The sequence below is a fragment of the Nuphar pumila genome, chromosome 17 (assembly GCF_984573655.1).
Source record: "Nuphar pumila chromosome 17, dmNupPumi1.hap1.1, whole genome shotgun sequence".
In the NCBI taxonomy this organism is placed as follows: Eukaryota; Viridiplantae; Streptophyta; class Magnoliopsida; order Nymphaeales; family Nymphaeaceae; genus Nuphar; species Nuphar pumila.
This window is the reverse complement of record NC_143265.1, coordinates 40,182,016-40,326,194: the sequence shown is the minus strand read 5'-3', so window position 1 is coordinate 40,326,194 and position 144,179 is coordinate 40,182,016. Positions and strand designations below refer to the sequence as shown.

At 37.4% G+C, this 144,179-nt stretch overlaps 3 protein-coding genes and 1 pseudogene across 11 annotated transcripts; 2 read left to right on the top strand and 2 right to left on the bottom strand.

Moving 5' to 3' along the window:
- Positions 1 to 11,654: 11,654 nt before the first annotated feature.
- LOC149811910 (putative calcium-binding protein CML46) lies at positions 11,655 to 12,236 on the bottom strand. Its single transcript, XM_089992946.1, has one exon. It carries the CDS (start codon positions 12,234 to 12,236, stop codon positions 11,655 to 11,657), a length of 582 nt encoding a protein of 193 aa, XP_089849072.1.
- A 19,295-nt stretch (positions 12,237 to 31,531) lies between these two features.
- On the bottom strand, positions 31,532 to 39,282 carry LOC149811909 (RNA-binding KH domain-containing protein RCF3-like). 3 transcript variants are annotated; one of them, XM_089993531.1, is made up of 8 exons: positions 39,144 to 39,282; positions 37,497 to 38,141; positions 36,589 to 37,035; positions 36,244 to 36,501; positions 35,783 to 36,058; positions 35,485 to 35,549; positions 35,159 to 35,233; positions 34,668 to 34,980 (listed from the first exon to the last, which is right to left on the bottom strand). In XM_089993531.1, the coding sequence occupies exons 2-7, from the start codon at positions 38,094 to 38,096 to the stop codon at positions 35,185 to 35,187; spliced, it is 1,695 nt and encodes a 564-aa protein (XP_089849657.1). In that variant the 5' UTR covers positions 38,097 to 38,141; positions 39,144 to 39,282; the 3' UTR covers positions 34,668 to 34,980; positions 35,159 to 35,184. The 3 variants fall into 3 exon arrangements, with proteins under 3 accessions (XP_089849658.1, XP_089849657.1, XP_089849659.1); XM_089993532.1 differs by lacking the exons at positions 34,668 to 34,980; positions 35,159 to 35,233 and adding an exon at positions 31,532 to 31,765; XM_089993533.1 differs by lacking the exon at positions 35,159 to 35,233.
- Positions 39,283 to 52,550: 13,268 nt separating this feature from the next.
- On the top strand, positions 52,551 to 97,994 carry LOC149811908 (RING/U-box superfamily protein). Of its 7 annotated transcripts, none has more exons than XM_089993125.1 (5): positions 52,551 to 52,740; positions 53,286 to 54,315; positions 81,866 to 81,906; positions 82,001 to 83,032; positions 97,831 to 97,994. In XM_089993125.1, the coding sequence occupies exons 2-4, from the start codon at positions 53,994 to 53,996 to the stop codon at positions 83,018 to 83,020; spliced, it is 1,383 nt and encodes a 460-aa protein (XP_089849251.1). In that variant the 5' UTR covers positions 52,551 to 52,740; positions 53,286 to 53,993; the 3' UTR covers positions 83,021 to 83,032; positions 97,831 to 97,994. The 7 variants fall into 7 exon arrangements, 6 of the variants coding, with proteins under 6 accessions (XP_089849251.1, XP_089849249.1, XP_089849250.1 ...); XM_089993123.1 differs by lacking the exon at positions 97,831 to 97,994 and adding an exon at positions 83,114 to 83,317; XM_089993124.1 differs by lacking the exon at positions 97,831 to 97,994 and adding an exon at positions 96,630 to 96,804 and having other exon boundaries at positions 52,552 to 52,740.
- On the top strand, positions 92,179 to 119,301 carry LOC149811907 (chlorophyll a-b binding protein 4, chloroplastic-like; annotated as a pseudogene).
- The last annotated feature ends 24,878 nt before the right edge of the window (positions 119,302 to 144,179 follow it).

The window sequence follows — 144,179 nt, the reverse complement described above, 5'->3', positions numbered from 1 at the left end:
GTTTTAGTGAGTCTCGATTGGAGAGAGATATAAAATGTATGAGAGAGTCATGGTCACGGATGAGAAGGAGCTATGTATAATGTAGAGAGAGAGATAAAAAGGTGATACAAAACGTACTAATGGGTGGAGTACAAGTGTTTTTACAATACTTTTTGTAAAAGATGTAAAACATGAAGAAATGATAATAGATAGTTCTTTAGGGTATGATATAAAAGATGATATAGTAAAAATGTATGTGAGATATAATAGAGTGTACGTAAAATATGAGATATCACATGATATAGTAAAAATTTACGTGAAATACAAACACTTAAAGAAATAATAATCACTTTGATTCCCCTTTTTTTTTTATAAAAGGTTTTTAAGATTTTAGAGAAGTATATTGATAAGAGGTTTTGAATGAATATAATTAATGAAGGATAATAATTAAAGTTATGAGGAAGATAATATCATGTTTGGAGGTCGGCTAGCTTATCGTATGAGAGGTTGTCACAAGAAGACAAAAGAGATGAAAGGTGTAATGAAATGAGTGGTCAAAGTCATGATAGCTTTTTACTTAAAGTAAATGGTTCTTATGGATGTTTGTGAAAGGAGATAGGACAAGACGTCATTATGAGAGTATACTTGAAAGATGACAAGTTGAAAGACATAAAGAATGTGTCATGATGAATGTGTTTCTATGAGTATTAAGAGTATACGAAAATGTGGAAACATAGTTTGACTTTGAATAACAAAAAATCGATAAGAGAAAAAAATAAGATTTTAACAAAGCTTATAAGAAGTATTATAATAAGTATGATTAATTTATAAGTCACTTAGTTTGCATATTCCTAGTTCTCTTCTAATTCGTGTAAAGTCTTCATGTTTCAATGGTTTAGTGAATATGTCTGCTAACTGTTGATTAGTGGGTATGAATTCGAGTTTGATAATGTTGTTTAAGACTTGTTCTCTTAAGAAGTGATGTCTTATTTGAATGTGCTTAGTTTCTGAGTGTAAAATGGGATTCTTAGATAAGTTTATAGCACTAGTATTGTCACAGAAAATAGTTGTATTTTCAAAATTTAAACCAAAATCTTTTAAGGTTTGTTTCATCCAGATGACTTGTGTACAGGCTAGGCTAGCAGCTATGTATTCAGCTTCAGTAGTTGACAAAGATACACAGTTTTGTTTCTTACTGAACCATGAAACTAGTGAGTGCCCTAGCATGTGACATGTTTCACTTGTGCTTTTTTTGTCAGATTTACTTCCAGCAAAGTCAGCATCACTGTATGAGATTAGATCAAATGTAGATGATTTTGAGTAAAACAATCCAAAATCAACTGTGTCTTTTAGATATCTCATTATTCTTTTTACAGCCTTTAGATGTGATTCTTTTGGATTTGACTGAAATCTAGCACACAAGCAAACACTGAACATAATATCTGGACGGCTAGCAGTTAAATATAGAAGTGATCCTATCATACCTCGGTATACCTTTGTATCAACAGACTTACCATCTTCATCTTTGTCCAAAACAATAGTAGTGCTCATAAGAGTAGATTTTGAAGCAGTTGAGTTCATGTTGAACCTCTTCAGAAGTTCACGAGCATACTTAGATTGATTGATGAAAACTCCATCCTTGGTTTGCTTAATATGATGGAACCAATATTATTTTGAAAATTGATGGAACACCATAACCCACTTGGTCAATAAGTGAAATCATAAGACGAACATGTTTCAGTTTGGGGGTTTTGAGATCACCATGACCCTAGAAGATATGGCACGGATTACGGGTCTTAAGTGTCATGAAAGTGTTGTCCTAACACGGGATTCAAACTATAACCCAAGGGACAATTTCATGTCCCTTATAGGAATGGCGTGAGTGTATTTCTGGTAAAAGCAATTCCTCATCAATAAAAGTTTATTTTTTTCGTAATAAATGGGAAGGCTAATCCGCTGCATGTGCATCTGAAGCAGCTTACCAAGAGTTGCACTTTTTTCTTTATTTTTTTGGACTTACATTATTTTTCGATTGTTCTGGTTCGAGAATAAGTTACTTGTGGTTGCAGTTCCTGAAAGACTTAGATGAAGTCGACAACTGGGCATGGGGTGTTGCTATGCTCGCACACTTGTACAGTCAACTTTACTGTGAGAGTAAGGGTACAAAAATCATCGAGGGATTTTGGTCATTTGTTCAGGTATTTGTTTATTATATATTTAGTGCTTGTGGACTAAGCTCATTGAAGGTTGTAGTCTTACTAATATATTATTTTTGTAGGCCTGGACGTGGGAGCATATTGTTGCCTTGCATCCTCAATGTGGCCATGCGGTTTGTGGTTTTCCCAAGATCGGCCAGTGGGCTTCAATAAATGTTAACGAGAAAAATGCTCTGTTCATTTTAGATGGCCTGCATATAAATGAGGTAAAAGGTTTAAAATCGTTATAATGTTTAGCATTTTTAAGTAATCATCTATTTAAGATTTTGTCTTCCTTAGTATAAATCGTTATTTTCTTAGCAACCAACTTTCATTAGCGTAAATCGTTGTAATGTTTAGCATTCTTAAGTAATCATCGCTTTAGGATTTTGTCTTTCGTAGTATAAATCATTATCTCCTTAGCATCTAGTTTTCATTAGCATAAATCGTTATAATGTTTAGCATTTTTAAGTAATCATCGCTTTAGGATTTTGTCTTCCTTAGTACAAATCGTTATCTCCTTAGCATCTAATTTTCATTTGCGTAAATCATTATAATGTTTAGCATTCTTAAGTAATCATCGGTTTAGGATTTTTTCTTCCTTAGTATAAATCATTATCTCTTTAGCATCTAACTTTCATTAGCGTAAATCATTGTAATGTTTAGCATTCTTAAGTAATCATCACTTTAGAATTTTGTCTTCCTTAGTACAAATCGTTATCTCTTTAGCGTCTAACTTTCATTAGCATAAATCATTATAATGTTTAGCATTCTTAAGTAATCATCGCTTTAGGATTTTATCTTCCTTAGTACAAATCGTTATCTCCTTAGCATCTAATTTTCATTAGCGTAAATCATTATAATGTTTATCACTCTTAAGTAATCATCACTTTAGGATTTTGTCTTCCTTAGTATAAATCGTTATCTCCTTAGCATCTAACTTTCATTAGTGTAAATCGTTGTAATGTTTAGCATTCTTAAGTAATCATCGCTTTAGAGTCTTCCTTAGTACAAATCGTTATCTTCTTAGCATCTAACTTTCATTAGCGTAAATCGTTATAATGTTTAGCATTCTTAAGTAATCGTCGCTTTAGGATTTTCTCATCCTTAGTACAAATCGTTATCTCCTTAGCATCTAACTTTCATTAGCGTAAATTGTTGTAATGTTTAGCATTCTTAAGTAATCATTGTTTTAGGATTTTGTCTTCATTAGTACAAATCGTTATCTCCTTAGCATCTAACTTTCATTAGCGTAAATCGTTATAATGTTTAGCATTTTTAAGTAATCATTGCTTTAGGATTTTTTCTTCCTTAGTACAAATTGTTATCGCATTCAGCTTTTGCATGAATAATTATGTCTATATCTAAACAACAATCTCGATTGTTTAGGTTGTGTGGAGACCATATGGGGATGGGGAAGATGAGGACGATGAGGTTGTTGTTGAGGCTGCAAGACGGTCTGTCTGCGATATTTGGCTCTTTAGCAAATATGAAGCCGAGTTGCAGCATAGTAGTCGAGTACTCCTACAAGCTGGCTTGGGACAGTCGATATCAAAATTATCTCTTGTGGTATTAAAAAGGAAGATGAATAGTGGTGGGGCCAGGAACATGAATTGGCACGAATGCTTCAGGAAACAATTGGATAGTTGGAACAAAGGAGGTGTTTGTGCCATACCATATGATTATAAAGAAAGATAATATGACCCCAACTATTTCAAACAATATTGGCAACCCATGCATCGAAATCGACAGATTGAGGAGAAGCAACCTGAAAGTAAGGGTACTCTTGTCCTCGAGCATGTCATCTTCCAGCATAGACGTAATGTCCAACGTGACCCTTTGGTAGATACTACGATTCGCTCTGTTGCAGTACACGATAAGGAGCAAACACAGCTCCCAAAGGAGAAGGTATCGTCCGACCAAAGGTTAGCGATGCTGGAGAGTGAGAATAAAGAGTTACGAAAGGACATGCAAAATTTGGGGACACAAATTGAGTCACTGGTTGAGATGACTACCAGTGGGTTTGATAAGATCAAGGGAACGAAGAAGTCATCGAATAAAGAGACTCCATCAAGGCAAAAAAAGAGATGAATATGATGTCCATCTGAGCCATCAAGTGCCAATGAATAAAGATATTATGTTATTTGTGTATCCTGATAATTCTATGTTGTAATTCTATAATTCTTTATTGTAATTATATAATTCTTTCCTTAATAAGTGTAACACAAAAGTGCCATTATATAATTCTTTCATGATTTGTACTTACTCTGTATAGTGATTACTGGTGTAGGGTTTATTATGTATCGTGATTCTTGTGATAGTGATTATTCTGTATAGCGATTACTATGTATAACGATTATGAAGTTACCATGATTTGTACTTATGTTTGCTAAATCGTATAGCGATTACTGGTTTAAGGTTTATTACTTATAGTGTTTCCTGTGATAGCGATTACTCAGCATAGCGATTATGAAGTTACCATGATTTGTACTTACTTTTGCTAAATCCTATAGTGATTACTGGTTTTGAGTTTATTTTGTATAGTGATTCCTGTAATAGCGATTACTTAGTATAACGACTAATAGGTATAGTGATTATAAAGTTACCATGATTTGTACTTATGTTTGCTAAATTCTATAGCGATTACTGGTTTTGTGTTTATTTTGTATAGTGATTCCTGTAATAGCGATTACTTAGTATAGCGATTAATAGGTATAGTGATTATGAAGTTACCACGATTTGTACTTATGTTTGCTAAATCTTATAGCGATTACTAGTTTTGAGTTTATTTTGTATAGTGATTCTTGTAATAGCGATTACTAGGTATAGTGATTATGAAGTTATCACAATTTGTATTTAGGCTTGTTCAATCATTAAGTGATTACTGGTTTAGGGTTTATTATTTATAGCATTTTCTTTATACGCAATGAACGTTGCATAACATTAGTTTAGGGTTTAGGGTCTAGAGTTTAGGGAAACATCATCTGACACGCTACTGATGTTATGCGACGTGTCATTCACTTACACGTACTAACGTCATTTCGATGATACTAGCAAATGAAACGATGTCTTTTAATTAATGCGCAATGTAATTTATTTATTTGTTAATATTCTTTGGCCATGATTTTTGAAAATTGGCATGACGTGAAACGACGTGAAGAATAAATGAATGAACCATCGCATCTTCAGTAGTGTGTTCCGCAAGGAACACAAGATGTTTCCATTAAGAGCATGGAATAGGCAATGCTTCATTTAAAGAACCAGTAACCTACTTCGTGAGCAACGAACAGAAAAACTGACATTTCCTTTACCTCCTTCATCGCAAAAGTTATATCAATGTCGAAAAAGGATGTTGCAATTCAGTCGAACGTTCACAAAAAAGGGTACCTTCGATTCCTTTAACCTGCTTCATTTTTTTATGTCGTTTACAGTTTGTTTACTGAATATTCAGCTAATATCTGTGCAACATCCACAAAACAAAGTGCCAGAAAACTCAGCAAAGTGCTCGAAGAGAACATCGACCGGATGCGAGATGAATTTGCAGAAGGAAACACTATCAGTAATTTTGTACGTATGAAACCACTATCAGTTATATATTTATGTATGCCATGGGTATGTATATTAACAAGTGCATATTTGTTGTAAACAGACTATACACGATTTCGTCATGTATATTCAAAGCAAGCGAACAACCATGTCGGTCTGCGTCATCACCCCATATTTTATGGTATATCGGTTATCTTATATGTTTTTTTTTGTTTTTTTTTACTAATGTACCTTCATGTTTTAAACTTACTATTATTATTGTTTGGTTCAAGAGAGTATTGTCTGTCGAATGCCATACACGACTGGATTTTTAGACAGACTACAATAATGGGGTAACGATGACCAAATGGCAGACTTTTGTTCAAGTGAAAAGGTTTGTGACCATATCAATTTGTAAGATGTTAAATCTATTTAAGATCTTGTTTTGATTCTTAATATCAATTTTTAAGATATCAATACGAATTTTCATATCGATTTAAGATATTGTTTTGATTCTTAATATCGATTTCTATGTTGATTCTAAATATCGTTTTTTAAGATATTTAGGAATTTTCATATCGATTTAAGATATTGTTTTGATTCTTAATATTGATTTCTATGTTGATTCTTAATACCTATTTTTAAACTATCAATAGGAATTTCTATATCGATTTAAGATATTGTTTTGATTCTTAATATTGATTTCTATGTTGATTCTTAATATTGATTTAAGATATTGTTTTGATTTTTAATATCGACTTAAGATATTGTTTTGATTCTAAATATCATTTTTTAAGATATCAGTAAGAATTTCCATATTGATTTAAGATGTTTTGATTCTTAATATCGATTTAAGATATTATTTTTATTCTTCATATCGACTTAAGATATTATTTTATTCTAAATATCAATTTTTAAGATATCAGTAGGAATTTTTGTATCGATTTAAGATGTTTTTTTTATTCTTAATATTGATTTAGGATATTGTTTTGATTCTTAATATCGATTTTTAAGATATTAATATGAATTTTCAAATCGATTTAAGATATTGTTTTGGATCTTAATATCAATTTTTATGTTGATTCTTAATATCGATTTAAGATATTGTTTTGATTCTTAATATTGATTTCTATGATGATTCTTAATATCTATTTTTAAGCTAACAATAGGAATTTCTATATTGATTTAAGATGTTGTTTTGATTCTTAATAGTGATTTCTATGTTGATTCCTAATATCGATTTAAGATATTGTTTTGATTCTTAATAGCAATTTATATGTTGATTCTTAACATCGATTTTTAGGCTATCAATATGCATTTCTATATCAATTTTGTAAGATATTTTATAATCTATTTGCAGATATTGATTCTTACATTATGGCAATCAAAAAAACATTGGGTCTTATACGTGTTGGATGTACGAGAACAAAAAATATGGTTATATAATTCCTTGGACTATAACATTGGTGTAGACCGTGACATTGTGCATTTGGTAAGTTTCTATCTATAAATTATCGTATCTTGTATCGTGGCTCGGAATTTACTTGTTTTTACATAAACCACGAGTTGGATTTTTCAAAGACATGTTGGGTGTCGATATTGGCCTATAGAGGCTTCATGTCGCAGAGGATGCTCCTTTACAAAATAATGGCATCTTTGTAATGAAGTATATTGAAACAATATACTATGGACGAGCACCAGACTTTACCGATGTATGTTGTACACTTAAACATGATTTATTATCCTATATTATTGGTGACTATATTTCTATATTGGTCTGACTTTCGGGGTTTTTTTCAGGCTAATATACCTAGACTATGCACATAACTATGTAAAAAATTGAAGGATTTTGTAAATGCGAAAGATACAAAACCCATCCTGCAAGATTACCTAGAAAGCAACGAAGGACGCGAGGCCCTCAAGAATAAGAGTAAGTCGTTTTAAACATCTACTTGTTCTCAAGGATGTCTTGAAGAGGGTTATGTTCTACAGTTGAGAGAGAGAGAGAGGAATTTTTTGTTCAACATTCAATTTTCCGAACATGACATATTTTTTGTGTACAGACATTTGTAACAGATTTTGTAGACTGTGTATACAAATTTTGTAAGACTGTACAAAATTCACATTGATTCATGAACCAAAATTATGCATCTGGCACACTTGCTTTGAATACGCAAATCGCCACCTCAAGCGCGCAAATCGCAACAATGTAAATTCTGCAGGCACACTTGTTTTGGTTGTTAGTATCGATTTGTAAGATATTATTCTCAAGTGTTGTATATCGATTTGTAAGATATGTGTTTTCTAGTGTCGATTTGTAAGATATTGTATTGGTTATTAATATCAATTTATAATATATTTTGTTGAATTGCCATATATCGATTTATAAGATATTATGTTGAATTGCCGTATACTAATTTCTAGTATATTATGTTGAATTGCCGTATACCGATTTGTAATATATTATGATGAATTGTCGTATATCGATTTGTAAGATATTACGTATTTTCTAGTGTCGATTTATGAGATATGGTTTGTTCGTTAATATTGATTTGTAAGCTATTATGTTGAATTGTTGTATCGATTTGTAATATATTATGCTAAATTATTGTATATCGATTTGTAAGATATTATATGTTTTCTAGTGTTGATTTGTGAGATATTGTTTTGGTTGTTAATATCGATTTATAATATATTATGCTGAATTGTCATATATCAATTTAGAAGATATTATGTTGAATTGCTGTATATCAATTTGTAAGATATCAAGCCTAAGAGAAGTGAGAATTTTTACCAACTTTCTTAGAAATGGGAACTTCAGGTTTATTAATTAATGAACTAGGGAAAGGTTCATCAGTGGGTTTTGGCTTCTTATTGTCAATCTGATTATTGTTTTTGTCAGCACACTCTCTCTTTTCTTGAACAAATGAATGAGGCGAAACCGCCTCCGCAACCCGCCTTTTTTAGAATGAAGCTTCCCAATATGACAAGCATAGAAGAGATGATGATTATGAACGTGGGGGCTCCTGCAATCTGCAATCTCACAAACCGCCTTCTTGGAGGCTCCTCCAACACAGGTCTCCTCGACAATGAGGCTTCATGGTACAACAACCTTGGAGAAGAAGACTGAAGTGGGGAAGATGGTGGCTCCAATTTCAGCTGCAACCTCCTTCTTGGTAGGGTTGGCTCCTCCAGCATCGGTTTCTTCGATGATGTTGGTGTGTCGCGATAAGTCAATAGTGAAACAGAGGGTGGAGAAGATGGAGGTTCCTCGATTCTTAGCCGTGATCGCGTCAATGGCACTTCGTATTCAAAACCATCATCTTCCTTCTGTCTTATATTTGCTTGTGCAACCTTAACCAAGCTTTGGCAGACTATGTTTTTTTTGGAGCCATTCCCTGATTTATCAGGCTATATTATGCTGTGATTGCTTCAAACCATGGCGCTCTCATTCTCACTTGGGATTGTGGTCTTTTCACTATGAAGCGTTTCCTTTTTTAGTGATGGTGGCTACGGGACGATCTTCCATGATCTGATCGGCCGCTCGTGGTCCACTCAAATGGCAAGTGAGTGGACAGGATTTCGTCTCTACCAGAAGCACTGTCACTTGCGCCAGAACATGACCCATTGGTTGGCCAAGTCTCGAGTGGCCAGGTTTACACAACATTCTCAGTGGGAGCATGAGCTGCAGGCGCTTTCCGCTGTTGAGTCGAGGGCTCTTGCGGGCGTGGGTAGGGCTGAGGTCCTGGTTGGTCTAATCACTGAATGGAGTCTTAGGGATGAGATCAAATGGTAGCAGCGTTCCAGAGTTACCTGGTTGCCGGAGGGTGATGGTAATATGGGCTTTTTCCATGCCTACGCTTCACAGAGGAGGAACAACCACATTGATGTTTTTTGTGAATTTTTTTTCAAAAATGTTTCCTGCTCAAGGCTTTGAACAAAACATTTTTATCAGCCCTTAAGTAACTTTCGTATTTACAGCTCTTTGAGGATTTGCTTTGTGCCTCTTGTATAAGGTGCACGGAAGCTTCTTGATTTCATTACATGGTATCAGAGCTATTGGTATTGACGATTGTGTAAAGCTTGTTCACATAGATGTGAGATCGTAGATTTATCCTAAAAAACCTTGCTTCTACTATATATTTTTCTTTTCCTTTCTCTATCTCCCTCTCTCTCTCTCTTCTATTGTATCAATAAAAGATAAATAAAAAGTTATCGTCTCTCTTCTCATAAGACTTAATGATACTAACTATGTTATGTGGGCATTCATAGTAAAACATAAAATTTAAGAAAATGGTCTATGTAATTTGGTAGATGGTTTCGAGAAAGTGTTAAAACTTATTCTTTTAAATAATGAAAATGACAAAGATGTGGCACTTCAACGAGAAAAAATGCATAAAGTCATTGCCAACTACCAAATGAGATGAAAAGAATAGAAAATGAGTCATTCCGAAATCATGGTACGACTAATTAATAGTGTTGACATAAAAAATGCTCTACTTTAACAAAATTTGATTTTAGTAGTGATGCTTTAAAATATCTCCAAGATTTGTATTGTCTTAAAGATATAGCTCGTGTATGTAACCTCTAAAATAAAATAAGGACTATGAGTCAATGCGACATGAGCATAAGAGAATAATATAATGCTCTCTCTCTTCTTTGGGATGAATTTACTCTTTTAGAGCTCAAGAAACATTGTCCCCATGACATAGAGCTCGGTGAAAAGCAAATCAAAATGAAGCATTTTTAACAAATTGTTAATGGGCTTAGAACTGAGTTTGAGTGGACCAAATCGGCTATTCTCCATAGAGGGGGTGTTTCTGCCATAGTTGAAACCTTTGAAGAATTGACTAAAGAGAATAGAGGACTAGAGGTGTCAATGGGTCCGGTTTAGTTCGGATCCATGTAGAACCAAACCTGCACCAGATTTTCAAGTATGGTATCGGGTCTGCACCCGAGTCCAATTGTGTCCACTATAAGAAAAACCATACCCAGACCCGATAAGAACTACATGAACCAAACCCGGTAAAACCATATTTTTTATCAATTTTACATTGACAATTTGCGGGTCTTAACCGAAACTCGGGTCGAGTCCGAGTCTGATATAATAAAATTTCACAAACTATACCCAGGTCTGTGTATTAATTGGACCTTCGGGTCTAGACCCGAGTCTTAATCGGGTCTTCTTATTTACCACCATACCCGGACCCTATAGTGTTTGATTCAAGTCGGGTCCGGATAAACCAGGCCCATTTACATCCCTAATGTGTACCCAACAACCATCTTATAAAACACAGCCTTCCCTGGAGTCTAGCGCCTGGCTCTCAGTGTTTCATACACATTAGCATGCAAATTTCTCAAATATTAGTTTCATAATTCAAATTCCAAGCCAAAAGGATTAGGACACGAGTGAAACATAGGATAGCCAAACAAGTTTAAATGTGTTTGGGCTCGCAAGGGCTCCACCACCTGGCTAGGTGGGTTGACTTAAGGCTTTCAAGTTGGAGGAAGTCGAGAGTTTGATACCCGCGGCCTAAGCTAAAAAGGGGAACTATCGCCCGTGAGCAAGAGAAAAGTACTTGTGGAGTTTTATACTATGGACAACATTGGCTTCGGTTGATGATCAATGTGACACCTCTCAGCTCGATTGGAACATTCGAAACATGACAGTGGTTTATCGATGTTGCATTAAAAAAAAAACTATAAACGTGTTTGGGCAGTAAGCAAACTCGCTTGTCAAACACAAAAAGGTGTGGACTTTTTGTGCCTTGTCATACATTGATTCTATCACGTACCAAAACTATATGGAATGTCTCACAAAAAAAAATTGATCTAAGAAAAAAAAAAGAGAAAATCAGAAAATCATGAGTCCTTTACAACAGAAAGGAGTAAAAGAATTGGCAGCGTCGTGAAAGTATGATGTATATATTTATATCTTTTTTTTCTTTCATGTCATTAGCAAAGGCAACTCTGCATGAATTCGATAAACTCTCTAAAATCAATCCTCCCATCACCATTCTCGTCATGGGCCTTAATCATCCTCTCGCAGTCCTCCACCTTTGATCCTTGTTTGAACCCCATCTTGCAGAGCACCGTTTGCAGTTCCACCGGATCAACGAACCCATCTCTGTTCTCATCAAACACACGGAAGGCATCCCTCAATTCCTCAAAACTGGGTTCTTTGTCATCAAACAACTTGGTCACCTCATCGAGACAGTTGTCGCTAAAGTTGCGGCCTTCTCCCTCGACCAAGATGCCTAACCTCTTCATCACAACCTCCACATCTTCTCTGCTCAATCTGATGACGTCTTCATCTGATTCTGAAGCCTTTGGAGGAGGACACCTCTTCTCATCGAAAGGAAGAGGAGAACCATGATATTGGTTATGCAGAAACAGATGAAACCTTTCATAGAACTTGTGAAACCGGAGCAACCAAGCGATGATTGCGTGAAAGAAGAGGAACCCAATGAAATCGGAGAGGGAAACACTTGTACAGGAGAGAAAAATGTTTGGTGAGACGTGCTGCACTGCAGCCATGAATAATGATGATGCCTCCTCGCCAGATCCACGTGATTGCTGCTGGGGATGTTGGTTTCCCTTGAGAAGGGGCGAGGACGTGATTTGGGTTTTATAAGCACAATATGGAGAAGTTACTTGGCGAATTCCTCTTTCTTTGAAGGTGTTCTTTCCAAAAGGAAAAAAAAAATAGTTCTTAATTAGAAGGCGGGCAGAAGAATGGAACAGTTCCAAAGTTTTCTATTACATGTGGAAGGAAATATTGGTTGTGGAAACTTATTGGTCCACTCTGTCATATTTTGTTGAATACAACCATGATATTTTTAGAGAGAGAGAAATTGCGGTGGTTACTTTAACTATACTTTCGAGGAAACTCCCAAAGACTTGCGTGGGGGACTCGATGGAGTTATTACGAAACTTCCTCGTTTTGTTTAGTGGTTAAGATTTTAGTGAATGCTGTAATGGGAATGGTAGCATTTGGGCCAAAGAGAAGTCGCTAGGATTCATGCGGGGGGGGGGGCAAATAGGGGTGTAGAAAAAAAAATTGTGTGATAGTGGGGGGTTCGGGTGCAGCGCCCCCGAAAAAAAAAATTTAGATAAAATAAAAAATGGCTACAATTATTAATAAAAATATATTTCATATGGACAAATCAAACTATTTGCTGCAGTCAGGGCTGGGCTAGGACTGGGCTTTTAAAAAAAAATAACTGTTTCGGAAGGCAGGACTGGGTTTGCATCCGGGATTAGGTGCAGGTTTTTTTTTTCGATAAAGAATGTTGGGAGGTGCAGGGTTTTATCTACGACAAATAGTACGTTGATGTACAATCAGAGGAAACTCTAAAATCTACAACCATATTGGATTTTTATCATTTATTTAGCAAGCAACGTATCTTTTATTACCAATTTTTGACATTTATGTACATTTTTTAAGCACTAAAAATCAACTCACGGTACTTTGTATTGTAAAATTTTGAATGCATTGTAAGACATTGATTTTTAACATTTTGAAAAACATGTCTAGATGTAAAATCTTCATCTTATACATATTTCTTACTAAATAAATTATAAAGAACAAATATATAAGATTTGATTGAAGAAATGATCAAATTTCAAAAAAGGAAAGTCATTCAATCATCATTGGCTGCAAATTTTGGATCTTCCTTTAGTTACATGGTCTCCCTTCCATACCCATTTGAAAATCACAAAAAACATTTGAATTGGATGGTCGTCGAGTGCATTGCACTCAAGTGTACACTATCATATATATATATATATATATATATATATATATATATATATATATATATATATATATATATATATATATATATATATATAGAGAGAGAGAGAGAGAGAGAGAGAGAGAGAGTAATGTGCTCCTTCTTCCCACATTCTTATTATGTCCCTTCAAAAATCATCGTTTTGAGCATTCTTTTTACATCTAAACCCATAGATATGATCTATAGGTTTTGTTTAGTGGAAACTTACTTTTGGATCGTCGAAATCTGACATGTATGCAGGTTTTTTCGGTGATCCAAAATCAATGGCTATGAAGGTACTGGTTTCTCTGGGCTCATATATATATATATATATATATATATATATATATATATATATATATATATATATATATATATATATATGAGAACTGAACATATTAGGTCTCATTTCTCATTCTAACTCATAGATGAGTTATGAGAATTGCTTGACTTAGTGATTATATATAGAGGAATATTGGCTACTAACGAAGGTAAAGAACTATTGAGTAGAAATCACTTTCTTTCTTCAAAAAATTCTAATTTTTTGTAGAACAATGGTTTGTTTAGTAGAAAACTTATTTTGCAACATGTGATTATGAAAAGTAATTAGGTTTTTAAAGAGGTCAAAAAATCAATGGACTTGCCAAAATTTCATAACTCAAAAAAACACATTTTTACATCAAAAAGCATGATCCAAGGCTTGATCATTAGCAAACAAACCATGTTGAACACATTTATATGTTTATATTGATTTGATACAACTTGCACCTATGATTTCTAACTCATTAGTTCCTTACCTTCATTAGTAGTAAATATTTTTTCACGTATATAAAGTAAGGAGAGGGATTTTAGTCTAATCACTATGGTAGTATACTGGTATCTGCTCTATATTATTCCTCTTTGTCTTTGCTAAGGATAGGAGTGATAGCATCTAGACTATTCAAATCCTCTCCCAATGTTCTTGTGTAACGCCCTTGATTTATAACTAAATTTTAAAGTATTTTTTTTAAACCAATAGTAGAAACTTGAAATCGGGAATGCTAAAGACACTACCAAATCATCAGTTATTTCCATACATTCTATAAATTTAAAAATCATTTTTCATCTTAAATTAAATTAAATTATTAATAACAGACATGTTTGGAACCAATAAGCCAAATCCTAGAGTCCAACGCCAAACCCCATAGCATCCCAAGGCAAGGTCCAACCACTGTCCAGTCGTTCAAGTCCAAAAAAGAAATTACTTTATCAAGCCTCATCACCTAAAATATCAAAATTATTTGGGATGAGAACAACGTCCCCAAAGTATGAAAAAAAAACACACAAATAGTGTACAAACAGAAATATCATCAAGTAATTTCAAATACTTAATAACTTGACTACAATATCCATTAATCAGAACTATATATAATATTGACAATTAACATATGTACATCTAAAGAATATCATTTACATAACATTAAACAATTCACACATTTATATCATATTTATGTTGAACAGTTAATCAACACATAAACTTATAAGAACAATTAAAACATCTTTTTAATGCATGGGTAATTTCTTATCTTTCTTACTTAGATGATGCATGCAATGCTTTAACTACATGCATAACACAAGATTGTTTGTCTATCATAAACTTATGTGGGTGCTACACAGATCCTCACTAGATCAGAGGCAATGATCCAGGGGTATTTTTAAACAAATTCTGACTTATTAATCTTGTCCTTGCATATCTTTATCTCTCTTGGGTCCTTCAAACCTGATATATTAGAATTCGTTCAGCTGAAGTACTTATCTACCACAGCGCAGCTACAGTGGTAGTCTTGTCCCCTTTCTCCATGGTTGGTGAAAGCAACCTTTAGTGCTATAAAACAATCTCACAGAGCTTAGAGTATCACTTACCCTCTCTGTGTAAACCTCAAGAAAATTAGTGCACATTTCATTTTATTTAGTTAATTATCTTGTCATTCATGCCTAATCACAATAAACTATTCACAGGGTTAATAGCCACTAATTCGAGCATAGGCATAGCCACCATTCAGGCACAACTACAGTCACTTTTCGGGCACAAGCATGCATATGTTCAATTAGGCCTCATTCAACTGTCAGTTTCCATCAAAATCTCATAAATGTAATTCACACATGCATTTCATGTTCTGATAGGCCAAATAGTAATTTCTTGCACATGTAACAATTCAAACTTAGCATCAACATGTAAGTCACCTACTATGTGTGCATTCCAACATACATTTAATCACGCATTCATGTCATATATACACATGTATCCTTTCAAATTCACATAAGCATACTATCATGCTTCACATATTTCATGTTGTATTGCATGTAAATATATCATAACATCATGTTGCATACCATAACATGATGCAAACATATTATAACATCATTTAGCTCATTTTAGCATTGAAACAGAAAATTATAGCATAACAATCAAAATATATTCACAAGTGATGGCAAAACTATATAGCCTTATTAGACCCACATATAATACACTAACAGGTCGTGTAGTCATCTGTTTCATCTCTGGAACCAAGTCATGTCCATTTGGATTACTTTTGAAACCATGATGTATATTCAAACACAAGTTTTCAATTCAAAAGTATTATGACAGAATCTCTCAGTCTTTAAAAATTCTACCATGAATCATATAAAATGATTTTAGCTTTGAGAATTTTACTATAGATTCACACACATGTTAAATGTCTACATAAAAACTACTAGACCTAAACTCATTCTGGAGCAGAGAATAAAAATTCTATAAGTATAACATGTTTTCTGTTCACAGAACAGTCATGTTTGGTTTGGTTTTTCTAATGAAACATCAACCATGCATCACACAAAATGAAATAAATTCTGAAATTTTTACTGAGGGTGACTTGATAAGTCTGACTCAAGTTCCAAAAAACCCTGATAAAAATTTATTTCTAATATAAAATTAAAATTCACGTAATACAAGTTATTTTTTATATTTAACAGACTCTTTTTCAGAAATTTTAGGTTTTCGACCAAACTTTTGAGATTTTTAATTTTTAAACCGTAAAGAATCAGCCTACAAGATTTTTATAGTGTGTTCTTTTATATACAAACTATCACACATAAAAATCTCAGTCATAAGTTCAGAATAATTTGAGAGGTATGATTTTTACAAAAATGTACAACCTACACTGATTTTCTGTCATGATAGAAATTTGGTTTTAACTTGCAGAGGTCGTATCTCCCAAACCGCAACTCATTTGAGCCCAATTGTTTTGGGTTTACTTACATATGTCTTAAACATCTCCCTAAATTTTTAGGACTTATGGGTTCACCGTTTTAGAAAACCAAATTTTTCTTTAAGGTTGATCAAAATAAATAAAATGGACAACATGCATTTTTCAAGAAATCACATCAAGAACTTCATATTTTTTTCATCAAAAACACCAAGAACATGCATCCAACAATTTTGATTCATTAAACACACATCATATTCATACATATACACATCTAAGCATGCTGAAAATATAGATATTTAATTTGTACCTTGAATCAAACATCAAATTCAATGTTTTAACATAAGAGAATACATTTTTCTCAAAACCGATTTCTGAAACAAAGATTTTGGGTTTATAAAAACCTTCATAATCAAACTCATATCAGTACCTAGGTGAATCTATGTGGATATACATCTGAGTATCATAAATTCAATATATAACATGCTACACATACAAAAGAATAGAAGATTTGAAGTTGGATAAATATGAAATTTCAAACTGCATACCTTTATGGCATAGTTTTGCATAGTCTCATAGAAAACCAATGCAAAACTCACTCATAGACTCAATTCATGATTCTAAACCATAAACTTAAATTAAGATCTAGATTCACATGACTCAATCATAGATCTAAACCCGTTTAGTAGAGATCTCTATACCTTTTTCACAAAAATCTTGTGTTCTTCGATTTGTACATCTGAAACAACTCTTAAAAATAACTCATGATTGAACGAAGGCTACAAATTCAAAAAACACTCAACCTAAGTCCAAACTCAAATCTAGAACTAAGGTTGAAACCCAAAATAAAAGAGATTTCAACTAGGCTACTTACCTATATAAGTTCAACCTCGTATTCTCCTTCGTATGCACCACTAATGTGCATCTACCACCAACACTTACTTTCTCTTCCAAAGAGAGGGGTGTGCGGGAGGAAGAAAGAAGAGATAGGGATTAGATAGAGAAAGAAAATATAGAGAAAACTATAGGAGGCATGTGGAAGGAGTAGAGAAGCCTCCTTTTTATAACTCCATATGGGGTTTCCTAATCTCATATGGAAATTCCTTCTCTAATTTCTATTTAAATTAAATTTTAATTTTATTTTATGTAGGTTTATAAAGTCCTAGGCTAATTTGGACTCCTACATATTATGAAAACTAATGAATCCATTAGCTAATTAGGACTCTTAATAAAATTAAGCAACTAATGGGCTAGTTTGACTTTTGGTAAAATCAATTGAATTGAGAAGGTAGGAGGGGACGTCCCACTTCCTTGGATGATCTTGACTAGATGGAGTCCACCTCATAATGAACTCCAAGATCAAGGAGGGTGTCCCACCCTATGGGCGAAGTTTCTTTAATGCATCTTAATTAAATTTAAACTCTATCCTACCTAAATCCAAATTAAATTTCAAATTTAAATTCACATTCAATTTAAATTCAAATTAAATTTATATTGTAATTTGAATTCAATTTGAAATTAAATCTCAAATGAAATTAAACTCCAAATTGAAATTAAATTCCAAAATAAAATTCAAATCAAATTGATATTCACACTCAAATTGAAATTCAATTATAATTCAAACCAAATTTGAGACCCAAAATTCATTTTTATTTATTAAACAATTATAAATAATTTGCAGGTATTACATCCTTGTTTTTTAGGAGATTTCTATCTACACGGAACAATGTCTTGAGTGTTGTCAGAGCTCTGGTGGGTAATGGTAGGAACTTGAGCTTCTGGTTTAATCCATGGCTCCTTGGGAGCCCTCACTGCTGTAGGATTCCTCCACATGGGCTATTTGTTTTGCAATATAGGAAAACTCTACAGTTTCACCTTCATTTCTAAGTGGTTTTGGGTTTTTCCTGCTTCAATTCAGAATTGCAACAGGTTTTTAGGGAGGCAGGTCAATAAGAGCAACCTCTTGCTTCTACGTAGAACTAAAGAGAAATGGCACCTAGTCCTTGAAGTATGCTTGGAACATTATAAGGAAAAGTGCTCCCCTCCACAAACTTGTGTGGTTTAAAGATCTGCTTCCCAGATATGCTATCATCAGCTTCTTAGCTTTGATGGATGCTCCACACATGGCTACAAAGTTGGCCACTTTCATCCCTTCCATTGATGTTAATTACAAATTGTATCACTTTGGTTTGAATGATATCAATCTCATTTTCTTTTAATGTCCTTAGGTTAAGGCTATCTGGTCTTCTCTTCTCAGTTTGTTGAAAATCACTCATGTGCCTACGCCTATGTATGCTCAGGAGGTGGAGTGGCTGCAAGCTCACTTCTAAAGTCATGATAGTTACCAATCCATTGGTCGATGTGCCAGAGGAAAGCGATCCATCCTCATGTACAAAGTGAGGCATCTATCCTACCCCACATAGAAGTCACTGTGTACCTTCTTTTTATATCTTTTCGTACCTACTACCTACAATATATTTTCATCATATGAATTTTTTATTCACTTTTTATGATTGTGCATAATCTTATCTTGATTTAAGAAAAGTGTATAAAAAAATTTCAAATGTGCTTTGAACCCTGATATGTTGATCGCTCCATAATAATGAAATATTCACGGTCATGTAATGACCTCCTCACTCTCTCTTGTCGACTTAGCCAGGAAGTCTGTAGTAGAAAAAGCAAAAAGATCAACTATAGTAGAAAAGAAACCTTTCATTTCTTTCTCAATTCCACATGGATGGACTTTTGTTACATTTTTGGTAGGCCTACAAAAGTCTATGTTTGAACCTAGGTTTGGGTTAGGTTGAGTAGGTCAAACATGGTCAGGTTTAGGACTTTTTTTGTTTGGTTCTAACAAGTTTTACGAAAAAGATGATTTCTCCTAAATTCTAAACAGAAATGGCTGATTTTTAGGACAATCTTCTAAACATATGGAGGAAGGTTCTGCTAAAATATCATGCCCTAACTCCACAGAGTTAGGGAGTTATGAGCTCAGGAATAGACTGTAGGGCATTAGGTTTAGAATGGATTTGGACTAAGTTTCAGGTTCGACAAGGTTCAGTAAAAAGGTCATTTATCTCTATTGGGTTATGGTCTGAGACTGATTTTTGGAGGGTTAGTTGGGGAGTTGTGGGATCGCCTATGGTTAAAATTTAACGCTTAAATCAGGTCGGGTTAAGGAGATATGGTTCAAGAAAGTTAGGTCAAAATCTGCAATTCACAGCAAGCAGAATAGGTTCGGTTTTTTTAACTGATTTGAGTTTAAGGAGTGAAAATGTGGGTTTGGGCTTAGGCTAAGGTTGGTTTCACTTACTGGGACATAGAGGGGACTCTTGAGATGTTCTGCTATATGTCTAGAAGTCTAGAGGGTCATATGGGAGCAGAAAGGTGCAGCAAGGGTTAGACCATCGCCAAGCTCGAGTCCACCTTTCACACTTGGTTTGGGCCAAGTATCAAGGGGGAAACCAAGGAGGGTCTGAGCTTGATGCAGAAGACTTGCAGAGAGAGTGCAATGTGAGAAAGGGCTTAGGGGACAAGTAGAGAGAGAGAGCTCTTAGAGGGAGTGAGCTAAAAAGAGGAGTGACGCTTTTAAGAGAGAGAGCTTTAGCTTTAATTTCAATTACTAATCTCATAACACAAAACAATGTGATATATATATATATATATATATATATATATAGGTTGTAGAGAAGGTATTTACACCTCTCTACAAGTTTCCAACACAATTTAAAAGATACTAGAAAATAGAAAAAGACTTTTTTACCACACCCTAAAACTAGGTAAAACCTTCCAAGCCCTTACCCAAGAATAGGTAAGACCTTGTTAACTTAGCCAAAATTAGATACACCAATTCCAAGCTCCTCTTTACTTCATTCTCACATCCACCAAGGCTCCTCCCAAGGGTGGAGGTCAACCTCCCTGGTGGAACCCACATAGCTGGCTTGTCCTTGATTGCCTCTTGGATTTGGGTCCATCCAAACAGATATGGTTCCTTCTTGCTTTGTCCTATCCAACACTGAAATGTATCCGAGCCTCAAATATAGAATGAAGTAATGTCGTATACCAAACGTCGCACATGGCTGAGGATGTTGCAAATGCTGATGTGAAACCTTAAGAGTAGGTCCCACTGCAGAATAGAGCTTGGATCTAGATTTGCAAGAAATGAGTCTCCATCAATTTCTTGGACCTTGGAACTTGGATTCGGGTCTTCAACATTTGGCTCCGTAGTAATTCTTGGATCCACCCAAATCCCTTGGTATATTGCATGTGGATTTGAGTACATCATAATTAGATCCATTTGGGCCAATCAACATCAATCAGAGTCTTCAACACTGGGATTTTTTTTGCTTGATAGGTGTATGGATCTCGAACAAGGTCCTCTAGAATTTAGACTTTATCATCCCCTCCCCGTTGAGAATTGCCTAGTCCACCAGGCAAGGGTATGATACGAAGGTTGTCATCCATCTCTAATGTTGGAGGGATCCTTCGCAATGCTTGGTAGACTATCTTTTAGCCTTGAATATCATGCAACACCCGTGTGTCCTTCCAACACATGATTCATCTGCACTTGTGAGCCTCGAGAAGATAAAGCTCACTTCATCGATGGTAGATCCGATGTTGGCCTCCACTTGGATAAAAAATAGTGATTGGGTTTGATCCAAGCACTATGAACTTCACTCTCAAGGTGACCTTTTCGTTGAGGATGCTTTTATTAGGATTCAAACTCAAGCCTCAATGTTGTCGCTTTGCCACTTTGATCCAAGCAACCACCTTGCCATAGTACCATGTTGTGGCAGGGGCAACCTTGAGCAATCTAATGACCTTTTGAGCATCAGATCGAGACAAGTCTTCAACCTTGTCCCTCTCAAGATAATTCTGAGTGGGATCTTTGACCCATAGCACCTTCATCGTGGGCCATCTCAACTCACATGTTGCTTCTTGTAAGGTCCTAGGACCCACTTTAAGATCACTCCAAGGGAATGATTGGTGGAAGAGATCATCGTCAATCTCAACCTCGTCGAGAAGTAGGAATCTTCTTCTAGAGATGACCTCTTCATCCAACACTTGGCAGTGAGTTTTCAAAGGTCCTCTCATGTGATTTTTTTTTATTTTTCATCTTACATGCCTTGCTTCCCAATCTACAATTTACAAACAATATCTCCAAATTGGGGTTTCTAGTTTGTGATGTAAGGCATGATTGTCACGAATTCTTGGGTCATCTTTGCTTTCGTTGCACCACTCTAATAAATTGATGATCCAATTTAATTGGAGCAGGATTAAGTCATACTGATCCATGAAGCCTTGGAATCTCACATGAACTTTTAGTATTGGTCCATTGTGGTAATTGGATTTTGATTATTATTAATTGAATACCTATATGACTACAAAAAATATCTTTGTATAAAACACTTTTTTCAACAAAAGCTATAGAAATCACATTTGTAGAGTCATACCCATGAACCACTTAATAGATTGTAAAAAAATCAATTACTAAATAGCATGGTACTATCATTACTACTAAATAAACTTTTGCAGTATATATCACTTAATTTTTTTGGTCATAAAAAAGAAAGGTTCTAATATTAAAATCTAGTTAATATTGAACAATCCAGAAAGTATAGATAATATAGAATAGTGAAACATGGGCAAAATACCATCGACAAATCACATAGAAAAACTAAGAAAAATGTAGTATCTGAAATGCACACATATAAGCAGCAATGTTGCCTACACGAAAAAATTAAGAAAGCACTTGTCCATAAAAATTGGACGTTGTGGCCCGTTGCGACCTCTGTCTAAGAGCATGAACTTTCTCCCTCTCCTCTCCTATCTCTCTCCTCCACCTTAGCCTCCTCCATTTGATGAGGTTCTTCTTATGCACTCTCACCAACCAAATCCTCACTCTCCACCTCAGCCTTCGCTTCCTCCCTTTGCTGAGGTTTTTTCTCTATGCTCTCACCAACCAAACCTTCACTCTCCACCTCGGCCTTCACTTCCTCCCTTTGCTAAGGTTCTTCTTCTACGCTCTCACCAACCAAACCCTCACTCTCCACCTCAGCCTTCATCTCCTCCCTTTGCTAAGGTTTCTCCTCTACCCTCTCACCACCAACCTCACTCTCCACCTTAGCATTGTCTTGAAGATTTGCTTGAGGCGGATCTTCTCTCTTCTCTACACTCTCTTCCACCACAGCCTTGCCATCCTCACCTTGTTGAGGTTTCTCCACTACCCTCTCCGCTCTCACGATCTTCACAGTCTCCCTCTCTATCTCATCATTGCCACTGCAACTAGCTACATCTCCTACTTCCTCCAACCGGTCCATCTGATTAGTGGTTATCGAAGAATTCAAAGTCAATGTGTCCTTACAATTCTTAACCATGGTTTGAAAACCTAGTGACTTAAGAATCTGCTCATTCACTAGTGACTCATGACTCGAGCAGGACAACTCGATTACTCATCTAAGTTTTGTTAACTTTGATTTTGTATAAAAATAATATACTATTAGACAACTAAATACAAAAGGCTAGAAAATAATATGATTTCTTCTAAAATCACTAGTTAAATAAGATAACACCATGCTAAGTTACAATTAAGCTACATCTAGTCATTTGCTAACAAGAAATTGAAGTATTGAACAACTAAACTAGTGTCTCCAACTATAGATTATATAACATAGTTCATGTAAATAGTCTAACAATATTAATGAATTAAAGCAAAAACAAGCATTGAACTTCAAGATCTTCAATAAATTGAAATTGACTAGTAAATTTTAGTATTGAACATTTACCAAACTTAAAAAATGTTAGACAGTTAGGGTGCATACATATAGGTCAATGACTGCAACATGCCAAAAACTAAAGTCTAAAGATCCATAATATATTATATAAGTCATATCCTTTGTATACATGCATGCAAAATATATATCCATAAGCACAAAAATGCATTCAAAGTTTCAAATACATAGTAATCCATACACATACAAAATGTGTATCCATAAAACTCATTCTAACTTGGGGTCTTGCTTTTAAGTTTCAACATTCATAAATTCATTCAAACACATTTTAACCTGACCATCAAACATTTAAATATGTAACTTCATAACTTGCTCATAAATTCATTCAAAAATATAAATGTATTTCCTACTCAAAAAAACCTTTAAACATACAAACACATAAATTCAATCTCTACTCATAAATTTATTCAAATGCATAAAATGAGAACATAATATATTTTTAGATCAAAAGTACTATGTAACTTCATAACCTACCCAATAATTCATTCAAAAATATAATACACTGAATGCATTTGGTAAGTGATTTACAAGTGTTTCTTTCTTGCATAATAAACTTTCACACACACAAACATATACAAGGTGTGTGTGTTTTAGTCAGCAATCATAATCAATGTTTCAGTAGATGTTTGGATTTAATCACCAAAAAAATTTACTGGATTGCGGAGCTTTAACTTGTACTATTTTTCTTGCAATGAGAAATTATAGATAAATTTTCAATGGTATATGTTTTTTTCTTAGTTTTCATTCTTTAAAACCACATCAAATGCATGATTTCCTATACTCAATCAATGTCCAGAATATATTGTGCAGTTTTGTTGGTTGATATTGATTCCAGTGGAAAAAAGATATTTTATTTGAACTAACAATTTCCATGTTCAAGCATGCGGTATGTTGATTTTATTTATCATAGTGTAGATGTGTAATAGCTTGTTTGCTTTGGTTGATGTGCTTACACTTTTGTTAACATATAACATGGTCAAGATTTAGTTATTTGATAACTTCTCTTAATCAAACCCGGGTGTTCTTGGAATCAAAGTGAAGATCATGTTGGATTAGGATCCAAAAGGAAAGCAAGCGCAAGAGGTTCCCATTCCCCTCCTTCATGAGCGAGAGGTTTCCCTTCCCTCTTTTGTTTCACATTTCAGAGAGAGGTTCCCCATTCCCCTTTTGTTTCATGTTTTAGAGAGAGAGAGAGAGAGGTTCCCCTTCCCCTCCTCCATGAGCAAGAGGTTTCCCTTTCCTCTTTCTTTACATGTTTCAGAGAGAGAGGTTTCCCTTCCCCTTGTGTTTCATGTTTCAGAGAGAGGGGGAGAGAGAGAGAGAGGTTACCAGTCACCATTATATCATAGCAGCTCCTTGTTGATTGTTCCACCATTGTCTCTTGGAGGAAGAGGATGGAGGCATAAACCATGAAAAGTGAAAATTGAAGGGAAACACAAAACCTAATGTCAGATTTCATGTTTCCAACGTTTAAAGGCTAACAACTTAAAAGTTAAAAACCTATACAACTCGCATGAGTTTTCAGTGACTCGTGACTCACCTAAGTCAACTGAGTCTCAGACGAGTCTGGTTGAGTCCCTGCTTAGAACAAGTCTGACATAGTTTTTGACCCAGTAACTGGGCGATCCGAGTCGAGTCGATGAGTTGACCCAATGAGTTTTCAAACCTTGTTCTTAACTAGTGACTACTCACTAACATCCCCCTCTTTAGATGCTTTCTGGATGGGAAACATGAATATGAACACCAATGCTTCACCATTTTCTGTAACAAGATTTTTTCTTACTGAAAGTTCATTTTTCATTGAATATGTTTGAGGCTTCCTATTAGATCACAACAATCTCAGCCTCATTTACTAATATGATATTTTTTATGAATTATATTTGAAACCCATGCTCTTGGCCATAGAGGAAGTTCTTTGACTATCCAAGTATCAAGCCTCTTTGTATAAAGGATCAGACAATGCGTATTGTATATGAAAAAAACAATATTCAAGAGAGAGCAACTCCAGTATATTACATAAGGTTTATGGTATATAAAGCAAATTTAAACGACTTTTTTATAGTATTACATATTATACCTTTTACTCTTATCTATCAGTACGTATTGGTGCCTCCATGACATTTTCTTTACTCGTCATCGTTATAATAAAAGATGAACAATCTCTACACAACCAAATACAATGATACATGAAAATAGGTGGGCAATGAAGACTCACATGAAATCAAATTACAAAAAAGAAACAAAATAGGTTATTGAAAATGCAAAAATATCTTTAAAAGCATGCCATTGTTTCCTAGATAAACAACCAAATTATTTCAAGATAAACAACTAAATTCAGAAGTTGACCCCTTTAATTTAGAAGAAGGTTGAAAACTTTGCACACCATCTACACTCACGTTATTGTATTGGTGGTTTGGTAAAGATTTCTGCAACATTCTTTTCAAAAAAAAAAAAAACAGCAACATTACAAGTTTACCAAAGAGAATAATGAAAAAAAAAATGCAACTACTATATTGGTGGTTTGGTTTTTTTTGTTCTTTTCTCTTGAATCTAACCATAATAATGTGATCTACATGTTTGGTTTGATAAGAACCCACTATTAAATCATCCCATTTTGATGCATAAACAAGATTTTTTTAAGGCTTTAAAATCAATGGCTCATAATCTTCATAAATATTCAAGCATTCAAAAACCTCATTTTTCATGGAAAATACACAATCCAATGGTTGATTTCTAGCAAATTCACCATGCCAAGCACATCCACATGGTTGGATTTGCAAAAAAATATTGGAAATGCCCATATTTCTAGTTCTCATATTTTAGTGACTCTCTCTCTCTCTCTCTCTCTCTCTCTCTCTCTCTCTCTCTCTCTATATATATATATATATATATATATATATATAGGGTAATGCATCAATGCTAAATGGGTTTTTTTGAGTTTTTTTTATTATTATTATTATTATTATACATATGTGATCTATGTACTTGATTTTATAGGAATCAACTCTTGAAGCATTCGATTTCGAAACATGGGTGGGTTTTTATAAGGTTCAAAAAATCAACGGTCCAAAATATTTGTAAATTTTCAAGGCTTCAAATATCATTTTTTTCATCTAAAACACATGCTTCAGGTGTGGATTCCTAGTGAATAGACCATGCCCAACACATTGGAGTCAAAACCACCAAAAACATTGGAAATGCCCAAAAAAACCCATTTAGCATGTTTCATTTAGCATAAATATATTACCTTATATATATATATATATATATGTGTGTGTGTGTGTGTGTGTGTGTGCGTGTGTGTGTGTGTGTGTGATGGTAGTGGACCGGGGAACACAGGGCTCCACCCGCCTTGCCCCGTTTGGACCAGGGATGGAGGACATGAAACGAGGATGGAGGCGGGGATGAAAGTTAAAATTAAAACTTGTGTGGGGATGGAGGCGAGGATGAACTTATGCTTTCCCCTGCCTCGCCCCGCCCCCATCCCCGATCTTCGTTAGTAAAATAACTAAAATACCTTTAGGGATGGCAGTAGACCGAGGAGAAACGAGGCCCCTCTCCGCCTCGCCCTGTTTGGACCTGGGATGGAGGACATGAAACAGAGATGGAGGTTAAAATTGAAACCCATGCAGAGATAAAGGTGGGGATGGAGGGTAGAATTTTGAGACAGGGCAAGGTGAAAACCTTCTCTCCCACCTTCGCCTCGGTCCACTGCCATCCCTAGCGTTCATCAGTTTTAACTAGGTTTGCAATTGGATCAAGTCTTATCAAACATGATTTTGAATCAGGTCTAAAACTTTGACCCAAACTCGAGCCAATCTAATTCTGGTCCTGGTTACGGTTTAGGTATAGCTAAAAATTGTAGACTCATATAGGTTAATGAGTTTGAGCTTAACAATTAGACATAGACCCGACCCATTTTGATTTGGGTTTAGGGTATGGCTGAAAAATGTGAACCTGTATGGGTTAACGGGTTCGTGTATGATTGGTTCAGGTTTTAGCGGATTTAGGTTTCAACTCAGGTCTTGATATGATTGGTATTTTAGACCTAATTATGTACTAACTAAAAAATATGTAAATTAATATAATCATCAAGATTATATGCAATCAAATAAGTTTATTAACTATTCTATATAATGCCAGAATCTAAATATAAAAACAATATTGTGATACCAACCAATCATTTCAAGGATAAATAAAAGAGACATTGATTATATATCCGATTAAAAAATGGATTCAAGTTCTAATAGTGGAATGAGTTTCAACTGGTTTGGTCTGAGTTAGTTCACATATAAAATGAGTTTGGGTACATAATCAGTTTGGATTCGGGTATGAAACACATTTAGGTTCAAGTCGATTAAAGTAAAACAAGTTGGGGTACATAATTGGGTTGGATTCGAGTCAGTTCGGTTTTACATTATGTGGAACCATTCGGGTCGGGTATAAATGGTGCATTGGGTCCAAACAAGTTTGGATCTTTATTTACAATACTCAGAACCCAACCCATTTTCGATACTAAAAATGATTGTATTGTCATTATAAACTTGCACAATTTTCGAAATGCCTCATAATTTGCCAAAATCCCTCCCATGTCCAAAATTTTGAATTCTGACTTTTTTAAGATATTTTTACTGTTCGTACAAACGAACCTACTGATGTCCGCACTATAGATACATGCATCATGCGAAGGTCACAACATCTCAGTAACAAGGAGATTTGCATAAACATTTCACGGACTTGATGAAATCCGCATAAAATAATTTATGAACCTAATTTGTTGAAGAGAGTCACGTATCAAATGTGAAAATCTTATGAGTTTCGTAAGCCCTATGCAATTTTTTTAGAATTTAAAAGTTCTAACTCGGCAGGCTCACTATATACATTTACAGCAGTCATGACATTTGTGCAGACGTCATACGAATCTATTGTAACTAAAAAACTCGCTTAGAGTCAGACGTACATCCACAAATGTCTATATGAAATTCACAAATATTAGTTGTGAATGTCCTCAACTTCAAATGTTTACTAACTGTGTTACAAGTTCGCAACGTACATTTGTGAACACAACAACCTTCACAAAGATACCTTGCGAATCTTCTTTAACTAAGAAGTGTGTTATCATTTGCAAATGTGTGTTGTATTCACATAAAGTTTAAACGTGTGCCCGTAAATGTATGTTGACATTCACAATGTCTCGCATTCGCAAATGTCCTTACCTTCGCGCCATACATTTGTGGATGTCCTCCTGACATTCGCAGAAACGACTCGCAAACATCCCTTGTACATGTGAAACTTTTGACCTCAGTTGCAGATATGTCAAACATTCACATATTGAACTTGTGATTTACAAATACTCTCATGAGGTTTCTGGGAATCTCCTTACCTCGTGGTAACATTTGTGAACCTCCGTACGGGCATTAAATACAACTTTTCATATTTTGTTTCACATTTGACCTATTTTTCTTGGCTTATCTTCATCACACAATGGCACATCATCGACAATGATTTTTAGAACATCAGGCACATCATCGACGATGAGATTTTCAGTAAGCACAAGTTTCGCTAAAAAATAGTTGAATTAATTATTTTTTTAACCAATGACATCAATCAATTATTTTATAAAACAATGACATCAATCAATTATTTTGTAAAAGAATGGCATGATTCTCAAGTTGTGTTTTCATTTTTTTTGTTTGATTCAATTTCATGTGTCTCCTTTAAGCGCATGTCTCATTTTTCACGCAAATCTCCTTTATACATGATATTTTGGTGATGTGTGTCATTTGTTTCAATAACGACATCATAATTGAAAATTTTCTTTTAACAATGGTTAAGGGCTCTGATCTTATGACCATAGTTATATGCAGGATGCAGTTTATTACTATATCTTTTTTGCCATTTTCTTTTTATTCTAAGATCCGGTTCATATAACAGATTCTCCAAAAGGATAATGGGGTTTTTTTACCTTTAGCAGCACTTTGCAAATATCAAGCAAGAAGCCCTTTGCCTGACATTCACAAATACAGTACAACATTCACAATCATGAGATGTGAAGGTCCCCAAAATGTGCAAACCTCATTTTATTAAAATAGAATAAAGAGCACAGGCAAGAAGACATTCACAAATGTGCAAGGACATCGAAAAATGTGAAAGTATTTACTAAAGGCAGGTTCACACATTTTGAGGACATTCACAACCATGAGTTGCAAAGGTCATTCTGTATCTGCGAATGTCGACACAAGCAAGAGGATATTCGCAAATATAGTAAGACCACAACCATGAGTTGTGAATGTCGTACTATATTTGCAAATGTGCTCCTGCCCATGTTTTTTATGAAGGTTAATATATTTTGGGGACATTCACAAGTAGAGAGTTGCAATGGTCATGCTATATTTGCAGAGGGGTAAAAATGTCTTAAAAATCAAGAATCAAAATTTAGGATATGCGAAAAAAATTGTCAAATTGCTAGATTTTTTTAGAAGCATGCCATTTTGCAAATAAAATAATTGAGTCCATGAATTAGGTCATATTTTGCATGCAGGTTATAATAGAAGTTAAATGGTGCTAAACTACGCATGATTTCCCATTAGGATAAATCCATTTGGTTCTTGAGTAACCAGAACTATGTGTCAACACTCAAATGGCCCATATCAAGAACGTGGATCCTGATATCATGCGATCAGATTCCCCCAACTCGTTCATGTCATGGTTTGTCCAGCTTTGTTTTGGTTTTAGGAAGACGAATCTGTCTGTAAATGATCTAATGCTTGGTTGATTTATTCTTCTGGGTTCAACACTTGACTGTTCTCTAATCAGGCCAGAGATCCAGCCCATCTATTAAGGGTGATAAGCAAGGTTTTGTATGTTTAGATCCATTCCACTGGCACATTCCTAGATTTATGCCAACCAATGAGCAATGAGGAAACTTGTTTCTCTTTAATTGCTGATATGAAAAGAAAATTCAAGAATAGTTAAGTAGATCAAACCTCTATTAGTTGCCTGAATAATACTGTGATTGAACGTGGATTAATTGTTCCTCTCGTTAATTGCTTTGCAGGACTTTTCAGCACAATAAGTTTCCCGATCTGACACTAGTTTCCCCATGTAAAAAAAAAAAGTAATATGCAAGGATGCTTTAATAATCAAGGCTTTGAATTTTAGGGGCATGTCATTATCTGTAAAAATTAGTGCTAATTTTTTACTTTTCACTCTTTAATTTTCAACTTCAGTTTTCTTTTATATAAATTCATAGACTGTATCATGAAACTTGGGTAATAAACATGATCAAAGTATTCTCCTCTCTTGTTGCTGTGTTTGAAAGCATCAGTTGGTGAATGTTGAGGACTTCTGCCAAACCTGTTATTCCTTTTTCCCACTTGTATAGGAAACATAGTAAAAATGATTGTTGCACTCCCATGTTTTAGAATTGTATGGAAAGAACTGCAAGGCAAAGTTTTTCTCCCTTCCACTCAAATACTAACGGCTGAAGTGTCACCAGCAGGGAGATACAAGATCTACAAGTTTTGTTTAGTAGAAACCGGCCCTTGGATCATGTTTTTCCGACATGTATGTTGGATTATATTGTCAATCTGACCCCCTAGATGCAATCAACATGGTTTGTTTGTAACCAATTGCAGCTTGGATTGTCAGTTCAATGTAAAACCTTTTTTTTACAGTTGTAAATTTTTTGAACCATTTAAATACTTGGAAAACCTGCTTATATGGCACAATTGTGTGATCAAAAACATGCTTTCCACTAAACAAACCATGTAGATCACATCTATAAGGTTAGATTCACAAAAAAAAAAAACGAAAGGCATGGTGTTTTTTAGTAGATTGTATCCTCAAGTGTATGCATTTCATCTGCTTTGGCTTCACGATTATTATGTCCATCAATGTTGGACATAATGCTTAAAAAATACTAAAGCCAAAGAGAAGGTCAACACAATTCACCAAGTGACCAATTAAAAGAAAATGAACATGCTAATGATAGATGTTGAACCATCCAAGCAAGGCAACATGAGATAGCTGATATTCTAGAAACAATATAAGACCACGTACACACATAAACCATAACCCACTGAGCGTAACTACTTCCTCGACATCAACTAGTCCAAATCCATTGATACCTAGCGCAATAAATATTTATGATACAATGCTTTAAAACACTTTGCAGATAAAGAGAATCAAAATTGAACCCAAAACACCCAAGTTTGAACTACAGTTAATCGAGTACAAATCCATCCGGATTCACGATTTAATTAATCAAATACCTGATAAGAGAAGAATGAATGTCAAGTGAAAGAAAGGATATTTCAAGCTAAAAACTTGAGCAAAAATCATGCTTGTATGGTATGTCATCAAGCTAGTAACATGGGCCTTTTTTTCTTTTTTTCCAAAACAAAAACAAAATTTCCTATACATCACAGTATGAATGCTTAACATCATTCCCCTTAGCAGAGAGCATCACTGTTTTATTTTTTTTCCTGAAGGAGATCACCACTGTTATAACCATAATAAATAAGCATGATTTCCAAGCAATATGTGCAATCGAAAAAAGAGTTGAACAAGAAGCAGCAAACCATAATAGAGTTGGCCGGAAGCAGTTAGACTCTTGATTCAGCCAGGCAACTGCTGGCTACATAATCCACTGAACATTTTATTTTCCAAAACAGTCAGTGAACTATCATGAATGCTGGACAAATATATGAGGAACAGAAAAGCCTAAAAGCAAACATAACTGCAAGTCTGGAAGCAACAACAAGAAACATCAAGTAACCACTTTCTAACTTTTTCAGAGACTTGGGTTACTTGCACCAAATGAATGGAATAAGTGGGTAACTGATGTAGCTGGAAAGATCAAACTATTACTGACGATTACAGAGTGGCATGAAATGCTTTGTAGACATAATGTATCAACAAATCAAACAGGACCAATTCAAGACATATAGCATTCTGCACAGGTGAATAATGAGGGTTCACCTAAACAAGTCCCAGACATCAAACTAAAACCAAACTGCTCTACAAAAAATTAAAACAAGCAAGGAACCAAAGTAACAGGGAAAGAGAAATAACAAAAACAGAAATTTATGAGTGTCTCAGGTTCTTCATATCACAAAGGACATCAATGGATAGCTGAAGAGCGAAAGGAAATAAAGAGCAACTCGTGAAGAGACATTGTCGTGGAAGCAATGGCAGTTAAAAGATGGTAAGAAATTTCAAAGTATCCAATTCTTTAAATTTAGCTAAGACAATGAGACCTATCGAAAAGGGAAAAAAATACAGACTGAGGCAAAAGAGGCAAAAGCAAACAGAAGAAACGCCCAATGAACACAATGAACACTACTAACGAGGTCTTCAAATAGAAGAAACGCCCAAGGCAGAAACCCATAATTCCAAAAAGGAGAGACAAGGAAACGAAGAAACCGATTAGCTGGGTCAGGGTTTCTATCGAAGCTGACTGAATTTTGTGGGGCCAACTTAGTCAAGATCGAATTTAACACATTGCCAAACCAGAATCCAGCAGAGGTCGGCGAGATGGACTACCCGCATTACTATGTCCTGGTGTCTTTTCAGTCTGGTCTTGTCCATCTTGTGTTTCAACAAAGCAGACTTATCAAGTCGTAAACCAAACCCAGTCCAGTTAGAGGGCGTGTTGCCAGACAACCCGATGGCGGAGACACCACAGTCCCCGCACAGTGTTTGTCCCGCATTTGATACGCATCCCGCATGGGACAGGGTCCAACTCTTGCATCCAGAAAGTCAAACACGCCCTTAGTGCCCTAGTTGAACACAAAGCCCTAAGAGAAAACAGATGAAGAAATGGGTTTGTCAATGATCTTGAAGACATGAGAAAAACAGGACCAAATCACCAGCCGCCGCAGCTATCCATGGACCAAAGCCAGGTCACAACCCAACTTGGATAAACCAGACCGCTCAATACACCGAACCAAGTAAAAGACCCAGTGACGGCCAACCGAAAAAAAGGCCTCTTACAGCTACAGGCACATGACCGATTCAAACTCCAAAGCGTAAAACCTAACTTAGAATGTGATCCAAACACATCAAATCCGGTAAGACAGACCTCAACGATGACAAAGCTATAATCCCTTGCACGATTTGTGACAACTTGGCTGAATTTTCCAATACGTCGGGGTTCCAGACTAACCCAACAAATATTTTTGACCTATGAGATTCATGCTACTCGCTTTCATTAGGTTGCGCTTTTTGATGGATGGACATCAGCAGAAGTGAGTGAGAGGGCAGGTATTAAGCCGGGGAAGGAAACTTTCTTGGTGAGACATAACAATAGGGACGAAGCCTCGTGCTAAAGAGATATTGCCATGATCTACTCCTTTTCCTTTCCATCAGGTCCTCAATCATTTCAAAGCGAACTCTCTACTGATGGAAGGCTGCAAGGGACCATCCAGCGGACAGAGTCATACACATCAGCGAATAGACAATAGACGAATGTGGAGCTAGCAGCAGCTTATCAAGCAGAGTTAGCAGTTCCAAGGAGACTTGTTGACAACTTGATCCAGAGATCCACAATCTTAATGATTCATGAAGGCCCATCTGTAGGCTCTCAGCTTCACCAGGTACGCTATGCCGTGGAAACTTGAGTCACAACCAAGGCCTGCATTTGCTAGTTAGCTGCAAAACAATGCTCATATATAATGACCACCGAGGTGGTAAAACATGTGGTGAGCGGGATCCTGTGCTAAGCTGAAGGCCCAGGTTCGAATCCCTCTGCCACATGGTGCTTAAGAGTTAACTAGTAAGGGTCTGCCTAACCCAAGCTTGCCTTTCAAAAAACAATGCTCATATATATTGGTCAACTGTTGAATCTGGAGGCTAACCTAATCCCAAAAGCATCATTGTGGAAGATACAAATCTCATTATCCTCCACAAGGCAGAAATAATATGATTAAATTTAACACAGAAACACGAACTCTCAGTCTCAGCCCCATTTTCGATATCGACTGAAATCTCATTCACGCAATGATAAAAACATGGTAAACAAACTAACCACATTTTGGAAAAGGTGACCACGAATGCACCAACCAATAATCTCAGTTAAAAAAAACGATTAGGGGCTTCTTTGTTTAGTGAAAGGGTTGCCACCTTAAAATCTAAAACCTAAACCCACCAACTGAGCACCTCGCAGCTAACAGATTAGAAGAAAATCACCATGAAAATCTTGAGTTTTAACATCAACCGCAAACACTACAAGGCTAAAGTTGTGACAGGAGTGCAAATATTAAAGGTCTCAGTACTAGGGTTCGCTGACAGAGAACTGCCTTCAAACATTAAAGTTTACACAGTTACAGACAGGCCTGTGCTTTTGAATAGAAAACTGTAAAGCTTGGTGAGATGTAAAGGGTGGGCCATAAGTTTCGCCAACACTGCTCATCTGGTCTTCAGTTTTAGGCTGGAGGCTTCATCAACAGAAGACAGTAGGTCTGGCTCCAGGCTTCATGTATCTCAGCTGTGTGTATAGGAAGGGAAGGCAACAAAGGTAAAAAAAAGGAGCATTAGAAAATCCACATATTGGCAGGTCTGGCTAGGTTAAGATAAGCAAGATTGTCAAATGTGACAACCTCGCTACATAAGTCAAAACAACTTGAGTTTCGCATGAAAGATGGATGGAAAACATGATTGTCTACCTGCAGGCCCTACTCAGCGAGGACCCCTAATAACCGTGGTGTTTTCCATGGGAAACAGGGGTTTGACCAGACATCCTGATAAAAAAACTAGAAATCAGATTCAGGAAATTTAAAAAAATATAATGTAATATTTCCTAATCATTCAGAAAAAGTGGGTCCTAAACAAAATTGCAGAAATAATGGTACCAATGATAACAAGAAACCCTGTTAGCTGCAGAGGGGTATAAATCATAAATCAGTATAAAGAAAAAGGCTTCCGCAACTAAATTTGAAGAACAAATACATCGGTACAGAAGAACAACAACAACAACAAACCAGTTTCTTACCCTGAACCACCTGACCGGCCTGATACATAACCACCATATGATCCATAACCACCTCCACTGCCACTCTGTATATGAAGACATCAAATGGTTTAATATTTATCGCACCTCCCACTGTCAGGAATAGTCAACAGTGTACAAAACAACAACAAACGATAAGCAAACCAACTCCACCCCCCCATCCCATAGAGAGAGAGAGAGAGAGAGTCCAATACTCCAATCACTATCAATTTCAAAAAAAAAAAAAAAGCAAATCATATAGCTTTCAAGTTAAGGTAAAAACAAAACGTGCAAACATCACCTGGCCGCCAGCATAGTTTTCATAACTGTCAGAAGAGGGCACATCAGAATGACCCCCATAAGAATTTCCGCCAGTATAGGAGTATCCCCTTCCATGGGATTTAGCATCCGGTCTTCCCCCATATTTTGGAGGTTCATGAGGACCTCCTGGCATGGGAAGGTAAGGAACAGCTGAGGAGAATGACGGTAGAGCACCTTCCCTTTCAAAACAGTTAGCCTTTAGACGCATTGCCACTTGAACAAGGGCATTTTTAGCAATATCCAGATCTCCACTGATCTGCAGAGTTGCCATTTAAACATATGGTTATCAAATTTCAGAGAGAAAGCTACGATGATGGAGAAAAGACAAAAAAAAAAAAACAGTCCGGTGATGGCAGCAGTTCAGAAGAACATTATTCTAGCATGCATCTCCTAATATATCCTATCTACCAGTTCTCACAAAGTCATAAAAACTCTACCAACCTGGACCATCTCATCATCTTCCGATGCAACCTTTGGGAGATTTTCCTTTGAAAAAATACGAATATTAGCTCTAGTTAGTCTCCTCATCTCAGATATGATTGTCCCGCCTTTACCAATCAAGCACCCTATGCGTGCTGTTGGCACAAGGAGGCGAGTAGTGTACGAAAGTTCACCAGATTCACGCTCAATCTTTTCACTGCATCTTGGCTGAAGCCTAACGGAAGCATCAATGGTCGCTGAAACAGGGTCCTCAAAGAACTGGCAATAAAACCCAAAAACCAAGAATTAAAGAACAAAACAAGGCAACATCAAAGGCCGGAACATGATAAAATTTTAGAAATTTACCTCCCGAGCTGAGACAGATATTATACAGTCATCTTCAGCAGTAGAACTCTCAACTTTAATAATTGCTCCAGACTCCTGTCTTATTTGCTTGATGATGCCACCACCCTTGCCTATAACACCACCAATATATCCAGTAGGGCACACCAGACGGAGACCAAATTCCCTAGCAGAATTCTCATCCCTAACAACTGGCGCAGGGAAAAAAGGATTTGAAGACCCCACAGGCCAATTCCCACCAGCATCACCCTTGTACCCACCAAAAGAAGTCAAAAGTGGAGTGAGACCCATCATTGGATTAGCTGTGTTTGGACCCATGAACTGACCACCAGCTGGGTACATGTTTGGTGCACTTGAAAATAGCAGTGTCTGTGACCTTGAAGGATTATCATGGAGACGAGATGATATCTGATGAAGTGCCTTTCTAACAACAGATTGATCCCCAGATATCTGATGCCAAAAAAATTCAAACAGTTCAGACGCCAGCAATGCAGACTGCTTACATGCTTCATTCGATAAGGATCCACCATAATACAATTAATAACACGTGAATAGTTTAAAATAAGAGAAAATAAACAACAGAAAGCCAGAGGATGATAGCACATAGTCCGTAGACCAGCTATGGTAAGCATTACACACTCTAGTCAACAAGGATCCACTATGGAGAATGACAAGATAAGAGGAAGAGTTTCATGCAAAATCTAACAATTGTTCTCCCACTTATCAGGGCCAATCTCAATCATGGTCATTGTTGAGGCAACAGTACATTATCTATTATTGCTAGTTTTCCACATCCAGCTTACTTCATCCCCTAACGGATGAGGAATAGTGATTGTTCTAAAACAATTTACGCTACCATCAGACAAGGGTGAAGAAGTTCAAAAAGTAAAAGAGCTACAGAAAATTACTACCTGAAGAAGCTCATCAGAATTCATAGCGCAGGGAGGAAGTTGATCGTTCTTCAATATGCGGATCTGAGCACCTGTTTCACTCCGCATGTTCTGAATGATTTGACCACCCTTGCCGATGATGCATCCAATCTGATCAGAAGGTACAAGCAAACGTGCAGTGACCACCTGGTTCTCTGGATCAGTCTCTTCTTCACCAGGTGTCTCATCAGCAATAATCCTGTCATGTACCCTGAAAAGTGCATCTTGCGCTGGGCAGAGGAAGTCCATCCCTTCTTCTTCAATATCAGTCCCTTTACCTCGTCGACGAGGACTGAATATGGTCACCACACGCTCATCACATCCAGGCACCGTTTCACCAATACGGATTTTTGCTTGACTTTCGGCCCTCAGTTGCTTCACAATCTCACCTCCCCTACCAATTATGCTCCCAATCCTCCTCCCTAGACACAAGTAGCGGTACACAGTATCGTCTGGCCCAGGGGCATACTGATCTCTCTCATCCCCTGAATGTCGCCTCTTGCCACTGCCATTTTCGTTCATGGCCATTGAGTCTGCTTGATGATGGGGTCGCTTACCAGAGTTGTATCTCTGACCGGCCATTCAAGCAAACAGTGGCCTCAAAGTGAAACTGGCTTGTACCAAGACCTGCCAGGAAGGCTATAACATTCAAAAAGCAAGAAACGTGCATGGATGAAACAAAAATTGAAGGATGCACAATCTTGAAGCAGTTTCTGCTCAAGACCATATAGTACAAGATAAAAGGAAGCCATGTTATTCACTTCAAAAAGAAACTGCATCGACAATGTCAGCCAACAGATTAATACGAGAAAGAATTGAATGAACCAGCTAGTCTTTCAAACTCCAATTGTCCAATTCAAACTAACAATCAAGACACAAACTCGACATCGGTCCACTGATTACTACCGACACTAATGGAGTACAAGTACTCTAAAAATCCATATGCCGAAATCAACAGCAACCACATTCTAAACCCCCTCTCCCTTCTCATGTTCAACTACAAAGGACACATTCCCCTCTGCCCCCCACTAAAAACAAATCGTTCTTCAGATGTCAAATGGTAGTCAGTAAAACTGAATCAAACATCATCAAGAACAGCTCACTTAGGCAACGTACTATTTTAGCACTTCAACGTTTAGATCATTGTTTCAAGCATTCCACGAAAACCAAAAATAAAGAAACCCTGAAACCTAGCACCATTTTGACCTCATTTCAAATTGTTGGTACGCATGAAACTCCCAGAAATCATACTCATCCCAAGCCCCAAACCTCCAAACCCCTCGAAACAGGCAAAGGAAACCCTGAACCCAAGAACGCGCTAATTTCAGATCCTGAGATTCATCAGATCACCACATCGGGAGTCAAAACCCCATAAAAGAACACTAGAAACCCAAACCCTAACATCAAGATCGTCCGCCTACAGCTTCACCATTTACCATTAATGACGAAAAAACATACAATAATGTACAAAAAAAAAAAAGAAGCAATAGGACCAGGAAAGGAGCCGATACCGAAACCCTAAACCCCCAAACCACTAACTGTAACGGGGACGAGAGGATTCGGTACCGGTTTGTGCAGCGAAAAGAGGGGTAAAAGCATTTCGAAACAGACGGGAAATAGATGCCGTACCTGATCGATTTTCCCCAGAAACAATAACCCGAGAGTGTGGAGTGGAGGAGAGGAAATGGAGAGAAGAAAACAGAGAGAGAGAGAGAGAGAGAGAGAGAGAAGACGGCCGAAGGTACGACAAAATAAGCAGGGGTCCTTGTGGGGATTGACAATTAGGGTTTCGGTTATCCGGGTCGGGTCCGAGTTGAAACATGCCAGATCCTCGAAATATGTGGCTTGCGAGAATCACCCAGTTGACGGGATGTTAACCAGTTCAAAACCCACGGGTACGGCAGGAAAGGGAAACGAAATGAGCAGCTCGCTAATTAGCTCGCTTCAGGTAAGCTCCAAAATTGTGCTCCGTGAACCAAGCTATGAGCCAGCTCAATTAGCCAGCCAAGCCGATTATGAACAAAGAACGGCTTGACTTGGCTCTTGTAGGCTCATTTTATATATTATATAATATCTATAAATATATATTATACATGCATATTACATATATTCGAACGCCTCAACCATCAAACAGCGGTCGGACGCATGCGCTTACGATCTGTGTCCGCTCGTTGTAAGAAAAAACATACCTCTAGTAGCACACGAAAGCGCCAGTAAAGGTTGAGGCCTTTATTGACGCAGCAATTTTGCACGCCGCTAAAAGCTTTTTTTTATTTTTTCAATTTGCATGCATCGTCGCGCACATGATACAACCCCACCTACAAGGCTAAACCCACCTTGAGCTTGGGCGAGTCGCCTTTGAGCTCGGTATGGTTTTCAACTTAGATATATTTCCCATATTCAGTTTGTGTTCTGTATTTCAGATTTAATTTTACAATTTCAGGGTGTAAATGGGATTATGGGTTAGATCTTAGGAGTTGGATATGAGATCCATCTATAGAGGTCCAAGTGTGGCTTTAAATGCCACTACTTGGCGTCAACTTTGATAGCTTTTGAAAATCTGAAAATTAAATTTGATCTTTCTCTTCACTCTTTCTTCTTTCTCTCTGCAATCTCTGTAATTTTCAGCAGAGAACTACTCAGCTGTGAACGTCCTTTGTGTAGATCTGAATCTACCTTCTAAAGTAGAGCCAAATCTCCCATTGTCCAGCTGACTCCTCTCCTTCCTATATTCACAACGAAGCTCTTTCACTCTTCGAAGAGCTCGAGTCACAACACATTCTTCGCCCATTTCTGACGATCTCCAGCAAGATTCTGACGATCAAACCTTATTTTCGGTTAGGCAGAAGCTTGATCTTCAATTTGAACTCCGGCAAGCAGATCGGAGCTCCAGTGAAGAGAATTAGGTGACTGCTTGCCCGATCGGTGAGTCTTCTAGCCGTTTCCTTGTGATTTTTGGCATAGTTAGCACGAATATGAGATAGATCTTGAGCTCTAATGATTTCTTCTTGATTTTCAGGTGATCTGGGAGTCATGTCGTGATCGAATCGAGGAGTTGTAGATATGAAATTTCGACCATTAGCGATGTTTTTGGACTAAGGCAAGAATTTCGACCAACTCTGACGGAATCCAGTTGAGCCGAATAGTTTTATGTGATCTACGCACCGAGGTCGTTCCATCGATGGTCTCAGATCATCAATAAGAGCAACTTCGCGATGCGGCGGTTTGGAGCTCGGGCCCCGCATAGTCATATACTTCTCTGGACGGGAACCTTGTTTTTTTAAACCAAAATATAGGTCTTTCAAGTAAAAAATATTTAGAAAATAGATCAAGATTAGGATTTGAATTTGAGAAGATAATGAAAATTGTTCTTCGGGGCCTCAGAGTCTTTTCTCTTCAGTTGAGCAGGAATCAAACTAATCAAGGATGTCGGATCATTGTTGTTGGAGCTGCATTGCGAAGAGGAAGGCATACCTCAAACATGAATAGCTCTAGCTTCGAAAAAATACAAAATAGAGAACAATATGTAAACATTAAACAAATTTGAATATATAAAAATGATTAAAATATTTAAAATGCATCAAAATAAAATCAATTTACCACAGGCTTAGGTAGCTCTCTCTATGCACAAACCGCACTTTGGCTTGGTTTGAGCTTTGAAAATAGGTAAGTTGGGTGATCTAGACCCTAAGCTAAGCTACATAGGCTAAGTAAGCTAGGTTAGGCCGTAGAATAATTTATGCTGAGTAAGGTTGCTTGGGTTTGATTCCAAATTCTCGTAAAATAAGGAGAAAAGCCCCCTATTTATAGGATTTAGAGTGGATCTGGATATGTTCCTACATATTTGAGATCCGAGACAAGATCTAGGTTTGTGGTTGAAAGTATTTGAATAAAGGGTAAAGATTTGATCTAAGAGAGGGGATTAGGAGATAGGATTTGGTCTTAATGAGTGTCATTAAGTGAGGGAATCAATTTGGGTTGTCAAAATTGGTCCAAGGTGAGATGGGATGTGTCATTTTGAAGTTGACATCCAAAAATGAGGGACGTTTTGAAAACCAATAACAACAAATGGCAATAATCGTTTAAAATTCTTCTCTCTTTTTGTTGTATTTGTGATTAAAAATATAGGTCTTTAGCATTTAGGATAGTGATATAGAGATCATACCCTGTTTATGCTTATAGACCTACTTTTATGTATATGACAAACACATTTTGACAAAAGCACAATATTTTTGAAGCGACTAATAGTGTTTTTTGAAAATCTTTTTGCAAAAAAAAAAGAAACATGTGGAGTATCGCGAGAAATTGTGAATCCTCTTGCAAGAGCTAACACTGACAGAGAAGTTACATGCCCAGACAAAAATGTTGATGGCATTCTACCAGGCGAGGCTAGATACTCATGGGATCCATATTCTCACGCATAGAGCGAACACCTCTCGAGGGAGACCACCAATACCACCAGATAGCATAGCGGAGCGACCAAAGGTTTCATCTTTGACTTGGGACACTGCAACGCATGGATCGATCCAGAGAGTTTCTAGCAGAGAGCCTCGAACTATTAGCATATCCAAGGAGGGAACCTAGGACAACTAGGGATCGCAAAGATGATAGTTTCATAGCTTTATTGTTTAGCTTTCTCTCGTGTATAGAACATGATATGTATGATGAATGTACATAATTTTTACCATGATATGCTATGCTATGATTTATGATTATTCTATCATGAATGCTCGAATGCTTGTGGGTGTGTGTATGAATGTGAATGCACATGACTGGTGGATAAATGATTGATGAGGTGATGCATGTGAGGCGATATATGTGAACTTGAGTACAGGAACCTACAAGTATGATGACTGACAGTTTTTCTCACACAGATTGAACAACCTTTTATACAAACTCGTCCTTATATTGGGAACACTTACCGACACATTTTTGAAAACCAATTTTGCAAAAGCTTTTGTTCTTGTGTGTGCATTTTTGTGCTTGTGATTGCCTTAAATTCAAATGATCTTCTTCTGTCAAAATTTCAAATCCAACTGCTTCAGTTTTTTCCCATTTTTCAAAGTTATCTTAGGTCAAAAGAAATGGCTTGGCATTTACCATCTTACTCAGGATCAAGAGATTCCTAGTCATAGGGACTTATAATTGGATGTTTGTGATACTACCCATATTTGGTCATTTTAGAGATTAGAACTCTATTTGTTGTCAAAACAGAAAAAGTACCTCGGAGATCTTTTATGTCCCTGAGAAAGAGAATATTGGAGATAAGTCCAGGTTCATCCTAAGTCAGTTCACCTCTCTATGGTTTTCCTCAACTATTGACCTCCCCATTCTCTAGGATATGACAAGAAGTTACTTTTTCTTTTGTTTTTATTTTTCACATGTGGCCTCTTTGGCTCTTTCTAAATTTTGCATGTGTGGACTTTTTGGCTCTTTTGTTTCTCTAGATTGTTACCACCTGAACCTATAACTGGATGGTAACTTTACCTGAAATCACCAAGCCTAGGGGTATGACAAAGCCTTTTTTCACTTTGGAACATACAATTTTCTCTCATTGGCACCTTTTGGTCTTATTCACATCACCGCTAGTTTGGCTACTGGATGAAGTTTACCATAGGTTAGTGACTAGGGATTCTCTAGGACCGACCAAATGAGGTTAAAAATCCAGGTCGAGCAAGAGGTGACTTTGTTCTATTTTTTTTTCTGAGCTCAAAAAGTAGGTCAACTATGGAAGTCTCATATAACCAACATTTTAGGATATCAAGTTGTAAATCTCCATGATTCACTTCTAAAGATTCCTAGTCAATATGCAATTATTTGGGTAATTTTGCTTCATCGTTGATTATTTCCTCCTTAGGATAACCTTTTCATCTGGATTTTAGACTTTTGCAGATTTCTTTCTTATTTTATCTTCCAAAAGACATAATTTCATAAGGCAAGGAGAACAATTAAAAAAATCAAAACATATCAAATCTAACAATAAAACTTTTTCAAGCACATCACATTGATTGGATCGAGCAATTTCACTCTGTAAAAAATGATCAACTGATATGAGTTCATAGGCAGGAGTTGTTTCACAGTGTAGAGTCTTTCTCAATTTGGATGCCACTTCCCCAAGTGTTGTGGGCCAATTTCGTTGACTTGAAAAGATCGTTCAATCACATGTTTAGCATGTGATTGAGATCTAGTTCTTTGATATTCTTTATTATACTTGATGGCTAGAAGTTGCTTCTCATCTAGGAGATCTAGTTCTATCAGTCTAAGCTCTTGATGAGCTTCTAAAAACATTTTTAAAGCAACAACTATTCTGAGACAGGGTAAATGAATTTGCAGAGGCAACACAACCTGAGTCCCATATACCAACTCAAATAGAGTGACATTGGTAGGGGTACAAATGGTGGTACAATATGCAAGCAATGCATCATGTAATTTTTCATGCCAATCATGACTAGTTTATATGGTTCTCTTAATGACACAGACGATGGTTTTATTGGTAGTTTTGACCTGACCATTACCTTGGAGATAATAGGGGCAAAGAATGTTGAGTTATGCCAAACTTTTTACACATCTTTTTAACTTTATCATTCTTGAAATGAGAACCATTGTTGCTCACTAGGTCTTTAGGTATACTGAGCCAACATACAATGTTCGTGCGAATGAATGATGCTACATGTTAACCTTTTACTCAAGACAATGATACCACTTCGACCCACTTGGTAAAGTATTCAATAGCAGTTAAGGTATAGCAATGACCATTGAATGCATGCAGATGGATGATACTTACGACATCGAATGCCCACATGAAAAATGACCATGGAGATGCAACATAATGCAATGCAAATGAAGATGCATGAATGACATCAGCATGCTCTTGATATAGTATGCATTTTTTGGCATGAGAGTAGCAATCACAATCCATGGTTAACCAATAGTATCCTACTTGTAAGATCCTTTTAACCATCATTTGGACACCAATGTACCCTCCACAAAGACCACCATGAAATTCCTCCAGGACTTTCTTGGCTTCCTCTTTATCTAAACACCTCAACAGTTCACTACTGTAACTTTCCTTGTATAGGACACCATCAAGAAGATAATATCACTAGAATAGTTTTCTAATGACTTTCTTATCTCTAGGATGTGTATTCTGACTTTCCAAAAAAATTGATATCATGAAACCAGGGTTTTTCATCTTTGGGAGCTTGGTAATTGACCTCTTCTGAACTAGCTTTCTTTTTCTCATCATAGGCTAGCTCTCCTAATCGTTTGATAGTGAATGATGTTTGGTCTTGCCCCTGGTTCATTTTGGCAATTGAGACAAGGTTTGTCAGTCTATCAACAAATTGATTGCCTTCTCTTTCAATGTGAGAAAATCCGCATATTTCAAATCTTTTTACCAACTCTGAGACAATATCCACATAGGGAGTCAACTTCTCATGCTTTGTTTTCCATACTCCTGTGACTTATCAAATCACCAATATTGAATCACCTCAAATATGAACTTTTGCTTGTAATTCAATCAGGGATTTCAATATCTGGATCAGGGCCTCATATTTAGCTATATTATTGATGCATACAAAATCCAATTTGAAAATTTGAGGAATCTTTTCACCATCAGGGGTGATGATAACAAATCCAATGTTTGATCTATTGATATTACAAGATCCATCAAAATATAACTACCAAATGTGTTGTTTTTCTTTATCCGATGTCAGGATATCTTCATCAGGGAAATTGTCATTCACTCCAACTCTTTTATTTATGGATAAACCTTCTAGGTGATCAGCTATGTCTTGCCCTTTGATCAATTTCTAGAAGATATATTTCAGATTAAATTCCATTAACAAAACTTGTCATCTTATAATTCTTCTGGTCAAGACTTGTTTCTCAAAGACATACTTGATTGGATCGAGCCTAAATAGAATTCTGACCTCACATGCTGGGCAAGTAGACATCATTGGGTCACATCATTAACTAACAGATATAGGAGCAAAAACTTTCCTATGACTGGAGGTCTTAAGACTAGGGAGTCTAGGAGATATTACTTGAATCTATAAAAAGATCTCTGACATTCTTCATCTCAAACAAATTCAATACCTTTTCTAGTGGCTACGTTGGATATGAAATTTCCAATTTCCTAAATTCTTTCTTGGAAGCCCCTCAATTGCTTAAGATTGGTAGGCGGAGGTATTCCACAATGATTTTGATCTTTGCAAGATCTATCTCAATGTCATGTTTGCTCACAATGAAACCGAAGAGTTTACCTGACTCGACACACTTATAAGTTTAGATTTTCTTAGGCGCTCTAAGACTCCAAAAGATCCTGAATAAGGTATCTTATAACAATACATCTCTATATTATGTCCTATCTCTCGATGAAACTTGGAGAACTTGGAGGGATCTCTCCTTTGACAATTGGGGATTGATAATTGCTAACAATCTTATCATTTAAGTTTTCAGCAATGATTCCATAACCTTAGTGAGGGACTGACAAAATCGAGTGAACTTGTGTTCCTTGGTCCAATTTGGGCTACAGTTGAAACTTTGATACTTTGGTTGTTGATCCACTTCTGGCTTGTGTTGTCCTTAAGGTTTTTGTTGACTCTGGTTTTGGAACACTTTAGACTACCTTTTGCCTTTTTCAGGATTGATAATACTGGCCTAACTCTTGGGTGCAAATTTCTTTATCTTAGAGTCCTTGTTATTCTCATATTTGACTATAAGGCCTTCATACATTCCCCTCCTATAATTGGATTCCATCCAACTAGATACTTTGATGAGATCCATGAATGAATTGTATTTCTGGGTAGCCAACAAGCCCTTTAATGGCTGGTTGAAATCATTTATTATCAGTGTGACAGTATGGGACTCTATGATAGGGTCTTTTATGTGGTGATACACTAGTCTCCATCGATTGATGAAATTTTGAGCATCATCATCTTTCTTCTGTCAAAGATCATACAATTGATTGATCGTCGGTAGAGCATCTATCTTGAACCAGAAACACTTAATGAACAAATTCATAAGAGTGGGGAACTAGCAAATTTGATGGACATCCAAAGTAGAGAACCAGGACAAGGCTTCCCCTTTAAGACACTTGGGTAACCACCGGGTCAAAGCGTGGTCATTCTAAAGACAATCTTTGCAGGTGTCGAGGAATAGAGTGACATGAGTTTCAGGATTTTCAGTCCTGTTGAACTTCACAAACGTTTGAGAAGCAATCCTCAAAGGCTCGTTATCTTGTCCTAGTATGAAGTCCTCAATCTCATAGTGTCTTCTCTCTCCTTTTGCATTTCTCATTTGTCGGGTCACATTCCTTAGTTCCCCTTCTAAATTTCTCACTCTTACTTCATATTTGGTGGGAGGATGCTAGACAACTCCATACCCATAAAGTTGAAGGACTTCATAGTCACTTGGACATGGCCGGACAACTCTGACTATTGCTTCAAGGATTCTGATAGATAGAACCTGCTTGGGAGGGACGTTCACAACCTTCCATTTGTGACTCTTCTTATATTGCCTCAACTGAGCTTCATTCTCAAGAAATCTCTGTTATACCTCTTGGATCAAGGTTCTCAAAGCAGTGTTTGAGTTCTCTAATTATTTGAGAGCAGGCCTTCTCAGGGGCTCATGAAATATTCCTTTTCCGTTATCCCTTTGCATAATCCGTACCATATCTTATTCTAACTCTTATTTTGTTTATGGATCTGTTTCCTCAGGATTCGTTTCTCTTCTTGATGATTCATTTATGTGTCAGTGGGTTGACTTGAGGATCCAAATTGAAAGACCCCTCCCATTCCTTGGAGAGAACATCCACCTAAAAGGGATCATAATTCCTAAGTAACTCAAGGCAGTTTTTGGATATTCCTAGGCAAAATCATGGATACAGACTTAAGTGGGTTTGGATTCTAGTAGGGGTGGCAAAATCTGACACGACCCGCCAACTCGCTTCTTAGCCGGGTTCGGGTTTGGCTTAAACGGGTTTGTGTCGTAAATGGGTCGACCCGCCTAACCCGTTTATTAAACGGGTCAGGTTCGTGTTAGGGGTATGCCAACCCGGCTGACCCGTTTGATAAACAGGTTAGGTGGGCGCGTCAACCCGTTTACCCGAACCCGACCCGTTAACCTGACCCCGACCCGCCTGCCAACCCATTTACTCGTACCTGACCTGCCAACCCGCCTGCCAACCTGTTACCCATTTACCTGAACCCGACATGCCAACCCGTTTACCCGACCCGACCCGTTTATTAAACGGGTTAACCGTGTCATGCCGAGTTACCCGTTTAATAAATGGATTGGGTTTGTGTTTGCCACAACCGACCCGTTTAAGAAATGGGTCAGGTTTGTGTTGAGGTATGCTGACCCGCCGCCCCGACCCGCCAACCCGACCTGATTGCCACCCCTAGGTTCTAGGTTCTGGGAACCCATGCCCATTTCAATATTCAAACTCCTTAGTGGATTGTTGGGATCCACTAGTGGAACCATGTCTTAGAATTTATATACAAGCACACAAAAAATGGAACATTTTTTTTAAATAGGTTTTCTGAATCTCCTCGAAATCTTAACGAATATGAGTCACTTCAAATGGATCTAATAGGATGGGATTTCTTTGTACCAAACCTTTTGCGATATACCTGAACTGAGGTTTTTTGTATTGTGAGCGGGTTCACGGTCTCCTTGGTCCACCACCGATATACCCAAGTTGATGGCTCTTGGTACTAGTGGGGAGATCCATAGATCCAAAATATAGGACATTGATAGAGTTTTGAAATCAGATACAAAATAGTGACCCTACAATCATAATCCTGAGAAAAAGAATATAAACATAAGAACGAAACAATCACAAAACATACAATGTCCTAATTAGGCTGAGTTTTCTAACTTGTCGAGGGTTAGATATTTCTAAAAAAGGAAACTAGATGACATGTGATTCCATGACAAGGGTTTCTAAATTAAACATGTTGATAATCTAAGATAGAAAACAAAACACTAAATCTACCTAAGATTTCTTCCTAAAATAGAAAATAAAAGACAATCGTATGCCAAAATGCTATGATTTTGTTTTCAAAATGGTTTTTTAAATGAAAAGGGAAAGTAAATCAGATCTTAGATCCAAATATGGATCTTACCCAAAAGACATATCCAAAATTCGAATGTACAAAAGCACACAATGACAAGATGCAAGTATGGATTTATGGGATGGGGGTCCAAAATCCAAGAAAATAAGATTTGACCCCCAAAAAGTTTTTTTTTTCTAAATATTTCCTTAGTCAAAAAATAGCAACAAACAAAGCTAGCTATTTTTGACCTAGAAGATAATGGATTTTGAAAAAAGTCCTAACAAAGAAAAAATAGTAAATCAAATTACCTTTAAAATGGTGTGTGGCACATGAGAAAGAGACGAGAGGGTGTCGAGTTATGACCCAAAAAGAGTCCTAAAATATGTGTTGATTAGGCGCATGATGCCCTTGTTCTAAATGAAACTAGCTATTTTTTAAGCACTTGCGCCAAAAAAATAGAAAAATAGTAAAAAGAACATAAAAATAAAATTTTGTTAACTTTCTAATGCCAATAGAATCACATTGATCTGGTGAACCGTTAGAGAAATACACTTTCAAGAAGGGCAATTGACAAACTATTTATTTGTACAAAAAAAGAATCTATACCCAGTTTTAAGTCAGAAAAATGAAGGCTCTAGAGGAAGATTTAGTTCTAGCCCAAAACTAAGAAAGGTTAGATCTATTTCTCAAATTTTCAACGAGCCAAAAAACAAAAATTTTCATCACTCGATTGTTGAGAAACATGAAAAACATGTCACTCTGACAAAAAAGTTACATAAATAATTGTTCATTGTTCATGCCTGTTTTTGGAGAATGTAACGACAAGATCTGAAAACGGGCCAAACATGAGAAAGAAGCCATGCTCGTTAGCTTTCAAACGATCCTAAGAATGCAAAAAATAAGCTTGAAACAAGAGAGATACACCCCTGTCACCTATCACTGTGACAAGGTTTGACATGACAGAATTTGAAAATGTCAATATTTGGATTCGAGGTGGATTCAAATTTGAAAACACACAAAAATGAAAATAAGAGTACCGACCTTGTAACCCCATTTTTTCAGAAACTCAAATCTTCAAGTTGAGTGAACGTCCCATCTTGATCTCCATTCTGTGGGTCCCCTTTATTTTTTAAAAACAAAAATAATAGTTTTTCCCACTTTAGAAAATCGTTTTACGTGAGTCCGAAAACCTGGATCTAAATTTGGGAAAATGTGGGGTATATTCTTCAAGGTAAAGAATTTTTCCTCCTCTGATTATAAGGGATCAGTCTAACCAGGAACTCTCAATCGTTACATTTAGAGTGGTGGCATTGCAATGATTCATACCTTTTCACGAATCCTATAAAAAGAGGCACGTTTAGTGGTGGGAACCACCAAAACTTGAAAAGAACATGAGGCAAATAAAATATGATACATTAGACAATCCAAAACATAATTAAACATATTATATAACTGAAATAAATATCAAAATATGAATCAAATCACATATTAGGCTTAGGTAGCCCTTTCTACATTTGACGAACATGGCGAAGCGTAAACAATACTTATGCTAGGTGCAGTCTTTAAAAGACTAGTGAAATAGGAAACTGGGTCCTAGACTAGGTTGGGCTAGGCTAAGGTGGGCTAAGTTAGGTTCTGTCGGGATTTCGACAGAGTAACGATGATAGGGGACTTGAGGACCAAATGTTGAAATAGGGAGGGGTGTATCCCTATTTATAGTTTTTTAGGTGGATCTCAATACATTTTCTAGTATCTAAGATTCATCTAGATGGACGGTTGAGGTTATGATAGGTTTAAATGGATGACTGGGATTTGTCCAATATTTGTTACCTTGGATGTATGTTTTTCAAAAGGAAGTGGGAGGGGGCAAGGATAGGCTTCCCATTTTAGTCTTGGAAGGTTAAGATTGCATATCCTGCTTAAGAGGTGCATTGAAAAAGAGTGATGGAGTGTTAACGATAGCCAATGTTAACCATAACTTAACACTGACAATAACTTGGGTTGTCGTTAGCAGTAAGTGCTGATGACAATGGAAGGTTGAGAAGACAAAGTTGAAAATAGACAAGTATTGAGGACAACTCAGGTTGTTGTTAGGGGTGGATAACGTCACATTTCAAAAAGGAAGTCTCTTTTGACGACAATGTAGGGTCGGTGGTGACAACTGAAAGTGCTAACGACAATTCTTAAAGGGTTAACGATTACTAAGGTTGTCGTTAAGGAGAGAAAATTATATTGTGGCCATAACTTTTCACTACAATGTCAAATTGAAGTGATTTTTGATGTGCTGCAAAGCTAAGAACATGCTTTACAACATTTATGTTGGTGAAAATTATTAAAAGAGATAATTTTGGAGGGCCAAAATCAAATTGAAGATGATGAGACATGATTTTTTGTAGAAAAACATCTCGGTCAAAAATTGAGTGTTTATAGGCTTACAATGAAGACATGGAAAGAGACAACTTGTCGAAGACCCTTTACCTTACCCTATATTTCTTTGTGAGTAATAAAAGCGATGTTTATATTGTTTTACTATCGATTAATAAAAATAAACTAGTAAACCTTGTCAGTTCATAGCAAATGATCGCAGCTAAAGGGCAGCGAGGTAGGGGCAAATGACTTCTTATAGAGCAACAACTTGCCATATCATTTTCTTGATGTTGACAAGGTATATTTTTATACAACTTTGCATACTTACCAATAAATTTTTACGTGCACAACGACATTACACTAGATTTATGTTGCAACTCTTAATTTTTTTCAACTAGGGCAATGAGCAGTGTGTTCTTTGGGAAATAGATATGAAGGGAAATGACTTCAGGCTATAAAATTCTACATCGAAAACATATTTAGCAGATAAAAACCTCAAACAAATAGTATGATAGCATAATTTACTCAATAATGTATTCACTTTTTTGTGTATGTTTGTTATATCTCTTTTTTTTATATATTAGTTATTAGATCAAGTTAAACTTACATTTTTAATTGGATGGATCAAGTTAAACTTTGTAATTGAATGAAGGTAAACTTTGACTATAACTTTGTAACGAAGCCCATGTATTGAATGTAACTTTGTAGCTGTAAAACTTCAAGTTATTTGATTTCATGCAAACAAATTTTATTTAGTTCTATATTAACTTTTCTATACATGGAGAAATAGTTTTGCAAATCTGTTCAATTTTTGTCGATTAGTAGGATTTTCGCAAATACACTTCACGAGATTTTAGAATGTATATGCGAATAAGTATGATTCGAGAAATTTATAAAAAATAAAAAACATCGTATATTTGTCAGTTTTGCAAATATTTAAGTACAATATTTGTGATCTCTGGATATTCATAAATAATTTCATGCAATAACGTGAAATATATACGAAAAAATATGCTATTTGCAAAATTAGTGGTTAGTGTTTCACATAAATTTATGCGTTTGGAAAGTATATATGAAAAAGTAGGATATTTGTGCAAGGTGTTTTCATAAATATATGCAAAATATTGATGTATATGTAAAATAGTAAGATATTTGCGATTTTGTTTGTTTTAGTTTTACCAAATTTTTTAAAATAAATTTATGCGATGTTTGTAAAGTCTAAATTCACCTAAAAACCTATAATTTTGTATTTAAGTAGGTGTTGGAGATAACCTAGAGACAATCCGATTTTATAGCAAAAAGGCTTAAATTCGTAGTTGCCAAAGATAAAAAGTACTAACATGTCGGATGTTTGTGATTTTTGACATAAAAAAAATATCAAAAATTATAAACTAAAAAATACCATGGTCAAATCAGCCGTACGGTCATTTCCCGTTTTTAATGTACTACTCAAGATACCAAAACGACCAAATTTGAAAATAAACAAAACCCCAAAAGCCCGAACTCCCGAAAAATGAAAAAAACAGAAAAGACAAAACCATCACCACTATAGAACGCAAAAAAGAGGGCTTCATTTATAGCGACCGCTTCATTTCACAAGACTACCTTTCCGTTCTTCTTCTTTTCTGAGTTTCTCACTTCTGTGGAGGATTTTCTCGGTTCCCAGGGTGGGAGAGGACATCATTAAGGTTTTTCTTCTTCTCTCCGTTCCCGTTTCCAGTAATTTCCCCTGTTCTGAAAGTGTAGAACATCCGAGAATCCTTCTTCGGGGTGACCGAATCGACCCTCACATTTCATCTGTAAGAAATAATTTTCTTCATCCATTTTTTTTTACAGTTTTTTCTGTTTTTTCTCTTACTTAGGATTACTGGGTCCGGATTACTAAAAAAAGAGAAGAAGAGGGATTGTTGGGTACCTGATGGGTTTTCTACTTCGTAAACGAAGAATCGAAATCTCTAGAAAAATCCTTCTTTTACCCAAATTCCGAGCCATTTTGGTTCTTGGATTCTGTGTTTTGGTATAGGGTTTTGAGTGATTTTTTATAATCTCATTAGAACCCTTGTTCGTATCGGATATAAGTTTGATGATGGTTGTGAAGATTTCTCTGTTTTTCATTTGGTTTATTGATTATATTTCTGCATCCGGTATTATATTTGATGGCGTTCGGTTTCATGGGAATTGGTCATCCATTAGTGTTATATGTTCCTTTTTGGACTTGTTTTGGGGGTGAATTTCCAGTGATTATTCTTTGCATCGGAGGGTTGGATGAACATAATATGTTTCACTTGTTTTATTATGTATTTTATTCTTTTGGGCTCAATTTATTTATGCTTTTCTGCAACAGTGCACTTTCTAATTGATAGAAGGGAAGCGTTATGATATAGGTGGCTATTGGTTGACGATCACCATTCATCGGTGTTTTAAGTTAAATGAATTTTGGGTGGTACTCTCAGGATATCAATATTAGATATTGGAGGTTGATGTATAGACGAAATGATGTTCGTTGAGGGGAGCTGGCAGTTGTTGGTGCTCATTTGATCTTTTATTTTATTGCCATCTGGTGGGTGAATCCCTTATATCTTTGCGCGAGTACCCTGGAAAAGGTTTCGAAATTTTCCAGAAGGATACTTGATGCGGTTTGGTTTCTATTTAAGCAACTTGAATGACAGACGTTAGTGGCGATTGTTAAATTTAAGGCAATACGTTAGTTTTGTGGTGCTGTTTCCTTTGGATGATTGTCTGATTCTTTTTCCTGTATCTTATATCTTCATGATACTACTCTTGGGGAGGATTTGAGCCTGGCAGCAAGTACCTTCTGTGATTAATTAATTGTGGGGCAAATTTTTGCTGATGAACTTGCAGAACCATTATAAACGAGCATTGGTGATATGTTTGTTATGAAGTGTTTATGAGTTATCCATCTTCCGTGCTGGAAAGTACTTGTAGAAGCTGCTAGATTTGACAAAGTTTCACCGAAATAGCTAAGACGGGTTCGCTTTGTTGTGTGGCTGCGAGGCCACATGGATCCAATGCAGGAAGCCAAGAGTGGTCCATGGGTCCGAATGAACCTTATTGGCGAACAAACTCTAGCTTTTCACCTCCATTGTCAAGTCGGTGGGATCCAAGGTTTCAGTTGGAAGGGCTGTCACATAGTTCCTATGGTGGCATGCAGCTTTATGGGTCTTCACTGTCTTCAAACAGTAAAGAAAGCAGAGGCTGGGTGAGAAATGACCAGTTGCCCAGTCACCAGTATTCTGCATCTGATGGCATCTTCTCCTGTTTTAGCAGCCCAACTGACAGCATTCAGACCCAGCAATGGACTCTACCCGTGGAGGGAGTCAACCACAATGATTTTGCATCAACTGCAATAAAAGGTGTGTTATGATTATTAATCCAACATTTACTTTTTTGGCAGATAAATGTGACTGTTTTGAGGTTTTTAAATAGTATTTTATTGTCTCATCACTCACGTTTGGGTATGAATTCTTGTTGTTTATGCTATGCATTGTTGCTATGTTTCTTTCTGGCCAAACTGTGCTTATCTATGTCACAGGGACTCGGCCAACTGGGTGCCGCACCTGCGTTGACGCGACGCGATGCGGGTGCCCATGCGGGTGCGGCACCCGGTGCGGTCAACGCACCCAGGGTCATTTATGTCCAACTTTTGGACTTTATATATATATATATATATATATATATATATATATATATATATATATATATATATATATATTATATAATATTTTTGCCGCACCCCCGCACCCAAATTTTTTGAAAGTGCCGCCCGCACCCGCACCCATGTGACATAGGTGCTTATCGATTTTATACTTATTCGTGGATATTTGCTATCTGGCACATCCTTTCACATCATGTTCATGTCTATATACAAATTCACACCCACACCCACTCTCACACACCCACCTACAAACATGCAAGCATGCATGTTCACACTCATCCTGCACATCCTTCACTGTGATGTTCGTGTTGATATAGAAATGGACATGCACATACACACACGCATGTAGTCCCTAAAAAGTTTTAAGTACATGACAGTAAAGATGACATGATGAGTCTAGATATGTTAGCACTGCCTTATTTATATCTTTGTATGCACAGTCCCTGCTCATTTCAAATCATTGACTGCTTGTTTTCCATTTTAACATGCATAGACATCCAAATTCTTGTTTAAAAACATTGATGCATTTGTTTAATAGCTTTTCTAATAGTCATAAGCAGTTTTTCATTTACTCTTCCACATCAAAGCTTAATTGGCAATTGAACTTTATATTTTCCTATTTTATTGGAAAAAGCAGTGGGCAATGTTGAAGCATTGTTTTCATTGAAAAAAATGTCGAAGCATTGGAACAGAGTCCTAGTTGACTAATTGGTGGAACCTGTGCAATTAAGCATAGGTGGTAGTGGTAGCAAGATTGTCAGAAAAAAGTGGAGGAAACCATTGCTATCTATAATGATGTATGTAAAAGCAAAACTCCTACTTCACATGGCATCATTCATGGTATGTTGCGTTTCTCCTCCTAAAGAGAGTGTTTTGGGGATAGGGTCTATCTTAATCTAGACTCTAATAGAATCTAGAACCAGTCATCCATATGTTACTCTTTGCATCCTTTGCATAAAATGATTTGCTTGCTAGGTTGTATCCATTTTTCTGTTGGTTATACATGAACTTTTCTTCAAATACCAAACATGACAAAACCCATGGCATGGGTATTACCGTATTGGGCATTTTCCTTGAAGTCTCTTTAAGAAGACTTTCCTCAATCCTTATTCAATGATATATCTGTAATACATTTAATTTTCTGGATCCTATTCTTATACTATTTCATGTGAGAGTTAAGTTGGTTATCTTTGTATCGATTCCCTCATTTTTCTCTTTAAGCTCTAGATCTAATAGTCGCTCACTTGGTCCCCGAGGGGGCGGATTGTTGCGGTCCTTTCCATGTGGACCTGATGGTGTAATCAAACACCAGACAAAAGTGGAAAGAACTGTTGCATCCCTTTTTCCTCACATGAATCCCCATTTTTTGGGACAAAAGAGTCACACCCCTAGGGGTGCAACTCTATTGTCCTGGAGACACTAGTCTTGGATGAGTGTGTCTCATCACATATGTTTTTCACACCAAACATTCTCTTGGTAGCAACATGACAATTCCGAAGAATAGGAGACAAAAGGGATCTTCCTTCATTTTGCATCAAGAAGTTCTGGGAAATGAGTTATAAGGATATTTTCTGTTGTCTAGTGTTATTCTATTGCATGCAACAGTCTTTAACCGACTGTTGGTAATCTTTGTACTGGTTTCCTCTTTTTCTTCTTTAAGCTTTGGGTTGAAAGAACAACTAATCTGTGTACATCATGAAGACTACATTTTATAACTAGGTCTTGTTGCAGACTCCTACTGGAGTTCCAGCATGAGAGTTATGGATGATCCTGCATAGGTGGTTTAGGCAAATATCTACATTGAAAACATATCAGCTAAAGACTAAGTTTGTGGATGTCAAAAGAGGTAACTCTAATGTTTTGGACTGTCACTTGAATGTGAATATCGGAATGAGACACGATATAGATACACTTGGTATGATATAATAGCCCTAAAAAATGAGGACCTGGGAACACAACACGGTCCTAAACATAAAGCACACACAGATATCATGTTCAATATTTTGTCATCATCTTGCAAGGTTGTAAGTATCGTAAGGACACCTATTGTATCGTATTGTAAAAAATCATAATTTTTTAATAATGTATTCCAAAATTTCCAAAAAAATAATGAAAAATCAGCAAAAATTAGCAAAAATTAAAAAAAATCATTACACATGAAAAATGATGAATTGCACAAAATACAACCATAAAATCACATATGAAGCATTTATGTCTCTATGAGCCGCATAAGACATCATCAAACATCAACTATCTCACAAGAACAATGCAAAATATTAAATATCTTGCAACTAAGAACATGCCACAAGACTCATACTTTCATATTACATAAATGAAAATATTATGACAATAGTTTCACTCGATTTTAAATCTGTTTTCACGCATTACTTGAGTGCCCCATTGCCATACCGGATCATCTGATGCCATCTTTGTTGGATGAGTTTGGAGCTTGATTTCTACCTTAATATAAATCCCTAAGTTTCTCGGATCCAACTTGAGTGGAAAAATGGTAGTTTTGTAATTTTACTCATAATAGAATTTTTTTACCTTAATCCACTTCCTTGAGTTTAAAAATGGTAGAAATGCATTCTTACTAGAGCAAACCGCAAAATCCCTTTCCCTTGCGCACGGATTGACCCTCAAATCGCTCTCACGACTCCTAAGGTGTGTGGGTACTCCTCTAATGGCATCCACACAAATGAGGGAGTCAGCCTTCAAGAGGTCTTTAAAACCCATTTTTTTTTTACGATTCAACCCTTTTTAAAATGTGTATCGTACACGACATGATACAATACAGGGCTGTATCTTATGATATATACAATATAGATACGATATGCACTCGTATCACGATACAAGTGCATATCATATCGATTTTCTTCATAGTAACGATACGTATCGTACGGTACGATACATATAACCTTGTCATCTTGAAAAGATGTTCATTATCATGTGATCGTTGCTGCCCAGTCATCTAATGTGCCTCAAGTAGGTGTCATTATCAAAGGTTGTGGTTGTTCTAATTATGTTGGCCATGGGACAAGTCTTTTGCCCGCTCCATCATCATCTAGACTAGGATATTCAGTAGTATGCATGAAACACCCTAGGACGTTCAGTAGACACTCATGCTATGATCCTTAAATTAAAGAAGGCTATTTATAGCCTTAAGCTGGCGTCGAGAGCATGGTTTGATACTTTAACATTGTGATTTTTTGGTTCGCCTTTGTAAGGAGCCAATCTGATTATTCCCTTTTTTGTTCATTATGATAGATTTGATATGGCTATGGTGCTTGTATATGTAAATGACATAATCATCACAGGATGCTATGCTGCAAAAATCAAAGAGTTGAAGAATATCCTGCATAAAGAATTTCACATGGACTTCGGCCTTCTTAGATTCTTCTTTGGCATGTAGGTGGACCAGCAAAAGAACTCTTTGATGTTTAATGCAACAAAAGGATGCATTGGATCTTAAAAAACAGAGTGGAACGATTGATTGACTGCAAGCTGGTGGAGACTCTCATATTGCTGACAAAAATGGATGAAAATAGTCCTGCTACACTAACCTATTTAATTTTATGACGTATAAAGTTTATAGACAGAAATAACCATATGAACAAAACAATACAACTACAAGTATTATACAAGACTAGTAATACAATAAATGTATATTTTGTAATGAAAAGAGGCGGAAGCACCAATAGCAAAAGGCACTCTTTAAGAGTGACCACTAGAGCCAAGCACACAAACACCAAATGTGCACACACAAAACTCTCAAAAATAGAAAATGACTTAAAGTCATAAGTTGGATATTATTGAAGAAAAGAAAAAGGGTGAAAAACCCATACATTTACAAGGGGGAACCTCCTCTTTATATAGAGGAGGAAAGCCTTGAAGGAGGACCATAAAGGGGGCTCCCTTCTAGTCGTTGGGAGCCCCAACGGTCATAAATATGACTGTTGGGGCCCCAACGACTAGATAGGTGGGGCCCCTTTATGGTTCCAAAAAGTAAAAACAGAAAAATTAAAAAGGAAAAAGAAAAAGGGGAAAAAGGAAAAAAGGTAAAAAAGAAAAAAGTACATGTGGAATTACCAAAACACCCCTATCGGGTTTTTGGTTTATACAAAACAGGAAAAAGCTATATTATTATGTATATATACATATATACGTATATATACTTATATATATACGAATGTATATATATAAGTATATGTATATATATATATTTATATATACATAATTTAACATATTTCCTCACTTCTCAAACTTGGCATGATGCATAGGAATCATCCTAAGTTTGGAGAAATATTTTGAAGCAAGGAGGGAGACTCTTGGTGAACACATCAGCTACTTGCTCCCCTGAATTGATGTGCTCTAGAGATATGATTCCATTTTCATATGCTCTCCTAAAATGACAATCTACCTCAATATGCTTAGGACACATGAAATTTAGGACTCTACAATGTGAATATCACTTTGATTGTCACAATACAAGAAGGTATTTGAATGCACGCATAATTCAAATTCTTCCATAGTCATCTCATCCACGTTATCTCTGTTGTGACTTGGGCCATGGCCATATACTCTATTTCAACTCTAGACAAAGCTACTTGTTGTTTCTTGCTCTTCCATGAGATCAGAGCGATACTAAGAAAAATGCAAAAGCCAATAATAGAGTGCCTATCACGAGTAACACTTCCAAAATTAGCATCACAAGGGCTCTTAATTCAGTAGAGGGTGATGAAGAGAAGAACATGCCATACTACATAGTGTCTCTCACCTACCCAGTAATCCTAAGGACTACAACAAGATGCAGTGAATGAGGGCAACTAGTAAACTGACTCACAATATGGACAACAAACATAATATCTAGTCTAGCGATAGTCAGATATATCAAGGTGCCAATTAACTACCTATATGTAGCCAGATCCTCCAACACATCTTCATCAGTGGACGTCAACTTTATGTTAGGCTCCATGGGCGACTCTACCCTTTTACTATCACCAACCAACCTTGTTATTTCTAATTCGGTTGCATACTTGTGATGCAACTCTTCTTGAGGTATGCAACTTCAAGCCCAAGGAAGTATCTTAATTCTCCTTCATCTCAAATAGATTTCCTAGCCTTTTCTTAGTATCTCAATCTTTTAAACATCTTCACCGATAGACCATCATATCATCTACGTTACTACAAATAACAAGAGTACGCATTTTCTGTGTAGATGATACAAAGGTTGGATCACAACGATATCTCTGCACAAATTCTAGTGAGTTAACAATTGAACTGAATTTATCAAATTAAGCTCTTTAAGCTTGTTGAATCTATATAAAGCTCTCTTAAGCCTGCATACCTTACCTTCTGGATCTGAATATCCTTGTGGCAACTCGCTATACACCTCTTCATCTAAATCATCATCCAAGATTGCATTATTCACATCAAGCTGCTACTGATACCAATTCGTTATTGCTGCCACTGTTGATAGAGTCCTTATGGTCGTCATATGAGCCACAAGTGCAAAAATCTTGGATATTAAACCCCAAATTGTTGACTATAACCTTTTTCCACTAGCCGTGCCTTATACCTCACAATTGATCTACTTGGTTTGGTCTTAATCTTGAAGAACCACTTGCATCCAACAACATTCTTTTCAGTTGGAAGTTTCATCAGTTTGCAAGTTTTCTCTTTTTAATGCATTTAGCTCTTCAGTCATAGCCTACTGATATTCTTCCTTGAAGGTTGTTTCTATATAAGATTTAGTCTCAACGACTCTCAACATAGGAGGGAATTAAGACAAAAAATGCACGATGTTTAGGAGAGAATGATTCCTAGGAGACAAAATGAGTAGGAAGAATTGAAATACGAGAGCTACATGTAAACGAGGAGATTGCTCTTGGACAGCCTGCTTAGGATCAATTGGAAGAATATGGAGATTAGCATTTATTCCTCTCTTTGCTCAATCTGATCTATAAAAGGTATAAGTCTGAATACCCTCTTGTCTCCTTACATAAGTTTGAATACTACTATTTTTAAGAGCTTGGGTCTTGAACAACCACATTCTTGTCATTATTCTCTTCAATCAGATATGGAACCAAGAATGAAAAATGAATATATTTCATCTTAAACAACCACATTCTTGTCATTATTTTCTTGAATCGGGCATTATTTTCTTTAATTGGATATGGAACCAAGAATAAAAAATGAATATAACATTTTCTTTCTTTTCTTCAAATTGATTAAGGTATGACACATGCTCAAGAAACATAACATGTCTTGTTATTCAAAGTTTCCTATTGATTGGATCAAACCATTTATATCCTTTTTGTCCATCAAGAAATCCCAAAAAATATTTCATTGCTCGAGGTAGAAGTTTATCTCTACAACACTCAACTAACAAGGTAAAACATGTGCATCCAAATATCCTCAAGGATTTGTAATAAGACATTACCAAACAATCCAAAGTTTCCTATTCATTGGATCAAACCATTTATATCCTTTTTGTCCATCAAGAAATCCCCAAAACCAACATTTCATTGCTCGAGGTAAAGGTTTATCTTTATAACACTCAGCTAACAAGGAAAAACATGTGCATCCAAATATCCTCAAGGATTTATAATTAGAGACATTACCAAACAATTTTTGGAAGGGAGAAATAACTATAACTCTCGATTCCCCTCTCTGTCTCCCTCCCTCTCTCTCTCACTCGCTCTCTCGATTTACCTCCCTCTCTCTTGATTCCCTTCTCTGTCTCCCTCTCTCTCTCTCTCTCTCCGAGAGGGAGATAGAGAGGGAGAAAACATGAGAGAGAGACAGAGAGGGGGAAGACGAGAGTCAGACCAGGGAAACAAAGAGATAGAGATAGAGGGGGAAGACGAGAGAGGGAGACATTGAGCGGAAGAGAGAGAGAAAGTACCTCTCTTCTTCTTCTTTGTACTCGCTGCAACAAATAGAGAGAGAGAAAAGGGAAACTGGAGAGAGATATAGAGAGAAGGGGAAGGGCCACACCCTTCCCCTTTTTATAACTTGCTTAAATCAACTTGGTTTTGTTGACCAGGTTTGGACAAATCTAAACCTGGTCAACAAAGCTAAAAAAGTCCTTTAAAAACAAGTCTCTCTCTCTCTCTCTATATATATATAGTTGTGTCCCCATACCCTATTTTTTGAAATTGTTGTGTCATACCCTTCAGATCCATTGCCCCAAGTCCTTGATACAGACCCAACTCAGCTCAAAGGGTCCAAAATATGCAAACGGGTCCAAGTGTGACTGACTCGGATCCAGGATCCAAGCTCCAAGCAACCTCAACCAAGTGGGACCCGCCCAGAAGATGCCAAAACAACATTGCAGGCACATCAGTTGTGTGGGACCCACCCTTGGGTGCCCTCTTGTTTAATGAGGGAATTGAATGCAAGCGGGGCCCACATGGGGCATCCCCTCTAGAAGACTCCATGGAAGGACATGTGGGCCCCACCCCCTTTGGCACCCCAAGGTACTTAAGTCCTATAGGGGACTTATGCAACCTCTTGGGGTCTCTCCTTAATGGATATTGGGGAAGCCCAAGTGATCTTTGTGAATTGGGTTCTATATTGATGAGCCAAGGAAAGGCTCCATCTAAGGAGACTAGATTTATCTATAGTTTGATATTTTCCATTTACTTTGCTTTGTAGTTTGTGAGGCCATTATGAGAGCTCTCTTAGCCTATAAATAGGGCTCATTTTGATGTATTGAGTATGATGAATGAAATTTGGAATTGTTCCTTCTATTAAACTTGTCTCCCTCTTCTCTCTGTATTTCACATATCCCTCTCTAGAGGACGTCTTCTTCTCTCTCTCTCTCTCACCCTTGCGAGTCGCTGCCCCCTGACTCATCTCCCTCTTTCTAAGGGCTCTCCCTTGCCAACTAAAGGTGATTAGATCCTCATTGGGTCTATATTGCCTAAGGACTAAGAACAAGCAACCAACTCCATGCGGTTCGAGTAGACTGCATCAACTACTTGGAGGATTCAACCCTGCTCGGCCAATCCAGTGGAACCTTGGCCAACCCGGGATGACCCAGACCTACAATGGACCTTAGTCTACTTGGACCAAGTCTTGAAAGTCATTAGAACCCCTTCCTTAAGCCATTCCCAAGCCTGGAACCCCCTAAACCAAAGTTTGTCCAAAACCCGTTTTTTGACAGAAACCTTGTCAGACTAGCCGAAGTCGCCTAGCTCAAACCGTAAATCATCCGATTATGAAATTTTGACCCAAGCTTCCTTAGAATCTCTAGTTCAGACCCACCAAAATTCACTATTTTATCATATCTCTATACAACAACACAACAACAACTACGCCTTCATCCCAAAACAATTGGGGTCGACGATATGAACCAACAAAGAAAATCATTCTGGGTCTTCCACATGAATCCTTCTCCTCCAATCATTTCTATCCAATGCCATGTCCTCGGTGAGGTTCAAAGCATTCATATCCTTTCCTATCATCTCCATCCAAGTCTTCCTATGCCTACCCCAACCTCTTTTAACTAATATATTTTCCCATTTCTCCATCCTTCTAACTGGAGCATCATAAGACCTTCGTCGAATATGTCCAAACCACCGTAAACGATTTTCTCTCATCTTATTTCAATGGGTGCAACGCCTACCTTCTTACGTATCTCCTCGTTCCGAATCTTATCTTTTATTGTATTTCCACACATCCATCTAAGCATACACATCTCAGCTACACTCATTTTTTGAATATGATGTCTCTTGGCAGCCCAACATTCCGTACCATATAGTAAAGCAGGCCTAATAGTCGTCCTATAAAACTTTTCCTTCAACCGCAATGACATTCTACGATCGCACAACACTCCAGTTGCACTTTTCCATTTCATCCACCCAACCTTTATCCTATGATTTACATCTCCATCAATTTCTCCATACTTTTGAATGATAGATCCCAAATATTTGAAAGAATCATCCATCGGTATTTCTTGCTCACCAAGCTTCACTACACTCCCATCACTACTTCGTTACTTACTCAACCGACATTCCATATATTCTGTCTTACTCTTACTCAACTTAAAACCTCTTGCTTCCAATGTCTGTCTCCATAATTCTAACTTAGCATTAACCTTAGCTCTAGACTCATCAATCAAAACAATATCATCAGCAAACAACATACACCACGGTACATTTTCTTGAATTGATCTCGTAAGCTCATCCATCACTATAGCAAATAGGAAAGGGCTTAAAGCAGATCCTTGATGTAACCCAACCGTGATAGGAAAATTGGTTGTCACCCCTCCACAAGTGCGGACATTGATTACTACTCCTTCATACATATCCTTAATTATACTAATGTACTTGAGAGAAACACCTTTCTTCATCATTGTCCACCAGAGAACATCCCTAGGTACTCTATCGTATGCCTTCTCCAAATCAATAAAAACCATATGCAAATCTTTGTTCCTCTCTATTTTTCTCAATAAGTTGTCTAAGAAGATGTATAGCTTCTATAGTTGATCTTCTTGGCATAAAACCAAATTGATTCTCCGATATCATGACAACCTTCCTTAACCTAGACTCAATCACCCTCTCCCAAAGTTTCATAGTATGACTCATGAGTTTTATACCACGATAGTTTGTGCAATCTTGTATATCACCCTTATTCTTATATAGAGGCACCAAAGTACTCTTCCTCCACTCATTAGGCATCTTATTTGTCCGCCAAATCTTGTTAAAAAAATTTGTCAACCATTCTAAACCTTTCTCTCCCAAGCATTTCCAAGCCTCGATAGGTATACCATCTGGGTCAACTGCCCTTCTTGATTTCATTTTCTTCAAAGCCTCTGCAATTTCTTTCTTTTGAATCTTGCGCATGAAGTCACGTTTCATCTCATGAAAAGGAATGGACAAGTCTGCAAGATCCTGCGCATGACTTCCATTAAAAAGCTTATCAAAATAATCTTTCCATCTCTCCTTAATTTCCTCATCTTTGACTAAAACCCTTTGTTTATCATATCTCTATGTTGAGATATAAATTTTACAAACCAGGTTTGTTTTGCCTAAACCCAGCCCAGGCTGCAAAAACCTAAAACTCGACCTGAAACTTGCCTGAATTGTTTCTTACAGAATACTAAGCCCTGACTCTGAAATTTGTCAGTACCTTCCTTAGGTGTCTAGTTAAATCCTCTAATTTTTGGGATTTTTCTGTAGCACCGTTCGGGCGCACTCAATTTTTTATCGAACCTTGTCAAAACCAACCTAACTTGTTACCCGATTTTGACTTTGACCCAAACTCTAACCCCACCCAGCCCCAAACCTTGAACATAGGCCCATCAGAGCGCATGAATTGGTATCAGAGAGAACAATCCTCGTTCCTCTAATTTGTTTTAAAAAAATGAATTTCGCCGACAAAACCGCCAAGAAGAGGAACAACCCCAAGTCAGTTTGTGTGGGAAACCACATGTCCAGGCTCTCAGAGAGCTTCAAAAATATGTCGAATTTGCTGCAGCAAATGCAGGCGAAACTCTATGTCACATGACAACAACTCTGACCTGCTTTCCGTGATAGAGATGTCCTCGAGAAGCATGTCAAAGCTCCAGCATACGAATTGACTTCATTGTTGCAGCCCGTAGACAAACCCAGTGAGAGTGATCTTGCCGACATCACCAGGCAAGGGAGGCGCAAGAACCCGTGCGTGGATCGCTATCGGACAAGCGTGAAAACGACATGTGCATGCAAATTCGTGTCACTTTGCTGTCGAGAATGGTAAAAACTTTTGCTTCCATTCTCATGGAAAATGACTCAGCTTGATGAGATATATAAGGCCCAAAGGCCAAATGTAAACCAAGTGAATCCCTCCGAACTTAGACTAGGGTGCGCCAAGGAACTCCTTAGTGGAGAAGTTTTATGGTGGGACCAATGGCACAAAAAATGCCATGGGACGCCTACTAGGGTCAATCTTGAAAAAGAAACCCTAAGAGAGTTTGGACCCTCAGTTTACAAATACCCATATATCGAGAGCGAAGATTGGTCCAAAACCACCTCGATAAAAGCACTAGTGGGAGGAACTAGGGAGAAAATATATAACAAAATCATTGCTTATAACTCTCAAACCCTAGAAGGTTGTTTCACAAATGATGAGGTGAAGGAGGAGCGACTAAAAAAGTCATCCTTCGTGAAGAGACCTAATCGACCCTTCGATTGGCCGAAGGGCCGCAAACCAAACAAGGAGGAAGCCAATCTAAGGGCACCCATATATCGAGAGCGAGGATTGGTCTAAAACTGCCTCGATAAAAGCACTAGTGGGAGGAACTAGGGAGGAAATATGTAACAAAATCATGGCTTAGAACTCTCAAACCCTAGAAGGTTGTTTCACAAATGATAAGGTGAAGGAGGAGCGACTAAAAAAGTCATCCTTTATGAAGAGACCTAATCGACCCTCCAATTGGCCGAAGGGCTACAAACCGAACAAGGAGGAAGCCAATTTAAGGACCGGCTCCAAGGTGAAACCCAAATTCACTTGGAGGACTCAAATGACTAAAGGAGATAATGTAGGGACATATACAACCCTCAAAATCCCTAAAACTATGCAAGAGGCCCTACCTTGCATAATCAAGGGAAAGAGTCGAGCTAGTGCCAAAGAAGTTGTGGCGGATCTTCCTGAAACTAATAGGATTCTCGTCAAGTTTGGGAAAATGTTTGATAAACCCACCTCCTTACTTCCCCAAGGTTCTGAAGATCCTCGTATCCCCTTCGAGGAGCGTAAATTCATGACCTTATGGACCTCCTACAAATTTGGGCAACCTATAGCTTCCTATCATGTCCATGTTGTGAACGAACAAGGCAAATGTGCGAAACTCGAGAAGACCAAGGCTGCCAAAGCCTGCATCCATTGCGACTTCAAGAAGGTTCCTTTGATCCATTGTAGATGGTGAAGGGTGCACATGTGCAGACGATTGGAAAGACGCATGGGAACCGAGTGTTGCTAAAGGTTGGAAGACAGTTTGCCAAACAATGCGAAGGATCACACCAACATTGGAGATGAAGGAAAACCTTCGTAGTGAAATCTTGCCTAGTGGGTTAGGCAAATCTTAAGGGGGAGGGGATGATGCAGACCCAAATTTTGAAGACCTTGTTCTAGATCCATTGCCCCAGGTCCTTGGTACAGACCAAGTGTTGGAAGAACCCAACCCAGCTCTAAGGGTTCAAAATATACAAACAGGTCCAAGTGTGATTGACCGGATTCATGATCCAAGCTCTAAATGCTCCAAGCCACCTTAGCCAAGTGGGACCCTCCCAAAAGATGCCACATAACCATTACTGACACATCAGTCGTGTGGGACCCACCCTTGGGTGTCCTCTTGTTTAATGAGGGAATTGAATGCAAGCGGGACCCACATGGGGCATCCCCTCTAGAAGACTTCATGGAAGGATGTGTGGGCCCCACCCCCCTTGGCACCCCAAGGTACTTAAGTCTTCTAGGGGACTCAGTGAACCTCTTGTGGTCTCTCCTTATTGGATCTTGGAAGCCCAAGTGATCCTTGTGAATTGGGCTCTATATTGATGAGCCAAGGAAAGTCTCCATCTAAAGAGACTAGGTTTATCTATAGTTAGGTATTTTCCATTTACTTTGCTTTGAGGCCATTATGAGAGCTCTCTTACCCTATGCATTGTTAAAATGTATATGTTATTGTATGCATACATATATTTTAATACATATGTATAGTTTTGCAGTTTTATAATGTCATGCCACCAGGGGTAATTTTGTCTTTTTATCCCTTGTAATTAGAACTGTCCACTAGGGACTGTTTTTGTCTTTTTTCTATTTTTATTTTATTTTCTTTTTATTGTTTGACTAAGGGATCTATGGTCACTAACCATAGAGTTGGGTCTCTTCCCAATGGGCATAAATATGACCGTTGGGAAGCTCCCAACAACTCTATAGGAGGCCCCCCTGGTCCTTTTGCTTTATAAATAAGGGCTGCTAGCCCCTCTCCATGTAATGTTTTTCTTAGCATTTTTATCAATACAATATTAATTATTTTTATGTGTTCTTGTTCCTCTTTGTGAGCATTATGCTTAGCCCTTTGTAGCTCTTTGTATCTTGTCCATTAGTGGCTTCTTGTGTGGTTGTGCACTCTTTATAGCCCTGTGTGGCGTCTCTCTTGTGCACTTGAGTTTCATTACATGGTATTAGAGCCCTTTTATTCTTTTGATCTTGGAGGTTTTGTTTGTGGTGATCGTGGAACGTGTGTTCTTGTTAAAGTTTTTGGTGCTCTCTTTCTTTATTCATTTCTCTTGTTGTTCGTCATGGAGCATGAATCAAGAGTCGAGCTCTACTTCAAACTCAACGGATCCAACTAAATGATCTGGTCTTTGGCAATAGAAAATCATCTCAAAGGCAATAAACTTTTGGGGATTCGTGATGGGCACTACTCCCGAACCATCTTTGAAGCTCACCAAAGCCGAAGGAGGTATCAAAAAGGTCCTTGAAGGAGATGATCACATTAAGGCTATCTATGAGCATCAATTAAAGGTAGAAAATTGGAAAAACAACCCTGCTAAGATTTTTGCATGGTTTATGAATAATGTTGACATAAAAATGTGTGTCAATATTGCTAAGTTTAGAAGAGTCATTGAGGCATGGTTCTTTCTTAAGGGTATGTATACTAAAAAAGACCTTGCTAGACAATATTTTTTACAAGATAAGATTATAACCACTAAACAAGGGGACATGAATTTCCATGATTACTTTAGTACTTTGTTTCCTATTTGGGACAAATTAGCACTTCTTGAGCCAAAATGGATGGCTACCGAAGATATTGAACTTAGAAGAGAGCAAGTTGAGAGAGAACACTTATTCCATTTCCTTTATGGTCTAAAACCGGTATTTGAATAAGTTAGGTCTTCTCTCCTTCATATGACTTCAGCTATGTCTCTTGAAGATGCTCCGAGATATGCCAAGAGGAGACTCGCCTTGGCATTACTACTAAGGGTGAAGATGTTTTGGCCATTACTAGGTCCGGTAACAATATAAGGGCTTATAATCTCCCTCACTTTGTAACGCAAAATAACTATAATAGTAGATGTAGGAAGGGTGTTATTTGTCATTATTGTAATAAACCAAAACATATTAAACCGGTTTGCCTAAAGCTTAAAGGCAATGTTGTTTTCGTTGGAGAAATCACACCCAAAAAGGAAGAATCTAGCAATAATGGGAGAGATATTAAAGACACTCTTAGTCAAATATTGAGGGTACTACAACAACTCCTCAAATCATCTTCTACTTTGGGTGCCGCCATTAAATCTTCTTCATATCCTCCAGGTATGTGGATTCTTGACTCATGTGCTTCCTTTTATATGACCCCTCATGAGAATGTCCTTTCCGAAGTTTGCACTAATTCTATTTCATCTTATATCTCAACCAAGGTTTTAAAACCCGTGACTCGGAATTCGACTCGTTCTTTATTGACTCGTGACTCGGCGGGTCAACTCGGTGACTCGGACCGGGTTTTGTTAACTTTTGATTTTAAAAGAAAAACAATATATAATTTGTCTGAAACCATGTTTTTGAGTAAACATAGTCTCTAAATGTCTGTAAGAATATAAAAACAACTACAAAGAGCTATAGAGGTTTACTTGAATAATTGAATTTGATATCTATACAAGCACTTTGACTAATTCATGACTTGAATTAGAGGATTTGGTCACCATGAGTTCAGTCTGCTACTACCTAAGGTTCCTAAAATGGCCAATCATATATGCTAGTTTGTTTTAAAAGTTTTAATTTCCTCTCTAACAAATCCATAAATGTAAAATAGGGATATATGTGCATATTGAAAGTTTACATAATGCCCAATATCAACATAAATAAGCAATTTTCTCATGTATAAAACTATGCAGAAAATATATTAATGGCACAACTATAAAAAGACTACTAATATTTGAATATGTACACTGCTTGTTCACATAACAAATGGATGATGAAACCTAAATGTGACTTCCGATAGGCACAGTTGACCCGCCATATATAGTGAGAATCATTTCTTTAAAATATTTTGCTAGAATAAGTTGATAACACAGGGTGAACTGTAGTTCGAACAACATGGTGATTTTATTCTTTGGATTTAAATGCTTTTTTATCTTTAAATGATTTTTATTTTCTTTTTTATACAAAATCTGGGGGTAACCCTTGTTAAAATATATGTACTTATATATTTCGAAACTGTAATTTGAAACTCAAAAAACAAATTTCAAACATCCCAAAACTCGCCCGAGTCAGGCCAAGTCAAGCCGAGTCAGGCCGAGTCAAGCCGAGTTAGGCCGAGTCAAGCCGAGTCAGGCCGAGTTAAGCCCGAGTTTTGGCAAACCGAGTTTGCCTTGCCGGGTTGACTCGCTGAAGCGGCGAGCCGAGCCGAGTCAACTAGTTGACTCGGCGAGTTTTAAAACACTGATCTCAACTGCTGAAGGAACCTCTTTAAAAGTAAATAGTGTTGGAACTCTTGATTCAAAATCTTCTCAAAATTTTTTTGTTCCAAAAATAATGGTTGTTTCAAAATTAAATTAATTTTTTTTCCGTCTCTCAAATTTTTGAACGTGGATGTAAAGTCTCATTCTCATCTAAGGATTGCACTATGCAGGATCTCCAGTCAGGGAAGTTGATTGAGAAAGGCCATAGGAGAGGCGATCTTTACTTCATGGACTTTTTAACTCTTTCACCCAAGTCATTTTGTAATTGTATCCAAGACAAAAATATTGATATTTGACATTAAGAGACTTGGGCATCCTAGTTTTTCAGAGATGCATCTCTTTCCTTTTTTTAAAAATGTTTGTAATGAAAATGATATATTTTGTAAAGATTGCATTTTTTGAAAAATGAAAGCCATTCATTTTTCGCATAGATCTTTTGTTTATACTTGTCCTTTTGAATTAATGCATTCCAGTGTTATAAAAAACGTGTCTTGAGGTGCAAATGGTGCGCCTCGCATTAAGGCGAGGACCTGCGCACCTCATGGCGCCAGCCTGAGCTGTGAGGCGCAAAAAAAAAACAAAGAAGAAGAAGGTTTATTTTAGATGGTAATCAACTTCTTAGTTACTTTGAATTAATTAGTTTATTTTACTTTTATTTTTAATTAGTAAGCTTTTAATTAGTTTATTTTGCTTTTTATATGTTAATCTCATATTTTTTAGTACTTATTTGAGTTTTTCTATTGCTATTGGTTGTTGCTTTATAGGACATTATATTTTTCAATTATATAATTAGTTTTCTAGTTATGTAATCAGTTTTTTAGTTACTTTTATATGTTAATCTTATATTTTTTAATACTGATTTGAGATTTTCTATTTCTTATTGGTTGTTACTTCATAAATAAAGCATTTCTTTATTTATTTGTATTTTTAGATATTTTTTTATAAGTTTTTTTAAGTTTTCAATTTTTTTTTGAGGTTTATGCCTCGCCTCGGTTTTTGGTGGAGCGCCTCACTACGCCTCAACGCTTTTCACAACACTAGTGCATTCGGATATATAGTTCACCGGTCGTATCGAAGGGTTAATCCTATTATGTTATTTTTGTTGATGATTTCACTGGATATATATGAGTTTATTTTCTTAATTTTAAATTCGATGTGTTTTTGTAAGGAATTTCATATAATGATTAAAAATCAATTTCTTAGCAAGATATCTATTCTTAGGTCCGATTTGGGAGGGGAATATATGTCAAATGATTTTCAAAACTATTTGAAACAAAATGACATTTGTCATCAAAGGTCTTACCCTAGAACTCCTCAACAAAATGAGTTAGCAAAAAAAAACATAGACATATAATGAAAACCGCTAGGACTTGTCATTTCTAGGGACATTCCAATTTTTTTTTTGAGTCGAAACCGTTTTAACCTCAATCTACTTAATAAATAGAATACCTTCATCATCTTTACAAAATGTCTCATTTGAAAAACTTTTCAAAATAACTCTCGATTTTAAAAGATTAAGAATCTTTGGTTGTAAGTGTTACGTGCTTACTCATAAAAATGATAAACTATCTCCAAAAGCTATTGAGTGTGTTTCCTTGGGACATGGGAAAAATAAAAAAGGGTATCAATGTTTTTACCCAAAGAACATCAAACTTTATGTTTCTAAAGTTGCTACTTTCCTAGTAAATGAAAATGGATTTGATAACAAAGAAACTAAAGAAGTTTACTATACACTTCTATTTTGATATCATATCAAGACATGATGAATCTAACAAGTACCGAGCTAACACTTCACGTATCGTACCATCATGGTACCGGTATCTTGGCCAAGACATAACTACCGCCACTTAAAATGGTGTACAACCAACAAAACATCGTACCCTCTAGGTATTGGCACCCTAGGACAAAGCTTACAATACCCCTCAGTTATGAGCCGCAAGAACAAAATGTCCACGTAGACTCAGGTATGGACAATAAAACACTACAAAGTACCATCCCAATACTTTGGTTTGGGCCAAGACGGGGCACACACAACGACACTCAACATAAAGGCCAACTCAAGATACCTGTTCGGTACCACGGATCAACACCCAACGCAGATCTAACACACATACGGATCAATACCTGACAAGTCGAGTTCCTGCTTCATCAATTCCACATCCCTCATGCATTCATATGCATCTCAATTCTATATTGCCACTCTTGCAATATCTAACATTGGAGTAGCTGAGATCCAAGCATCAAATATGCGGAACGCCACATTCAATCATGCTCATATGCAAACATCTACGTATTACCAACCTTGCAATACAATTTCACAAATTTGTGCTCACATAGGCACCATAGTTACGTCAAGCAAACCAATTACCATGCAAACTCAGACTACGCAATGCCATACTTGCACTACGAACATCACAACAGACTTCCATGAATACATATTTTCCCACTTGCAATATGTGCAACAAGCACCGCATCACATGCATGCGTGCATACCACCCGTGCATCTTAACACAAACTAGACCCCTCGGACCACCAAACTCATACTAATGCACCACAACACACACACCATGAATTACGTGCTCAACGACACAAGCCGATCCATCAGACCAAGCGCAACACAAAGCTCCAACTAGAATATTCTGAAATCCCAGGCAAGTTTTGCATCTACAGGAGTCAACTTTTTCATTACAAGAGTCGACCCTCAGAATAGAGGAGTCAACCTCTGATCTGCAGGAGTCAATCCTCAACCCAAACACCTATTACGAAAGTGAAACCCATGCATAAAACCCAAAATCCCAACAATCACAGGTCCCTCAGCCTCTTCCCGGGTTGATTCTCTTGAATCCCAGGCTTAAAATCCCTTACTTGAGCTCAAACCACAAAGAAAACACAATCTGGTAACACAAGAGTCTACGCTTCTGAGCATAGGAGTTGACTCTCCCCTAACAGGAGTCAACTTCCTCTCAGTAGGAGTCGACTCTCCCTCAGCAGGAGTCGACTCTCCCTCAACAGGAGTTGACTCTCCAGAAACAAGAGTCAACTCTTTGCACACAGGAGTCGACTCTGCTGAAATAAGAGTCAACTCTTTGCACACATGAGTCGACTCTACTGAAACATGAGTCAACTCTTAGAAAGCAGGAGTCGACTCAGGCTTAGCAAGGGTCGACCCAACCCCAACAGAAGTCGACCCCCAAAACGAAGGTGTCAACTCTTGGGGTCTAGCCAACAGAACAACCAGTAGGGAGTCGACCCCTGACAACACCAACTCGTGTTTCCTCTCCTGAAACCCAAAAATCTTAGGGGATCAATCCCTAGATTCAATTGGAAATCCACCCCAGGGTGTCCCAACTGATCTACACCAAATTTCCCCAATTTTCATGGATCCAAAATCACATATAATTTCATAACCTGAATGATCACGATAAAAACCAAAATATCAAAGCACGAATCCATCTATTGCATGCCATGTCCCGAACCAACGTAATTCTAAACATGGAACAATCATAAGCATGCTGCACTCATATGTCTAAACATGAACTCATTCGAAACAGACCATAATCTCGAAGATCAAAATAATTTAAACATGGTTTAACATGCTAAAATCTCATATTACATAGGAATTCACAGATTTTCATAGTCATGCTAGAATCACAGAAATATAACATGATTTCCTATTCCAAACACCCACTTTCTTATGTTCACGCTTCACACTAGCAAGCAAAACATGGAGTTATGGACCATACCTCACAAAATCGCCCAACAACAACGAACAATCCACGCGAATCCGGGGTCCACGACATGCCTCAACTCCAAATCCACCATGAACGCATCCCTTCCATGTCAGAAAGCTTCAACACACCGAAAACACTCCACCACAACAACTCCACTGGTCTGAACTCCTACCAAAATGAACCACACACAGGTACAAACCTCTCTCACCAAGGATGAGGGTCAAGAGAGAGGGAACAAAGGGGAGAACAAGAGAGAGAGGTTCAGTTGAGAGAGAGAAAGGGTAATATGCATTAGGGGGGAAAGAGATAGGGTTAAGGGCAAAACCCACATAAGGGGGGGGGGGGTAATGTGGCTATTCAAGAAGAAGGGTGGGGGCCACTTGGCACCCATCCAAGATAGATGTCATGGTAAAAAAGACCATGACACCCTTACAGCCAAAGTAATACCCTCCATGTCTTATCCATACCAAAAAATACCCTTAGGCTGAAACCAAATTACAAATCTGCCATCTTTCATAAAAACCAACCCCTTTTTTAACAATACCAAGTATATCCCCATGCCAAAAATATCCTCAACCTTTCTTCAAAATACCGAGCATGTTCCTTGCCAAAAAATCCATGATCTTTCTTAAAAATGACCATTATGTTTCCAAGTCCAAACAGATCCGATCCAAACCCATATTCGACCATTTCACGATGACCCAATATTCATCAATATTAAGTGCCAACCTCAATGCAAAGGCTCATAATTATTAAATACTCACATAAATAAAGGGTCCGAAAGTCCGGGATATTACAATAGCATCCCAATTCCAACTGGCAGACTTCTTCACCAAAGTGCTTCCTACTCCAAGATTTCATTTTTTACTTGACAAACTTTTATTTGAGGGGAGTGTTAAAGTATATATATCCACATATATATATACTTTATGTGTACATACACACACACACACACACACACACATATATATATATATACACACACACACACACACACACATATATATATATATATATATATATATATATATATATGTATACATGTGTGTATTTACAAAGGTGTAATAGGTAATACCCATTAGGGGTATTTTTGTCATTTCAGTCAACTGCAATAGACTGTGCCCATTAGAGGCACATTTGTCTTTTCTTGGTTGTTTTATATTCTTTTTCTTTTTCCGTTTTCATAGGTGTAATAGGTAATACCCATTAGGGATATTTTTGTCATTTCAGTCAACTGTAATAGACTATACCCATTAGGGGCACATTTGTCTTTTCAATCAACTGTAATAGATTGTGCCCATTAGGGGCACATTTGTCTTTTTTTTGTTTTTTATATTCTTTTTCTTTTCCCATTTTCATAGGGGCTATTTTAATGAAATGGTGGTCTTCCACGAATGCACTTGAACCACTCAAAAGAAGTGTCGAAAAGACACTTTAGACAAGACCCACAAAAGGGTATAAATGGAATAACATAAAAGTAAATAATAAAACTTTATTAATAACAAGAAAAATGCTTAACAAGCATTGAAAATATTTTTACACGAGGGGATGCACCCCTATTTATACAAGTGAGAAGGGAATAGAGGAGAGCTCTCCTTGTAACCGTTGGTCCAACGACTATTCATATGGTCAAGTTCGACCAATACCTATTATCTAGTTCCATGAGAACTAGATAATAAATAAATAAAAGAAAATAAAAAAAGAAAAATTACATTTACAAAAATATCTAGTTACATATATATATTATTATATATATGTATTTTACATTTTAACACTCTCCCTCAAACTTACGGTACAATGAGCGAAAGTTTGTCTAAAAGGAAGTGAAATTTGGGAGTCGCGAGAGGTTTGGTGAAGAAGTCTGCTAATTGATATTCTGATGTGACATATGGCAGATCAATGGTTTCATGTAAGTATTCATCTCTGACATAGTGACAATCCATCTCGATGTGTTTGATGCGCTCATGGAAAGTCCGGTTGCTTGCAATGTAGATTGCACTCTTGTTGTCACAAAACATTCGTGAGGCTTGTGTTGCTTCAGCTCCCATGTCAGCAAGGAGTCGCCTGAGCCAAACAACTTTCATTGTGGTGGTTGCCATGACTCTATATTTAGCTTCAGTGGAAGAAAGAGAGACTTTCAACTGCTTCTTGCACCTCTACGATATTAGAGATTCATCTAAAAACACACATAAACCAGTGGTTGAGTGTCTATTATTAGGATCACCTCTCCGGTCAGCATCAGTATAAGCAATGAAATCTAATGATGACGATGCAGACAAAAAGAGGCCTCATGAGAGAGAACTCTTTAAATATCTAATAATGCGTAAAATAGCTTCCATGTGAACAGAAGTGGGAGCATACTGAAATTAACTAGCTGTGTGTACAATGCTATGTCTGGCCTAGTGATAGAGAGATAGAAAAGTACTCCAACAAGCTGTCTGAACAGAGTAGGATCATCAAGAAGCTTTCTATCATCAATTTTCATTTTAACATTGACCACGTCTGAAGTGTCTACTTTCTTATCGTCTGTAATGCCAGACCTGAAAACAATATCAAAAGCAATTTTAGATTGAGATATCAAATACCCACGAGGGCAATACAAAACTTCAATTCCTAAAAAATATCTTAATAATCCTAAGTCAACATTTCAAAATGAGTTTTAAGAAGAGTTTTGATATCGTCAACTCCTTGTTTGTCGCCTTCGGTGATGATCATATCATCCACATAAAGGAGAAGAATGACGATACCTGCATCAGATTTCTTAATAAACAAAGCAATGTCAATCAAAAAAGAGTTAGATCCAATGTCAATCATAACATGACTAAATCTATCGTACCAGGCTTTTGGTGTCTGTTTAAGGCCATAAAGGGCCTTCTCAAGACAAAGAGTTTTACCCTTAGGGATACTAACACCAGGGGGCGTCCATGTAAACTTCTTCAACAAGACTTCCATTCAAAAAGATATTTTTGACATCCATTTGAAATATAAGTCATTTCCTAATAGAAGCTAAGGCAATTAGAGTTCTAATAGTAGTCATACGGGCTACAAGGGCAAAGGTTTCTTCTTAGTCAATGCCATATTCTTGAGCATAACCTTTTACTACTAGTCGGGCCTTATACCTTTCCAGGGTCCAATCACTTTTGGTTTTGACTTTATAGACCCACCGACAACCTATTGGTTTATTTCCTAGAGGAATGTCTTGAATAGACCATGTGTTGGCCTTTTCTAATACATCTAGTTGTGTTTTCATGACTTCAATCCATTCTATATGATTTTTTGCCTCAGAATAAGATGAGGGTTCAACATAAGATTGTATTAATGCAATAGCTGCCCTATACGTGGGTGAAAAAGATTCGTATGATACAAATTTTATCAGAGGTCTAGAGATTCTAGAAGTCCTTCCGAGGGAAACTTTAGAATACTTTTCTAATGCACATAGAGGGTTTTGCTCGTCGTCTCTTCGTCTTGAATATTGTAGACCAAAATCCCTGTAGGTTTGGTCTTCGTTATCGATATCATTGTCAAAGGTAATAGGACTTTGATCATTGTCAAAGTTACACTCAAAATCCCATTCACTAGATTTTGAAGTTAAATCAATTAAAAAAAATATTCACTAATATCCTTGGATTTTTCACTTTCAAAAGCACTTTTTTTTTCTAAAAAGGATACATTTCTTGATACATATAATTTTTCATTTTGAAGATTAAAGCACCTGTGGCCTTTTTGATGTTCAACATATCTTAACAAGGCATATGGGATTGCACGAGGAGAAAATTTATCATTTTTATTTGTAAATACAAAACATTTGCAGTCAAAGATTCTTAATCTAGAATAATCAAGAGATAAATGAAGAAGTTTTTCTATTGGAGATATATTCCTTAACGAAGAAGATGGCATTTTATTAATGAGATAGGTGACAGTTAAAGCAGCCTTAGCCCAAAACCTTTTTGGAACGTGACTTGCAATTAGTAAGGTCCTAGTAGTTTTCATAATGTGTCGATGCTTACGTTCAGCAAAACCATTTTGTTGTAGAGTGTGTGGGCATGATCATTGATGTGTAATGCCATATGGATTAAGATAGTCTTTGAATTCTTTAGACATAAATTCCCCCCGAATCAGTGCAAAAAATGAAAATATTACTTTGAAATTTGTTTGTAACCATCATATAAAATATTTGAAAGTGAGTAAAAACATCAGATTTATGTTTAAGAAAATAAATCCAAGTGTGTCTAAAAAAATCATCAACAAAGATGACATAATACGCATAACTGCCTTTAGAGATAACTGGTGCAGGTCCCCAAACATCCGAATGCATTAACTCAAGAGGTTTTGTAGAGACAAAAGTTCTATTAGAAAAGGTAATCTTTTCATTTTACCAAGAATGCAGTGTTTACAAGAAAAACTTTTAGAATTACAAAATTTTTCCAAATTTGGAGAGTATTGAATTTTAGACATATGAGGATGGCCAAGTCTTTTGTGTTTGTTTCTAATTTTTGAACAACAACAACAACAACAACTACGCCTTTATCCCAAAACAATTGGGGTCAACGATATGAACCAACAAAGAAAATCATTCTGGGTCTTCTACATGAATCCTTCTCCTCTAATCATTTATATCCAATGCCATGTCCTCGGTGAGGTTCAAAGCATTCATATCTTTTCCTATCATTTCCATCCAAGTCTTCCTAGGCCTACCCCGACCTCTTTTAACTAATATATTTTCCCATTTCTCCATCCTTCTAACTGGAGCATCATTAGTTTCTAATTTTTGAACATTTAAACAAAATACATTCTTGGGTAATTTCAAAAAGTCTATGTAATATAGTCCTTCTCTATGGCCTTCACCAATCAACTTCCCTGACTGACGATCCTATATCCAACAACTATCAGAAGAGATGAAGATATTACATCCATAATCAGATATTTGTGACACAGATAAGAGATTCAAATTTAGTTTAGGAACATATCTAACCTCTGAAATAATTTTTTTTTTAGATTTTTGAAAACTTTCAAAACATCATATTCCTTTTATTTCAAGAGATGTTCCATCTGCTGTAAAAACCTTTGATATAATTGAGTTGTTTTTAATGCATTCAGATAGACTTTTGTCATTTGGGGTCATGTGAAATGAGGCACCGAAATCTAAAAGCTAAGGGAAGTTACTTGGACCGGAAACAGATGCGACTGCCGCTCCAGTTGAGGCTTCAGTTAAAGTGGATACCCCTTTGAGAAGAGGTTGAAGAATCTCCATTAGTTGAGTCATAGATACAAGAGCATCTTGATCTTTTAGCTCAGTTTCAACCGATGCGGCCCTCTTTTCGTCTCTTCTTTTTAATTTTGGACGTTGAGGCCTATAGTGCCCCAGTTAATGACAGTGATGGCAAATAACTTTTCTTTTGTCAAACTCATCACTCTGTCTTCCAAAATGAGGCAGCTTATAAGTGCGAGTATGATTTCCTGTTCTAGACACTGCTAGAATAGAATCGTCATCAACTCTTAGAATACTCTTTCTGAGTCGATTTTCCTCCATAGTAAGTTCTTTAATAGTATCCACAATAGTAGGAATTTTTCCACGATGAAGAAGGGCCGATTTAGTGGATTCAAATTCTGGCCTTAAACCATTCACAAATTGGTAAAAGTGTTCCATATCGAGTTGCCTTTGGTGAAGCTCGATATCCTCAGCTCAATGCCATTTTGACTCTAAAAGAGCCAATTCTTCCTAAAGTTCGGACACTCATTGTAATATTCACGAATGAATGTCTTTTTGAGTCATTGTCTGAACATTTTTTTGTAGATTGCACACATGCGCAATATCTTTAAGAGAATACATATTTTAAGGTATTCTCATGCCTTATCGACATGTTCAAATTTAGTGAGGCTAGAGCATTTTTTAATGTCTACGCTATTAATAAGCCATGACATAATTTTTGCATACCCCATCCTTCACTCTTTTCATTTCTTTTTATATGCGGCTAAAGCCTTGATCTTTTCCTCTTCAGTTAGAAGAACTTCCTTATCACCTTCTTTTTTGGTGAGGGATAGTTTAGGTTTCGAATCGGAACCATCTACTATTCCCCATAAACCTTTTCTCCATATGTGGTGCTTCATGATTGAAGCCCACATTACATAATTAGTATCATTTAATTTCATGGGTATGATGGTAATCTTATCATTGTCATTCATCTTTGTGAAGAAAATAGGAGAAGGGAAAAAAGAGAGAAGAGAAGAGAGAGAATGCAATACAATTTTGTAGCTCAAGTCCTCATTTCTTCAAACAAATCTTCTTGTAGCCGAAAATGAAGTGATAAAACACATTTTGACAAGTGATGAAACACTTTTTGCAAGAATAAGGTGATAACACACCTTTCCAAGTGAAGCACGGAAATCAAGGCAAAAGCTTTTCAAGATCTAACATGTAATGAAATGGTGGTCTTCCACGAATGCACTTTAACCACTCAAAAGAAGTGTCTAAAAGACACTTTAGACAAGACCCATAAAAGGGTATAAATGGAATAACATAAAAGGAAATAATAAAACTTTATTAATAACAAGAAAAATGCTTAACAAGCATTGAGAGTATTTTTACATGAGGGGATGCACCCCTATTTATACAAGTGAGAAGGGATCAGAGGAGAGCTCATAGTCCAATGACTATTCATATGGTCAAGTTTCAATTGGAACTTGACCAATACTTATTATCTAGTTCCATGAGAACTATATAATAAATAAATAAAAGAAAAAAGAGAAATTATATTTACAAAATATATATAATAATATATATATATATATAATATATTATATATATATGTATTTTACATTTTAACAGCTATTTGGTAAATGACCAAATAAAGCTATTGGAAGATCCCAACAGCTCTATTGAGAGCTCCCAACAGCTCTATTGAGCCTCCTTGTATTTAAAGGGGATCTCTCCCTCCTCTCAATGTATGCTTGTCTTAAGCAATTATTCTAATAATGATTTATATTTTTTATCTCGTCTCTTGCCCATTAGTGGCCTTGTCTGTATGTTCTTGTATTTGACCCATAAGTGGTCCTTGTTTATGCACACTTTAGTGTGTTTGTAAAGCCCATAAGAAACATCTTATTTGTTCTTTTTGTATTTCATTACAAAGTGGACTTCATTCTTGCCGAAGGACTTTCTCTATCATGGTCTCATGGTAGTCAACAGGTTCCAAGCTGTTGTTTTTTATGACAGATGTCACATGTGCAAGCATGCCAAGATGGTCTCAAATCTTATAGTTTCTTTTGGAAATTCCCTTTCACGAGATGAATAATGGGATATAAGTTGGTGCTAGGCTCATAACATTCCCCTAGTTCAAACATGGTTGAAGGGCAGAGGAGAATTCTGGAAAAAGGTTTGGAGATGGTGGTTGGTGGAGATTTAGTGCTTTGATATGATTGAAGGAGGATGTTAACAAGGTTGAGAAACTGCTTGTACAGGATCACTTTTGTGGCCAAGTCCGCTGGGTAAATCGAGAGAGCGAGTGAGAATGTGTGTGTGTGTGTGTGAGAGAGAGAGAGAGAGAGAGAGAGAGAGAGAGAGAGAGAGAGAGAGAGAGAGAGAGAGAGAGTACCTCCTTCTCTCGTCCTCTTCTTTTGTCTCGCTGCATCAAACAGAGAGAGGGAGAGAGAGAAAAGGGAAACTGGAGAGAGAGATAGAGAGAGAAGGGGGAAGGGCCACACCCTTCCCCTTTTTATAACTTGGTTAAACCAAGTTGGTTTCATTGACCAGGTTTGGACACACCCTTCTCCTTTTTATAACTTGGTTAAACCAAGTTGGTTTCATTGACCAGGTTTGGACAAATCCAACTCTCTCTCTCTATTTATATATAGCCGTGTTCCTGTACCCTCATTTTTTGAAATTGCCATGTTGTATCCGTACCCGTACCCGCACCCACACCCGCACCCAGGTGACATAGTATAAGAGGAACTATAACCAGCATCTGTTCAAATTTAAGTTTCTTTTGAACATCCATTAAATGTTATACTCTTGGTGAATGTTTTTTTCTCTTTATTGGTGGCTCTCTAATCTTAACATTGTATCTTCTTACAGAACCAGCATCGGAGTCCTTCTCATTTCCTCGTTCTGCGGAGGTGATGATTCCTTATTTCTCCCATTTTTTATTAACTCTAGATGAATATGACCATCTTTTTTAATGCCTTTATTGATGGCCTCATTTGCTTGCAGGGGTCCCTTGGGCTTGGAACTTCAACAGTGCCATACAGCTGCGGTTCAACATCTTCTCATTCAGATGCTAGTGAGTCTGACCACATGCCCAAATCACAAAACCATTTCTTGCACCGGAACTTCTCAAGTCAGTGTTCTTTTATGTCAAAACCCATCCATCCTCTTTCCTTCCCCAGCCAAAGTTCTGAAAACAAAACTCAGATTTCAGCTTCTTCCAGCGGTATTAATGACAGGTTAATAACACCTAATATAAACAGTTTTCATTCTGACCCAAAGTCCTACAGAGCATTTTCTGAACTTCAGCCAGTGCAAGGCTCCTCAGATCTGAGTGCTAATTCTCAGCGTGAAGGCTTTCTGTGGAGTAGCTCAAGCAGTGTTGATTTCACTGATGTCTCTGATCAGTTTGACCTGGAATACCCTTTTTTTTCATGCAATGTGTCTGAAGCCCTGAAATGTGGAATATGTGAGAGATTGCTGTCTCAGAGATCACCATGGAGTTCTCATCGAATAGTGAGAAGTGGCGATATGCCAGTTTCAGGGGTTCTTTCCTGTTGTCATATTTATCACGCGGAGTGCCTAGAACAGACCACCCCTAAGATCCAAAAGCATGATCCTCCATGCCCTCTTTGCTCAAAGTCGGAAGAATGGACAATGCCTGTCCCAGATCAACAGATGTTAGCTACAAGGTTGAAGAGTGGATTTCCCAAGCTTAAATCAACCATTGAAGATGTTGGAGCAACATCATCAAAACCTTGGAGCTGTGGGCAATGGGGTGATTGTGTTGAGGGGACGGCCCAAGCACCACTGCATGGTAACTTGTCTTTTCTGAATAGGCACCGTCGCAAGCAGCAGTCTTTGATGAGGGGAAGCTCTAGCAAGGATTTGTCAGAATCCGATATCTTGAGTAAAAGTGGCTCACATTCTTTCCAATTGTTCAAGGGCCAGAGATATACGGATCATTCTGCTGCTATTGGGTGCTCAAGTTCAACATTGACTGCTCAATCTTTGAAGAGATGGTGAAGTTTAAACTGTGTAAGTCACTACAATTTTCTGCTTTTTTCTTTTTTATTATCTTTAAATGCCTCCTTACAAATAGCTGCGAGTGCCATGCAGTATATGGAGATTGTGACTTTTGATTTTGCACACTGATTTCATGTACGTGTCAAAGAAACCTGGTTAGGAGGGTCATCTTCACATTTTCTGCGGATTTATCATGCGGTTATTGGTTGGGTTTCACGTGCCTGCATCTTTACTTATGTATACGCAGGTGTTGGTCTTAACCAAATTATAAATTATTAATTTATGACATAGCTACAATTTTTCAGTGAACTGAACTAAATAATTCAATGGCTCATACATGTCCGAGAATGAGATATGCATATGGACAGACATATTTCATCCTATCAGATTGATTACACACAGAAATGGTCTTTGTCCTTAGCATTTTCTACTAGATCACACATCAATGCATGCTGTAACACAATTTGATATTGGCCCGTCATTCACGTATGAGTATGTAAAATGTGCAACTATCAGTCTTTTATGTCAAGTCATGAGACACCATCTTATGGTGTCATTCAAGATAGAGTGCAAGAGGGCATGCAAGCCAATGAATCAAAAAATTGCGCAAAAGTTCTAAACTCTACGATGCATATATCTGATCATAGGATGTGACAATCTCACTTGGGGTGGTATTCGTAAGAAATGTTGCTTAAAATTTTCTTGATGTATATTTGAATTGAAGACTTAAGATGAGGTTGGATCTGTTTTGGTTGAGGAATGAAAGCATTTATTTAGTGTTTGTGGGATCATCATAAAGCAAAGCTCGATCCTTTGTGATTTGGATTGCTGCATTGTCAAATTATTAATGACGGTGTGGTTGGTTTTACTATTAAGGGTGGAAGGGCAGTGAAGTAGCATGGTATTGATTGTGCATTTTGCTGGAGTGCATTGATGTAGCACAAAAATCAAAACTAAAGACTTGTGCACTATTATTTTCAAGTGCTGAAGGACATTCAAGATTGAGGAGCAACGATGAAACCTAGATATCTAAGACCAGTCAGCTGCTGTGTTTATTGCTAATGGCAATGCCTGAAAGGTGATATTATTGCATCTGGTTTCGAACTTGAGCAGTGATGAACTTCTAGGCCACTGTTGAAGTAAACCTAATTTGGTGGGTGGTCTGAGTTGGACAGCCAATTCAAGGTAGTGGGGCTTTGATCTGAATTTTCTTTGGCTTTGTGAGATACCCTTGAAGTTACTTTCAAACTACCAGTGAGGTATTGGACGTTGTTCTCCCCTCTCTTTTTTCTTTTTTCCTTTTGAAAGGCAAGCTGGGGTTAGGCAGACCCCTACCAGAACAGCAGCTGCCCCATGTGGCAGAGGGATTTGAACCTGGGCCTTCAGCTTGACACAGGACCCCGCACCACCTCGGTGGTTGTTCTCCCCTCCTTTCCCTGATAACAAAGCATCGTTAAGATGTCTGAATTTCAGTGAATAATTCTGTAGCATGGAAATATTGGGTGGAATAAGAGGTTTCTTGGTTGAAATTGAAAATAGTTCAACTGCATCCAAATGGGATCTGTTTGGAATTGCAGCATGTGAACACTGAGCAGCTAGTTCCACATTTGGGCTGTAATTTCACCCGCAAGAAATAGGAATCTCGTATTCAAGTATATAAAATAGGGGCATTTCTATGGTTGTACTGTACCCATAGCTTATGGTGGTACATCCTTGATTTAAATATATCTAGGCTAACCATAGCTTATGGTGGTACATTGATTTACATAGATCTAGGCTCAAAAGCAAAATCCAACTGTTAGATAATGTTTAACATGTTCTATTTATTATTTTCATGTGTTAAAGTTGACTCAAATATGATGTTTTATATCATTTTTTATGACTATATATATATATATATATATATAGAGAGAGAGAGAGAGAGAGAGAGAGAGAGAGAGAGAGAGAGAGAGAGAGAGAGAGTAATGGGTCCGTGCTAAACCACGGACTAAATGGGGTTTTCGGGCTTGTTTGGTGCTTTTTATGTGGTTTCGGCCCCATAAATGTGTTGGGCATGGTTCGGCCCCATAAATGTGTTGGGCATGGTCGATTTACTAAGAGTCCACACCTGGATCATGTGTTTTCTATGAAAAAAAATGATATTTGGAGCCTAGGAAATTTACAAAGATTTTGGACTCTTGATTTTTCAAACTTTATAAAAACTCACCAATGTGTTGGAATCAAACGCTTCAAGAGCTGATCCCTCTAAAATCAAGTACATAGATCACATCTGTACGGTTAGAATTTAAAAATAAAATGAAAAAAGCCTGAAAAACCCATTTAGCACGCCGTTTATCCCAAACTGGTTTAGCACGGACCCATTATATATATATATATGTGATTTTTTATGATGAAAAACCCTCACCAAAGCAAGGAAAAACCTTGGGTGGGCCCTCATGGCCACCCTGTCTTATGTGGCCCACCTTTGAAAGCTACAAACACACCCGTGTACTAATGAGATTTGATCCAAGGTCTTCAAATCAACAACTTCACAATCCCCCGCTGATATGGATGGCAGTGGACCGGGGCCGGGACTGGAGACAAGGTCTCCACCCCCATCCCGTCTCAAAATTTTGCCCTCTATCCCTGCACAAGTTTTGAATTTAACCTCCATCCTCAATCCAAACGGGGCTATGCGGGGCGGAGCCCCATTTTTACGGTCCTTCCGTCCTTCCGTCGCTGCCACCTTTTGCCGTTAGAGGAAGGAGAGGAGATAAATGGGAGCTTGCGCTGATAGTAAAAGGAAGGAGAGGAAGAGATTCGAGAAATGATTTTATGTTAGGGTTATATATATACATATATTATAAGGGTATAATAGTAACAGTTGAAATAAGGGTGCTCACAATTCATGGTTGTAGATGAGGATCATATATCTCTTTACGGTGTTCTAGGTAGGGGGTAGTTTGATTTCAGTGCTAAAATGCCTAAATTTGAACCCACTTCAAAACTTAAATTGATACTTTTTGTTCTTTTTGAACCGGGACCCATATATATATGGAAATAAAAACCTCTCCAATGGAAAACCCTCCCAAACCTCCCCAATGATTGTTTTATTGGAATTTTTGTGTTTTTTTTTCAAAATTCTGACTGTACAGATGTGATCTATATGCTTGTTTTTATAAGAATCAGTTCTTGGAGCATTTGATTCCCATGTATGGATAGTTTTTTATAAGTTTCAAAATTGTACAATTTTCATAAATTTTCAAGGTTCCAAATATCATTTTTTCTATCCAAAATCCAAGTATTGATTTATAGTAAATCAATCATGCTGAACACATTTGTACATCAGAATTTTGAAAAAAATACCAAAAAAATTTCATTGGGAAGGTTTTCATTCCCCTGTATATATATATATATATATATATATATATATATATATATATATAACAACAACACAACTCGTTCATCCTCATTGGGTCATGGATCAGGTTGGCTTATGAGCCTTAACTGTACCTCGTTATCCTTTGGGGAAACAAAGTTGCTGCAATCATGGAAGAGGAGGCGCAAAGAGCAGCCTAAATTATATTCACTCAAAACCCCCAAAATGAGTACTTGTGTAGAGGGATCGCCAAAGCACATTGAGCAGCAATTTCTGAGTTTCCAGGAGGGATCCTCTAGTCTATCACAATGTCAAAACTGCATGTGCGGTGAGATCCACATTTTTACATAGTCCACAAAATGTTACAGATGTAAATGGGTCGGATTTAGTTTGGATGTAGGCATCACTGAAGCCAACATGATGGATCTGGCCTAATTGGCTTTGGAGTTGGATTTGATATGGATTTACATGTATTAGGATTTGATGTTTGTTGGATACACGTCCTGATTCAGGTATGAATGTATAAATCAAACTGAAACCGACACATTTAGTTAATCAGATCTGCAATAGTGAGTCCAAGTAAACTGTAATTGGTGGGTTGGATATCAGAACCAACATCACTAAAAATGTTTGGTAAGTTGAGGCATCAGACACATGGGGAACTGGATTGTCATCCCCAAGATGCTACCAACCCGGGGTAATTTCAAGTCATGTTTTTTTTTATAGGCAAACTGGGGTTAGGCAGACCCCCCACCAGTTACACTACATACCATTGGATTTTGAACTTGCAAACGTCCCAACAATGATGATGTGCACTAACAGCTCCTACCAAACAAGCGAAGCTTCATGGTTTGACATTATGCACCTTGATCTTTCTTGAAGTGGCCAGGCCCAAAGTCAAGAAAGACGTTCCAAGCGTTGTTGTCAGAATCGGTATTAGCCCTGAATCGATTTTTAAAATTAATTCAGGGAATTGGCTGATTCTGATTCTCAACAGAATCGAACTCGATCGGCCAATTTTCAACCAGCAGATGACGTGTGTAACAAACAGTGTTATTAAAAGCTAAAAAGTGAGTGAAGTGTAGGCCCCCTTAAAGCTAGGCGTATGCTTCAAAGCTTTTAAAAAGCATATGCACACATAATTATTCAAAATACAAAAATTTCTTCAAAAGAGAGAAGTTATGGCATTGCAACATAATAACATGAACATTTGCATCATAATTTTCATAATTTTGCTTAACCAACAAGTTAAGAGAAAAAAAATAGTAAACAATATATGTTAGTAATTGTTTAAAAAAAAGTGAAACGACAAAACCTCTCATACGCTGTACAAACCATTTCATTTCAAATCAAAATAAATTTCAAGAGGATATTTCAGATGCACTTAATATGCAGAAAATGAAATACATTGTGGTCTTATACTACAAAATGCAGAGAATATAAAACCTCAACCTAATCTTCACTTACAAGCATATGCGGGTGAATTGAAAAAACACTCTGAAACATGGAAAGAGAGAGAGAGAGAGAGAGAGAGAGAGAGAGAGAGAGAGAGAGAGAGAGAGAGATCAACATTACCACTCATGAAGATCAACAAAATGTTGAACCCATGAACCGAACAATATAAAAAACAAAACAAAAATATAAAGAAATAAAAAGCAAAAAAAAAAAAGAAACTAACAGATAGCAAAGCCAAGCTCAATCATGATCCGCTGGATTAGAAGAAATCACCGATGAGTAAATGTTGTTCAGAGGGAAGAAGAGGTCTCTAAGATGCATACGTAGAATCACATATACATCAACCAGGATTTTATGGATAAGATTATTAAGGACGACAGGAATTTGATGGAAAATAGCATTATTGCGTGTCATCCAAACAAACCACCTAGTAAGCAACCACGTCTTCTAGATCAGTCTCCACTGCTTGCATCGCCTAATTCCAATAGGGCTCAGTAGCAAATCAAACGCAAAAGACTCCTTTTTGACAATTACGTTCGAAGATCTCCACGTCCTATTATACAGGACCACAAAGATTAGGCAGGATCAGAATAAATGAGAAGTAGTTTCTTCAGCAGCTTGACAAAGCACACACCAACTAGCTAACTGAAAGCCCAACTTCTTTAAATAACTGAGTCTAAACCCTATCATGCAAAATTAACCAAGCCAAGACCCGAGATCTTGGGAAAGGGCCCTTAGCCCATAACACACACTCATGTAACCAATCAGCCCCTAGAGGGAGCAACGATTTATACACTTTGTGGGTGTGGAACGCACCATTTGGTGCAATCGCCCATTGCAACCACTGATTGTAATTTCCCGCATCCTCAATTTGATCTCTGAAGAACGATAAAGCTCTCAGCCACATGCTTCACAAGTGCGAGATCGTCGACCTCTAGGTTCCATGACGAAAAAGAGATAAATCTGGAACACCATATTTAGCATGAAGCAAATGAGCACACGAAGAATCTGGTTGATGGGCCATCCAACATTGCTTGGCCGCAAGAGCAATACTCCTCTGTCTTGGAGCAAAAACACCTAAGCCAGCCATACGCCTAGGTAACACCACCGTTCGCCAACCAACCAAATGTCGCTTACTCTGAAGTTGACACCCAGACCAAAGAAAATCCGTCATTAAACAATAAATCTGCTTCTCCACACCCACATGCATCACGAACATTGACATGAAGAATTCAGGAATAGAAGAAAGAACATGTCTGATTAAAGTCAGACGGCCAACGATGGAGAGATAAGACGCCTACCACAAAAAAAGCTTGTTTTTCACTTTTTGAATAGTTGGAGCCCAAGTAGTGGAAGAGAGACGCTTCACTTGTAACGACAGACCCAAATACATCATCGACAACTCAGAGATTGCTCAATTAAAAATCCACTGACCCGCTGCAAGCATAGAAGACTCAACATTGAATATAGTAAGAGAGCATTTGCTATCATTTAGAGAAAGCTTAGAAAGAGAAAAAAAAGAACTGGAGAATAAGCTTGAATCTAAGCATCTGCTGCATGTTTGCTCGCCCAAAAATAATCATATCATCAGTATAAATAAAAATATGGTCCAAGAAATTCAGAACATCTAAAGGATCTATCAGGCGCTTCTCCGCAGCACGTTTAAGCAACACCACGAGACCCTCAACAATGACATTGAACAACAAAGGCGAGAGAGGGTAACCCTGCCTTAATCCACGCCCCAACTTGATCTGGCCACCTCTAATGCCGTTAATCTTAATCATGGCCTGAGCATTGAAGACCAATTCCCTCACCCACTCAGAAAAATGACCACCAATGCCAAAATTAGATAACATTTAAAATAAGAAGGGACAATGCACAAAATCAAAGGCTTTATGAAAATCTAATTTAAGAGAAAAATAGGGCTGACCACTAAGATGTAAGGAGTGAATGACTTCAGAGACCAAGATGAATGAATGGTGAATCCTCTTGTGGATAAAGGCGAACTGAGAGTTTAAAAATATTTGGTGAGCCAACCTTCAACCTATTAGCCAACACTTGGCGATCATCCGATAAAGAGCACTCATAACAGAAATCAGGCGAAACCTAGAGATATCAGTGACATCATTATCTTTCGGAATTAAAAAAATAATTGCCAAGTGGGTTTGAATAGGCAATTTAGAGTTGCGATAGAACCCATCAAACATGTTAATAACATCAGGCTTTACACAAAACCAAAAAATTCTGAAGAAATCCACATGAAACCCATAAGAACCTGGAGCTTTCCACCCCGACAAACCTTTGATGACCCTAAAAATTTCATCTTCAGATAACTTCATTTGCAAAATTCTGGCTTGATTTTGCTGAATCGAACCAACAGAAAGAGGACTAATGACACCTTCCACAGTAAGTGAAACGAAATATAAATATTTAAAATACTGAGTGACATATGAAATAACATGTTGATTTAAGTATGAAATACTCCCAATGGTGATTAATAGGACGACATTCCTCCTATGACGATGAGAAGCATATGAGTGAAAAAATTTAGTATTACCGTCTCTAACCACAAACCATTTCACCCTTGCCCGCTGCTTTCATCTAATTTCCTCCTTGACCCTTCATTTCTTCAAAAGCGTTGATAACTCAATAGATCTGTCCTGCATACTCTGCAGGTCCAAATCAGATAGAGACTACGGTGAATACATAGTTTGTTATAACGTTGAAATCTCTTGCTCTCAAGTAGCCATTTGCTGAAATTTAACCACATCTCGATTATAGAGCCGAGCTTCGATATCCTTAGCGAGACGAGACAACTTCTTATGACACCGGATAGCTGCCCACTACTCTTTAGAGGGCTTGTTCCAAGAGTCCGAAATAATCGTGTGAAATTCTAGCTCTTGGAGCCACAATTGTTCAAACACAAAACTCCTGACGGATTTAAAACCATCCCCCCAAAGAGTGATTAACTGACCATGGTCCGAGATAAAAAGAGCTAGCAAGACATACTTGACATGGGAAATTAGATCCAGCAGATTTGAAGTGACAAAAACCCTGTCAAGAACTCTGCAGCATGGGCGAATCTGCCTATTCGACCAAGAGAAACATTCTCCGATAAAAGGAATTAGGTAAATGTGATGCTGATGAACAAAATCTTGAAAATCTCGCATAGATGAATTGGAAAGAACGAGGTTATTAGAATCCTGAATAAACAAAAGACAATTAAAGTCTCCCATAAGAAAATGGTATTCCCTGTTTGAGATGACGATTCTGTTTAAGTCTTTCCAGAAAACAAGCCTCATGACAATATGATTAGGGCCATACACAACAGTGGCCACAACTCTCCTACCACTGTCTTGCAAAGTGAAAGCAACAGACAATGAAAAAAGACCCATGTCCAGCTGAGAAATATTTAAAGACTGCTTCCCCAAAATAAGGATACCACCGACATGGTTGACCGCAGGCTTAAAAAAATAGTCAGCACCCCTCCACATACCAGAGGCAACAGAACGAGAAACATCATCCATCTTAGTTTCACAAATAGCAATCAGGTCAGACTTCTCCTGTCTAACCCAATTAGCCAGAAACATACGCTTAGTGAGGCAATTCAAGCTTCTGATATTCCAACAAAAAGACTTCATGACACACAATCAGAAAAAATCTGGAGAGTGTGTGACCTCGTCGACCTTCGTAGAGACCTTTCATCGAAAGCCGTAACATTAAGTAGGTTGCTCCTCCTGCTTCTAATACCACTGCTAACGTGCCAGTTCCGAACAACCCCTCACGCTTAGTAGCTCTCGAAAAACCAGAAGAATCACCTCTCAGACCGAAGACAACACCAAGTGAAAGACCTAGAGAGCCACATAGGATAGTAGAGACTACCAAAATGGTAGATACCATATCGATAGTTATATGAAGCAGCTACGATGAGGAGAGAGATATCAAGCATCCGGACTGCCTTTTCAACCTCAACACCAAAGGCGTCAGAGAGGGGGCACTGTCGAGAAAGTGGTGGAGCAGAAGGGAGAGCCATACACCCTCAAGAACTACACATGGAATCAGTGACAACAGAGGCATCAGTGACAGCCGATGAGAAAGGAAAATGAACCGATAGGCCAATAATCATGCATCTGTGAGTCTCAGAGAAACGAGCATTAAATGCCATAACATGAACTGTTATATAATCAAAACACCTAATTGGAAAAATAATGAAGGACAATGACAAAATTGACCTTTTCCCACCTTTTGCATGTCTGTCCAGTCGAGCCGCCAATCCACCTAAAGAAGGGGCGCTAGTTGTGTAAAAAACAAAGTCACTGGCTACCAGCGGCTGGCTACTGACGGCATGGAGGACGGTTGCATCGGAGGTGGACCTAGGACTGAAGCACGCCGTGTGAGCGAGGACGATGCAACCCCCAAATCTCCAAAGGATCGAGGATCTGCTGTCGATGACCCTCTCAACAGTCATGAACCCCCAAAACACCAAAGAACTTGATGCCTGAGGGGTGGTGGACGATTACAGCCGGTGGTCCACTCGTTGGAGGACTCCCTAGCTTGGTTACCTGAGTCTGGTGACACTGATGAAGACTAAAACAGGGCAGCGGAGGTGGAGAGCTGTATCAGATGGTCGAATGAAACCCACTCACTTGATTGTCGGGAAGGTTGCCGGACATGACCCCACAGCAGGAGCCTAAACCCACTGCAGAAGAGAAGGGGGAGAGAGACACACAACACTGATGAGGAGCTGCATCGGATCGCATGAGGAAACACAGTAGGATTGTTGTGTTCTCTTGCTCTTAGGGGAAGTCGCTGGAGATGACCCCACAACAGCAGGCTAACACGCTTCAGAGAGAGAGAGACGCAGCGGACGTAGGACCTACGTCGGATTGCTGGAGGAAACCCTATTTTTCTCACAAGCCGGATCTCCAGGGGAGTCACCGGAGATGAACCCACGGCAGAACCCTAACCCGCTGCAGGAGGAGCGAGCGAGAAGAATGACCTGAAGATTGTTCTCCTTGATGTAGGCCCAAATCTGATTGAGGGCTTGGGTTCGGGGGATTTTCGGGACTCCGACAAGTTCCTGCAGGGCGGGGCTTGGTGATGCCTCGGGGCTCTCTCTTTCCTGTGGTCGTAGATTTGGACGCAGCGCAGGAGATGCTGCGACGTTCGTGGTGAGAGGAAGAACGGAGGAGAAAGGTCAGATTAGGGGAGGAAGGGGTGAAGGAGGAATTGGGAAGGAAGAGAGAGAGAGAGTATTTGTTTCTCAAACCCCAACCCAACAATAAGCTTAAAATCACTAACAAGAATATGAAAAAAATGAAAAAACATAACCTGGTTCTTGCAGTCACCCTTCACCACCTTGAACTAGCAAAAATAGGGCATTAGAGTTGGAGGTTAAACATAGGGCATTTTTTTTTCTTTGGGTGAAAAGCTAAAATCGATAGACGGTCAAAGCAGTTTGACCTCTGTAAACTTAAGCATACTTGGTCGTCAAAGCGCAAGGCGCAATGAAGCATACTCTTTTGTAAAAGAACACGCCTCATTTGCATGCACTTTTCTCTTGCGCTTTAGAGCAAATTTGGGTCTGTTTTTTAAGTGAAGCGCAAAAAGCGCGCTTCAAAGTGGGCTTTTAACAACACTGGACTCTCAAAAATATTAAATATTAACAACTATTTTAAACCATTTTAAAAAAAATATATTACAAAATGAGCCAAATAAACTTGGTTTCGTATTGATTTCTGACTGATATAATATGAATCAGCCAATTCAGACCGATTCACAACGATACTAACAACATTGGTTCCAAGTTTTTTAGTTTGACCTATTGTCAATTAGGTGACTAAACAAAATATCCACATAAAAGTTGAAGCTATCCGTGTGCATGCCTTGAACAAAGAGGTGAGCAGCCCTTGATCGCACAAGAGTTATCCCCATGTTTCTAAGACGGGACAATAACCCATTGGGGAGTAATCCCTTTGAGAGAGAGATATGAAATTATGACATTTTGTCCTAACTCTAATCCTAAATCCTAATCCTATCCTAAATTATATAAAAAGGAGAAAAGGGGTAGATGATGCCCAAAAATCAAGTCTTACTCTTCCTTAAATAACATTTTTGCCATGTTTTCTGTGATTGTAACTATAAATTTGTTTGGGTATGTATATATGTCTTGAAAAAAGTGCTAGTTACATGGACTCAATGTAGTTTTTTGAATAACAGAACAATTAATATTAAGGGTTTTTTTTCATATTAGCCAACCAAGGGCAAACTAATCCCTGACTTATGGCGATTCTCAAAAGCATCTCTATCTTATGAACTGTTACGACAAATACATCCTTCCGTTAAATAGTTCGTTGAGTAAACCATGGTCAGAGACCGACAACGGTGACATAATTTTTCCTTTAACTATGTTAAGAATCTCCTTCCTAAATCTAAAAACCCTTCAAATTCGAGATCGTCTCACTTTCTCCATCATCTTCTCCAGCAAATCATGTGCCTATAGGCATCATTTCAAGCACCCATCATGTTCCCTGTACAAGATTTGTTGATTAACTAAAATCTAAATCCAGCAAGCACACGTAATAAAAATCCAAGAATCACAAACCACACAATCATCCTCTACCAGAGTATTCCACAAATATTTTTAAAGCCGTGTCTGAGAAGGATTTGGGGAAATCCCCTGGAGAAAATGTTCCGAATGGAACCCTTATTAACTGTATCATCTTCTTTCATTTCATGAGACTTAGATGTATAAAACGAACGCATTTGGTTGTTGAAGATATCCAGAAAAAGGCTTTGTACCTCATTTTCAGTACCCATTTTTTTGTAAAGGCCTTTTGAGTGTGTTACATATATGCGTTGATTAATGGAAGGGGACCTAACCGCCAGCAAACCTGTACAGCGTTTTTTAGTAGACCTCCATTGTCAAGAACAACAAAAGAAAAGCAAAATTGGCATGATGAAGTCAGAGAGTGGTTGTGGTGGTCCACGAGATGTTATCCAGACCATTGATCTGCTGAAAGAGAGGGTTCATATGGCAATTGGCAACACACTAGAAGCTTGCTTTTTTTTTTTAATGGCAAGCTGGGGTTAGGGAGATCCCCTACCAGTTATACAACTATACCATTAGGTTTTGAACCTGCAATGTCCCAACACTAGCTGCTCCTACCAGACAAGTGGAGTTGGTAATAATTTTATGTGAATTTAGTAAATTTTTTATGCATGGTAACTCAACTATTTGCGAGATTTGAAGGTTCACAACTTTTTCATGCATATTTCTGAATTTTTTATGCGAAGTAACTCAGGTATTTACACAGTTTGAATGTTCAAGTTTAAAAGGCAATTCACAGATTTTTTATGCGACTTTGTTATACTTTTTATGCAAAGTAACTCAGATATTTGTGCAGTTTGTTGGTTTGAGTTTAACGCTCATGAATGTGATAAATGCACATTGATTTAAAATAGCATACTTATGATTGATATGAACATGCTAATGTCTATCATATGCCGAGTGCCACATTTATATAACACTCATGTGATAGTGTGTGTTATTTCCTACAAAATGAAAGATTAGGCGAAGAAGAAAATACATATGACATACACCTACATAAGTAACATATATTGCATGAAGGCTAGTGATTTCGATGTTCATGTTTCTCATGAATTGTCTCTATATGACTATGATGCCCACATGAAATGATATTCATATCTAAACGGTTATACTATGAATTGATGCAATGAGGCATGATGAGCACCTCTTTAATTATGTATGAAATAAACTAACTGCTAAAGGCATTAGTGCTCTAATGAGAGCTTGGGTGGACTGTGACCCCATGCCTTGAGAGCAAGTCTCACTACATGTACTAACTACCACACATTAAATCATGGATATACGCCATCACTGGCAAGGCCCTTGTTTGAGAAACACATGATTTGGGTTGGGCATAGTCCTTGTTATGACATACTACCCTGTGGAAAGTATGGGGCTATTGAGCCTTAACACCTCATATGACGGGAGAGCATGATTACTAACATTACCCATAATGAAGATGAGCCGCCCATGTCACCCATTCACAAATTGGTTCACCTAAGAGAGGATAAATGGTACAACCTCGAGTGACAATTATCGCATGTAGATTTAAACATGTCATACCAACTTGAAAAATGAGAAACAAGACATCCTCAGACCTTCGTCTATATGTCATACCGACTTGAAAATTAAAGAGAAAGGCATCCTCAGACCTCCATCAATCAGAGTCAGGGAGGTCCAGGTCACTAGACCGAGGGTAGACCTTAGTTACTACAACGATAGAGATTGTAATCCGAATGTACCCATGCATCGATCATCTTTCGATCCTTTAGAGGCCGCGGCTTGAGTTGGGGATTCAGTTAGTATGTACTATAGAAAAAATACAATTTTGTATAAGGAATACCATGATATACTCGAGCTGACGCGTTGACAGATTTTCTTTGTGTACCCAGAGAAGTAAGCTTATCGAAACTTAATACTAACCTTGTTAACTCATTAACATAGTTAGCTGCAATTTATTGAGATTATGAGCATGTTATTTCTGAGATTCTGATCTTATGATTCTTATTGATATCTCACTATTTTGATCATGTTGTTATCAAGATTGTAAACATGTCATTACATATCTGAGATTATGATCATGCTAACCATACTGATAGTGCATAACTGAAATAATGATAGATGCTTTTGATTACTTATCATAATGCATAATGTTTAAGTCTGCTTATCGGCTCGCAAGAGTTTTGACCCCATTTCATGTGGTGTAGGTGACGAACAATGATGCGGTGCAAAAGCTCAATGCGCGGTGAGGCCTTGATCCAACCTTCCCTAACTATGTTCTCGATCTTGGAACCAGCTGTCAAATATCTCATCTTTATGGGATATTTTATTAAACCTTTGAAGTTGTATAAACTTTGATCTATTTGCAATGCATGAAATGATATTTATTTCTTTTGATTATGTGATTGATTTCTAATTCAACTATAAAACTCATTTTTGTGACCCGCTGGAATTGTCTGACTTTTCAAAACACAAACTATTTCCGTTGTACTATTTAAAATAAATAAATTAGGTTTAAAATTCTATCATAAATGAGGTTGGGGTAGGCCTAAGAAGACTTGGATGGAGATGATAAGAAATGATATGAATGTTTTGAACCTCACCAAGGACATGGCATTGGATAGAAATGATTGGAGGAGAATGATTCATGTGGAAGACCCGAAATGATTTTCTTTTTTGGTTCATATCGCCGACCCCATTTTTTGTTGGGATGAAGGTGTAGTTGTTGTTGTTAAAATTCTATGCTTTTAAGTTGAAAATTTTGGTGCGTTATGGGTGGGGATACACTTGATCAGTCAACCACTGTTGCTTTGGAGAGCTAGGTATCTTCATTGTTTCCCAGTCACCGGTCGTAGGGGCTGGACTATCGTGTGACTTAGGTGGTATGTATTGAATCTTTGCAGAGCATGAATCGATTCCGTATGGACCACTGTGAGATTTTCCCGGCATAGACTGCTCTAGTGGAAACTCTTAAGGGAGTTCGTATATTCTTTTAATCAATAAGGCTAATAAATTACATGGCATAACAGACACCTCATCGGATTGGTTGAATTTGAGTTAGGAACCCTGAGTGTGTACCCTTCAGGGCTAGAAAAAATAAAAAAACATCAAGTATTGAATCACTGACATTATTTTAGCCTGTGCATGATTATAGGATTTAAGATGTATTGTTTGTTTACTTGAATTTATTCATTATAAAATATTTGTTTTTAAAATTTGATTGTATACATGATTGATTATGAAAATATAAATTATGCTTATCCTGATATGTTGTGTTGCATGATTTAGTTATTTATCTGAAAATGTGTTGGTGCTTATCTCTTGTATTTGGATTATATCTGTGTTTATGTATTTTGGTGTAACCTACTGGGATTATGGATTAATGTCCCCTGCTCTAACATTTTTCAGATAATGAATAAGCTGCTATGTTGGCGGGTTGCTCGGTGGCATCAGACGGATCATCATCGTTCTTCTTTCTCCGATAATCTAGCTTCTTTTTGGAATGTTTTTTTATTAAGTTGGATTTGAATAAGACTTGTAAACTTTGAATTTAATTGGGTATTGATTTGCATTAATTCCTTTAATTAAGTACTTTAAACCCAATGTATGTGTATTTGTGTTATTATAACCCTCCCAAAGTTGCATCTGTTTTCAATTACACTATTTCGTTGTGTTTTAAAAAAAATCTTCAAAATTCCCAATAAAATTTTGGGGCATTACATGTTCACACTTAATGTGATTAATAATAATGCCTCTGCTTTTGTTTACTTGCTTGACTCTCCTGAAATATGGCATGCTAGACTGAATCATATGCATTTGGATCCATTAAGAAAATAAGAAAATTAGGATTAATTTTTGTTTGCAAACAACATGATCACTATAATAAATGTGATGTGTGCATTCAAGCTGTTACAACCCAAAATTCATAGAAAATGTCAAATCCATTTTTCATGATCTAAAAGCCACCTCATTTAGTCAAAAAGGGTTTCCCAAGTTAAAGTGGTGCCCATGAAGGTGATATGGATGCTCACATGGCTCTTCTCCTTGTGGAATAGTCAAAGGACATATGTCCTCTTTCTATTCAAGAGAGGAAGATATGGGCCACACAGGGTGGACACATGGCACACAAGGTGTTACTGCCCTCAAGAATTTCCAAAGTTGATAGTTCAGAAAAAGACTTGAAAGGTAGGTCTGAATTTTCAATGAACGAATATTGCAATTTGAGCCTGACATACTCAATAGGATCAAATATGAGATTCTTAGATCGTGGGACCTTGAGTACACGTGTCGAGGGTGCTGAACCCTGCTGGACATGGTGGAAAAAAGGTCTAAGGCTTCTCGTGATCACAGATTGGGCAAAATGAGACAAACATGGCAAAATGACTAAATCGGGTAGGTGCAGTTTGGATTTGGTAAGCGTTTCAGGTATAGTTTCAGTCCATAAATGAGAGACTCTAGTCTAAGGGTTCTTGGGACACCTAAGGACATGTGTGAGTATCTGGGATAAGACCTAAACTCAGGGAGAGGTTGTTGATAATCAAGATCTATCAATTTAGTAAATTCGGGCATTTCAAGCACTTGACAAGATGCAGTTTTGGGTTTTAGGACATAAGAAGCTAACGAAAGCTAGACTAAGGATAAGAAAGGTTGGTAGAGGTACCTAAGAGGTTTGTAGCAGACTAGTATGAAGTCCCACATGTTTTTAAACTTGAACACATGATTTGCAATATAGAGACACCACTTGGTTCATTGAAAAATCAAAATGCACAGTCCGGGTGTTGGGTGAGCTCGGGCTCCGAAGAAGAGTTGGTCATCGACTCCTCGTAGATCTGATATGCAGGATCAGAGGCTGTGAGAGAGGAGAGAGAGAATAGAGAAAGAGAAAGAGAAAGAGAAAGAGAGAAAAGAGAGATAGATGTTAGAGAGAGGGACGACTATAGAGAGATGTGAGAACTTTCAATCTTATTAAATAATTATTCAATATGTCAGACATCCTTATATAGAGAGAGATGAGGTTGAGTCATAATTATTCAATACTTTATTGAATTAAAAACCCATCTATGCTAAGACTCCTACCTATCTAAGAACTTCACACTAATTAATTAAAGAATTAATTAAAGACTCTTACTTAAAGCTATCTAATCATCTTCTAGAAGGGGAGACATCCTCTGGGACTCTTTGGATTCACGCCCCCTCATGTGGGGCCTCCTCTGCTAATTGCCTTGCTTTTTTGTGACGCTACGTGTTTCGCTTCTCCTCTATTTGTTTGGGACTCTAAATAATTAGTCTTTTCTTATTTGTAGAAGCCACATCATCATCTTGGCACTCACATAGTGATGGTCGACCTCCATGAGACTCTGAAGATGACATATGGATCTTGAGAACTGGATTTGGATCATCTTTTGAATTTTGGGTCGTAACAGACCACCACGCTTCACACTACTTTGCCCCCAAAGTGGAGGCCATGACCCTCTGAATTGCTACACCACTCAAGTCAAAGAGTATCACATGTGAATCTCTCATCAAGTATTTGAGGCTCTGGCGACTATGACACTCGGCCCAATCAATAGGGACATTGATGCCATTCAGGGCAAAATTTGGCTCCACATCTTAGGCGGTTAACAAATAGGCACAGTGGGTGCCCCGAGACAACTTCAATGCCCTCATCGGTTGCACCTTCTTAGTCGTTGGAGGTATGATGGCATTGAGTACAACCTCCTTCCATCCCTATGAAATGACATCTTCATTGTTGAGAAGTTCCAAACTACCTTGCCCAACATCTCTAGCCACTGCATACCTAAAACAACATCTACTACATGAATAGTTGAACATACAAGTCCAACACAAACTTTGCTCCTTGGAGCTGTAACCATGCATCCAGAAAGACCTCTACACACTGAAGGTGTGATCCATTTTCAACCATCACGTTGAAACTGAAATGCTTTTTAATTTCGCACCCGAATAATCAGACTACACCCTGACGAATGATATTGTGGGTGCTCCCAACATCAATAAACATGACCACCTCCTGGGTGCCTAGCAAGCCATGTATCCACATAGTGTTGGGCATAGAGGTGATCGAGAGTACAAGGTAGGTTACACTATGGTAAGTCACATCCTCGTCTAGCAGATCCTGTAACATCCAAAAGATTTTAATGTTTAATAAATTCTAAAAAATCAAGTCTTTATGAATTCTGAACCAACTTAGATATAATTTGAAGTCTAAAAATCCTGATTTGATTAATTATTGGATCCAAACACTGATCTGAACTCATATTCGAACTTCTGATGGATCCTAACAGAGAGCTTTTCAAAGTCCACAATTTAGGGACATATTCATAAATAATTAAAATTTCAAGGATAAAATAGTAATTTACCACTCTAATGGCATATTTAGGTAAATTTTCCAACTATATAGGAGTAAAAAGGTAATTTTTATGTCAGGGGTATTTTTAGAGAATTAATAAAATTAATAGGAGTAAAATAATAATTTGCCATCCTAGTGGTAAGTTTAGGTAAATTTCTAAACTATTAAAGGGTAAAATAGTAATTTTCTATAACCAAATGGTATTTTAGTTATATAAGATCTTAATAAGGGCAATTTAGGTATAAAATTTGGGTATTAAAATATGATTTAATATTTTATTATTATTTTAACATTATTTAATGGATAGCACATGGTTTTAAGAAAACCATGTCCTCAAAACTATGAGAGAACATGGTTTTTCAAAACCATGTTCACTGCGTGTCAAAATTTTAGAGAGAGGGTGACACTCTCCCTCTCTCTCTAGCTGACACATGGCAAGGGAGAGGGTGAGTCACCCCCTCCCTTCTCAACAATTTGACACCTAGGGGAGGGTGTGGGCCCTATAGGGGGGCACCACCTTCTCTAGGAGGTATAAATAGCATCCCACCCCCTTCTCTCTCTACACAACATGTTGATGTATGTGTAGCATGTGATTATTGTTGAATAATATCATTGTACTAAAATTTTTCTTATGTACAAGTTGTTAAATAAATTATGCTTACACATAAATTTAAAGTGAGTTTTTGCCTTCATAGGAGAAGTGCCTCTATATACATAGTAATATTGAATGAGTTGAAAAACTTAATAGAAAAACCTAGCATAATATAGTTGTGGCTTACCTTGGAGAGAGCAGGTGGTATAAGTCTCGAGTGACGTAAAAATATTTTGGGGAGTGATAGATTCCCATGGATCTTTAGTCACTCGTAGGTTTTGGAGATCAAGGTAAGTGATCACCCCAACTTCTATAAAAGTTTCAGGATGCATTCGAAGCAATGTTTTAGTGGCCTTTGGGGCAATTCTTTTAGTTGAAAACCGTTCTCCTTGGGATATGTACACTAGTCATTTGGGGTAATTAAAATACACATGGCATAATAAACCCTCAGATGGTCTCAATTGTAGGATGACTAGTGGCTTGTGAATACCCGCAGGGTTACTAAATATCAAAACAAAAGCCCTAATATTTGAATAATACTTGTAAAAAGGTGGACAATGTTATTGTCATTAAATGCATGAATTCTTATTTGTGTTAAATGCATGAGTGAGTGATTATTTGCATCATACTGAATACATGAGTTAGCATTTGTTGAAATTATGTATTTCATATAGTCTAAATTTGAAATGCATAAGTAGAGTTAAACCATGATTTCTGAATATGTTTTAATATTTTACATTACTTGAAATTGATATTTACTTACCAGGTTGTCATAAGCCTGACCCCGTTTTATGAGAAATATAGGTTCAAGTATAGAGAACTCTACATAGTAGTGAATATTGGACAGAAGTGGCATTAAAGAATCCAGATTTCCAAAATCCCAGGAATACTTTAGGATTTTTAATCCTAAATGTTTAACTATCTGGACTTTTTGTAAAGGATTGTATAAATGCATGTTTGATTTAAATTATGCTTTAAATTATACTGTGGTTCTTAGAATGTAACCCACCCGATGTTTTAAACCAAAGTTGAAATCGTTTCTGCTGTTTATTAAAAAAAAAATATTTTTTACGCATTTTCCAAAGGTTAAAAATCTCGGAGTGTTACAAATCATCTTTTTTGGAGTCTAATTCTACCATTTGAAAGATATAACAACGCTTTCATGTGTTGCCTTTGAATCACTTCTCGTTTCAGTTGAGGCACAAGCCTTTCTAAAGGCATTCATCACACTATGCACTCATTATCCACTGCATTTTAGCGGTTGACGTATCCCATTAGCTAGCTCTAGTTCAGATGGTTCATCTAGAGAGTGATTGTGGGGATCGGTTGGCCGATTCGGCTTCCATATCACTTAGAGTTAGAGTTGCTTTTCTTCATGGAACTTGGTCACCTTGTATGCCTCCTCTGAACTTCTCACGATTGTAGCTAGGACCTCAATAGAAAGATCCTCACGTAGCCCACCAATGTAAGACCCAAGCAAGGTCTCATCATTCACTTGGGGCAAAAGTGTTCAAAGATTCTTAAATTATGCTTGGTCCTCACCCAAGTTGTCCCATTGCTTAAGATTTTTGAGCTCCATATAGTGATTCACCAATATTTTAGGCCCAAATTTCTCCATAATATGCTCAACAAAGTGCTCCCAAGAAGGCTTACCGTGTATGAGATCCAACCATTTGTACCATCAAAGAGCGTCACATTCAAGGCGAGCAACTGCTTCGACAGTATGTGCCTTGAGAGGCATGTTGTGACATGTGAAAAAGTGCTTGAGTTTGAAAACCAACTCACGCACGTTCTCACCAACAAAAAAAGTTACTTCAAAACAAGATTTCTTACCCATTCCTTGCATGAAATTGTGAGGCAACTCCCTGAGAATCGAGTCATTTGGTCCTTTCATGTGCCCACCAACAAATACAAAGCTCTGGTGGCCTGGCTGCCCCAATATGTTGAGTGGGATGGCCTCGATGTGACCTACGAGGTTAGCAATCGACCACTCTATGCACTTTAAGCGGTTTCCTTATTCCATGCTTGTTTGCCATTGTCAAAAAAGTTTAACTTGCGTTTGTTCGGCAATTGCTCGAGCTTATTCTGCAAGGTTGCAAATTTCTTCCATCTTATTAAGATTGGAGGGTGGGGGCTCCATTTGGATGCGTTCACTCTTATACCACTTGTTATGGCCCTCCAAAATTTTCAAAGTTGATGGTTCAGAAGAAGACTCAAAAGGTAGGTTCGAATTTCCAATGGATGAATATTGCAATTTAATCCTGATGGACTCAAGGAGATCAAACATGAGATTATTAGATCATACGATCATGGGTACACGTGTTGGGGGTGATGCACCCTATTGGACATGGTGGGAAAGAGGTCTGAGGCTTCTCATGGTTGTGGATTGGCAAAACGGGAGAAACAAGCAAATTGGCTAAATCGAGTAAGTATGGTTTGGATCCGGTAAGTGTTTTGGGTGTAGAATTGAGAGGCTTTGGTTGAGGGCTTTTAGTAACACCTAGGGACATGTGTGAGGGTTTGAGATAAGACATAAACTCAAAGAGAGGCTGTTGGTAATCAGGGTTTATCAATTTAGTGAATTCAAAAATTTTAGGCACTTGACATGATGCAATTTGGGGTTTCGGGACCTAGAAAGCTAACAAAAGCTAGACTAAGGATAAGGAAGGTTGGTAAAGGTACTTGGGAGGTCTGTTGCAGGCTGGTATGAGGTTCCACACATTTTGGAACTCGAACACATGATTTGCAATGCAGAGACCATTCAACTCATCGTAAAAGCAAAATGCACAGTCCGGGTATTGGGGGAGCTCAAGCTTTGAAGAAGGGTTGTTCATCCAACCCTCGTAGATCTGATATTCAAAAGGGTCTAAGAAGGACCAAAGGCCGTGAGAGAGGTGAGAGTGAGAGTGAGAAGAGAGAGATAGACGTTAGAGAGAGAGATGAATGGATAGAGAGAGATGTGAGAACTTTCAATCTTATTCAATAATGCAAATGAGCTACCCCAAACCTCCTTATATAGAGAGAGCTTGAGTTGAGTCCTAATTATTCAATACTTAATTAAATTAAAAACCCATCTATGCTATGACTCCCACCTATCTAAGGACTCCACACTAATTAATTAAAAACTCTTACTTAAAGCTATCTAATCATCTTTTTGAATGGGGGACATCTTCTGGGATTCTCTATATTCATGCCTCCTCATGTGGAGCCCCCTCTGCTAATTGCCTTGCTTCTTGATAACACCATGTGTTTGGTTTCTCCTCTATCTCTGAACAATTAGCATTTCCTTAATTAGAGAAGCCATATTAGCTACCACAACAACTGCCACATTATCAACATGTGACCCACACAATGTTGGTCGACTTCATGAGGCTAGATAGCGTTTGGATCCTAGGCACTCGATCTAGATTATCTTTTGAATTTTGGGTCATAACACATGGAGAGATCCCTACAGGAAAATAAACTTTTCTTATTTAAGATGTCACTTAGCATATGGAGGGAAGATGAGACAAAGAAAGAAAAGAGAAGCCAACAAGTCAACAAGGTGGGGCCAATATGGGGAGGTACCCTTTATAAAGGAGAAAAAAAAAAGATAGGAAAGGGATGAGACATCCCCCACTTTCCTAAATAGGGATCTAGGCCCCCCTCTCCTACTTTCTATTTTGTTTCTCTCTCTTTTACTTTATATTTTGTTAGAGTTAGTACAACTAGGGTATTATTATCATTTTACTATTGTTGCTTTTAGGTAGGTTTCATAATTTTTAATTATTATTTTGGCAGTTAAAGGGTGTATGGGGTAAATGGATTAGATTTACTATTTGGATTAAAGCTGGACCGAGACCGAGACCGAGACCAAATGCTATAAATAGAGACTTGGGATCCCCTATTATGGATTATGACATTATGAATTGAAGTTGACACACTCTCTCTCCTAAGAAGTCCCTCTCTTTATGCATCTCTCTCCCTGAATGTCCTTCTTTCTTTTACGTCTCTCTCTTGTCCTCTTTAGAGGTTTTCGTGGTGAGGATCCCTAGTCGTGGTTTTGTTGATCCCTCTCTTCCTCTTTATCCCCTAGTTCACGTGAGGACCACACCTTCATAGGTTGGCCAGTCATCCCTTTTGAAGAGCCCAAGCTCTTCTGGATCCTGGCAATTCAGTCAGTATTTTCTTAGTGTAGATCAAGCACCAACACTCTAGAACATGTGTGATACTTTCTCAACCTGCTGCAGACTTGTAAGTGGTCTCCAACCCCTAATATTAACCTTAGTTAAACTTTTGCCCATTTTCAGAACCTGTATGTCAAAATTGCTCCCTACTGAGAACCCAACCTACCTGTTGGATAGATCCACCATCTCCAGACTGTGAAACGGCCTCTCTAGCAGACCAACCCTAGTCCATGCATTCCCTCATGTCCTAAACATTATCACCTAATGTAATACCAAATATTTTCTAAAACCCCAAAAAATTAATTAATAAGATTTTTAGGTGAATACTTTTATATCGAATGATTCATAGGTGTAGGCTCATTATAATTAATCTTTATTTGTTTAATAAAAGAGTTAATATATGTTGGATCCTAGGAGTGGACCCTATATAAGATCATAAACCCAAATGAAGAGGATCCATAGTCCATGCGTGGGACCACTTAAGAAGTCCAAAATTTATAGGTGTGTTAGGTGAGAAGAGGTAAACCAGAATTAGGTGTTTGATCTTGTTGAGAACTCCAAGAGAGGGGGGGGGGGGGGATCACCTAGGAAGTTGGATAGAAGTAGGAAACTCCAACCTCTATTTAAAGAGGTTGTCTCCTCACTTTTTCTACTCATGTTTTTTGAGAGACGAAGAGACCAATGTTGGGAGAGAGAGTGAGAAAGAGCAAGGGAGAAGGAGGACCGACCAACCCTTGTAGAGGCCATCGTTGCATAGGTAAGTTTTCTTATTCATGATTTTTTCGGTGACTGGTCATATTAGTCGATCGTATTTGTTTGAAAAATAATTGATTTTGGGTTTTATATTCATTATAGGAGTTGAATTTTTGTATTTACAACATGTTGAATATTTTTATGAATGAATTTGATGTGTTATTGATAGATTTAAAAATTGTTGGATGGTTTTCTTGAAGTTCTTTTTTAGAATCTTGAAGTTTCTTGGTTGGTTCTTGAAAAATATTTTGTTCTTTGGTATTTTGATATGAACAGTCATAAAGATAAACCTGGTTCAACCAAACCACAAACCCATAAATTCTGTAATTTGGCAAGGATGTTAAATATATGTGTAAGTAGTTCCAAACCAAATCCCAGACTCAGATGAGTTGTAGATTGAAAGATATGTCTTCTGCAAGTTGGTACAAACATTTCGTCTTGACTGTGAGTCTGCAGAGATAGAGTATTTTGTAAAAATCATATTTCCCAAAATACTCAGGGTCTATTGCTGAAATTTTAAAGTGTGTAAGTCCATATATAAAAAAATACATAGTTAAAATCTTACAATTAGACTCTTCATGATTTGAAAACAAAAATTCATTTTAGATAGTACATAATCTATAATTCTCAAAAACACATTCAATCAAGCGACAAAAACATGTGTTTCGAGATTTTTCTTTCTGAAATTTTATAGGTAAAAATCATAATATTTAATTCTTCCTGGATGATTTATAACTATTTTTTTTAAGAGATAGAATTGAACAAGTCTGTTCTGTGATCAGAAATTAGTATGTGTTGCAAAAATTTTACTCCATGTTTTGTAATGAGTTAATATCTGGATTTTTGCTTGTATGCATGTAACATATGTAAGCACCTTCAGTTAAAATCTTAGAGCTTAAATTATTCTTTATGATTTTGACATATTTTTTAATGTCAGGTAAATTTCTGCATTAACAGTCTTGTGAATTGTTTTTAATTTGAATGTATATGATGGTCCAAGAAGTAAACTAGATAGACTTTATGGCGTATTTCTAAGCAACATGTGGACCTATTGAGGTAGTGCGCTGGTGCAATCTTTTGTGAAAATCATATTGAATGCAAAATTTAAATTTTGTCATGATGCATATGATGAATGACACATATTTACACATATTGGCACATGATGGGTACACTGTTGTATTCGAATGAGGAGATCACCCAATTAGATGATGCATGAGATAATATGCATGTTTGAGCTGGATAAAGCTCATGTGGCATGAGTGCATGGTATGGATATTGTGGATCCAAAACTATTCTTTATGAAAAGAATGCATGAAAATTTAAGATGTAAAAGATACCCAAACAATGTGCTAGTTTTGCCTCTCTTAGATTTTTAGCTCTCTAGTTTTTCTTCTCTCCTCTTCTTACTTTTTCCTATTTTCTCCTTCTTTGCTTGTGGGTTTCCTCTTGTGCAATCAAGAGATAAACCTAGGTACGTGGGTAGAGCGAGTAGATCGTCTCGATGCAGCCACCATACAAAGCAGACGGTCGGTTCGTTGGTAGAGTTCATTTTCACAATTGAAAGAGGTATTTTCGCAAAAGTGGTAGGGGTTATATTCTCTATACATAAATTGAAACTCATAGGCATGAGTTCTTCCAATTTTTATAAGTACAAACCCTGTACCATGACCCCCATATATGAGTTTGGTGTAGGGCTGCCGAAAAATATGATAGATAGGGTTTTTGAAAGAAAACTCTTAAAATTATTTTTACCAAGATCGGGTTTTTTAACCTGATTCAAACTATTGATTAAAAGAGGATTTTTTTGTAAGAATTCAAGTTGGATTTGATAAAAGGGGTTGATTCTGATTTCTCCTAGAAGAAATTGATTCATCCCTTAAAGTAGTTGAATTACTGAAATTAAAGACAAATAAATACCATGGGATGCGTGCTATCAATTTTGTCAAAAAGAAATCATAATTTCTTAGAAATACATGTAATAGTTATTTATTTTATTGCAATTTTTTAGTTAGAAATTATAGTTAATATTTATGTACATATACTGTGGTGCTTAGCATACTTTTCACTATTTTTTTCATTGAAAAATTTGCGTTTTTATGATTATTAGTGTAAAAATTCTGAAACTATTTACGAGGAAATAGGGTTGGGAGAGACAGGTCGATTTTTTGGCCTAACAGTTGTAAAAATGAGATTTTTCTATAGTAGATTAGTTTAAATTAATGTGATGATATTTTTTAAAGTTAATATATCAAGAGATTTCAATGTTTGAAAACCAACTGTTTAGAATTTTTATAAATATTCAATCATCAAAAAATCATATTTTATCATAAATAATACACGATACAACATTCGATTCCTAGCAAATTCACCATGATGAACACATATGCATGGTTATATTTACAAATTTTTTATCAGAGATGCCTAGTTAACATGATAGTTCTCATATTCTGTTGACCATATATATATATATATATGTGTGTGTGTGTGTGTGTGTGTGTGTGTGTGTGTGTGTGTATGTGTACGTGCTAAATGAAATATGCTAAATGAGTTTTTTAGGTTTTTCATTTTATTTTTAAATTCTAGCAATACAAGTGTGATCGATCTACTTGATTTTATAGGAATCAACTCTTGAAGTGTTTGATTCCGACACATGGTTAGGTTTTTATAAGGTTCGAAAATTCAACGGTTCAAATTTTTTGTAAATTTTCTAGGCTCCAAATATCATTTTTTTCATCAAAAACACATGATCCAGGTGTGGATTCCTTGTAAATTGACCATGCTCAGCACATTTATGGGGTCAAACTAAAAAAAAATACCGGTAGAGCAGAAAAAACCCATTTAACACATATCATTTAGCAGCTACCCATTATTCTATATATATACATATGATAACATTTTTTACCCTCCTGGTTAAGGAACCCCTTTGTTAGAACTCATAGGGAGAGGTTGTCTTGCCCAAATCCGACCTCATAGATATATGCAACATGATCAAAATAGTAGGAATCAACCCTTGAATCATAGTTTTTAGACATAAAATTTGGTGTTTGGTAGGCTGTTGATTTTTCAACCCTCATAAGATCTGACATATACATCAAAAAAATGTGATCTAAAGGTTAGATTCTACTAAACCTAATATGTCGATCACATCTCAAGGGTTAGATGTGCCAAAAAAAAGGAAAATATTACATAGGATTGATGTTGCTGTTCAGAAAAATATTATTGTTATATATATATATATATATATATATAGAAAAGGGTTGATGTTTGACATGTTCCATTTGCTAGGATTGGCCCTTCGTTTGTGTTTTCTCAATAAAAAATGTGATTTTATAATATTATAAATTTAAAATTTTGTCGAACATATAAGAAAACTTACATGTTGAAACTGGGTGATTCAAAAGCCGGTCCATACTAATTCAACAATGTACACAACACATCTATATGATTAAAATTTAAAAAATAAAAATATTTGGTGAAAGTTTGAGTGCATTCCATGCTCACACATAAATTTGCGTGCACCATATCCTCCCTTTCAAAATATATGCATAGATATGTGTGTTTTGGCAAATCTATCATCATGGTTGAAAACCTATAACTAGACTCTTAGATCAAACTTTTTTTACGTGCAGATAGGATTTTATAATATAAAAAGTTTTGAAAATTTCATAACCATTGATGTTTAGATCATTTTAAAATGCTACCTACATGTCAAAAACGTTTGATCTAAGAGACAAATTATAGGTTTTCAACCATGAGATCACATTTGTATGGTCATATTTGCCAAAAATATATCTACATATGGATGAAGAGGAGGACAAGTGGGTGGACCATCCTCCTTCTCATATATATAAAAAAGAATGTTTCAAAATTTCATGATTCCATGACCCAATCTAAAAAGAATTTGGAGATGGTAGAATGTGAATTTTTAATAAGGTTTGTGGTGATTGTGGAGAGTATAAACCTGTCCAGTTTTTGTAATTTTTTTTGTACCAGCTAAGGTTTGTGTCCTTCCTCGTTTATATTGTCGCCTCTTTTGAAGTTGTGTATGGGAGCTTTTTAATGTATTGGGATTAGGGTTTTGAGAGCTCTATATCTCACCATTGTATCTCCTCACATCTTGCTAGTGAATTTTCACTCCTTCGCCTATAGACGAAAGTCTAACTATCGAGTTGTATCTTCTCTTGTTTTGTTCTTTATTAATCTTTTGGTTTGCTTTGTGTTTGTTTATAGTTTCATAACAAATTGGTATCATAGCAATTTCATTGATTGGAGCTTCTAGGATGTCAATAACAAAGTATGATATTAAGAAGTTTGATGGCGTCATCAGCTTTAGCTTATGACAAGTGCAGATAATTATTGTTCAAACTCAAATGTCAATAACGAAGTATGATATTGAGAAGTTTGATGGCGTCATCAGCTTTGGCTTATGACAAGTGCAAATGCTTGTTGTTCTAACTCGGACGAGATTAAAGTGGGTATTGTTTAGAAATTAAAGTGAATATTGTTTAGAAAGGTGAATAAGAGTCTGATGATGAGTAGAATGAATTAGATAATAAAGCCTTGACTGTTATACTTAAGCTAATTGCTTCTGATACTAGTGGGGACATCCGAAGATTCAAAATGATAAAACAGGTTGGAGGGTTTTAAAAATCTACACAAAAAATTAGAGTCTGTATAATAAAAGTCGTAAAAAAGAGGATAAAAAAAGAGAACATAGGCAATACATTGTTTTCAATCAAAATGATTTTCTAACTTGTTGGGAGTTTGATATTTTCCTTAAAAAATCTAGATGACATGTGGTTTCTAAGTTATTTCGTAAACTAAAGCTAGGGAGATTAAACACACAATCTACCTAGCATCTTTTATCTAAGAAAAATGGAAATAAATATATGAGAAAACACTATGATTTTGTATTCAAAATAATTTTATGCAGAAAAATGAAAATGAAACAAATTTTAGATCCGAATATAGATCTTATCCAAAAGATCTACCTGAGTCCAAACACCACAAACAACACACAAGATCAAGATGCATACACGAGTCTTAGGAACCAGAGCTTCGAAACCCAAAAGAAAAACAAATATGATATGTAAAAGGGTTGTTTTCCCAAAAATTTTAAAAGTCAAGAAACAATAGCAAACGTTGATACTAATTTTTTACTCTGAAAATGGTAGAATTCAAAAAAACTCTCAATAGAGAAAAGAGAGCAAATAAAAAGATCTTTATAATGGCATATAGCACGATGAAAGCTGACAAACAGGTGCTAAGATATAGCCCCAGGAACATTCCTAAAACAAGTGTTTAACAAGCATTGTTGCCTCTGTTCTGACTGATACTGTCTATTTTCCAGCTACTTGTGCCAGAAAAACAAAAAAATAACAAAAGAAACAGAGAAAGAGGAGTATGTTATCTTTCCAACATTAGTAAAATCACAGTGATTCGATGAGTAGTTGAAGAGGTAAGTCTTCGAGAATGCAGACTAGTTGACTATTTTACTGTAGATGAAAAATATTGTAACCCGATTTTGAATCTGAAAAACTAAGAGGGTTTTTTTAGCTCTGGATCAAAACTAGAAAGACTTAGATATGAATCTCATCTTTTTAATGAGCCAAAAAATGCAAGTTTTTGATACTGGGTCGCTGAGATGCATATAAAATAATAGGTATTTTCAATGAAGGAATAGTCACTAAAATGATTGTTTCTTACTGTTAATGCTTATTTTCAAATGCTACAAATACAAAATCTAAAGACAAGCCAAACATATGAAACGTAGTCATGCTCATCTACTTTCCAACGACCCTAAGAACGTCAAAAATGACTTACAAACAGAGAGATATGACTATCAATCTGATAATGTGACAAAACAGAATACAAAAAAGTATGATAATGGATCCAATATCCAAAAATCACAAAAATAGAGAATTTAATGTCATTTTTTACTAAACTCAGATCTTGGAGTTAAATGAACGGTTTCACCATAATCGTCATTTTGTGGATCCCTTTCATATTTTGAAAAATAAGAATAAGGAGTTTTTCACTAAAAGATGTTTTTCTTTGAAATGGATCTGAAATCGGATCCAAACTTTGAGAGAGTGTGGGGATCATTCTTCAAGGTAAAGTATTTTTTATCCTCCAATCAGCAGGGATCAACCAATCCAGGAACCTTCAATCGTTATTGATGTGTATTTTGTAAGTGCTTATTTTAAACATTATTTCATCGTTGAAATGTTTTGGAAAATCGCCCATCAAGTAATAATAAACTGACTTTCCACGAATGTGGCGAGTACGGGTTGAATCCACAGGAAACATGATACATTCGCATTATATTTAAAACTTCAATTTATTAATATCATAAATGTTTACAACTATATTAACATTACAATTCTAATTTAAATGACAATCTAAAAATGAAAATCAACTGAAATAGCTTGCTAAGTCTTTTCCAGATTGCCAGGGGTAATTCTGTCTTTTCATCACATATGCACCTGCACTTCGCATTGTAAATACACCTGTAGATCTGTTTCTAACTTATCAACCTAATTCTGGCCATCCGACGAGTGGAGGGGTCGTGGGTGAGCGAAATTTGCCTTGAAGCTGCGCCAAGAGATCCCTCGTTGATGTTGTTCCTGCGTTCACTTTGCTGCAGCTTGCTGGAAGGTGCAGGTTGGAGATGCTCCGACAAATGGCGTGCTGGAAAATGGCGAAGAAGGTCGGATGGAGGTAGGGCCGACTAATCCAACTTGGGGCAAACAACACCTCAAGGAGGAATGGTGCATTCCACAGTTGCTTTACCTGCAAACAACAACATGGAGCGTCAGTACAACAAGCATGCGAAGAAGGGGAAGATATGGAACAAGAGAAGAGCAGAAAATGGAAGAAAAAAGGGGCGATATCAACGAGTTTGCAAGGAAATCCTAGCAAAACTGATGAGAAGAAGGAAAGGGGATGCGTGGTGTCTGGGAGAGAGAATGGAGGTTCCAGAATCGGGCTGCTTGGGAACAACTCCCAAGGCAAAGTCACAATTAGGTTTTTAAAACTCGATTTTATAGAAAAAGCTCAAATTTTGGAAATTTCCAAAACAAAGATTAAAAACAAAGTAATGGCTAGGCGCCATTTCTGAAGAGGTTTTTAGCAAATCTTTTGAAAAATCGAGTTTGGAATTGGGCTGGGTTGGATATGGTGCGTTTTGGCCCAGATCCAAGGCCCATATGGGCCAATTAGATCCGTTTTGCCCAATTTTGCCCCGAGGTCTCACCCGTTTCACTAAAAATGCAATATCTCTCTCGTTTTAAGTTCGATCCGAACGAAATTCGAACCGTAGCTCAATGACCTCTATATGCATCTAAGTGTGGGTTCTAAACCTATAAATGATGCATTTATATCCTAAAAGTATATTATAATTACATGTAATTTACGCATCATCAAATACCCCCATGCTAGAATAATTGCTAGTCCCTAGCAATACACCCTATCTTTGCAATAAAGATACAGACTACCCGAATAAAATGCAACTTATTAAACAACTAACTCACTTTCGTAGAAATCACGGTTGCATTTAGCACATGCAACAAGCCCTTTAAACCCCTGGGTTACCCCAGTGGATGAGCGAGGTCTCGTGATGGTTTGCAGAGATGCTACCCACAAACATCAGAAATCATGCAGAACTTCAAAATTTTCTTTTTAAAAGGCTAGGCAATTCCAAAAACCAAATTTAGCAAACATTTCATGTAATTTTTCACTTCTCAGAACATAATTAGAGATTTTATGCCTCCACGGTAAAATTTTTTCTTTCACTCTTCTAAAAATCGCATTTATCTATGATTGTTTCTTAGAAAATCATGTATTATCATGCTATTGTTCATTTTTCATCACTTGTGTATTTTTCTGCACAGTCTTTCACTCTACTTCTAAGTAATGACTTTTTCTTTTCATTTAAGCTCTCATTTTCTTTTTCATTAAATTTTTAAATGTTCCATTTTTTCAATTCTTTTCTTTTCTTTTCATTCGATAGCTTGCGTGTGGTCTGCTTTTGTACCCTGTGCAATGTTAATGCCTTCTTATACCACTATCTGTATGTCGAAGGCGTTAACTAGGCACAAAAGTGACTTCATTTACCCTTTCGGCATGAGGTTCAGACACTTCAACTTGTATCTGGTCTCAGCTTCCGAGGCTCACAAAGTTTTCATTCTCCTTTTCAGGTAGAATTCAAACGCTTTAACTAGCTTCTGAACTCATCTTACTCGGGATTGTGAAATCATCCAAACAACCTAACGCAGACTCTTTTCTTTTGAGCTCGAGCTTTTTCTAATATTTTTTATTTACTTAGTAGCTTATTTCAGACTGTGCTTACTTATACTTTGTGATTCAAAATTTTCTTTTCACATTCAAATACAGTCTTTTCTTTGAACTTCACATAAATACTCACTCTTTTTAGCTTTGTTCAGAAAAAATTTTCCTCATGGGGCTTCTAAAAATTTCTAACATGTCAGATTATGTCAAAAACATTCATATATGCTAAAAAAAAATTTGAAACGCCTAATTTATGAGTTTTAGTTACCGAAACATGATAAATAGAACAAAATAGTGTGTATCTATTGAACCACCCCCCATGTTTGAATGACACTGTCCCTAGTGGCATACAGAGATATAAAATTACAGTGTAGATGCACACTAACAAAACTTTGAAATCAAGACAGGAGAACAGATAGATATCACCTGATATGCGGGGCCTCTTGAACTGATTCTTGACTGGATCACGCTCCACCACTAAGCATACCCTGATGCTCAGTTTTCAGCTGACCTAATCGATTGTCTGCTCTAAAAGTCGTGCTCTATGTCTGGTAGCTTAGACTCATGCATTAAAGCATCAGATGGAACAATGTTCATGCATGACAACAATGAAATCCAAAACAAAAATCAAAACCAAACACAAAATGAATAACAAATTTATTTCTAATATACATATGATACACCCTAAATAACAATTAACTAACACATAAAGCAACTAAACTATGTCAGAATTACTCTATGCGATGAAAATAGCAAACCTAAATTTAGATCTAAATCAGTAAATTTAGCAAATATAGAAAATCACAAGCTATGTTCTCTAAACTCACCTGCCTAATCGCACCTTGAATCATGAAATTCAGTGAATCATAGGAAACAACATGCGAATCCTATATCTGCTAACTATGTTAATTCCTACTGACTAAAACAAATAAAAACAACTAACTAAACATATATTAATAAACTGAAATCTCAGAAATAACAGAATATAATCGTCGTTCCCCGGCATCGGCGCCAAAAACTTGATGTGTATTTTGTAAGTGCTTATTTTAAACATTATTTCATCATTGAAATGTTTTGGAAAATCGGCCATAAAGTAATAATAAACCGACTTTCCACGAATGTGGCGAGTACGGGTCAAATCCACAGGGAACAATTAACATTCACATTATATCTAAAACTTCAATTTATTAATATCACAAATGTTTACAACTATGTTAACATTACAATTCTAATTTAAATGACAATCTAAAAATGAAAATCAACTGAAATAGCTTGCTAAGTCTTCTCCAGATCGCCAGGGGTAATTCTGTCTTTTCATCACATGTGCACCTGCACTTCGCATTGTAAATACACCTGCAGATCTGTTTCTAACTTATCAACCTAATTCTGGCCGTCCGACGAGTGGAGGGGTCGTGGGTGAGCGGAATTTGCCTTGAAGCTGCGCCAAGAGATCCCTCGTTGATGCTGTTTCTGCGTTCACTTTGCTGCAGCTTGCTGGAGGCGCAGGTTGGAGATGCTCCGACAAATGGTGTGCTGGAAAATGGCGAAGAAGGCCGGATGGAGGTAGGGCCGACTAATCCAACTTGGGGCAGACAACAACTCAAGGAGGAATGACACATTCCACAGCTGCTTTACCTGCAAACAACAACATGGAGCGTCAGTACAACACGCATGCGAAGAAGGGGAAGATATGGAACAAGAGAAGAGCAGAAAATGGAAGAAAGAAGGGGCGATATCAACGAGTTTGCAAGGAAATCCTAGCAAAATCGATGAGAAGAAGGAAAGGGGATGCGTGGTGGCTGGGAGAGAGAATGGAGGTTCCAGAATCGGGCTGCTTGGGCACAACTTCCAATGCAAAGACACGATTAGGGTTTTTAAAACTCGATTTTATAGAAAAAGCTTAAATTTTGAAAATTTCCAAAACAAAGATTAAAAACAAAGTAATGGCTAGGCGCCATTTCTGAAGGGGTTTTTAGCAAATCTTTTGAAAACTCAAGTTTGGGATTGGGATGGGTTGGATATGGTGCATTTTGGCCCAAATCCAAGGCCCAGATGGGCCAATTAGATCCGTTTTGCCCAATTTTGCCCCGAGGTCCGACCCGTTTCACTAAAAATGCAATATCTCTCTCGTTTTAAGTCTGATTCAAACGAAGTTCGAACCGTAGCTCAATGACTTCTATATGCATCTAAGTGTGGGTTTTAAACCTATAAATGATGCGTTTATGCCCTAAAAGTATATTATAATTACGTATAATTTACGCATCATCAGTTTTTTTTTAAGCGACAATGTTGCAAAGATTCATACCTTGTATGCGAGAAATAGAAGAAAATGAGTTTGGGGGTGTGAGCCACCAAAACTCAGAAAAAAGACAACACAAACAATATACGAATGTTAGAAGTATCAAAACTTAGGAAAAATGTATCAAATAAATAAAATAAAGATTAAAACAAACTGAACCTCACCTCAAGTTTAGGTAGCCCTTTCTACGTCGATGAGTGTGGGGAAGCACGAGCGACACTTCAGCTAAGCACAGTCTCCAAAAATAGGTGAGACAAGAGATTTGGGTCCTAGGCTTGGCTAGGTCGGCTAGGTTAGGCCTTGTAGAGACTCGAGCAGAGTGAGGGCATAGATACAAATGAACTCTAGATGCTCAAACTAGGGGGATGCCTCTCTATTTATAGTTTTTAAGCGGATCCAGATACATTTTTTATGTATCCGAGATCCATCTAGATGGACGACTTTGAACAAAACGCTAGGATTGCATGTCTTACCCTAAGAAATCAATTTGAAATGATTACTAGACTTATTCAAACATTTTGGAAGGCCTAAACTCGAGAATACATGATTTAAGCAAGTTGGTTTGCTTCAAGGCATATTTTCTTAGGTGAAAGGAGGTATGAAATGGAATGTTTAAAACATATTTTACCATTTTCATCATATCTTCCAAAATATAATTGACATTAAAGTGATTTTTAAATTATTTGATAGATAGCACATTTATCTACCTCTATTGTTTTAATCTCAAGACCTAAAAACATAATTTGGTAGGTCAAAAATCTGCTATAAGTGGGGCTGAGTTGAAAATCAAGGTCAACCTTAACCAGACTTTATTATTTTTGTAATGAAATCTTCCAAAGCATCCATTTCGATGCAAATTGTTTTATTTGAAAGGTAAGCTATTCTAGATTTTTTTTTTGATAAAAATGTCAAAAATATCCTTTTGTGATTTAAATTCACGTTGTAAGTTTATTTTTCTCTATTTTGGACCTGAAATAACATGTTTGAGAAATTACATCCGAGATCCAATTTACCCAAGATCCAAATGGATCAAAATTGATGTGTCTACACTATAAGAGTTTGTATTGGGGATTAGAGTTTTGAGAATCCTCTATCTCGCCATTGTATATCTCCTCATATCTTTCTAGTGGATTTTTCGCTTCTCTTCACTCATGAGCATAGGCGTGAGTGCCGAACCACATAAATCTCTTGTTTATTTCTTGTGGTGGTTTGCTTTGTTTTTGTTCATGGTTTCCATAACACAGCCAATGTTTTCCATCCATATCCATCTATGTATATATACGCCATTGACCTATATATCTCTGTCAGTTTACATATGGTGCCAGCGTGCCACACACATCAGCTGCCACAACCGCATAACTTTATGTTATTTCTATTAAACTTTAGGTCAATGCTTCTCGTCTTTAAAGATGAATCCTCCTCACAGCATGTATGAGTAGTTAGATTATGTTAAACATTAAGTTCTATTAAACATTAGGTCTTTAAACATTCGTTAGATTTATGCTATTTCTATTTAACATTAAGTTAACTCTTGTAGAAAAGTTTTACAACAGTCAAGATTGGAGAATCGGAATTCTTTTTTATAAATTGTTGCAGCCTGCCTGGACACAATGAGTTCGATCCATTGGGCCAACCAAGAAAACTTGAAGTAGTTCGTGTAGTCTGAGCAGCCGGAGGTGTTGACAAAGGCCGGAATCATCAATGCACCCAAGTGGTATGATGCAGGAGAATCCGAGTACTTTGAATCTTCGTCAACGTTGTTCATGATTGAATTCATCCTTTTTTACTGTGTGGAGATCAAAAGATGGCAACCTGGTTGTGTGAACCAGGATCCCATCTGTAAGAAGTACAGTTTAATTACCACCAAATGAGGTTGGCTACCCTGGAGGAATTTTCAATCCACCAAAATTTGCGCTGACCCTGGAAGCTAAGGAGAAGGAGATGGCCAACGGTAGATTTCTTCTTCTTCTTCTTCTTCCCAGGCTTGGTTATATTGCCAACTGGTCAGTAGACTCAACTAACATCACTTGAGTCCAGATCTACTGGACTAAAGGTGAGCGATCCCTTTAAGAAGAAACTTGAGTATGCAACAACTGGTAACTGGAAATCGTCTCAACCATGTTGTAACTTCCCAAGTGGCTGTTGACTTCATGAGAACCTGCGGATGTCACAGGGTTGATTTCAGTGGAGATGCTCTAATGGTCACCCTTTTTTTTAGGGAGAATGGCTATGTTAACATTCTTCGGTATTTTGTCATTCAACACAATGTATATCTGGCAAACGCGCCTACAAGAACCTCCTGCAACACCTCTCTGACCCATGACACAACACTGTCCTCCAAACATTCAGAGGAACCTCAGACATGGACCCTCTGTTCTTTCTTCCTTTTTCTTCTTCTCTTTCTACAGTTTAACTTATGAATGGTTTGGCATTAAATAGGCAAGTTTGTTCCATGGTTCAAAAGTCTAGACGAGTCCAGGACAAAGAACATCATCAATGTATTGCCAACACGTTTCACAAGTTCGTGCTGCTCAAAAAGTTCTCTGATATTTCCATAAAGCTCTGTATCATCTCCTTTTCAATAAGTTGGTTAAAATGCAAACACGAATCAGAAGAGACTTGGTGCGTCTCTTCTTCTGTTAGACTGCAAAGTTGTAAAGCTAGCTGCAGAACCATTCCAATTAAACTAATTCCCAGGGCCATAAACGAGACAACCGGAATTTAGACGTCACTTTCCTTATTAAAGGTAGTGAATTTGGTTCTATGGTAAGTTGAAATTGATGCAATCTGGTGCTACCTTCCAATTAAACCCACACGACAGGTGACTTAGTTTATCCACTCATCCTCAAAGAGATCAGTTTGGGAAACCTAAAGCTGGGTCTCGGTTAGCAACAGTCTTAGTAACTATAGTTTTTGTCTCAACTCAACCCCTCCATAGCACATCTCAGCGCTCTGATTTTGTTGTGCAACCTCAAACCATTTTCATTCAAGCTACACTGGAGAAAAAATGACAGCAAAAATATGAAAAACACATGGAAATGGAAAAGGCTTGCAAATGCACATTTAACGTATTAATAAAGGTAAACAACTTTACAGATCGTCACTGAGGAATGAAATCCCTCCCTACAAAAAACATGTCAACAGTGCAAGCGCTGGTCTGATGGACCCAGGACCAACGAGCTTTACATTTCTTGGAAAAAAAAGGAAAAAGAGGAGAAGAAAACTTTTAACTTTGGCGAGGGGTGATGTTCAACAACCCTCTGGCACCTTATGCTTCACTGTTGTCCGTTACTTGTATCCATGTTTTATATATAAATGTATGAAAGTATACATATCTATTGGTGAAGTGAATACATTACGTCTCCCACTTTTGCTTTCTTTGGCAGCATGCGGATAAGAATACCACTCAGCTATTGTCGTCACTTTTTCATGATGGACTGTATAGATATGATGATTGTCGTTGATATGGAGCAACCGAACTCTGAGAGCTAGCTACTCCCTGGGGCGGCTGAAAGCCAGCCATGTTACTTAGTTTGGTTGTTGCTGCAAAACGTTCAAAACAATCTCAATTCCAGGTTGTTAAACGAACAGAAACATTGGCAGACAGAATATTGACTTGTTCTAAAAGGAACTGCAGCAGTGGCATTTCAAATATGGCTGCAAACAGGACAGAGTGTGAGGAAGAAAACAGAACGAACAAAGCTCCAAAAGTAATGAGCTAACTTAATCATACACAATTTTTGCTTTTAGATAAACAAAGAAAGAGCTTATGTTGATGAAAGTGACTGAAAAATTCAAGCACTCAATTGCAAGCATGTGGTTGAAGAAACATGAAAAGTGCAAACTTACATTCTCCAAGCAGTCCTATTGAAGAACTCGAGACAATGGCTGGATAGTTAGGTCACACTATCATAACTGAGGGTTCGGGTTTGAATCCCATGGGGGTCATCCCACAGCTTTCCTATCACCAAAAAAAAAAACGCCTCAGGAGAATCCCTGGCTATCTGAAAAACGAAAATGTCTGAAATAGGAATTTTGAGGAACTGCTCCCTCTTTTCAAAGAGAAGTCAGATTCTTCTAGGTATAGCTTTGACAGAAAAGCCCATTTCGACAGTTCCAAAGAAGGGTTGACGAGAAAGGTGAGTGCTGTAAAGGTACCCTACCAAGGGAAAAAAGAGGGCTCTATCGATTATGGAGGGTGGAGCCTTGAGTGAAAATCCATTGTTTCTATTATGAAAAGCTAGGTTTGAGGCATTTCTGAGTCAGGCTACGAAATAGAGCCTGCCAAAGTAAGAGAGAGAGTGGCGTTATGGAAAGAGAGTTAGAGGTCTCTTTCCTTTATTACTCATGTTGCATGTTAGATTAGTTCCATTGATAGAAGTAGGTACTACTTTACAATAAGCACACAAATACACACTTATTGAGTGTACAGTGAATGGAAAGGGGAAAAAAGATCTGACAAGGTAAGTTCTTTCTTAACAGGCTTTGTTACATTGTTATAAAGAACCACATGCAGCAAATCATGCTCAACTACACTAGTAGCATATTTTGTACATGAAAACCCTCAACTATCCTATTATATTATCTGGAAAAATCATATTCAACCCAATGCATACAATAATATAAAGGTTTTGTTTAAGCTCTTTTATGGGGTTCTTACATGAAGAAACATTTTCATTGATATTAGACAAACCACCCCCTAACAACACCAACTGTTCAAATGCTGTGATCATGAACCATAAAAGCTTGACACATTGTGAATGATGTCCACATCAATACACAAGAACTTAAAATCTCTGAACTTGTCATTAGTAATTCCCTTTGGGGAAAACTCAGTCAAGGTTTCAGGTTTTGCAATGTAGCTTTTGCAAAGGTCATTTGCCCACAAATTTGCATTTGAGAAAAAAACTACTTATTTTTCACTTTGGGGTCTAGTACCATTACAATGTGTCCCTTCTTCCTTTCTTCTAATGCAGATTTGTTGTAACGGTTAGGGTGCATTTGATTACCTTGGATCTAGATCCTAGCATCTGATAGCAACAAGGTCCATGAGTAGTTGTAGTAAAGAGTCAAGTGGTCGGATCATAGTAAAGACATGGGACCGTCTAGTATGGGCTGGGGTAATGTGAGTCTAAAGGGTTAGATAGGGCATTAGGGACCCAAATATAGTTGAACTGATAAAAATGAAAAGCCTAATTGTAAGGTGCTTTTTCTGTGATTAATGAAAATAGTGGAGGTCATTCTACCTTGAGACAAGCTGTGAATACTCTCTCTCTCTCTCTCTCTCTCTCTCTCTCTCTCTCTCTCTCTCTTTTCTTTATCTTCTTCCACAAATTTCGTGCTCATCTTCTCCTCAACTATCTTTGATATCATACAAACTGGAGTATGGATTTGCTCGAAGATACTCCAGTTTTTCTCGCATCCAATTTCACTACATGTTTGGCTTAAAATGCAAACGGCAAAAGCTCTTAGATTTGGAAGATCACTTCCAAACCTGGCCCACCACAAGTCTGAAAAAAAACTACAAAATGAGAAATCAATTATAAGAAAATAACAGCTATACAATCATACAAAACAACATAACTAAATAACAATTTGAAATTAAAATTGAAATAGACAAAATAAATTACTTGAACGCATTGTGACACACTTTCACACTATTGCAGGTCTCCCCATATCATACAATGCATTATCATAAGTTTTCATTGTTAAAAATCTAAATACATATACAACGTATATGTACACACACACACACACACACATATATATATATATATAAACAGTAGTTAGTTTTTAATTACCTTCTTTCTTTTCTTTTTAGTTAGAAGCTATGTCACATAGATGCGGGTGCGGGTATGGGTGTGAATGCAGCGATGCGTCACTTTAAAAAAACTTGGGTGTGAGGGTGCGGGGAGGGTATATATATATATAATTTTTAACAGTTTGAAGTTACCACTACATGCATGTGTGTATATTTATGTATTTATATGTATAATATAGATAAAATGGACTTGATTAGGGTTAACTGAATCTACTTTTGGATAGAAATGGACCTCAATGTGGCTGACTTCACCTAACACAAAGTTGTGTCCAAGTGTCGCACCTGCCTGGGTGCGGGTGCGACGTGGGTGCAATGCCTGTTAGAAGAGTCTGTGTTATATAGGTTAGAAGTCAACAAGGTTGACTAAGTGATGCAGAGCAGGATGGACCCGGGTTCATACAACATGACTCACGTAGGGGACTGGATTTTCAATCTGGGAATCAGATCCAAGCAGTGGATCCAATTCCCATACTGGTTCCAAGACATGGAGGGGAGGTACCAGTGTGTACCAATGTCAGGCAAGCATAGAGAGTACGAGTCAGACAACTCCAGATCCAACATCATGCCGGAGTAGCATCGGGTCCGGGGCCGAACCCGCTACCTGGATCCAACCAAAGTCTTTAAAAGTCTTAAAAAACCCCTCTAGGGTTTTGTGCGCAGACAGAGAAGAATATTCAGAAGTGCAACCGTTTTGTTCCCTTTCAGCCGCAGTTTTTTTTTCTTTTCCCGTTTCTTATTACATTCCCTATTATTCATTTCATTTCATTGGTTTTCCTTGTTAGGTTAAGGATTAAATTGGTTGTTTTACTTTTCATTAAGTTGGGTTCTGTGTTAGATTGATTCGTATTAAAATAAAAGAGAAATACAACATTCAGTTTACTCCACCGAGTTCGGTGGCCTGTTCTTTGTCTCAACTCTTGTTCATTGCCCCACGCTGAGATCGTGGATTCCTCTGAGCCGACCCCCCATGCACTCAAGAAATCTGTCACCTCCACTGCATCAAAGTGCTATTAGATCGGGCGTCCACCTTCATTAGCGAGATGACTCTTGAAGTGAGGACCGATCTGGCACGAGGCGAGGAGCGTGGGGAGATTGGCAACGAAGATCCAATGCTGCGTGTGATGGACGTGCTGACCAAAATCTAGGAGAATATGTTGCGCATTAATAGAGACATCGTCGGCCTGTCGAAGTGACTGGATGGGTTTGATGAGCGTCTAACAGCCCTTGAATCACCCAAGGAACAACACGCAGCAACAGACGCAGATCTGGTGGACGGCGCAACTGCAAGCTTGAGCCCCAATTTTTCTAAATCCTGTCAACCGACACAACCCCAGCATGGTTGTGTCGTTGCGTTCTCGTCGGCTCTGATGCCCCACACCGATCTGGGTACTCTCCAGTTGCACCAGGGAGTCTCGATAAGCGACACCGCCCCTGTGGGGGTACCACAACCAAGGCAGCGAACCCCTGCGGTTGCATCGCAGGTCAGACCGGTCCTGCAGAGGCCCAATGTCATGCTGGATCCACCTGCAGGTTCGGGCTCGGGGTATCAAAACCCTGCGATCACGTCGTTGGTCGGCCAGAGTCAGTGGGACCCAACCATTACGTTGGGTCCATGAGTAGGCTCAGGCTCGTGGCATCCAGCTGTACCTCAGGTCGGGTCGGGACGACATGGCCCCAACGTCACGTTGGGTCTTCCGTCGGGCCCAGTTCTGTCAGCCCGACCCGGGAAGGAAACCTTATACCCCCTGACCCAGTGCGTGGAGGCCTAGTGACAGTGTACCCGCGCACTGGAGCAAAAAGGACCCTTTTGAGTGGGTCAAACCCAAGAGGGTTTGATCCAGCCTTCACTTCTGCAGGACACAGGCCCGGTTCGCTGGGACCATCCGTTGGGTCTCAGGGAGCGGGTCTGGGTCTAGAACCCCTTCACCTGGCCTACCTAGTTGGGTCTGGTTCACAGGCTGCCCCGAACCAGATCCAACCCATTATTTTTTATCCCCAAAATGGATCCAGTGCCAACCCAAACCCATATCAGACCCGGATGGAGCTCCAATTTGGATTTGAGCCGGGTCACAACGAGACCCATAATCATATGGGTGATGTTGCTTATGTTCTTGGCATTGAGATCCGTTGAGACATAGCAAAAGGTTTTCTAGGCCTCTCCCAAAGATCATATATAGATAAGGTGTTAAAGCTAGGGATGACAGTGGACCAGGGCGGGGGACAAGGTCTCCACCCCCACCCCGTCTCAAAAAGCTAACCTCCATCCCTGGTTCATCCCTGTGTGTGTGTGTGTGTGTGGGGGGGGGGGGGGGGGGGCACTTTGGACCTCCATCCCTGCCCCGTCTCAAACAAATTATCCCCGTCCCCGCCGCATCCCCGACCCTGCCCCCGTCCTGTCTGTATTTCTGTTTCTAATATTAAAAAAAAATAGAGATTACCCTTTTTTAGTTTCCCTTTTACCGGGTGCCGGTGGGTAGGATTTGCCGAGAGGTGTCGTCGCAGATGTCATTGGGGCAGGGTGATTTTCACTGGAGCTTGCATCGCCGGACCATGATCGAAATGCCCAAGAACGAGTCTCTAGAATGGTGGCACCCATTTCAAGACATGGTGATTGGTGGCCATTGCCACCGTCGACGGACGAGGTGGAAGTCGACAACTCCTTGCAGTCGCGATCGTCCTCTATCCTCAGAAGCAACGCCTTCTTGCTACTGTCCAACATCGCTTCCCTTGTCCCTCGATGGACTTCGACGATAATGGTCGCCGATGGTGGAGGAAGAGAGAGGGCTGAGGGTAGACGAACGTGTTGTTGATGATGCTGCACATGATTTAGGGTTAGTAACATAGTAAGTTAGTATTTTTTTAAAACGGGATGGGGCGGGGATAAGGCGGGGTGGGGGAAAGTATAAGTCCATCCCCGAACGGGGATGGATTTTAACTTTCGTCCCCGCCTCTATCCCTGTTTCATACCCTTTATCCCCAGTCCAAATGGGGCTAGGCGGGGCCCCACTTTCCCCCGGTCCACTGCCATCCCTAGTTAAAGCGATATGGGATTGATAATTGTTCTCCTAGTTCAACACCCATATCAAAAGGTGACAAGCTGAGCCTAAAGGATTGTCCACAGGACGATATTGACAAAGCACAGATGAGTGCTTATCCATATGCATCAATTGTTGGCAGCTTGCAGTACGTGCAGAAATCACCGCTACAGGGAAGCCGACCTCCGACTTCGAAACCCAACAGAAAGGAGAACTCAACAAATACCAACATCGAAGCAACACGAATTCTGCGCATAGAAACCGAATGAACTCTGCATTTAGTTGTTCTTCAAAGGAAGAGAAGCAAGCAGAAAATCAAGTTCTCAATTGGGTTATCGCAGAAACAAAAGGTTAAACAAATCATGAAGCCCAAGAGAAACCCAATTAAAATCCCCTCGAGAAGGATAAAGAAATTATGAGAGAGAGAGGGTCTGCTCCTGCGGCACCTTGAGAAGGATGAATAAATTATGAGAGAGAGAGAGAGTCTATGCTCCTTGGGGGCCTGGCTAAACGAACAGGGGTTAAGGAAGGAAAGCGAAGGAGAGGGAGGAGGGCCCAAATTCGAAGCTCTTGTCTGTCTTCCTCACCAATTGTCAAAAACTGTCATTAAATCCTCCCCACCAAGCGTTCCCCTACTGATGCAGAGCATCCTGAAGATCCCAGCTTTGAAGACATTGGATCCAAATTCAATTCCAAAGATCCAAGCCAAGATGCGATCCGAGGCAGATCCAATCGTGCAGGACTATCAGGGTTCAATTGGATCTGTATCAACCCAGACCCATTTGGATTATCATGTTTCAATTTTTGAGATATTTTGCATCTTTCTCAGAGATTGCATTTGTATTATTTCAATTCCATTTTGGCATGTGAGGAATCACATTAAACATATTTTTATTTTTATTTTTATTTTTTATTTTTTATTTTTTTAGGAGCCGAATTCTATGGATCCAGATAGTTCTGGTGCCCTGTATGATCTTTTTGTGGTACTAGAGGGTGTATGGGGAATATGGGTAGATTTTTATTTTTCGCAAATTTGCTTCTCTAATGTGTTTTGGTGCAGGGTCTATTTTATTGTACGATCCAGATCTAGACCTGCTTTCAAGAAGGGGTCCTAGGTGGTGCCACATTGGTGTGGTCCATCTTAGACCTCATTCAAATATGTGTTGACCAGTCCAAAGTCAAAAATATGACTGTTGGACCATTTATTTTTCATTGGCTAAAAATAGCCTAGTCAACATCGTTTTTGGGGCAAGGCTTGGGAAGACCCATTGCCTCTTTAATGTGGCCCTTCCCAAGCACCAAGCCCTTCATTAGGGGAGGTCGACCAAGGGGTTAGGGGGTCTTCTTCATTTTCAAAATTGGTAGTGTGGCTGGTTCTAGAGAGAAGAAAAATTGAGTTTTCGTGTGGTTGGTGCTAAAAAGGAAGCTATCTCGGTATGAAAGAAAAACCGATCTTCGTTTTTGCGTAGAAGGTGCTCTTGTGAAGATTATCATTGGCGTGTTGTCAATCTTGTGCGTGGTGGCTGGAAATTCATTTTTTATTCGTGGTGTTCCTCGTGGCTTCGGTTGCTTCCCAACGACGACCACTTCTATTTTCAAGCCGGATAAATCATTGGTTCTTCTTGTTTGTTTTCTTTAACATATGAAACTTGAGTTGCTCTTTCATTTGATGGTAATCATGATCCGTTTATTGTTCTGTTGTTGAATGCATGAATAAATTATTTTTATGTTAAAGTTGGTTTGCTTAATCAAGATAATCCTCAGAATACTTTGTGTAATTTGGAATTTGTTGTTACAAAAAAACTCTATGAAAATGCTGTCTCAGTTTGTAAGAGAAATCCCTGATAAAACATCCGTGTAGGATTCATTTCTGAACAAATTTTCACGTTCTTTGGCTTCCTGAAAACTAAGATAATTTCTTACAACTTTGTAGTTGAAAGTTTTTTTAAATTCGTTGATTTAGGCCTATGTTTTTTGCTGTTAAGTTGTCAGACTGACAGAAGTCCCCTGCTACATTTCTGCTACAGAACCAACATAGTTGTGTTTGGTATTTTCATGATATCTGAAGATTTCCTTAATGAAATTTAAATATTTTTTATTTTGTGAAAAGCTAAGACCTAAACCTACATTTTTCATGTTTTGAGATTTTGCTGAATAGATTTTTTTGTTCTTCAAAAATATTGATCTTTTCTATTACTGTCGAATTTCTGAATTGCTTAATTTCTGCGATAATAATTCATATCATTTTGAAATTCAAAAATTTGTAGAGGAATGTAGAAAGATCCAAAAATTACAATCTTTAGTGTTATGGAAAAGTTTGAATCTGATCTTCATTTTGTCAGTTGTGAGTTTTTGCAAACTCCAACGTTTGAGGGGTCAAAAACTGCTTCAAATAATCTATCCCTGAAATACGATAATCTGAGTTAGACTTGTTGCACAGTCCCAGTGTTGAGTCCATGAAGCAGACGTTCTAACCCCAAATTTGGTGTGTCTAGATTCGTTGAAAAGTTGTGCGAGTTGCGCACAACTTTTATTTATACCACCTCTGTCAAAACAGAGTGTACAGGTCCCAAAAATCTATTTTTCCAGAGTTCTATTCGAACTCTACATCGTATAAGCTTCCACGTGCATTTGGATCTGTTTGGATCCTACATCGTGGATCGGTGTGTACCGAGTCCACCGTAGCATTGCATAATTTTGGTTTCAAAGCCAGGGTTCCTGGATTTTTCAATCCGACATGATTCCCGGTGTAGTGGGAGGTCAATTTTTTTTTTAGAAACCATTCACCATGGCGGGTCGAATGGGAGGACGAGGACAAAATAACTTTAATCGTGGAAATGATGTCCGTGACCATAGGTATGAAATGCGAGATATGCAAAGACAACTTGTTGAGGCAAACCATCAAATAGAAGAACTAACTCGTCAAATGGACGAGAATATTATAATTAATGATCGACGAGATAAGAGGAGTTCCCACAGTTGTTGAGGAACTCGTGAGACTCAAATATACAATTCGGATGATGACTTTGAGTCTCACCGAAGAAGTCTTGAGAGGAGAGAAAACCTACAGCCTCGAAAATCCCATTGAGATTCGGGCTTGCGTTTTGACATACCTGAATTCAAGGGAACTGGGACTCCCAAAGAATTTTTAGATTGGATTAGCGAAGTTCATGAAATCCTTGAGTTTAAGAAAGTACCTGAAGATCATCGTGTGAGATTGATATCCCTCAAATTAAAGGGTCGAGCTGCAACCTGGGGGCGTCAGCTCAAGCTAACACGCAGACATCAGGGTCGTGCCCCGATTGAGCATTGAGAGCATTTGGAGCAAAAACTCCGCGCTCAATTCCTTCTGTTAAACTATCATCATGAACTATATAAAAAATATCAAAGTCTGAAACACGAAACCCGTTCAGTGGATCAATACACCAAAGATTTTCATGATCTCATTGCTTGGAATGACATCCGTGAAAGCGAAGAACAATTAGTATCAAAATATATTGGAGGTCTAAACTTTCAATTACAGGATATGCTTAACTTCGTTGAGTTTTGAACTGTGTTCGAGGTTCATCAGAAAGTGCGTCAATGGGAAAAGTCTACCCAGCGAAAGACCTTGGCAAAATCTAGTCAGACTACTAGACCCTCACTGCGGGCCCCAGTAGTCACAAGTGGAAAAGTTGACCCACCCTACCGACACCCCAATGAGAATAACCCATCTAGGGTTACGAGTTAGAATGCTCAGGTAGGAACCCAAGCTCGAACTTCTAGTTCCAATAACCCCATCAAGTGCTATACGTGTAAGAAACCCAATCATAAGTCCACAGAGTGTCATGGCAAGGGCCTCTTTATCAAAGGATCGTCAATTGAGGATGATTTGAGATTGTATCCAGAGTCCAATCCTGTTTATGATCAAGAACAAGAAGATTTTGAGGAAGATCTTGATCAAGAACAAGAAGATTTTGAGGAAGATCTTGAAGAAGAGTATGTGGAAGAAGTGTTATAGACTGATAGAGGGGAAGCACTTATTTCTAGGTGAATTTGTTTAGCCTCGCGGTAAGAAACGAATGATCGATGGCTAAGAACTCACATCTTTGAGTCTGCATGTACCATCATTGGGAAAGTGTGTCAGTTCATCATAGACTTCGGTTGTTGTGAGAATGTGATTTCGGTCGAAACCACAACCAAGTTAGGTTTGAGCTATAAGACTCATCCCTGTCCATATCAGATGTCTTGGCTCTAAAAGAGCATCGAGGTTCGTGTTGACAGGCAATGCTTGGTCAAGTTTTCTATTGGAAATACCTACTTCAATCAAGTCTGGTGCGATGTGCTCCCTATGGATGCAAGCCATCTTATTCTTGGAAGACCTTGGCAATATGACCGAAATGTCATACATCATGGTAAGTCCAATGTCTATTCCTTCACTTTTGAGGGTAGAAAAATCAAGTTGCTTCCTTCAAAAGATTTGCCTCCTTTGTCTTCCACTTCATCATCCATGGTCCAATCCACCATTCCTGTTATGGTTTATCCATCTCATGTTGTTACCCCCATTTCGCCTCATGAGTCCCTTAAGATCGCTGCATCTCAAATCCAGGGACCCAGTGTGTTCATCGTCAGGCATGAACCTCAAGATTTATTGAAATCTCATGCTATCGCAAAGGATTCCCTAGCGGATAATTCTCCCGAAATCGGTAGTGATTCTATCGTTGAAGTTAATGAGGAATCCATGAATGAACCCTCACCTGTATTTGAAGAAGTTTCGATGAGTGCGTTCATTTCTGATTTAGTCTTTGAAAAGATGAATGAAGGACCCATACTTGTCAGAGAGTCTGAAGAATTGTCTGACCTTTCTTCACTTTCTGACCTAGGAGATCATGAAGAGTTGTCTCACATCATTTCTAACAACCCTTTATTCATATAGAATACTGAAGGTTGTCCAAGCGGGTTTGATGACAACTTCATCTTTGATAATCCACTCTATGGCGATGTTGATGAAGACATTAAAGATGAAGAAGCATTTGCGTGTAAGGATGTCATCGATGACTTTACACTTGTCATTCATAATTCCATTTGTGAGGCTAATGTCGAAATTGAAAAGCTCAATCCAAGCCTTGATGAGTTCATGGACATCCTTATTAATGAACCCAACATTTTTGAAAACTCTCATGGTGAACCGATGGATGTTATAGTTTACCCCCGCGTGGGGTTTGACATGATTGTCGACATTGTTCCGACAAGTCTCATTAATATATCCATTGTCGAGTCAACTGTCAAAAAGGTGGATTTTATTGATAAGAATCAATAAGACAGGTGTGTCAATGAGCGCTTAAATGTTGAAACTCCTTCTATGGAGTTGAATTTAGAGTCTTATTTTAGTCATAACGCAATAGGTCTAGTTGGCATTAAAATCCCAAATCTTGTTTATGACCATCAGGGTTTAGTAGATGATGTTGATTTTGTCTCTTTGATAAATCCTGATAGTACATTTGGTATGTTGTTACTTTGTGTTGCTTGTGATTTATCATGTGATTTTCAAACTAATAGAACAAAATTTGCAATTTTGAATCACATGCTATATAGTCAATCGATATCTGTTTCTGACCCAAATTTTGGTATTATCTGCAGAGAGTTGATGCAAGGTAAGGCCATTAAATATAATGTCTTAGATGCTTTTGAGATTCAATTTCATTGTTCTGCTTTGTATTTGTCTGAATTACATTTTATAGAGCATATTGCATTATATTGCATCAAATATTTTTGTCATTCCAATATTGAATCTCTTGCCCTCTTTACTTCTCTTCTATTTACCTTGAACAGTGTCTACGCTGATTATATTTTGAACTTATGCAGGAACTTTGGAGTGACGCTTGAGCAATTATAGGCTTCGAGGATGAAGCCTTTCGACCTAGGGGCAATGATGCAGGGCATTCTGAAGATCCGAGCTTTGAAGACATTGGATCCAAATTCAATTCCAAAGAGCCAATCCAAGATGCGATCTGAGGCAGATCCAATCGTGCAGGACTATCAGGGTCCAATTGGATCTCTACCAACCCAGACCTATTTGGATTATCATGTTTCAATTTTTGAGATATTTTTCATCTTTCTCAGAGATTGCATTTGTATTATTTTGATTCCATTTTGGCATGTGAGGAATCACATTAAACATATTTTTATTTTTATTTTTTATTTTTTATTTTTTTAGGAGCCAAATTCTATGAATCTGGATAGTTCTGATGCCCTATAGGATCTTTTTGTGGTACTAGAGGGTGTATGAGAAATATGGGTAGATTTTTATTTTTCGCAAATTTGCTTCTCTAATGTGTTTTGGTGCAGGGTCTATTTTATTGTACGATCTGAATCCAGATCTAGACCCGCTTTCAAGGAGGGGTCCTAAGTGGCACCACATTGGTGTGGTCCATCTTAGACCTCATTCAAATATGTGTTGACCAGTCCAAAGTAAAAAATATGGCTGTTGGACCATTTATTTTCCATTGGTTAAAAATAACCTAGTCAACATCGCTTTTGGGGCAAGGCTTACCCATTGCCTCTTTAATGTGGTCCTTCCCAAGCACCAAGTTCTTAATTAGGGGAGGTCGACCAAGGGGTTAGGGGTTTTCTTCATTTTCGAAATTGGTGGTGTGGCTGGTTCTATGGAGAGGAAAAATTGAGTTTTGGTGTGGTTGGTGCTAAAAAGGAAGCTATCTTGGTGTGAAAGAAAAACCGATCTTCGTTTTTGCGTGGAAGGTGCTCTTGTGAAGATTATCATTGGCATGTTGCCAATCTTGTGCGTGGTTGCTGGAAATTCATTTTTTGTTCGTGGTGTTCCTTGTGGCGTCGGTTGCTTCCCAATGACGGCCACTTCTATTTTCAAGCAGGATAAATCATTGGTTCTTCTTGTTTGTTTTCTTTAACATATGAAACTTGAGTTGCTCTTTCATTTGATGGTAATCGTGATCCATTTATTGTTCAGTTGTTGAATGCATGAATAAATTATTTTTATGTTAAAGTTGGTTTGCTTAATCAAGATAATCCCCAGAATACTTTGTGTAATTTGGAATTCGTTGTTACAAGAAAACTCTATGAAAATGCTGTCTTAGTTTGTCAGAGACATTCCTGATAAAACATCCGTGTAGGATTTGTTTCTGAATGGATTTTCACGTTCTTTAGCTTCCTGAAAAGCTAAGATAATTTTCTACAACTTTGTAGTTGAAAGTTTTTTTAAATTCGTTGGTTTAGGCCTCTGGTTTTGGCTGTCAAGTCGTCAGACTCACAGAAGTCCCCTGTTACATTTCTGCTAAAGAACCAACATAGTTGTGTTTGGTATTTTCATGATATCTGAAGATTCCCTAAATAAAATTTAAATATTTTTGATTTTGTAAAAAGCTAAGACTTAAACTTGCATTTTTCATGTTTTGAGATTTTGCTGAATGAATTTCTTTGTTCCCCGAAAATATTGATATTTTCTGTTACTGTCGAATTTTTGAATTGTTTAATTTCTGCGACAATAATTCATATCATTTCGAAATTCAAAAATTCGTAGAGGACTGTAGAAAATTCAATAAATTACAATCTTTAGTGTTCTGGAAAGGTTTGAATCTGACCTTTATTTCGTCAGTTGTGAGTTTTTGTAAATTCCAATGTTTGAGGAGTCAAAAATTGCTTGAAACAATCTGTCTCTGAAATATGATAATATGAGTTGGACTTGTTTAGCAGTCCTGGTGTCGAGTCTGTGGAGCGGACGTTCCTGCCCCGAATCTGGTGTGTTTGAAATCGTTGGAAAGATGTGCGAGTTGCACACAACTTTTGTTTGGATCACCTCTGTCGAAACAAAATGTACAGGTCTCAAAAATCTATTTTTTCAGAGTTCTGTTCGGACTTTATATCGTATAAGCTTCCGCATGCATTTGGATCCGTTTAGATTCTGGATCGTAGATCGGTGTATACCGAGTCCACCATAGCATTGCATCACCTTCGAATGCCCCCCCCCCCTTCTCTCTCTCTTGCATATTTCATTTTCTTAAGCAAATCTCCCACCTCCCTCCGTTCCCCAATTGTAAAATTTCAAAATTGGTAAAAAAAAATCAATAGCATAAACAAATGTGAGAAGAAGCGGGCATTGAGTATTTTTTCTTGTTATCATTAGTTAATCACTTGTTTTTTATTATTCTTAAGCAAATGGATAAAATTGTTTTTCTGGTCTAATTTTAGAGAATGATATGGTGGTGGCGTGTGGGACATGAGTGTCTCCACCCAAGTGGTATTCCAAAGTAGATTTCCGTATCACTGCACGTGTATTAATCGATGGAACTTGTGTGTGTCTATGCCAGTGTTGTCAGTATCGGTGAGTATCAGCCTCAATGACTGATTTTAATAAATATAAAAATAGCTTAAAATTAAATTTTTTAATATTATTTTAATCGTTTAACATGTGTCATGTTCTCATTGATACTTAATATTTTTTAATTTTTTTTGGCTGAATCAGATTGATTCACTCGAGAATCAGTAGTCATTGGCCAAATCAATACAGCTCTGATTCCGAAACTGACAACATTGGTTTATACCATGCAATAACCGATGGAACTTTCCGTCAAACTTGCAATAACTATATTGAAGTTCAAAAGCTTGTTTATCTGCACAAAATTTTGTGCAATCATATTGCACCCAATCCGGACTCCCATCCAGACCAATGAGAGATGTTTTGTATATAACAGATCCACTGATCGTTTTAAGTGCCAATACAGGCCAACAGCCCAATCACACCACAAAAGGGATGCTGTCATGCGATTGTGGTTGTGTCACAATCAAGTACTCCTATGTTGTTCATCTTAAAAAATAAACGCCACCCATCAAAGAGAGTGGAGAAGCTCATTATGAGCCTTTCTTGTTATGCCACTTTGAAGCCGTCCATCTGGATCATGAACGACATCAAGGAAAAAAGTGAGGGCATCCCATTCGTACAGGTTTTGAATCTTGAGATCAACGGCTTCCGTAGGTGCTCTTAAGGAATTCCATCGTTGCACACTCTGACCTGATCCCACCTCTTCCTTTTGTGCCCCTTTCGTTCATTTTTTTCCACTTGACAGGTGGTTCTTCATTAATTGATGACACATTATGCTGAAGTTGTGGTAACTATTAACGGACATCACCAACAATTATCATTCAGCGTGTTTCACAAGTTCACATTTTAAAAGATCTTAAGGCTTGAGAAAGAGAGATTACATCACTTCCAACTTGCGACCAACTACTTAGCAACAAGAATTGGTGTCCTTTGGTTTTATTATAAATAATGTTCATGCAAACTTTCTTTTTTTCTTGTTTGCATTATAATTAGCAAGCTGGGGTTAGGCAGACCTCTACAATCAAAGAGTTCTGAACATTACAGGTCATGAGGAGTAGGCAACCGAGCTGGAGCATGAAGAGCATTACAGATTATATATACTAAAGCTTATAACTAACAAATAACCTAGATTTTGTAACTAGCCAATGAGCCTTAAAAACCATACAATGTAACTTCACTAAAGTTAGGAAAAATTATAACGAATCAATGAAACTTGAAACCATACCTCGACTTACAGTGTAACTTCACTATAAGTTGTAAAAAAATTTATGCATGCCGATCAGATATCCTAACAAGCCATACTTCCACTGGCACAATTCTAACTATTAATATCAAGCCAATTATGGAGCATTTTGTCAAACTATTCATCAAACTATATATATATATATATATATATATATATATATATATATATATATATTAAGGAAAAGAAAATTGCATTAAAAGGAAATAAAAGCCATGGCGATTACACTGAGTAGGAGGCAAACACCCCAAAAACATGAAAAACAAGAAGTCGGTAGACACATCCTCAGTTAGGGTGCTAATTCATGATAAAGAACCAACAAGCAAAAACGACATGCCAGCTACTTGTAGTTAATTCAACAAGTCTGCTTCTTTCTTTTGAGGTTTTCGATGGATTCCGGCACTAGCTTAATAGGGGGCAATGTGGCCGTTTCAACAGATGTGAGCTTAGGTGACGTTGAACTGTCCTCAGAAACCACCTCATGAGGAGTTGTAGAACGTGTGAATCTCCTGGTAAGGACTCTAGAGGTGAGGTGAACCTCTTTTTAGTTGAGACCTTCAACTGCTATTCGGAAAACCGAAGGGAAAACAAGGTCCTTGTCATGGGCAAAAGTTGGTTGATCTGAACATTTGCCGCAGCGTTGTATAAACTGACACGAGACAGGTAAAGCAACAATAGCACCAGCGAGTGGCACCCTTCCCCAGCTGGCCCCATTATCACCTCGAAGGCATGCGGGGAAGCATTGTTGAAGATAACCGTGGGTTCGGATGATGCCCATTCCGCATATGCCGCCACATTCGTTGCATGCTTTTCCCCATTTGCCGTGATCCCCTCCTCTGTTGCACTACAACCGATTTACCTTATCGGTTGATCTCCACATTTGTCGCATGTGGTCATGAGCCTGCTTCCTTATCAAGGATATCGGCCATCGTTACCTCTCATACCTATATAAGAGAGGGTGGTGTATGCTCTCCCCCGGTGATTCACTGAATCCCACGTCTGTGCTGGGGGGCGAATGAGCACCACGTATTTACGCACATGGGGCTCGTATTCCCATGTATGTTGACATAACTTTGCATTGGACTCTGGTGCTGTTGCAAAGACTTAATCACCCTTACTTGCTTTTATTGCCCTGAAATTATGGTTCGAGAAAATGACAAAAATATCCTTCATTCAAAAGTTGGGAAACTACGGTTTGAGAAAAGGACAAAAAAGTCCTTCATTCAGAAAGTTTGATGTTAACTATTTAAGGTGTAGACGTTCACTATTCATTAAACTCTTGCGCCATCTGTTCTAACAGTAGCTCCCATTGTCAATGCAAACTTTGCCTTCATCTCCAGTCGAGGTTTCCGCCTTGTTTTTTATCCTGTTTTAAAACACATTGTCGTCTTCTCGTGCCTGCCTTCATTTTTGTTGTCGTTAGACATTATGGAAGAAATCAATGATGCACAAACATTCCAACCAGTGCCATTAAGGCGTCGTGAGTAGCTTTCTATCTCATCATGCTATCGATGAAGAACGCATGTCATCTTGTGTGCCATTAAGGCATTGTTTTGTTACTGCAGGTAGATCTTGTTCTTACGATGGTTGAAAACTTATCAATATTTGTAAGACGCTGAGACCTGTTGACAAGAATGCTTGTTTACAAATACTAGGAAGGGCCTCTACCCCATCAGGTGTCCTACATTCACTCATTATATGCATTGTATCTCAAACCGCTTTATTAGTAACATACTACCGATTTGTGAGATATTGTTTTATTAGTTAATATCGATTTGTTTGCTATTATGCTTAATTTCTTTTGTATCGATTTGTAATTTATTGTGCGATATATTTATCGACCTTTTAGATATTATGGTTTTGTATTGTCGATTTGTAAGTTATTATGCTGAACTGCCGTATCGATTTTCAATATATTATTCGATATGTATATCGATTTGTAAGATATTATATGTTTTGTAATATGTATTCATAAGATATTTGTACACAAACTTTGAAAACGTGTGTGTGCAGAAACACATTGTTACACGCATGCGGTGGCGATTTTTGCATTCAAATCACTGCTCTGTTAGCGATTTATATTGAACTCGCTTCACAGCCTCTTGGATCTACTGACAGCATTATCGTCAACACACATGTACGACATTTTGTATCTTTTATTGGCATGGTAAGTGACAACTCGATGCTCAGTATAAGCAAATATCAAACCCCACTTGCTTTTATATTGTCATTCATTAAATCGTTTCTTTGACTTGCTAACCCTTATCGGTATCCGTTGTTATATGCATCCTGATTAAATCGTAGTAAATGTATGTGCTTGCTAACACAATATGATATATTGCTTACAAAATATTCCCGTGTCTTCTCTTCTTTTGCGTTGTCGTTAGGCATTATGGAAGAAAGCAATGATGCACAAACATTCCGACCAGTGCCATTAAAGCGTCGTGAGTAGCTTTCCATCTCATCATGCTATCGATGAAGAACGCATGTCATCTTGTGTGCCATTAAGGCATTATTTTGTTACTGCAGGTAGATCTTGTTCTTATGATGGTTGAAAACTTATCGATATTTGTAAGACGCTGGGACCTGTTGACAAAAATGCTTGTTTACAAATGCTACGAAGGGCCTCTACCCCATGAGGTATCCTACATTAACTCATTATATGCATTGTATCTCAAACCGCTGTATTAGTAATATACTACCGATTTGTGAGATATTGTTTTGTTAGTTAATATCGATTTGTTTGTTATTTTGCTGGCAACACAAACTGATATATTGCTTATAACATTGTTGAGCTTATCATAAGGTTGTAATGAAGATGATCTAGCTCAATCAATTGAAAGATATGGAGAATTGAACATCTATACTAATGACGCAACTGAAGAATTGAGCATCTGCACTAATGATGCACATGATAAGAAGGGTGCAGGCATTAGACCCACTCTTGACTTGAATGTTCTAGTAGAAGAAATGCAATTCAATAATGAGGTAGATTATCATGACAGTACACATAATAAAAGTGTAGGCACTGGGAATGAACATGGAAGTACACTTGACTATGTTCCGGTAAAAGGAATGCAGTTTAATAATGAGGAAGCTGCATATAAATTTTACAATGATTATGCCTTAAAAGTTGGCTTCAGTGTGAGAAGGTTTTCTTGGTCAAAAAATGCACAGGGTGTCGTGGTGAGAAAGACATATATTTGTTTCAAGCAAGGTTGAAAAAAATCAATGGAAAATCCAACAAGGAGCATGCCAGAATCAAGATGTGGATGTCAAGCGAGAATGGTTTTGAGAAGACATCCGAATGAGAAATTTGTAGTTCATACTTTAATCAGTGATCATAATCATGATTTATCTGCATCATTTATGACTCCTATGTTAAGATCACATCGTAAAGTAACTGTAGCGCATGCTGCAATGGCTGAAATAGCGGATAGCTTCGACATTGCACCAAGGAAGATATACAATTTGTTTGCCCACATAGATGGTGGTCGCGATAATGTGTCATTCACACCTTTGGATATAAGAAACCACTTGAGAAGGAAGATGACAAATAACATGAAGAATGGAGAAATATGTTCTTTGGTTGATTACTTACAGAAGAAATCAAGCAATGACCCTAGTTTCTTTAGTGCAATACAACTGGATGAAGATGGATATGTTGTGAATATGTTTTGGGCAAATTCAAAGTCAAGAGTAAATTATGAATGCTTCAATGATGTGCTTGTATTTGATATTACAGTAAAGATTAATATTGAACAGTGGCCATTTGCGTAGTTTGTCGGAGTGAACCATCACTCACAGAGTTGTATATTAGGCAACACATTTTTGTATGACCAGACCAAGGAAAGCTTTGAGTGGTTGTTCAAAGTATTTACACAGACAATGAACGAGAAACAACCTAAAGTTGTACTTACAGATGGTGATCACGCAATTGCGGCTGCAGTGCTTCATGTGTGGCCAGATGCACATCATCGCCTATGTTTGTGGCATATCTTTCAAAATGCAGCAAAAAATATATGACACATATTTAATCAGAAGACAGGGTTTGATAAAAAGTTTACTAGGTGTGTACTTGAGAGCGTAGACGATATCACCTTTATGTTTGATTGAGAGGAAATGATTTAGATATACGACCTTGAAGATTGTCTATGGTTACAAAATTTATATGCAGAAAAAGAGAAGCGGGCATTGGCATATGAAAGGCAATACTTTTGTGCCGGTATGATAAGCACACAAAGAGTTGAATCTATGCATGCGACACTGAAGAAAATCTTGTATTCATGTTTAACAATGCTTCGCTTCATGAAACAATATGAATTATTTGTAGACGGTCTAAGACAGAATGAGCTTGAACATGACGTGAAATGCTTCAATACACAACCTCTAACTTTTGGCATGAAAATATTGATGCGACCTGCAGATCTGTATACACTAACTGTATTTGAATGGATCAAGAAAGAGGTATTTCATGTCATGAATTGCAATATAGAAGGACCCGTGCAAACCGAGAATATGCACAAATATCGTATTTTATGGGAGGGCGAAAAGCATCACAAAAGGCAAGAAGCACATGTCACATATAATGTTGACAATGAAAGAGTTGAATGTTCGTGCAAAATATATAAATTCAAATGTATTTTATGTTATCATGCATTAAAGACACTTAATCAAGAGAAGATACAAGAAATACCGAAGTCTTATGTAATGCGAAGATGGAAAAGACAAGCAAAGATTGAAATGCTTGATATGGATAATGTGAGTAAATCTGGTGTCGACGAGAAGTGCCACATAGCCTTCCGTTACAAACAACTGTATAGGTCATTTATGCATGTTGCTGATTTGGTATCGAGAAGTGAAGAAGGCTATGTATGCATGAGAAAAGCATCAAGGGAGTTACTTGAAAACGTGCAGTTAATTAACCTTCAGTCTGTTGTAGCGAATGAATATCAGTCAAAGATAATGGGATCGAACAACGTAAGTGAAAATCATGCTTCGCTTGACACTCCTGAGAAGTTGCGTCGTAGCCTAAACATCATCTTCAACAAGTCAGTAGTGAACGTTGTTGATTATGATGGACATATTCATGAAGCGAAGGGTATCAAAAGAAAACCTGCCTCTGATCGCAGTCGGCGGAGGACAAATGGTGCACTAGAATTGGTTGGCAAGAAAAGGTCTAAGAAACAACCAACCTGTAAAAAAAACAACAAAGCCCTTCACATGAACAAGTATGTAAGACATTATATTGCTTTCTATTACGTGAATCTTGTCAATATCTAACTCGTATAATGTCTAACATGCAGCAATACCCTAAAGACGTAATACCCAACGTGCTAACCTTCATTCCTCTCGACCAGATTTCCGGCAACGATAGCTTCACTTTTACAAGTCTTTTGGTATGTAATCAATGTTGGGATGAGGTTTGCATTTGTTGTGAAACTTAAGGCAGTGTCTTATATTTTTTGTTTCATGACAGGCTCTGATGAATTCGAAAGAGAAAACTGGGACACATGAATCTCGTTTGGGCTATTAATTAACTTGTCATGCATCTTTGCATGACCCATTTTCCACATTGTCGAATTTGTTAAGAACTTAAAAGTTTAGGGTTTACAACAGAGCTCGTTTACTGAGAAATTGTTGGGTTTCCCTTCTTATTCGGACCGCAGCAGAACTCCTAGGACGTCCACTGATCTTGCCGAGGATGTCTTTCGTATTCGCTGGATTTTGATTTGTCGATGACGATTTGTAGTCCGTGCTTGGTGATGCGTGAATCAATTTTGTATTTGCTGTATAGCGATTTGTGCAGTCATCTGGCTGCGATTTGTATAAGAAATCTATAACAATCATTCATATACGCTTAATACATATTTATATTGATTCGTAGTTCAAATACTATGTATCAATTTTATGAGAAATTTATAACAAAGTAACGATTTCAATACAGAAATTGATGTACATATAGCATAATATAGTACAAATCGAGATGAAAATTGAACATGAATTCTCAACCCGATTCCCTGTAACATAAACCCTATACCCTAAACTGAATGAACATTGTAGAAAACATTTGCGATTTATTTGGTCAACACAGGCATGTAATCGACGTTCGGAAATGATAAAAGTAAAGATCAATAAGAAATGATTGACGTTCATAAATCACTGTAATTCTCTCCCTCCTATAATGAAAATCGCAAAATACATTTGTGTTTTATGCTGTCAAAAAAACATGGTAATGTTCCTCGTTGAATGATAATAGTCAGCAGAGATAAGGTACGTTTGTCGCTCAGAAATTGTAATTTTCCTCGTCGTTATTGAATGTAAATCACAGGACATATATGTGATTCATACGGACAACAAAGGATGTATTGACAATTTTTTTATTGATCGTACATTATTCATTGATCACGGTGGTTGAGCAATAGATCTTTTAGCTCATAAATAGTCACACAAGTACTGGATGGTGTGATTATCTTCTACTTCATGAACGAGCAACAGTCAAACCAACGGTTCCTTTATAAACCTCGAGTTCATCGCTCGAACATGTAACCAGCTACATAACAAATTATGGTCGATGAGGCAGACGAAGACAGCTACACAACCAACGATGGTGAATCAAGCATATATTGTCTACACATCGTCTCCATTTTCATCAAAATTCGTCTCTTATATGCCGTTTTTGCAATTTGTGTTGTGTACTGTATAATGTAATTTCAATATCGTTCATTGCAAATTCCTTATTCATTTCAGTACAACATCCACAGAGAAAGTTGGGCGAAAACTCAGTCAATCACTCCTGGAGGACATCAAACGGATGCATGATAAATTCGCACAATGCAACATGATTAGTAATTTTGTTCGTATGAAACTAGTAGGAGTTATCTATATACGTAAGTCATGTGTACGTACGTTAACAACATCATATTTGCTGCAAACAGACTATATCCGATTTTGTTAATTATATTAAAAGCAACACAACAAGCAAAACTATAAGCATCGTCAGCCCTTATTTCATGGTATATAGGTTCTATTTTATAATTTTTTTGTTATTGATTTAGTCCAGTTGATTTGTATTTTAACATTGTTGTTAACAATGTTTCGGTTTACAGACTATCGTACGTCGTTTGCCATACTCCAGTGGATTTAAAGATGACCAACCTTACTGGGTTAACGGTAATCATTGCAGAGACCTTTTGTCAAGTAAAAAAGTAAGTAAACAAACCTAGAGTGCAAGGTTACAACATAACAGTGCTAACAACATTTTTACGATCCATTTGCAGATATTGATTCCTACACTCTGGCAATCTGAAAAGCATTGGGTCTTATACGTGATGGATTTATATGAAAAACAACTATGGTGTTACAATTCGTTAGATGTTGACAATGGTTTACTGCTTGACATTTCTCATCTCGTAAGATTTCATCTATAGGAGTATCGTGTCATGTACTGGGGTCATGAATTTACTTTCGTCCGCATTATTCTTAGATCGGTTTCGTCAAAGGCATTTTGGGAGTCGACGTTAGCGAGTGGATCTATCGCACGACAGACCATGCTCCTTTACAAAATAATGACGTTGATTGCGGCATATTTGTAATGAAGTACATTGAAACGATATACAATGGTGCAAAACCTTGTTTCGACGTTGTATGCCATTTCTTGGCCTCTGTTATTGGGGATTAAATGCATGTCTATTGGTTCCACATTACAGTTTTTTTTTGCAGGTTGATATACCTGAATTCCTTGAAGAACTCTGCCAAAAATTGACGGCCTTTCTAATTATGGAGGAGAAAATAACGCAGCTGCCACGAGGATCTAAAAGGCAACGAACAACTGTGCCCACCACGCCAGAGTAAATTCATGTTCGTCTATTTCAAGTAGATTTTAGAGACGGTACAACCAACTTGTGTGTGATCAATCCTATTTCGACCGAATATTACAAGCCGTTGTTGACCACATGAATCGTAATCCTATTTCGCGGTTTGCATTTAAAGTGTCTGAGCAAAAGGGCGATTTCTGAACAGCAAACATATCTTACCGCTTTTGACCTTTATCATGAGCGCATATCTTACAGCAAACATGATTTATGCATGCTCTAAAAAAATATGTATATGTTCGCACTAAAATAAAAATACTCAACAGCGATAAGGACCGTTTGTTGTTCAGAAATCGCAATATTCTTCGTCGTCATTGAATGCAAATCGCAAGAAAAATATGTGATTTATACGGTCAGCATGCGCAAGTAATGAAATCTTTTAATTGATAAAAGATGTGCGCTCAACCCGCATGATTGACAATCGCAAAATTAGATTGCGATGTATGCAATCAACAAAGGCTTGTAATGTTCAAAATGATAATAGTCAACATCGATAGGAAATGCTTGATGTTTACACATTGCTTTATTGCTCACACTCCCTGAATGAAAATCGCAAAAGAGATTCGCGATAAATGCGGTCAACAAGAGCCATTAATGTCGCTTTCGTAATTAGAAATAGTACACAGCGATAAGACAGGTTTGTTGTTCAGAAATCATGGTCTAATGTCATTTTGACCGCTACTACCATGAAATCTTGTGTAATAATTTGAAAAATTTTGGACTGTGAAACGACGTTTCCTTTAATTATGAGTTTGCGGACATCTGAAATAAGTCTAGACAGATACCTTAATTGCGACGAAGCCGGTTATACACTCGATTCACAAACAAGTCATTTATGCAGGAATTATCGGTTTGTCAGTTCCTTATTCACGAAGCAAAGTGGAACACATCTTTAACCTGTGTGATGTGTCATTCATATATAAATAAAACGTTCTATCACCCTCCGCCAGTTTTCAAATAAATACGTCAGTTTTCAAAAACAACGA

Excerpts from the sequence above, each read along its gene's own strand:
- LOC149811910 (XM_089992946.1), bottom strand. The coding sequence starts at position 12,236 with ATGGCTGCAGTGCAGCACGTCTCACCAAACATTTTTCTCTCCTGTACA.
- LOC149811909 (XM_089993531.1), bottom strand. The coding sequence starts at position 38,096 with ATGGCCGGTCAGAGATACAACTCTGGTAAGCGACCCCATCATCAAGCA. Across the intron at positions 37,036-37,496 it reads ATTCTGATGAGCTTCTTCAG|ATATCTGGGGATCAATCTGT; the intron begins GTAGTAATTTTC and ends TTTTGGCATCAG. Across the intron at positions 36,059-36,243 it reads AAGATGATGAGATGGTCCAG|ATCAGTGGAGATCTGGATAT; the intron begins GTTGGTAGAGTT and ends GCAACTCTGCAG.
- LOC149811908 (XM_089993125.1), top strand. The coding sequence starts at position 53,994 with ATGGGTCCGAATGAACCTTATTGGCGAACAAACTCTAGCTTTTCACCT. Across the intron at positions 54,316-81,865 it reads TGCATCAACTGCAATAAAAG|AACCAGCATCGGAGTCCTTC; the intron begins GTGTGTTATGAT and ends ATCTTCTTACAG. Across the intron at positions 81,907-82,000 it reads CATTTCCTCGTTCTGCGGAG|GGGTCCCTTGGGCTTGGAAC; the intron begins GTGATGATTCCT and ends ATTTGCTTGCAG.